The sequence below is a fragment of the Tamandua tetradactyla genome, chromosome 11 (genome assembly GCF_023851605.1).
Source record: "Tamandua tetradactyla isolate mTamTet1 chromosome 11, mTamTet1.pri, whole genome shotgun sequence".
Classification (NCBI taxonomy): Eukaryota; Metazoa; Chordata; class Mammalia; order Pilosa; family Myrmecophagidae; genus Tamandua; species Tamandua tetradactyla.
In genome coordinates this window covers 95421125-95526440 of record NC_135337.1, presented here as the reverse complement: position 1 = coordinate 95526440, position 105316 = coordinate 95421125, and the positions used below count along the sequence as shown (strand labels likewise).

The window sequence follows — 105316 nt, the reverse complement described above, 5'->3', positions numbered from 1 at the left end:
GACAGGGATTCAAATCTAGATCTGCTGACGCTCATAGGGCCAACCTTTGTCAGAATGTTCCCTCTTCTCCATCCCCTGAACTCTTATGCATCCTGCAGCACCCAGCTCTGGGAAACCCCTCATCTGGAGCTCCTCTCTGCTTCTCCCAAGCTGAGGCCTAAAGCCCTGACAGAGCCTTCACCTGCTGTCCTGGACCCCCACTCCACTCCCCACCCTCAGCCCTGTCTGGCAGGTGAGGAAGCTGAGGCCCAGGGAAGTGGCTGCACTAGCTCAGGGCTTCACAGCCGGTCAGTGGCGGAAATGGCAGTGGAGGCCCCCACTTCCAGAAGGTTCCCTATCACCCAGGAAGCAAACCCTTCCCACCCAGTCTTGGTGCTCCCCCTGCCCCCCCCATTTCCCCTCCTCTACTCCCCAGCCCCAGCCCGGACACCGGAAGGTCCCAGAGCAGCGTTGCCCCTTCCCCTTCAGCCCGGGCTGGGTTTGCCAGGGAGGAGGTAGCTTGGCCTGATAGGAATTCTGCTTGTTTTGCCCCCCAGACATCCACCCCCCCACCCCAGCACGGGTATAAACTCCCTCCACCCTCCCCCCTCCCATGTTGTCCCCTTCTCGCGGGGCATGGCCTGGCCAGGCGGTTCTGAGCAAGGGGGGGCGGTCCTGGGGCCGAGTGGGTGCAGCTGGGTGCTGGGAACCGGCAGGAGCAGCCAGAGGCTGCGGGGGGGCAGGAGGGGGGCAGGGGGCCCGTGTCGCAGCCTCTCTGGGCCCTTCTGGCCTCATCTGGAATCTGGGAGGGGAGGTGGGGGACGGGGTGTCACTGGGCTTTTCATCTCTCGGCTCCTATTCCGTCACCTACCTACGGGGTGCTGGCCCACATGGGCATGGTGGGATTGAGGCCGAGGCAGGCTTGCTTTTAGGGCTCACCCAGGCTGAAGGGGGAGGCAGCGGGCACCAAGCACACACAGCAGCGGAAAGTGGGGGAGCAGGTCAGAGGGGCCTGAGCGAGCGGGGGCGGGGTGCCCTCTGGAGGTGGGCTGGGAGGTGAGGGGCAGTTAGCCAGGTGGGGGGGGGGAGCGCTCAGGCCAAGGGAACGGCAGGTGCAAAGGCCCAGGGGTGGAGATGTGCTTGCCTGATGGGCCGCCAGGGCATGGGTGAAGAGGGTGAGGTCTGGGAGGTGCTAGGAACCTTGTGTGGGGAGGGAGAGGAGGGGAGGGCGAGGGAGGAGGAGAAGGAGGAAGAGGGGAGAGAAAGGAGAATGAGGGAAACGAGGGAGAGCCAAGAATGGAAAAGGCAGGAGATGAAGGAGATGGAGGGAAGAGAAGGAGGAGAGAAGGAAGAGGGGAGATAGAAGGGAAGATGGAGGGTTGCTGAAGGAGCTGGAGGGGAGGGGAGGAGTGGAGAGAGGGGACTGGACTGAGGGAGGGAAGCCAGGGCGCTGGTCCTAAACCTGCCTGGACCCAAGTCCCGCTGTAAGACACCCCCTGGCGGCCGCATGGGGAAGGACAGGAGCCAAGGCCGGTCCCCCCTTGTGTCTACCCACCAGTCCTCACAGCAGGAGCAGGGAAAGGGGCAGCCTGCGCCAGGCAGACCTCGGTCAGCCGAGTGGCCTCCCACCGCCAGCCTCGGCATCTGCATCGGACAACAGAACGGGGCTGCAGAGGTGGTACTCGAACCCGGGACCCCCCAGTCCCGTCTCGGGTGTGGGTGGGTGAGGCTGGCTCCCGGTGGGGGTGCAGCCCCTCCCGACAGACTCGGGAAGCCACGGCTGGGCGGGGCGGACCCGTGGGTGTTCCCGGCGCCTCAAGGTGCCAATTAAATGCCTGTGGCTGTCTGGGGCCGGTGCTGTGGAGGGTGGCATGGCCGAGCCCGGCCCGGAGCCGGGGCGCGTGTGGCGGGGGCTGGCCCTGTGCGGGGTCGCCGTCTTCCTGGCGGCCGTGGCGGCCGGAGCGGCCCTGCTGGCCTGGAATGTGGCGGCCGCAGCCGCGGGGGGCCGCCGCTGCCCGGAGCCCGGGGTCAATGCCACGGCGGCGCCCGAGGTTGAGGAACTGCGGCGGCAGCTGGCTGCAGCTGCGCAGCGAGAGCTGGACCTGGCCAGGCAGCTGGAGCGGGCAGAGGGCGCCCGTCGGGGGCTGGAGGAGGTGCTCAGGGGCTGCGAGGCCCGCCAGGTAGGTGGGGTGGGGTGAGAGGGCTGGGTACCCCGGGCCGTGGGGAGAGGGCCTGCACACTGCCCCCCACTCCCACCCAGGGTTTCCTCCGCTGCCCCCTCCTGAATTCTTCAGGTGAGGGAGGGGAGTGGAGTAGCCCCAGAAACTTCCAGCCCCTACAATGCCAGTGCACCCTCATATCTGACTTGTCGCCGAGAGGCCCACTGCTGCCCTCTGCTATCTGAGGGATGAAAGGTGCTTGGGGTGGCCTGTGACCCGGAGCCCTCCTGGGGAGGGGGGCCCTGTGCCGCCTTCTTGCCGCCCCACCCCCACCCCAGTTGCCCGCAGCCCTAGTTCCAGGAAGAGACTGCAATTACGAGGCTAAAGGTGGCTGTTGGGGGAGGTACCCGCAGGCCCTCCCTTTTCCTCTGGCCACCCACCCCCTCAGACTCTTTCTTAACCCTTCCCAGCCCTCACTGAAGACTCTTTTTCAGAATCCCAGCCATTTACATTTATCAAGCAACTACTGTGTACAACTGAGTAGGCACCCCATCCAGCTAAGAGGGTTTGCGTTTTAAACTTCCAAACAGACCCCTCTGCTGCCTGCCCAAATTGGGGTGCTGGGTCAAGTGCAGCCGCCCTGGGGTGGCTCCCAGCCCTGTCCCTCCTGGGAAGAGGCCAGCTCGGGTGTTTCCAAGAATGTCCCGTGAAGGCAGCCCACAGGCCCCACAAACCCTGCCATTGTCAGGCCACCTAAATAGCTTGGGTTGGGTTGAAACCCCAAGAGCAGCCAGTCTCAGTGGGGCTGGGATTTGACACGGGATCTGTCTGTCCCGCAGACCTCAGTGTAAGGCCCTCCCAAGGCAAGCGGGCTTCCTTGCTGTGCACCCCCGGGGATCAGCGGCCACTGCAGTGTTTTCCAACTGCAGGCACCCAAGGGACAATCCCACACTCCAGCCATGCCCTCAGGCTCCCCCAGGAAGGGCCGGCCCACTCGGCTGGCTCTCTGCCCGGTCCTCTGCCCGTCCAGCGCGTTCTCCTTCACTCCACAGAACCGGCTTGAGACCCAACTGACCACACTGAAGATTGAGAGAGAGGAGGCCAGGGAGCAGGAGACCCAGATGGGGGCCGAGAACGGGGCGCTGGCAGGTGCACTGGGGTGCAAGAGGGTGGGCAGAGTTAGAGGCGAGGTGGGAGGGGGGACGGCGAGAAGATTCCTGGGCATGCAAACGACACGCACGTGCAAAGCTCACGCAAGCAACATGCAAACACCACAACATCACGCACATGCACCAAAATTCGCGAATACCAATAAGGACCCACCGAAAGCGAACCAAACCTATAGTAAGCCACGCAAAGGCCACCCAAAGTCCATACGCACTTAATGCAGCCAGGCAGGTCAGCTGTGTGCAGCTAGCCAGGTCAGGGCCGGTGGCGCGCGAGGGGCGGAGCCCGGGTCCCCGGCCTGACCCCGGCCTGACCCCGGCCCCCGCCCCGCAGAGGCCCTGGCCCGCTGGGAGGCTGCGGCCACTGAGTCTGAGCGGCGGCTGGACGAGGCGCAGCGGCGCGCACGCGCGTCTGAGGTCGAGGGCGGAGCCTGCGCGGCCCGCGAGGCGGAGCTGCTGGAGCGCGTGTGAGTGAGGGGCGGGCCTGGGGCGGATGGGCGGGGCGTGCGGCCAATGGCTACGCAGGGCTTGTCTCTCTCAGCCAATCATCGTTTCGGGGGCGTGGCGTGACCTTGGCGAGAAAAGTGAGGGTCTCGGAGCTGGAACCCTAGGGTCCAAGGAAAAGCGAACATGGAGGGAGGGGCCAGGAGCTCGGGGGGGCGGAGCTTCGGGCAGGGGCGGGGCCGCATTGTGGATGGGGTCCCTTAGGAGGTTGACCTCGCTGGGGGAGGTCTTGAGGGCAAAGAGCTGGAGGCCCCTGGCGGGGGACCCGGGGATGGGGCGCTGGGCGGAGGGAGGCCGGGGTCCCGGTGCTGACGGCACCCTCCCCCCTTCCCGGCAGCCGCGCTCTGGAGGCGGAGATGAGCCACCGGTGCCGGGCGCCGCATCCCCGGCCCCGCAAGAGGTCCCGACCCCGGCCCAGCCCCCGCTCGCGCCTCCGCCCGGGGTCCTCCGGGGGCTGCCGACGGCCGGCGCGGCGCGCAGAAGGGTGACGCCCCCGGCGGGACGGGAGGGCGGACGCTGCGGGGGTCCTGCGGGGGCACCCGGGACGAGATGCCCTGCCGACCCCATTAACGTCCAGGCTTAGACGCCGGAGCCGCCCGGAAACTGTACGGAAAGGGGACTCGTACCCTCTCTGGGGCCGTCTAGAACTCATTTTACAAAAGGGGAAACTGAGGCCCGTGACATCACACATTGAGATAATGCTGAGATGGGACTTTAAGTTCCCTTTAACTTCAGTGCCTCCTTCACCCCACAGGCATCAGAACTTGGAGTCCCGTGCTGGCTCCGAAGTGACCTGAAAAGGTCACTTTCCTTCTCTGGGCCACAGTTTACCCTGTCTGTGAAATGGGCGATTGGACTCATGTTTAGGGAGTTGGGATATCCTTGACACTAAAGCTGACAAAGATGGCACAACAGGAAAGCTACAGATCCATCTCCCTGGCAGAAGAGAAAAAAACTCCCCTATGAAATTTCATCCAAGATAATTCAGTAGCAATTTTTGTTTTGTTTTGGTTTTTTTTGGGGGGGGGGGGCGCTGGGGACGGGTGCATGGTCCGGCAATCAGATCCGGGTCTTTGGCATGGCAAGTGAGCACTCTGCCACTGAAGTAGCAGATTTTAAAACTACACCACAGCATGCCTGAGAGGCAGGGAAGTTTCAATATTGAGAAGCTGATAATATAACTCACCCTATTAATACATCAAGGGAGAAAAGAATAAGTTCTGAAAAGGCCATCAAAATCAGGGACAAGGTCATGGTATTGGCAGAACTAGCCAATGCAACTAAACAAGAAAAAAAAAAGAGATGAATATTAGAAAGGAAGAAGAGAATTTAAGGTTGAGTCATATGAAAGTGTGGTTTTGTACGTCCAAAAAATTGTTGAAATATGAACAATTTCTCATGGCTCTATTTCATATTGTCTTGGTCTCTTAACTTTATATTTGAAATAACGTCAGACTTACAGGAAATGTGCAAGAGTAGCACAAAAATTAGAAACCTTTTACTGAGACTCCTCGAATGTTAACGTTTAACCACCACTTTTGCTTTATACTTCTTGTTTAATTTATCCATTTTGCACTCTCTCTCTATATATATATATTTTCCCCAAACCCTTAAAAGTTGCAGAAGTGATCTTTCTTTACCCATAAACATTTGAGTATATATTCCCTAATAAAAAAGGACACTGTCTTTCATAATTGTGGTATATTATGAAAGTGAGGAAATGAAAACTGATAAAACACTATTGTCTAATTTACGGACCATAATCATGCTTTGCCAACTGTCCCAATACTGTGCTTTATGACAAAGAATATCCTGACGCACACATTATCTTCATCAGGTCTCTTTAATCTCCTTTACTCTGACTCTACTTTTCTTTCCCAACACTGGGATTTTTTGAAAGTCCGAGCCAGTTATTTTGTAGGATCCCTTAGTTTGGGTTTGTCTAGTGTGTTCTCAGGATTACACACAGGTTGGCATTTTTGGCAGGAATGCCCCAGAAGTGATTCAACCTAAATAATATTATTTGCTGATGGTAGGACTTTATATATGGAAAACTCAAGATAATTCCCTGCAACTTTCCTTAATGTAAACAACTAGCTAGAAAATTCTTTGGAAAGAAAGAAAGATTCCCCTATTTAGGATAATTTTGGGTTCTTAAAAATACATGGGAATAAACTAACTTCATTTTCATGGAAGGAACTCTTATAAATTAATTAAAGGTAAAAAGCCCAGCTCAGTAGAAAAATGGACAGAGAACTGAAATTTCATTCAGTTCCCAGAAACATACAAAATTGAGCGCTCAACCTCATTCATAGAAAAGAAACACAAGTTGGAGCTACAAACCATTAGTTTGTCCAAGATAAAAGCAAAAACAAACCAAAACAATGTTTGCTAATATGCTATGCTGCCATTGCTGTAGAGAGATGGAAACTCGTCGGCACAGCCACTCAAAAGCGTACTTTTCTGGTATCTATGAAAATTTAAAATGCACTTTCTCTTGAGTCATCCATTCCCTTCTTGGGATTTTTTGCAACCATATTTACATGTGTGAAAAATGATTAACTAAATGCATTACAGAACCTTAGATTGGATCATGGAACAGAAAAAGCGCTTAGTGGTAAAACTGGGGAACTGAAAGATGTCTGCAGTTTAAGGTTTATTTGTTAATTTCGATGCTGTAGCATGGTTGTATCAGATGTTAACGGTGGGCTTGCAGGAACTCTCTGTGCTCTCTTTGCAACTTTTCCAGAACTCTAACATTATGCTTAAATACAAAGTTTATTTTTAAGAAGGAGAAAAGTAAGAACAAATGAGTGGGGACATTCGTTGTCACATTTTTTGGTGATTGCAAACAATTGGAAATAATCTAGATATCCATTGATTGGGGATTATTTAAATAAGTAAACAGCTGGAATATTGTACAGCTGTGAAAAAGAGTAGAACAAATTGTCTCCAAGATAAGTTCATGTGTAAAAGCAGGGAGGGCAATGATTTGTGTACATTAAAAAAAAAAAAAGGGTGTGTGTGAGCATCTTGAATCCAATATCTCTGGAAGAAGACACCCATCACAGAGGTGGCCTCTGGGGAGGGAACCAGCGAGCTGGGGCTGGGCAGGGGCCGCAGTCTGCCTTTTCTCTGTATACTCTTTGTACCATTTGCATTTTTAAAATCATGCACGTGCATTACCTTTAAACCACTGAAATTTGTTATTAAAATTCCCTTGGAACTCTGATCTCACCCCTCAGCCAGTCCTGCTCGTTATCCCGCCTGGAGGTCCAGATTAGGGCCATCACCTGAGAGGGGCTCTGGAGGGGGACCTGGAGACTACCACCCAGGGGGGAGGAGAGGCTGAGCGTCCGGCCGCTGTGTCCTGTATCCTGCCAGCAGGGGGCGACCCAGCCTGCGGACCCAGCCGCCCCTGGCTTGGAAGGCTGGAAGGCTGGGGGGTGGGGGATGGAGACTGCTCCCCCTCCCCGCCCAGAACTGTCCTAAACCTGGAAACAAGCAGGAAACAGCCGCTCCTTCTGGAGTCAGCCGGCGCCTACTAAGTGTGGCTGGATCCCTACAGGGCCCACTGCGCTCAGGGCAGGGGATGGGGTCGCCTCGGGACCCCGACTCTTCATTTATTCGCTGATTCTCCCGACTCCACCTGGACTGCGGCCCTGCAGATCCGGGCGGTGGAAAGTGGTGGGGAGCTGTGGTGGGTGTGTGAGCAGGGAGGGCGCTCTGACACCCAGTGCCAGAGACTGCGGGACCCACCCCGCGAGGGCACAGGTGCGGGGCTGGCTGGGGAAGAACCAGCGGAGCCCCCTGACTCGCCCTGGGGAGCAGACCGCCTTCTGGGGGGGGGGCCCTGCACCCTGGTCGGCCCCACTGGTGGCACCCCGCCAGCAGGGACAGTGGGGAGGGCCGAAGCCAGGAAGCCCCAAAGCAGCTGTGAGGGGGGCTGCCTGTCCCCGGCAGCCCCTCGGTCCCAGGTGAAAAAGCGGGTCCCTGGTTTTCATCAGGAACACAGAGGTCCAAGGTGAGCTGCCCCCCACACCCCGAAGTGGCTCTCTCTGCCTCCTCTGTCCCCTCCATAACCACGGAAGTAAATTTCGCTTCAATTTAACCACACCTGAAATATGTTGAAATAAAAGTGGAGGGTTGTAGGAATTTTACTGGAATTTTTCTTCTTCGGGGACTTTCCTAAAGTTGGGTGAGCGTTTATTTATTTATTTATTTTTTAGATATTTCTTTTTTTTAATTTTAACATTTTTATTGTAAAACGTTAATATAGAAACATATATTTTTTAAGGCTTTTTAAAAATTTATTTATTAATTAAAAAATTAAGAAAACATATAAAACATCAACGTATATAATCAGTAATTCACAATATCATCACTTAGTTGCATATCATCATTTCTTAGAACATTTGCATTAATTCAGAAAAAGAAATAAAAAGACAATAGAAAAAGAAATAAAACGAACACAGGAAAGAAAAAAAAAGATTATACCTACCATACCCCTTACCCCTCGCTTTCATTGATCACTAGCATTTCAAACTAAATTTATTTTAGCATTTTTCCCCCTATTATTTATTTTTATTCCATATGTTCTACTCATCTGTTGACAAGGTAGATAAAAGGAGCATCAGACACAAGGTTTTCACAATCACACAGTCACATTGTGAAAGCTATATCATTATACAATCATCATCAAGAAACATGGCTACTGGAACACAGCTCTACATTTTCAGGCAGTTCCCTCCAGCCTCTCCACTACATCTTGGATAACAAGGTGATATCTACTTAATGCATAAGAATAACCTCCAGGATAACTTCTGACTCTGTTTGGAATCTCTCAGCCATTGACACTTAGTCTCATTTCACTCTTCCCCCTTTGGTCGAGAAGGATCTCTCAATCACTTGATGTTAATTCTCAGCTCATTCTAGGGTTTTTCTCAGTCCTTTGATGTCGAGTCTCAGCTCATTCTAGGATCTTTGTCTCATGTTGCCAGGAAGATCCACACCCCTGGGAGTCATGTCCCGCGCAGAGAGGGGGAGGGTGGTGAGACTGCTCATCATGTTGGCTGGAGAGAGAGGCCACATCTGAGCAACAAAAGAGGCTCTCTTGGGGGTGACTCTTAGGCCTAAATTTTAAGTAGACTTGACCTATCCTTTTGGGGGTTAAGTTTCATATGAACAAACCCCAAGACTGGGGGCTCAGCCTATAGCTTTGGTTGTCCACACGTGTGAGTGTTTTTGAAAACTTCATATTACCATAGATTTCCGGTTCAAATTTCATGGTGTCACTGCCCAGCAAACAGATAAAACTAAATCGTGTGTATGGTTTTCTATGTTTTGTCTTGTTTCGTTTTTAAAGCTTTAATACCAAAATCTGGACAGAAAGTAGATTGTGAGGTTCTGGGGACATGGTGTGGGGGGAGGGAATGGGGAGAAACTGCGTAAAAGGTACAGAGTTTCTGTTTGGGATGCTGGATGAAAAAGTTTTGGTAAGGGATGGTGGCACATAGCCATCCATCGTGAAGACTGAAAGTGGTTAAAATGGTGCATTTTACCTTGTATCCATGTCACAATACAATCTAAGTTAAAAAAAAAAAAGAACTAAACAAAAAACAAAGCCTGACTTTATGATGCTCACCCCCCACCCCCACCTCCAAGGGAATCCAAAGGGATTCGTGAGTAAAATTTCCTGTAAACATAACAAATTGCTTTCAGGAAAAATACCCAACCCTTGCATGGCAGAGGGCAGGGAGGTGTCTGGCGGCCGGTGAATCCGGCGTCTCCGCGGGCAGCACATTTGCAGAAAGCGGTGCCAGCAGGATCAGGGCCTTTCGGTGGCTGTTGGGGGGGTCGCCGCGCCGCTCCGCATCGTCTGCTGGGATCGGATTCAAATCTTGATTTGTTCACTGAAACAAAGCCACCCTGGAAGCACAAAAATGCCCACTGATGATTATTATGGCAACGTATGGGGTGGAAACCTAAACAGTAGGTGAAAAGGAATCAACAAATGTCAAGGACAAAATGTTGAGCCCAACGGAGCAAGTTTCATCGTTACCTTTTCCGTTAAAAAATAATAATAATAAAAGTAGCTAATGAAATTATTCGAAAATGAAACATCAGGCATCAAAGAGGTGACAGCAAATGGCCAAAAAGAAATAAAGTAACCTTTTTGAGCTTCAAATAAATACATTAGGATATATATTTAAAACTCTTTGCCCCTCTGACCGCTACACAAAATTGTAGTACTTTGTTCCAAGTGAAAAAGTTAGACCGGGCAGTGCCCAAATACCCCTAAAGAGTGGGAAAAAGATCAGAGGTGATGGTGGAGTTATACAGAGAAGGTCGGGTTTAACAAATGAGTATGAGTGCTGAATCCTTATACTTCTTTTAGTCTCCCAGTATCTTAGAATAACAGGAAATAAAAACCTAAAATTGTGGAATTGTAACCCATACCAAACTCTGAAATGACACCTGTTCTACAAGTAATTGTGGCAATGTGCTTTGAGATTTATTGCTTTTTTGTATGTATGTTACTTTTCCCAAAAAAAGAAGGAAAAAGTCGACTGTGATGATAAATGCACAGCTGTATGACGATATTGTACTCACTGATTCTACACTGTGGATGGTTACAGCATATGTGAATATGGAATATATATCAATAAAAAAAAATCGTAGCACTTTGTCAGGGCAAGTCTAGGGTGGCGTTTTGGTTTTCTGGAAGTTTAGGGTCCCCTTTCTTTACCCCTGGCAGCAGACGGCACATGGGTACACGAACATATAAAACACTTTCTGTATATTACGAAGGAGAACCAGGGACTTAGGGCCACACCAAGACCCTGACGTCTCCCGCGCTGCCTGGGGCTGCTCCCAGCCTAGGCACCTCCGCGGGACCCTTGTCACCCGCGCGCTCCCGTCGCCCAGCTCCTCGGGATGGCATCAGTCACCGGCAGGACCCACAGTAAAAAAAATGAAGTGCCACCGACTATTCCTGCGCGTGCCAGGCTCTGGGTGAAGGACTCCGCGACTGGCCATGCCCCATGCCAGTCGCCAGGGGGAAACTGAGGCTCAGCGAGCGGACGTCCTTGCGCGCATTCACTCTGCTGTAGGTGGCGGCGCAGCCACAACTGAACCCCAAAGCTCGACGTCGCCGAAACCCTTCATTCACTCTGTGGAGGCTGCACCCCCAGATCTAGATGCCCTCCCCCCTGCTCCAGGGGCTGGGGGCCGGCCTGGCCAACCTGGGGAAACAGCAGGTCGGGCACCAGCGGCCGCCCCCACCCCATGCCTCCCAGCCACACCCCCTTGGTTGTCGCCAAGGGCTGGGACCACGGGGGGGGGGGGGGGGGGGGAGTGGTAAAGGTCAAAGGTCACCCAGGGGTTTCCTGCCTCCCCCTGAGAACTTCCTCCTTCTCAGGCCTGCCCCCCCCCAGCCCGGCCCAGAACCACCCTGGAGTGACCTCCCCATGGCCTCCCTCCCCCTGCCCACTACGGCACCCCAGCTGATGGGAGCAGGGGTGCCCCCAGGAAAGGGGACCCTGCTGGAGGGGCAGCACCTTCCCCCAGCTCAGCCCTGATCCCCTGGGGCCTGGGGTGTCTGTGTCCACAGCTCCTCTCCCCAGTGCTTGGGGTTGATGCCCTCTGGGTGGGGAGGGGGGGAGGTGCTGGCCTCACCCAGCATGGAGGAAGCAGAGAGGGGCCACTGGGACGGACAGGGCAGGGGGCACACCCAGAAATGCCCTCTGTGCTGGCCTGGGGGGAGCCGCAGTGTCCCCAGAAAGCTCTCTTGAGGGGTTGGGGGTCAGGAGGCTGGAGCCTCGGCGCCCCCAGTGCAGCAGTTACCATTCAGCAGCTCGGTGAACCCCCAATTATGCTGTGAGCAGAAAATTACAGTCATAATATATTCCCTGAATCTCAGCACAGCCCTGGGATAAGGCCTGTCCGCCTTCCAGGGGGGGAAACTGAGGCGCAGAATGCCAGAGCCCCTGGTCCCCAGTCACAGTTGGCCTTGCTTCTGTTCTCCTGAAACACTTATTGAGCTCCGGTCGGGGCCGGGTACTGGGGGTGGGGGACGGCAGAGCCCCTCCCTCCACAATCAGCCCCTTTGCTAATTATTGGGTGCCTACTGTATGCCCGCGTGTTTTATCCCATTCCACGAGCACCATGGGGGGGGGTCCGAGTCCTGCACACCGACAGCCAGCGGGGCCTGGCAGGGGGGGCCCCTCTTTTCACCGTGCCTCAGTTTCCCTCTCGACGCCATGGGAAGGCCAAGGGTGGAGGGGACGGCCGGGAGGCGATAGGGGTTGACGATCAAAAGGCCTCCTGCGTTGGCCAGCCGCCCCGGCGGGCAGCAGGACCGGGTGGGGGGAAGCAGAGGCCCCGGGAGGCCCAGGCGGTCCCGCCCCGACGGGTGGGGGTGGGGTGGGGGTGTCGTGATAACCCGCGGCCCCCGCTTCCTCCCGGCCAGGAAGGAGCGGCGGGAGGAAGCATTCAGACGGGTAATATAAGCACTCCTCCGGCGGCGGGGCGCAGAGGCGGGCGCAGATGGGGCTGGAGGGCGGCGGGCCGGGCGCGCGGGGGCTGCGGGAGGCGGGCGCGCGGGGCTGCTGGCACTACTTGCGCTACTTCTTCCTGTTCGCGTCGCTCACGCAGTCGCTCATCATCCTGGGGCTGGTGCTGTTCATGGTGTACGGCAACGCGCACGTGGGCACCGAGGCGCACCTGCAGGCCACCGAGCGCCGCGCCGACGGCCTCTACGGCCAGGTGCTGGGACTGTCGGCGACGCAGGCCAACCTCAGCCGCGAGCTCAACCTCACGGCGCGCGCCAAGGACGCGCTCATGCAGCTGCTGCTCAGCGCCCGCCGCGACCTGGAGCGCCTCAACGCCAGCTTCCGCCAGTGCCAGGGCGACCGCGTGAGTGCCCGCGGCGCGCCCCGGGGGGGGGACACTTTGGCGGGGGGCACCAAGCGCGCGGCGCTGGGCGAGGCGCGTGCAGCTGCGGGACGGCGGAACCCGCGCGCTGGGGACCCGGACGTGGCGGGGCCTGGGGAGGCGGGGTGGGGTGGGGCGGCGTGGGTGGGCTGTCGCTAGAGCCCGCAGCTCGCGCCGGGCACCCTCAGGCTTCCCCAGAGGCTCCCCAAGGGCCGCGGGCGGCGGGGGGCCGGGAGGGGCCGAGAGGACAGGGCTGAGAGGGCTGGAGCCCGGCAGTCTCCACGCACCGCAAGTCCTGGCAGGCCGGGGGCCTGGGGACCGCTGGAGCCCAGGAGCACCCAGCTCTCTCCACGGGAGGCTCTGACCCCCAGGATGCGGAGGTGTCCTCTTCTCAGACCGCAAGGCAGGGCTCTGTCCCCCTCCTCGGTCCCCCAGGGCAGGGCCATGTCCCCCATCAGCCCCTCCAAAGCAGGGCTGTGTCCCCCCCGCACCCCCCCCACGTCAGCCCCCTCCAGGGCAGGGCTGTGCCCCTCACTCAGCCCCCTCCAGGGCAGGGTCATGTACCCCACTCAGTCCCCCAGGGCAGGGCCGTGCCCCCACTCAGTCCCCCAGGGCAGGGCCCCTTGCTGGGATCCTCACCTTGTAAGCCCCTCCCTCGCACCAACATCCTGCCCCCCCCCCCATTTTGGTGTATTAAAAACCTACAAATCTGGGAGCTTTAAAGTACTGCATTTGGGACCACAGCTTTTTTCCCTTTGAGTTAGAACTGTCTTGTCTTGAAGCCCTCAGCATTTTCCTCAATAGCCCCGGGGCCCCCGGGGTCCACGCTGCCCCCCAGGAAGTGGCGCTGACCATGGAGAGGCTCCCCCTGGAACCCCCACCCATCTGGCCGTAGTGGGTATGGTTCTTCTCTTCCAGATCCGGGTTGGGCTAGAAATAGGAGTTTTCTTAACTTTTCTACAAATGCTCCTGAATTTCTGGCATGAGCCCGTGGAGGACAAAGGCGAGTTTCACTCGGAGGCGTCCCAGGTCTGCCCCCGCCCCAGCAGCGTCCAGGGAGGTGGGGCCCCAAACCCACAGGTGGCCTGCCTGTTCCCCCTGGGTGCTGCTGGGGAGCGGGAAGGGCACCCCTCCTTAATCATCGCTCCGTCACCCCCACGGAAAGCTGTCCTTCACCTCCTCTTGGAGAGTCTGTTCGCATCTGCAGACCTTCCCCGTCTGGGGCTAAGGCTCTTTAAAAACAAAAGCCACCCCCCCCCCCCAAGCTATTTCTGTCCTCACTGTGTCCAGAGGACACGATCCCAGGAAAGGATGATGAACTGCAGAAAATCAAAGCACCCCCGTACCCTTCCTTGTTGTATCTCGGCTGAGGGACCTGTTTACATGGCCTGGGTTTCTTGTAAAAACTTTCTTAAAAAACCACTTTGTTGAGATAAAATTCACCCACCATACAGTTTGCCCATTTAAAATACAGTCAATGGTTTGTGAGCATTTTCAGTGGCCCAAAGGGAGACCTTGCATTAGGCGTCACCCCCCATTTCTCCTCCCCCAGCCCCTGGCAGCCCCCCAGTCTCCTTTCTGTCTCTACATGTTTGCCTGCCGTGGACGTTTGGTGTTGAGTGGAGTCATGCAATATTTGCCCTTTCATGTCTGGTTTCTTACACTCCACGTGCTGGCTTTGGGTTCATCTTTGTTATAACGTGCATTTTTATGGCTGAATAATATTCCGCTGTGTGTATGGAGCACGTTTCATCCATTCATCGGCTGTTGGATACTTGGGTGTCTTCCAGCTTTTGGCAATAATGAGTTATGCTGCTGCGAACATTTGTACAACTTGCAGGGGGTGGGTTTTCATTTTCTCTTGGGCAATTCCCAGGAGCAGAATTGCAGCCACAGGTGTCTATGTTTAACTTTTTGAGGAACCGCCACATTGTTTTCCAAAGTGATGGAGCCCTTTTACCCTCCCACGTGTGGAAGTTTTGATTTCTCCACGTCCTCATCACACTCATTAGTTGTTGGCTTTTTGATCATAGCCGTCTCGTGGCTGGGAGGTGGTTTGGGTTTGTGGTTTCAATTTGCATTTCCCAATGAGGTTGAATATTTTTTGCGGGTGCTTACTGGCCATTTGTAGATCTCCTTTGAAGAAATGTCTGTTCAGATTCTTTGCCCATTTAAAAGATGCAATCGTCTTTTTATTGTTGAGCTGTAAGAGTTTCAAAAATATATTCTGGATACAAATCCCTTATCTAATAGATGATTTGCCAAACTTTTCTCCCATTCTGTTTGTTGTTTTTCACTTTCTTGATATTGTCTTTTTTTAATTTTAATTTTTTTTTTAATTAGAGCCATTGTGGGCTCTTGATACTGTGCGTGGAAGCACAATCGTTTTTAATTTTAGTGGAGTTCAGTGTATTTTTTTCTTTTGCTTGTGCTTTTGATGTCATATTGAGGAAATTGATCCTGAAGATCGAAGCCTATGCTTTCTTCTAAGAGTTTTAGGGTTTTCTCTCTTATATTTAGGTCCTTGGTTGGATTCATTTTTTTTTAAGTGTTCTGTTTTCTTTTTTTGTAATTTTTTATTAATTAAAAAAAATTACAAGAAACACAAACATTCCCAACATACACTCAGCAATTCACAATATCATCACATAGTTGCATAGTCATCATCATGATCATTTCCCAGAACATTAGCATCAATTCAGAAAAAGAAATAAAAAGACAACAGGAAAATAAAACAAACAGAAAAAAAAAAGTTTACATACCATACCCCTTACCCCTCCCTTTCGGTTGGGTTCACTTTTGCTGGTGGGTGTGAGATGGGGTCCAGTTTCGTCCTGCTGCCCCTGGAGATCCATTTGTTGAGGAGTGTCTTCCCTCCACTGGATTACCTCGGCACCCTTGCTGAAAATCAATCGACAGTTGGGAATGCGGTGTTATCAAGGTTCACCCAGGTTGTAGTGTGCAGCGGGACTGCATTCCTTTTGATTGCTGAATCATATTCACAATAAAAACTTTTAAAGAGCAAACCAACACCCCTTGTCATGTGGGCCAACTGGTCAACCCAGATCCGAGCAAGGGCCCTGGCAGCGCAGGGGAGAGGAGCCCACAGGGTCCGGGCCCTGAGCTCTGCCCTGTGACCCCTCCCCCTGACAGGTAATCTGCCAGAATAATGAACGATATATGGCTGCCATCATCCTGAGCGAGAAGCGATGCCAACTGCAGCTCAAAGAAACCAACAAGAGCTGTGACGGTAAGTAAGGTGGTCCTGATGGGGCTTGGCTGGTGGGCTCCCTGCCCAGTGCTCTTTTTTTTTAACTGAGAAATCTTCACACACGTACAGTCCACACACGGTGTACAGTCAGTGGCTCACAATATCATCACCTAGTTGTGCATTCATCACCGTGATCATTTTTAGAACATTTCATCACTCCAGAAAAAGAAATAAAAGGAAAAAAGAAAAAACTCATACATCCCATACTCCTTATCCTTCCCTCTCACTGACCACTAGCATTTCAATCCACCCAATTTATTTTACCCCTCATTCCCCCTATTTATTTTTATCCTTATTATTATTTTTATTTTACTCCTCTGTCCATACTCTGGATAAAAGGAGCATCAGACACAAGGTTTTCACCCTCACACAGTCACACTGTGAAAGCTGTATCGTTATGCAATCTTCTTCAAGAATCAAGGCTACTGGAACACAGCTCAGCAGTTGCAGGTGCCTCCCTCCAGCCTCTCCCATACACCATAAACTAGAAAGGGATAGCTATATAATGCGTAAGAATCACCTCCAGGATAATCTCTCAACTCCATTTGCAATCTCTCAGCCACTGACACTTAATTTTGTCTCCTTTTCCTCTTCGCCCTTTTGGTCGAGAAGGTTTTCTCAGTCCCATGATGCCAGGTCCGCGCTCATCCCGGGACTCCTGCCCCACATTGCAGGGAGATTTAGAGCCCTGCTGCCCGGTCCTCCTAGCAGCTGCACACTGACCCTTGTCTTACCCTCCCGTGTCCTCAGCCATGCTTCTCATGCTTGGCCAGAAGGCCCAGACGCTGGAGGGGGAGCTGGCGAAGGAGAAGGCCACCTGCACTAAAGACAAGGAAGCCCTGGCGCTGGGCAGGCAGGCGGTGGGGGAGCAGCTGGCGGAGTGCGGGAAGACGCGGGAGCAGCAGCGCCAGGAGCGCCAGCTGGCCGAGGCTCAGCTGCAGAAGGTACAAGCTCTCTGCCTGCCCCTGGACAAGGAGAAGTTCGAGGCGGACCTGCGGAACCTCTGGAGGGATTCCATCATCCCTCGCACCCTCGAAGCCCTGAGTTACAGCCACTACCACCCTCTGAGCACCGAGCTGGCCTCTATCCGGAGGAGCTGCGACCACATGCCCAGTCTCATGAGCTCCAAGGTGGAGGAGCTGGCACGGGGCCTCCGGGCAGGCATCGAGCGGGTGGCCCGCGAGAACTCGGACCTCCAGCGCCAGAAGCTGGAGGCCGAGCAGGGCCTGAGGGCCCTCCAGGAGGCCAAGGAGAAGGCGGAGAAGGAGGCCCAGAGCCGAGAGGCCAAGCTCCAGGGTGAATGTGCCCGGCAGACACAGCTAGCTCTGGAGGAGAAGGCTGCGCTGCGGAAGGAGCGAGACAACTTGGCCAAGGAGCTGGAGGAGAAGAAACGGGAGGCAGACCAGCTCAAGATGCAGCTGGAAGTCAGCAACTCAGCCCTGGACACCTGCATCAGGGCCAAGGTGGGCTGGGCTGGCCCCAGAACTGGGCTGTGTCGGGTTGGGTTGGAGGTCAAGGTGGTGGTGATGTTGAACTTGGGTTTAGCGTTGAGGTTGAGGTTGGCTGCAGGGGCTAAGCTGGGTTCCTTAGGACACACTCGGGAGTTTCACTCGCGTTAGGGTTAGGTCAGAGTTTGGGATGGGGCTTGGCTTTGACAAAGGGTGGAGGGTTAAGACTTCGATTGAGGGTAGGGTGGCTGTTGGGGTTAGGGTTGGCTTGAGTTTAGACATTGAGGAGGGATTTAGGGTTGAGTCTGGAGTTACACGTGAGTGGCTGTTGAGTCTAGGGTTCATTTCAGTAATACTGAAATACAGTCACTGGTTATTTTATTGGCTTTGGGATCGGAGTGGGTTTTGGAATTGGCAGCAGCACTGAGCAAGGATTAAGAGTTGCTGGGGTGGCTAGTGGGTGCCATGTTGGTTCAGGATTAGGGTGAGGGATTCATGGAGGGTTGGTTTCTGATTGGGTTTGGGCCCACATTTGGGATGTATCTGGGTTGACGCATTAGAGGGTGTTGGGTTGGGGTTAGCAGTGCTAGGGGTTAGGGTGAGAGCTGGAGCAAGTCTAGAGTGAGAATGGGTATGGATGTTGGATCCATGTTCTGAGTTGGGCTGAGCTGAGTGACTGGTGATGGCTGTACCTAGAACTGGTTTGGGTTACTATTGGGTTCTATGTAGGATTTCAGCATTCCTAGAATTGGGGTTGAGTTTGGAGTTTGGGCTGAGAGAAAAGAGTAGAAGTTGAGCCAGGTGATACATGTGAGGCGGCTTTGAGGTCCCAGGTTGGGTGCTGAGTGAACCCAGGGTGCCAAGCTCTTTGGGGTTCGGTTGAATTTCAGTGCTGAGGACCCAGCTGGTGGGTTCAGAGATGGTAGGAGTATGGCTCAGGGTGAATTGGGGTTTCATTGGCACTAGGATAGGGATAGCATTGAAAATGGGTTTGAGGTTCAATCTGGGTTGGGTTTAGGGTGGCTGTTGGGTCTAGGGTTGGGATTGGGATGCAGTTGGGATATATTTGAATCAATGGATTGGGGGATGATTTGACTCAGTCAGAGTTGAGGGAGCTCTTGTGTTCGGGGTGAAGGTCTGGGCTCCATGGCTTTGGGATTACAATGTAATTTGGAGTTAGAAGTGTGACCGTCAGTGGGTCTAGGGCTGGAGCTGCGTTGGGTAGGTTTCAGTTAGAGATTGTTGTCTACGGTTGGAGTTGGTGTTGAGTTTGGGGTTGGGAAGGCACAGGTGAGATGGACAGTGGAGCCCAGGGCTGGGCTGGGGAACTGGGGCCGGGGGTTGGGTTTTCCCAGTGGTCACCTCTAGGGAACTGGCGGTGACATAGTTAACTCTAAGCTGTGGTAGGGTCAGGTTGCTCCCTGAGGTTGCGTTTAGGTAGGGGCTTGTTTCTAAGGAAGGTTTTGTTGTCAAAAACGGATCAGATTTTAGGGCTGCGATTGGGTTCTGAATAGGCTTGGATTTCAGGCTTTGGGGGGCGTTGGCTCAAGGTTGTTTGGGAGATGGCATTTAGGAACAGGTAGAGTTGGTTTAGAGTGGGTTGGCTTCAGTCGGGGAGGGGTACTGGGTGGGCTGACTCTGTTTGGGTCACCGGCTGGGATGTCTGGGGGCCGCCGAAGGAAGCCAGCCACCGAAGCCCCCAGTTATTTGAGGGCTCTTGGCAGGGGCAAGTCATTGTTCGCCTGTTACTGGGTGTGTCCTGGGAAGTGGTTGTGTGTCCTTCCCCAAAGCTGTCGGCCTGCTTCCCTGTTCTGTGGTGACTTCCGACCCGAGTCTTTAAGGGCATGGAGGAGGGACTCGAACTCTGGAACCCCAGGTCCAACCAACCTCCTTTCACCTTTCTTCCCACAGTCGCAGCCGATGCCCTTGCCAAGACCTGCGGTCCCTGCCCCCAACCCCCCACCCATCGGTGAGTGACAGAGTGCAAGGCCGGGTGAGGGGAGGGTTCTTTCCATCCCATGCCGCAACCCAACCCAGGGGTGTCCAGGGACTGCTGGGGCAGTCAGGCCGGCCTGACTAGTCCTTCTCTCTGCAGATCCAGCCAGTCTGGAGGAATTCAAGAAGAGGATCCTGGAGTCTCAGCGGCCCCCTGCAAGCAGTGCAGCAGTGGCCTCACCCAGGTGAGGCACTGGGCAAGCTGCGCTGAGGTTGGGACTGGGGCTGGGGGTGGAGGGAGGCTCATCTCACACTTGCTCCTTCCCTGATTGAGTGCCGACTATATACCAGCTCCTTTGCTGAGCCTGAGAGACGTGGCAGTGACCCAGAGACACCTGATTCTATCCTTGTGAAATTCCCAGACTATGGGGCAAAAATTCACCATAGGCTCATTGGGATAACAAGAGTAGCCAACAGCCCACAATTATTAGGCACCACTGTGAATGTAACCCTCCTCGGTGGGTGGGACAGGTTATCCCCACTTTCCAGTTGCCCAGGGAGTGTCAAACTCCAGACAGTCGAATGGCTTAATTTCCGGGGGTGTCCATAACAAAGCACCCCAAACCAGGAGCTGAAACCAGGCATGGGCCCTCTCTCCGTGCTGGACTCCAGAAGTCCAAATCAAAGTTCGGCAGGGTCACCCTCCCTCCAAAACCCATAGAGGAGGCCTCTTTCCTGCCTCTTCCACACTCTGAGGGCTGCCGGCGAAGGGCTTGGGGTTCTCTGCCTTGGTCACTGCCTGGGGCTCACCCCTCACTGTCTGTGTGTGTCAGAATTTCCCCTTGTGTGGCCAGCAGGCATTTGGGGTCGAGGGGCCACCCCACTCCAGTTCCACCTCGTTTTAGCTTTACTACTCACATTGAAAATTACCCCATTTCCAAATAAAGTCACCCTGCAATAGCAAGGGAAGCCTCGGCGAGGAAGGGTCTTGGAGCTGGGGGACAACAGGCCGGGGGTGTTCCAGACACCGAGAACAGAACGTGCAAAGGCCCAGAGTCTGGACGTCGGGAGGAGGGATTGAGGAGCAGCTGGGGCTGGATCTGAGGAGTGAGAGGGCGCAGCCAAGGGGACCCTGGCCTCTCATCCCACCCCGCTGAGTCTCGGTTTCCGCAAAAACTGTAGAGTGCTGTGCACAGAGGGCCAGAGTGAAGGGCCTGGTGTTCAAGGGAAAGGTGACTCCGGCCTCCCCTCCAGAGTCCATTCAGGACAGCTCAGGATCGGCGTTCCCACTTCAGGTTGGGGTCTGCGGCTCAGGGAGGCACCCAAATTTAAAGTTGGAGCCCTCTGACCCCACAGACTGTGCTTTGGTCACTTCACCACCAGGCAGCCCTGGGAGGTTTTGGGCCAAATAGAACTCCAAAATCTTTGCTGCCAAATTCCCAGGGGGCTCCATGTCCAGCTCCACCGTGCCTGTTCTTACATACCCCCCACGACGGGGAGCTCACCACTGTACAGAGCAGTACCACCTCACTCTGGAGGGCTGTGCCTGGGAGAAAACCCTCAGCCCTGGGCAGCCTGCAGGGAGGAAGGCGAGAGGATCAGCAACGACCCCATTCCCAGCAAACAATGATTTCCCTCTCTCAACTGGGCCCAAAGCCCTCATGGCAAGGAAGGACATTCTATTACTACCCCCATTTCTCAGAGGAGGGGACTGAGGCTGCAGGGAAGTCGCCAGTCGGGGTGGGGGCAGGGAGTCATGTGGCACCGAATCAGGGCCAGGCCGGGCTCCCAGCCGAGAAGCTGGGACGCTCTTGACATTGTTTCCCCCGAAATGACGTCCTCCTGCCGAGAAAACAATGCACACTTAGGCCGGGGCCCGGCCCGCTCATCTCGGCAGGGAGGGCCTCTTGGCTCCAGCCAGGGCCACCGTCCCCCAGAGAGGGGCCGGGGATGAGTGGCCTGGGGCCTCAGCTCTGGGTTCGAGTCGTGGCTCGCCCGGCCAGCTTCTCACTGACCTCACACCCACAAGATCTGAGTTTTAGATGTGGTGGATGAGGGGCACGTCTGAGGCCCGACATGGGGTCCCTCCAGCCCATGGGGAGCAGAATTGATCCCTTTCCCCGACTCATCGCTCCCGAGCCTCGAGACAGCCTGTTCTGGTGCTGGCACCCCTCACACGCCTGCCCAGCGTGTACCGATCTCCAGGCCTTTAACTGAACATGGCAAAGTCGTTTAGCTCCCGGTGGCAAGCCCACCGCCTGCCCTTGCTCAGTGCCACTGGGGGTCCTTTGGAGATCAGTTTATTGGCGCGCTGACGGAACCAGCTGCTGCAGAGACAGATGTGACTGCGGGCCGGATACCCAAAACTCTCCCTGTGAAAACCTCGAGGTGTGGGTGCTCCTGGTCGCTGCCCAGAGCCAAGTGCGCGGTGGGGGCTAGCTGGAGTTCAGTTCCGGGGCCCTTAGGACTCGTGAGCTCCACCGGCCCGTGATTGTGGAGCTGTACCTGTGAGCCAGGCTGGTTGCGGGGGCCCAGGGGAATGGTGTCTAGCACCCCCAACCCTCGCAGGCTGGACCCTCACCAGTGGGAGGAGGCTGGAGTGGTCCCTGGGGGGGGGGGGGGGGAATCACGGTTGACTTCCCAGAAGAGGTGACATTTGAGTAAAGACTTGAAGGAGGGGAGAGGAGCCCTGGGGGTGCCTGGGCACAGCCATGCAAAGGTCCTATGGGAGGAGCGTGGTTGTTGAGTTTGGGGGAGAAGGCCGGTGTGGCTGGAGCAGGGGACGAGTGGGAAGAGGTGAGGGCAGGGGGGTGGCAGTTGGGCAGGGGGAGCTTTGGGAGCCCAGAAGGGATGAGGCCTGACTCAGGTGTCCCAGGGGTGCCAAGCAGGTAATGAAGGGGGCTTCAGAGCCTCTGCCCCATTGTCTGAGAAATGGGGCCACCCTCCTACAGTCTGGACAGCAGAGCTGGGGGACGAAGTGCGTCAGGGCTCAGCTCGGGGCTGGGAGAACCGTGGCCTGGGTGGGGCGCGGGCCCGAGCCGAGGTGGAGCACGGGCTCCCCAGGACCAGCCGAGGAGCATGGGGCCGCCGGGGCCCCAGGGAAGAGGCCGGGAAGGAAGGGAGGGGGTCCAGCGGAAGCCGGGCTTGGCTGGGTCCCCTGCCTCCCCCACCAGGAAACAGCCTCTGCCCGACCCCTGACCCCTCCTGAGAACCTTCGCCAGGCTTGGCAAGGGGGAGGTAGCTCCAGAGCTCGGGAATGGTTCCTGCAAGGCCTGGGGCGGGGTGGGGGTGGTGGTGGTGGAAGTGGTTGAGGGGCCGGCGGGGTGGGGGGGCTTTTGGAATTTGGTGGCATTTGGGACTTTCATAGGGGAGTGAGACCCTGACGGGAAGGCCAAGCAGAGCAGGGCGGGTGGAGCCCTACGGGTGCATTGAGGAGAAGCACCCAGGCTGCAGCAGCGGCTTGAGGCACTGAGGTGGCCTCTCTGAACTTCAGTCTCTTCATCTGTACAACGTGATGGAAAAGAACTGTCCCCCGGTCCTGGAAAGATTCAGCAAAGGGGGAGTGGAATGAGGGGAGTGAACCCTGAAAGAGGTCATGGGGGGTCGTAGGGAGCAAGGAGGGAGGAGCCCAGGGGGGCGGGCAGTATGAGGCAGGGCTGGTAGAGCTTGTCCGTCTGTCTGTCTGACCGGTGTTGTGTCTTTATTTCTGTCTTTCTGCCCCAGTGGCTGAGGAGGCTCTGGCCCCCCAGGACCGAGGGGACTTCTGGTTCGCTCGCCTGCAGACATGAACCCCGGGGTGCTTGGGACACCCCCACACCGGGTCCTAGAGGCAGGGCCCCCCTTAGATGACCTCGCCTACGCCACATGCTCATTGTCCCCACGTACACCCCCCGACACCCCCCTCCACATCCCTTCCCCCCACCCGCGGTCCCCTCCGGGACCCTTCTCACTTCCTTATCTCCCGACGCTTCCTCACACCAGGCTCGCCAGGCCTAGGGAAGTGAGAACAGGAAAGCATCCACCTCCGTCCCGCTTGGAGAGTTTCCAGGCCCCCCTGGCCAGGGAGCACCCAGCCCAGGGATGCAGGGAGAGCACTAGCCTCCTGATGTCCTGGGAGGGAAGCTGTCCCACCTTCCCCCATGCCCCGCCCACCTGCGCCCCAGTACATAGCAGCAGCACTTAATAAATATTATAAATCCCTGCAAAGACTCCAGAGTCATGATTTCTGCTTTCAAATGGTACCACGTGGCCACAAGCGAGAAAAGACTAGAAAGAAGAGGAAAACTGCAGGGTCCTGACTTCCACCACAACTTCCCCAGGCCAAGAGACCCTTCAACCTGGGAGGGGGCACCAGGGTCCCCCAAGGCCCAGGCACCTCCCAGTGTGAAGACGAGATGGCATAACCACAGCAGAGAAGGGGTTAATGAAATGGCTGTCAAACTAGTGCATTCAGGATTTCTTCTAAAAACTAGATTCCCGTTTGAAAGCTTTGGTTTTTCTAGCTTGGCAAAGAATTCCCAGTGATTGTGGAAACCCCGCCTTGCTGAAATGGCTCCACGGGCAATACCGTGCAAGTCCCCAGCTGTTTTTGTTTTGTTTTGTTCTGGAATAGGAGGGGAAGCCCAAAAAGAGCTCCAGTGGGCAGCCTTTGGGATGCTTTGACCCACCAATGTCACTAAATTAGCCAGAAGCTGGGAAAAAGCAAATGGAAGGAACGTAGAGTAATCCCGACAGAAAAATAAATAAATAAAAAGCCATAAACACCGCTGCTGGTGAAGATGCAAAGAAAAGGGCATTTTTCTCATATTTCTGCTAGAAACGCACATTTTCTCCTTTCCAGAAATTAGTTTGGCAACATTTAACAAGATTAAAGATGCATGAACCCATTGGCTCAGCCACCCCAATCCCGTCCATGGCTTTATCCCTGCAGGGCATCAGAATATTTATGTTTGTAATGGAAAAGCGAAACCCCAGCACCCAAAGCAGATGGAAAATGGCCTAAACACTGTGATCGAGAATCTCGGCTTATCCCTCTGCCCCCTGGGTCCCCCCTGTCCCCAACCCTGGGCCGGGTCCCGTGGGACCTCAGAGGGAAGGTGGTGAGTCACAAGAAGCCGGGGCTGGCAGCACCACGCTTCGGGCGGGCTGGGCGGTGGGACAAAGGAGCGATATTTCCTGGATGCGGAAACGCGGGTGAGAGGACGTCCCTGCAGGAAGCACTCGGCCAGGCCAGGCCGGGCTGGCGGCCCCAAGGAAGCAGGCGTCCCTCACACTTGTCCTCCTGACCTGGCGGACAGCCCGGAGTCTGGGGACGCTCCTGCCAGCCAGGCCCCTGCAAAAACCCACAGGCCTGATTTGGGGGCCAGAGCCGAGCGTCCCTGGGTTCCAGCGTTGGCTCCTTTTTCTCATATGACAAAAGGGTGCGCTCATTCTCAATTCCCCGCACCCATGGGCACGCATCAATGCGTGTTTCTGCCGTTTCTGCCGTTGGAGCTCCAAGCAATACTGCATGTCCTCCCAGTCCCCAGCTCCTGGGCTCTGTCCCTGGTTCAGCTGTCCCAGACCCGGCTCTCAGCCTCCACCTTCAGGACGACCCCTGGGATGGCCCCAGAGGGATCTTTCCATTATAGGATCTGACATGATCCCTCTCCGGTTCACACCTTCCATGGCTCCCTATTGCCTTTGGGAAAAAGCCCACACCCTCCCAGTCCCTCCCAACCCCACCCTGTCCAACCTTTGCTTCCAACTGTCCTGGATGTTTGATTGTCTAAATAAAGACTCACAAAACCTCTATTTATGCTGTGCTTTCTGGAAGAAAAATCCCTTTTCCTTGCCTGTCAAACTCCTCTTCTTCCTTCAGGGCCCAATTCCAGAGACACCTCCTCCAGGCAGTCCTCCCCGGTGGGGCTTGCACCCTCTGTGGGTCGCCCAGTGCCAGCCCTGACACTGGGTGTCTGGGTCGGGTTCTGAATCCCTAAGTTTGGGGGGCTCCTCTGGGGCCAGGTGGGAGCTGAGCCCGGAGCTGGGAGCCCTTGGCCAGGAGGGCCCCCTCCCTGACCCTGCAGTCTAGCCGCCAGGCGAGGCTCTGACTCTTTGGGGATTTCCTGTGACCTCTAAAAATAACCCCATGAGTCCTTTCCACAAACTGCCTCACCCTTCTTGGAAAATAGGAACCTTAGCCAAGGACCTCGGGCCAGCTGTGTGCCCAGCCCTAGGGGAGCCAGACGGGGCCTGGGTGTCATGCTCACGGGGAGACCCCTCCCCACCCAGGCTTCAGCCCCACCCACCCCCTCCTGGGATCCCCCCAAAACCATCCCCTCCCTGGACACCCCTCCCCCAATGGACCTAAAACATTGCCTTTCTACTTTGGGCCTCAGTTCCCTTTTCTGCAAAATAGAAATATCTATGTACTCAGCTCACGGGAGGAGGGTTGCTTTTTGTCCAGGAGCCCCCCCATTTGAGAGGGGTGACCCCAGCTGCCAGACAGAATAGTGACATATCACAATGAAGCTTGGGAAAGAAAAGGGCTGGGGTCCCGTGGGTTGGGTGGCTGAGAACTTCAGGAGCCTCTCTTTGCATCGTCATCTCCACCCTGGACACCCCCCAGCTACCCTGAAACCAGAGAGCTGGAGTTGGGAGGGATCGTTTCCTACCAGGTTCTGGAAAAGCTCCTGAGCCGGTTTGAGACTCATCTCCCGCCTCTGCCGAGGGGTGTGGTCCACGCGTGCCTGGCCGGGGTGTGGTGGGGTGGGGGGGTGGGTGAGCTGGGCTCTAAAGGGGCCGGCCAGGACCTCCTCCTCGGACAGGGCCAGGCGCCCTCTGCTGTTCATCACTTCCAGAATTATCAAGAAAGAACCGAAGCCTGGCCACCAGGGTGCTCCCTTCCCCTCCACCACGTCTCCATGCCGCCGTCCCCCTCGCCCTGCTCTGCTCCTGCCGCTGGCTCTTCAGCCCCAGGGCCTTTGCACATGCTGCGTCCCCTGCCTGGGCTTCTCCCCAGGGCCCCACCGCGTCGGCTGTCATCCTAAACTCACCCCGCAGCCACCAGACTCGCTCACGAAGTTGCCATTCATGAAAAATCTGACCTGAGGGGGCTAGTGCGTCTCCTGCAGATCAGGAGGCGGCTGAGATGATTCCAGGATTTTGGGGTCCTGGGAAATGCAGCCCACGAGCTTGGCGTGGACCTCGGCACCCCATAAGTGGTCCCGGGTCTCGGAGACCGGGCTCTGGATTCCGGGGAGACGTCGGCCCAGAGGTTGCAATGGTGCTGGCACAAACAGTCGCCAGCTGCTTTGCGCAGCAGCCCTGGGACACCTGCCGAGCGAAGCGCCATCACAGACTGGCCACACGACGCGACTGTTTACCACCACCTCGCGAAGATTTGTGCAATCCAAAATATCAGACTGAACAAATGGGCCGCCAGGAATACGGGGTCGGGGTGGGGGTGGGGGCTTCTTATATCAGATAACGTCACGCCGTACTTTCCAAATCTTTTCCTCAAAAGGTCAGCAAGCCCCACTGCAAGCTGACCAAGACCCCCTGAAATTCAGTGTGGGGACGGTCTAATCTAGAGCAGACAGAGTGGAAGCTGGAGACACCCCGACACCAGGCCCGGCCACAGCCGCTCACGTTGGGCTATGTTGCATGAGGCCAACGGCTCGACTCAGCACCCCAGGAACAGGAATTTTCTGTTTCAATCCTTTTCCCTTGCAGCCGCCTGGGAGCTGGAAGGGCGCTTGGTGCACCTGGCACCACCAGAACTGGTGAATCGCAGCTGCTCCCAGGGGACGACAGGGCGGGGCTCCTGAGGGCATCTGGTCCCCTCGTTTTTACCCACGGGCCCATCCAACCCCTTGTGCTTCGCGTGGCTGGGTTGGGGTGTGCTTCATGCGCACCCCGGACTTGTGAGCGCGTGCCATGATCGCCGCTGGATTTTCACTGTCTAGCACCAGGCGGTTTGCGCGGGGGTCAGCAGGGCGCTCAGAGACGGCGGTTTTGTTTTTTTTAATTTATGAAACACAACCACATACAAACACCAACACTCTTACCATATGATCATTCCATTCCCATTCTTGATATATAATCAATAACCCACAATATCATTACATAGTTGTGCATTCATCATCACGATCATTTCTTAGAACATTTGCATCAATTCAGAAAAAGAAATAAAAAGAAAACAGAAAAAAAAATCATCCATACCATACTCCTTACCCCTCCCTTTCATTGGTCACTAGCATTTCAATCTACTGAATTTATTTTAACATGTGTTCCCCCTATTATTTATTTTTATTCCATATGTTTTACTCGTCTGTTGATAAGGAGCATCAGACACAAGGTTTTCACAATCACACAGTCACACTGTGAAAGCTTTGTCATTATACAATCATCTTGAAGAAACTTGGCTACTGGAACACAGCTCTACATTTTCAGGCAGTTCCCTCCAGCCTCTCCACTACATCTTAAATAACAAGGTGATATCTACTTAATGCATAAGAATAGCCTCCAGGATAACCTCTCAACTCTGTTTGGAATCTCTCAGCCATTGACACTTTATTTTGTCTCATTTCTCTCTTCCCCTTTTTGGTCGAGAAATTTTTCTCAATCCCTTGATCAGGGCCCGTTTTAAAAGGCAGAAACAATGTGAAAAACGCGACATTAAATAGGACGTTGAAAAGGCCTCTTGTTTCCAGAGTGGACTGGAAGGCAAGTGTTGTGTTGTTGCCTCTCCCAGCTCGGGACACGCACAGCGCGTGATCCGGGGTTCTCCCTGCTGTGCTCATACCCGCAAATGAGTGTGGAAGCACCATGAGGGTGGATTTTGGGGTGACAAATACGCTTTAGTGGAGCAGTGAATTCGCTAATACGGTGTTTTAGTTTGCAAGCTGCTGAAATGCAACATACCAGAAATGGAATGGCTTTTAAAAGGGAGAATTTATTAAGATGCAAGTTCACAGTTCTAAGGCTGTGAAAACGCCCAAGTAAGGCACCAACAAGAGGTTACCTTCACTCAAGAAAGGCTGATGAAGTCCAGGGTTTCTCTCTAAGCTGGGAGGGCACATGGCGACATCTGCTAGCTTCCTCTCCAGGCTTCTTCAACAGCTTCCCCAGGAATCTGGGGGTTCTGGTGGCTCTAAAGCGTTTTCCATAATGGTTCCCACTTAAAGGGCTCCAGTGCACAACCCCAGCTTGAATGGTGGAGACACATTTCCATGGAAACCACCCACAATTGGGTGGGTCATATCTCCATGGAAACAATAGAAGGGATCCCATCCAACAATGTTGAATGAGGACTAAAGGACATGGCTTTGCTCGGGTATAAACAGGCATATGTGGAATCCATGATTAATGAGGCTCTGAACCTCTTTCCTTATCCCTAAAGTTAGAACAAAATGCCTACCTCACTGTGCTGCTACGAAGATGCCACAAAATAACAAGCACCCTCTGGCACATGGTAGGTGTTTGATAAATGTTTGCTGAGTGAGTGAATGAATGAAGAGTAAACTTAAGGCCCCTAGATTTTGCAGGTAGCTCTGAAGATGCTAAAAGAAGTTTCAAAAATAGCACACACCCAAAACACGAATAATAACTTGCAAAGCAATAAACATAATTTATATGCAAAACAGAAGACAAAAGTAGCATTTTATAGATACATCCAGAAGTCTGCAAACCTGCAAAGAAAGTTCTGGAGAGGCAAATGTTAAGCCATGACCTCTAGAGAGGGGATGAGGGAGAGTTCCACATTTAAACCTTTCTGAATCACTAGAGCTATTAACATTCCTTTGGTATTTGTAAAACAAATTAGAAACTATGAAACAAACCAACACTGAGCTCTCCCTATCCCTGGCCAAAGCCTCCAACCAGTGGCTCCAGGGCCTGAACCCCCAGCAAGTCCGGTGAGGAATTCTGGAAAGCTGCAGCTTGGTTGCCACCATTAACAGGGAGCTCACTACTCCTGAAAGCACTCTTCGCCACTTTGGGATCCATGTCTTCCTTGGGTGGGTGAGTTTTCTGCTTGGCTTAAGCTATGTCTGGACCCCTCCAGGCTTCTGGACATCCACCCGGCTTGGGCCTGAGCTTTGGGCATTCCTAGATGGTGTCCCCAGAGTTCACCACCCTTCACTTGCCCACACAAAAGTCCCGGAAAATGACGTCCAAGAGCTCCTCAGTGCCCCCTCGCCCCGTGAGGCGCGCCAGGTGCCCCCGGGCAACCCGCAGAGCTTCGGCCGCCAGGGCCAGGTCCTTCGCCCTCTTGTAGCAGCCCAGGGCGTCCAGGCAGGCCTGGAGGTGGTGCTGGTGCCTGGCACGCGTCAGGAGCGGCGGGCCTGTGGACGGATCCCCACACCTGGAGGAGACAGAAGATGGTCTCTCTACCTATCCTTCAAGACGGGGATGACTGTACCTATTTCACAGATACAGAAACTGAGCCTAAGGGGCAGATACATGCCCAAAGCCAGTGGCTCAGCCCCTACCCACGCTCAAGACTGGTGGGCAAAGAGGACTCACACGGCAGCCAGCTCCTTCCTCAGTGCCCCCAGCAGGCCGTCCAGCCCCTCCCCAGTCAGGCAGGACAGGAGGAGATGGGGGGGCAGGTCAGGGTCGGGGTCTGGACCCTCCGGGGGCAGCAGGTCTGACTTGTTCAGCACGAGCAGGAAGCGCTGGCTGCTCCCGCAAGCGTTCTGGGGGCCTGTGGGGGTCACAACGGTGTCCAGGAAGTGGCGGCTGGTGACGGAGGCCAGGTCAGAAGCATCCAAAATGGCCAGGATCAGGTCAGCCTGTGCCAGCCTCGGGGAGAAGGGAGACCTCAGCAGGGAGCCCATAGATGAGCTGAGCATTTAAGGGCCCTGGACGGGTAGTGTGCGAGGGTGAGGCAGGGCGCGACAGGGGAGAGCACGAGGGGTGGGGGAGAGCATGAGGGGTGGGGGGGAGCACGAGGGGTGGGGGGGGAGCATGAGGGGCTGGGATTTAAGGGGCTGCCTTCGATCCGGAGGGCCGCACTTGAGGTTAATTAGCAGCTTTTCTGATTCAGGAAAAAGGGAAAATAAAGGTAGCAGGGAGAAAAGGCAGAGGAAGATGCCCCACTGGCACTGAGCTGCCACCTCTCACGGGCGCGCCGCACGCCCTCTTGCTCCACCGGCCCCACGCCTTCCCGCAGCCCGGCCGTGTCACTCAGCAGTGCAGGAAACCCAGCCAGGTCTATGGGGGTCTCCAGCACATCACGGGTAGTCCCGGGCTCTGGAGACACAATGGATACAGGCTTCCGGCCTGTGTGTTGGGGGGGAGGTCAGAGAAACAGGGCAGGGGAAGGTGAGCGAGCCTCTCCCCAAGCATCCGCCCTTGCTGGGTACAGCTTCCTCCCACCCAGAGGCCCCTCCCCCCCCCCATCCCCACACACTTAGCAGGTTCACCAAGCTGCTCTTGCCCGCGTTGGGGGGCCCCGCAACCACCACGTGCGCCCCTGAGCGCAGCCGCTGCCCACGTCTTGCATCTCGCAGATGTGTCCCCAGTGCCACCTGCAGCGCCTGCACTGTGCTGTCCACTGGAGGAGGGGAGCAGAAGGAGAGGGAGAGAGGGACGGGACTTAGGGGGTTGCGATGCTCCGGGGGGGGGGGGCATTCCCCTACCTGGGCGAGCCCCACCTTGCTCCAGGACGCCCTCCTCCAGGTTGTCTTCTTCTCCAAAATCGATGTAGGCCTCCACGTGCGCCAGAGCCTGAGGTTGGCCGGGCCGGGAGGTGGTGTGAGCCCCCAGGGCTACCTCTCCCGGCAGGTCCAGCCTCAGGCAGGAGGGTCCCCCCCCACCCCTGCCAGCTCACCGTGGTGAGGGCCTCCGCCCAGCCCTGGCAGAGCTGGTCCAGCTCCCCGTCCAACTGCCTGAGCGCCTGGCGCCGCTGAGCCTCGGTCTCGGCATGGATCAGGTCGGCCAGCCCCTCCACCTCTGGCAGGCTCAGCTTCCCGTGGGCAAACGCGCGCCGCGTAAACTCGCCCGCCTCTGCGGGCCGCAGCCCTGGCACCCCGCCTGCGGAAAGGGCCGGGGGTCCTGTGATTCCTGGGCTGGGGTGGGGGAGGGGGGACAGTGTGGGGAGCAGATGCACCCCCCTTCCAGACCCACCCCAGCGGGAGCCAGACCTGGAACCCAGGGCGCCTACTCACCCAGGGCCTCTGACTCACCCAGGGCCTGCAGGACGCCGCTCACGACGGCTGGGCCTCCGTGCACGTGGAACTCTGCACAATCCTCACCGGTGAAGCTCCGAGGTCCTAGGTGGGGAGACGGGAGTCAGGGGACCCAGGGCCCAGAGGGGGTGCAAACGGGTGATGGGGGCTCAGGAGTAGGGGCCCCTTACCTGGGAACCAGAGCACCAGAGCGCGGTCCAGTGGCTCCCCGGATCGGGGATCGCTGAGCAGGCGCAAGCGGGCACTGCGGGCCGGGGGCAGATCCCCGGACGCCGTGAGGCCCCGGAGGGCGGCTCCGCTGGCGGGACCGCTGGTCCGGATCACGGCGACGCCGCAGCGGCCTTGGCCCGAGCTCAGCGCGAAGATGGTGGCCCCGGAAGCGGGCGTCGGGGTGCCGCTGCTAGGGCGCATGGACGGTCTGGGGTGGGAGAGGGGCCGGGTCAGCGCGTCGGGGATGCTCTGCCACCAGGGGGGCAGCCAGATCGAGAGCTCGGCTGCCGGGAGGTAGCCGGGTTGCGGGCTCTGCGGCAAGGGAATGGACACATTGGAGGGGCAGCCCCAGCGGGGACTCTGACGTTGTGGGATGGGTAGATTGGGGACCCTGAGACCAGAGTGTGACCCTGATGGGGGCTCTGCAGCAGGGGAGTGGATAGACTGGAGACTCTGAGATCTTAAGGTAACCCTTGTCGGGGGCTCTGCGGCAGGGGGATGGGCAGATTCAGGCTTGGAGGCTGGGAAAGCGGGCCCACTGGGGATCTGCAGAAACTGGCTCCCCAGGCCCTGAGAGCGGGTTTGGGGCCCACACAGCATTCCTGTCTCCCAGTGCCACTCGCCCAGACCCCCGACCCGTCCCACCTGCGTGGCCCACGTGCCGCCCGAGCGGGCAGGTTCCGCAGACCCCGCCACATGGGCTCAGCCAGCAACCTGCCCGCGCGCGCCGGCGACTTCAAGTCCGGGCAGGAGGTCCCGCCCCCTCCGCGACGTGACTGGCAAAATGCTCAGTCATTCTCGACTCCCATTGGGCACCTCTGGAATTCTCCCGCCCACCGACTGCAGATCTTCGTTTCTATTAGCTAGTGTCAAGCAAAGAGGAAGGGGACTGCCCCAGGGGCGTGTAGTGAAATGGCGACCCCCCCGGCACCCGGAGACCAGATTTTTAGGGTCCTGGAGCCGCCGGAATCAGAGACCCCAGAAATGAGGGCCGGGAGGTAAGCCAAGGACGTGGCAATTCCCACGGCCCGGGCGGGGGGACACCCTGCTCAAATGCCTAGGGAGATACCTACTGGCTGTTTTTTCTGTTTTGTTTCCTTTTTAACTTTTTATTTTGAAATAATTTCAATCCTACGGGACAGTTGCAAAGATAATACAAAACCCATTAGGAGAACTCCAGCCTATCCCCACCCAGATCGACCAATTTAGCCTCTACCCGTCTGTCCATCGGTCAGTCCGTCGGCCTGGCTGTTTTCTGAAACCCCCTTGCTTTTTCCCTGGCTCTCCAGCTTCCTCGCCCCATCCCAGCTTTTCCTCTCGCCGTTCCCTCGGCCTCGGATGCCCTTGCTCATTTGACAAACTAATTCTCAAGGCCTGAGGCCAATGCCGCCTCCTCCATGAAGCCTTCCTGGCTTCCCCAGCCGAGTCCTCTTGCCCCTCTGGGCTTCCCTGGCCCTCTCGCTGGCCCGGTCCCGAGCTTTGCCAAGCTGTGCGTGTCCCGTCTGTCGCTGGCTCTCCGAAGCCTGAAAGGGGAGCCTGGAGACGGCACTCGGGTTAACCAGGGACAGCGCCGCGACCGCGGAGTACAGCGCCGAGGAGGATCCCGGGCCCGGGGTGGGGTCTCCGGCTCCGAGCACGGTCGGTTCTCTGGTTCTTGAGCGGGGCGGGCGGGCGGGCAGCGGAACGGTGCCCTGCGAGGGGTCCGCTCAGCCCGGCTGGGGTCCGAATCCCGCCCGTTCCCAGCTTCAGTTTTTCCAGTTGTAAAATAGGGACAAGCCATGATATTCGCGGTCTCCTGTTCTGTCTGTCGCAGGTACACATTAAGCGCCTACTCTGTGCTGGATACTGAGAACCTGACCAGGTCGCTGCTCTCACTTGGTTTCCAGTCCAACGGCGGATAGACAACGAATAACTTTTTAAAAAGTGTAACTGGGTCCCCTGCAATATTTTGGGCATGGAAAAAAAAATTAAAATTTACTTGGGAGGCCTGTATTTTTATTTGCTAAATCTGGCAATTCTATTGGGGGGTTCTCTCTGAGCAGGTTTCATCCTAAGAGAGTGGGGGTCAGCTGGGCGAGGCTAGGCGAGTTAAGGGGGTCCCAGGCAGCGGGAACGGGCTGTGCAAAGGCTCTGAGGCCGGGCCTCCCATAGCTATTTGTTCCCTCTCCGCTGGTTCTCAGTATCGTTCCCACCTGGAATCTCCCCTTCTCATGCCCACCAGCAGCCAAACCTCCGCCCATACCAGATTCCAAACCGCGCCTCTGGGCTCTAGGGTTTGTAGAGGGGGAAACTGAGGTTCTGAGGGGGAGGATCCGGTCCGGGGCGGGCGGAGCCCAGAACCAGAAATCCAGGTGGGCGGGCGATAAGGGAAACCGGAAAGCAGCACGGGCGGGGACGAGAACCAGAGAGCGGCGCGCGCGGGCCCGAGCCGGAGACAAGAGGATCGGCGCGGGCGGGCACGAGAAGCAGCGGCCGGGCGCGCGGGGACGGCGGCCGGCGGCCGGCGCGGGCGGGCGCGGCCTTTGTCTCCTCCTCCGGCGCGCTTGGCGCCCGCGGCCCCTGCCCGGCCTCGGGTCCTCGCCATGGCCGAGGCCACCCCCGGCGCCGGGGGCACGTCCCCGGAGGGCGAGCGCGGCAAGAGGCCCCCGCCGGAGGGCGAGCCCGCAACCCCGGCGGCCGGAGTTCTGGGTATGTGTGCGGGGCCGGACCCGGGCGCGGTGGCAGGTGCGCGGGCCGTGCGTGGCGGCCGGGCCCGGGCGGGGGGCCGGGGTAGGCAGTCCCGGAGCTGGAGTCCGCCGCGGGGCCGCCCCTCCTGGCGCATCTGCTGCCGGGCCCGGCGGGCGGGAAGGGACCCTGCGGCGGGCGGGGAGGGACCCTGCGGCGGGCGGGGGTCCTGGCCCCGAGATGCGGACACGCCCCTCCGCCCAGGGGCGGGAGCTGGGGGGCCGAGCCCCGCTGTCCCCGCTGGAGCGGGGTAGGGATGCGTTGGATAGGTCCTCTCCGCAGAGGATACTGGGTCATGCGGTCCGGGGTTCGAATCCCAGCCCGGCTGTGTGACCTTGGGCAAGTGACAACAGCTCTGGGCCTCGATTTCCTCACCTGTGCATTGGGGGTAAGGGCTGCGCCCAGCTCACCTGGCTGCACTGACATAAGGTGGGGAGTCAGGCGCGGGGCTGCCAGCGAGCGCCCCGTCATGTGGCTTTAGAGGCGGCGCTGGGCCTCAAGTACGAGCAGAGTTTGCAAGGAAAGGCCTCAGGGAAGAGCCTTCCGGGAGGCCGGCCTGGCTGGTGCAAAGGCCCGGAGGCCAACGAGCCAGGGCCAAGGCTGGCGGGGCCTTTGAACGCCAGGCCAAGAGGTCTGGGGACCCCTGGCTGGTGTGCGCGGTGGGAGGCGCGGGGTGGGGTGGGGGAGAGGGAATCGAAAGGACCCGGGCTGCTGGCAGGAGTCTCGGGTCCCGGAGTGGTCTGACCCGGCCCGCCTGCCCTCCCAGATAAGCTGTTCGGGAAGCGGCTCCTGCAGGCGGGTCGCTACCTGGTGTCTCACAAGGCGTGGATGAAGACGGTGCCCACGGAGAACTGCGACGTGCTGATGACCTTCCCAGGTACCTCCGCCGTGCCACCCGGGGCCCCGAGGGCACAAGCTCGATCCCCCGCCGCATGAGCCACTGGTCCCTGTGCCCCTTGCCAGACACCACCGACGACCACACGCTGCTATGGCTGCTGAACCACATTCGCGTGGGCATCCCCGAGCTCATCGTGCAGGTCCGCCACCACCGCCACACGCGTGCCTACGCCTTCTTCGTCACCGCCACCTATGAGAGGCGAGTGCCTGCGCCCTGGCCGCTCGCGGGTCCCGCCACCCGACTCCCTGGCCTCCCAGGCAGCCCAGCACCCTGCCCCGGGCCCAGGCAGCCGCCCGGGTGCTGACCCCTCCCCGCCGCTCCCGTCCCGCAGCCTGCTCCGAGGGGCCGACGAGCTGGGTCTGCGCAAGGCAGTGAAGGCCGAGTTCGGCGGAGGCACGCGCGGCTTCTCGTGCGAGGAGGACTTTATCTACGAGAACGTGGAGAGCGAGCTGCGCTTCTTCACCTCGCAGGTGGCCGCTCCGCAGGCCCCGCCCCGCCCCAGACCCCCCCCAGGCCCCGCCCCACTCACCCCTCTGCCCCCGCAGGAGCGCCAGAGCATCATCCGGTTCTGGCTGCAGAACCTGCGGGCCAAGCAGGGCGAGGCGCTGCACAACGTGCGCTTCCTGGAGGACCAGCCAATCAGTGAGCAGTGCGGCCGCGCGCCTATCCCGGGTGGGTGGGTGGGCGGATCTCTCTGGGGAGCCGCCTATCGGTATGAGCCTGAGGCCATTTAGTCAATGAGCCTGGGGGGCGGGGCATCTGCCAGGGGGCGGTGCCTAGAGTCAGGAGCTAGGGCTAATGAGTTGGGCGGGGACTATCACCAACCCCAATGGAGTCCAGGAGCCAAGTCTGTCAATGAGTAGGAAGGGTGTGGCCCGGCCAAGGGGCGGGGCCGAGTGCCAACCACTCAGAAGCTAGCAGGGAGTTGGGCGGGGCCTAGTACCAGCCACTCAGAGACAAGCAAGGAGTTGGGCGGGGCCTAGTGCCAACCACTTAGAGGCTAGTAAGGAGTTGGGCGGGGCCTTTGCCAAGGGGCGTGTGTGTCTCCCCCAGAGTCGGGTCCCTGCGCAGCCCACGTGGGTTGGGAGGAGTGCCCGGGTTCCCCTCCAGAACACCAGCCCCCCTCGGCGCACCTTCCCACGCCAGTCACTCCTCATCCACTCAGAACCACAAATCGGGGCCCCTGGAAATTGCCAGATGGCTTCACCTGAAAGAAAGAAAAGGCTCCCTGCTTGGCCCGTGACCCCGCCAGGTTCTGTCCCCTTCCCCTGGCCCGGGCCTGGCCTGGACGGGGCTCAGCCGCGCCACTCCCTCGCAGTCCCCGAGCTGGCGGCCCGCGGCATCATCCAGCAGGTGTTTCCGGTGCACGAGCAGCGCATCCTGAACCGCCTCATGAAGTCGTGGGTGCAGGCCGTGTGTGAGAACCAGCCTCTCGGTGCGCCCAGGCCTGGGCAGGGGGCCTGTGGGGAGGGGCGCGCGCGGGGGCAGGGCCGGCCAGGGCTGACGGGGAACCCCTCCCTGGCGGCAGACGAGATCTGCGACTACTTCGGGGTGAAAATCGCCATGTACTTCGCCTGGCTGGGTTTCTACACCTCGGCGATGGTGTATCCGGCCGTGTTCGGCTCCGTCCTGTACACCTTCACAGAGGCCGATCAGGTGCGGGCCGGGCCTGGAGGGGGGCTGGGGGCGCGCCCAGCAGCCCTCCTCCCTGGGCTGCCCGGGCCACAGCTGGGCCCTCCCTCCCCACGTGCAGACAAGCCGGGACGTGTCCTGCGTGGTGTTTGCGCTCTTCAATGTGGTCTGGTCCACGCTGTTCCTGGAGGAGTGGAAGCGCAGGGGGGCGGAGCTGGCCTACAAGTGGGGGACGCTGGACTCGCCAGGGGAAGCCGTGGAAGAGCCGCGGCCCCAGTTCAGGGTCAGTCAGGGGTCTGCGGCCAGGGACGCTGGGAATACGGTGACGGGGAGAGAGCCGCACTGGGGGGATGGGGGTCTGTGAGCTCAAGGGCCCGAAGGAAGGAGCATCTGGGGGGGCAGGGGGCAGGCCCCTGATGTGCTCCCACCCCCCGCCAGGGTGTGCGGCGCATCAGTCCCGTGACGCAGGCCGAGGAGTTCTACTACCCGCCGTGGAAGCGGCTGCTCTTCCAGCTGCTCGTGAGCCTGCCCCTGTGCCTGGCCTCCCTGGCCTGCGTCTTCCTGCTCATGCTTGGCTGCTTCCAGCTACAGGTGCGCCCAGCCCTGCCCTCTGCCCTGCATGGAGCCCTGGCCCTGGGGTCACCCCAAACCCCCATTCCCCGCAGGAGCTGGTGCTGAACGTGAAGGGGCTGCCCCGGCTCGCCCGCTTCCTGCCCAAGGTAGTGCTGGCCCTGCTGGTGAGCGCGAGCGCTGAGGGCTACAAGAAACTGGCAGTGTGGCTGAACGACATGGGTACGCCCCGGGGGATGGGGGACAGGGAAGGGGGCCCAGGGATGGTTCCCATGGCTCGTGGGCGCCCAGGGTTCCCCCTCACCGTCCCCTTGGCCCCTAGAGAATTACCGACTGGAGAGTGCCTACGAGAAGCATCTCATCATCAAGGTTGTGCTGGTGAGTGGGGGCCGCTGGGTGGGGTGGGGGGCAGCAGGCCCCCTCCCCTGGGTTGGGGCCATTGGAGTGACTGTCCCTTCTCGCAGTTCCAGTTTGTCAACTCCTACCTGAGCCTCTTCTACATCGGCTTCTACCTCAAGGACATGGAGCGCCTGAAGGAGGTGAGGGTCCCGCCTGGCCCACAGCAGCAGCGGCCCACCCCTGGCCAGGGGCTCCCTGGGCTCGCCAGCCCCTCCCTCCCCTCCTCCATCCTTCTCTCCTCTCTGTCCGTCTGTCCGTCGTCCTCTCTCTGCCTGTCGTCCCCCATCTGTCCGTCTGCCTTGTGCATCGGTCCCTCCACAGCTCCTGCTCGTCCTGTCCCTGTCCCAGAGCCTCGAGCGGCAGCTGCGGGCGGCACTGGTCCCGCTCGCTGCCCTGCGGTTCCGTCTGCTCCTCCTCTCCCTCCGGGGCCTCCTGTGCGCGGCCTGGGCCAAAGTACGGGCGGGGGGGCGGGGGGCCAGTCTGGGGTGTGAGGACGGCTGGCGGGGGCCCCGCCGCGGCCCCCAGCACCGGCCCAGCTTGGGGGGATGGGGAGGGGACAGTGCTGGAGGCGGGGAGGCCCGGGCTGGGGTCGGCTGGGGGCTTGGCCCAGGGCGCAGGCCCCCCCGGGCTGTGGCCAGTGGCAGCTGAGGAGGCAGAGATGGCGCCGGCCACGTGGCAAGGGCTTGGAGGCAGTCGCCCTACGCGCCTCTCTCCACCCCCCTTCGCCCCTAGATGCTGGCCACCCTCCTGATCACCCGCCAGTTCCTCCAGAACGTGCGTGAGGCGCTGCAGCCGCACCTGTACCGGCGGCTGGGCCGTGGCGAGCTAGGCCTGGGCACCGTCTGGGAGCTGGCCCATGCCCTGCTCGGCCTGCTGAGCCTGCGGCCCCCCGCCCCCCGCCGCCTTGAGCCCCAGGCTGACGAGGGGGGCGGCGGCAGCGGTGGGGGCCGCAGGTGCCTCAGCGGGGGCTGCGGGGTGCCCGAGGAGGAGGAGGAGGTGCCGATGGAGCGGCGGCCCGCGGGGGAAGGCGGGGAGGCCGGGGACGGGCTGCAGGGGGCCGAGGAGGAGGAGGAGGACGAGGAGGACGAAGAGGAGGAGGAGGAGGAGGAGGACGAGGAGGGCGGCCTCCTGGACTGCAGCTTCCGGCTGAAGAAGGTCAGCTTCGCTGAGCGGGGCGCCGGGCAGGCACAGGCCGGCCTGAGCCCAGAGGCCCTCCTGGAGGAGGGGAGCCCCACGATGGTGGAGAAGGGCCTGGAGCCCGGCGTGTTCACTCTGGCCGAGGACGACGACGAGGTGGAGGGGGCTCCGGGCAGCCCTGAGCGGGAGCCCGCAGCCGTCCTGCTGCGTCGGGCAGGGTGCGAGGGCCGTGACCAGGGGCCCGATGGGGGCCTGGACTCGGAGCCGGGCGACACCCGGAGGCAGCGTCGGCAGAACCAGAACCGGTCGTCTTGGATCGACCCACCCGAGGAAGAGCACTCGCCCCAGCTCACCCAGGCCGAGCTGGAGAGCTGCATGAAGAAGTACGAGGTGCGCAAGTGGCCGGGTCTGGGCCCAGACAGGGTGCTAGGCAGTCTGAGGGGGAGGCGGCACAGCCCGAGGGCGCAGGGTGGAGGTGGCACAGCCCGAGGGCGCAGGCAAAGGTGGAAGCAGGACAGTCAGGGCACTACTGGGGATGGAGTCAGATGGAGTCAGCCCCTGCCCTGCGGGGGCTGAGACAGGCTGGGGCGAGGCCCAAACCAGTCTGGAATAATCTGAGGGAGGCAGGCACATGCTCGGGGTCTAAGGGGGTCAGTATCTGGGTCCCACGGTGGCTCGAAGCCACGGTGCCCACCTGCCCGCAGGACACGTTCCAGGACTACCAGGAGATGTTCGTGCAGTTCGGCTACGTCGTGCTCTTCTCGTCCGCCTTCCCTCTGGCTGCACTCTGCGCCCTGGTCAACAACCTCATAGAGATCCGCAGCGACGCTTTCAAGCTGTGCACGGGGCTGCAGCGGCCCTTTGGGCAGCGCGTGGAGAGCATCGGGCAGTGGCAGGTGGGGAGGGGTGGCCCGGGTGCAGGGCGCGGGGGGCCAGCGAGGGCAGCCAGCCAGCCAAACCCCACCTGAGTTCCACCCCCGCTGCCCCTACAGAAGGCGATGGAAGTTATGGGCGTCCTGGCCATCGTGGTCAACTGCTACCTGATTGGCCAGTGCGGGCAGCTGCAGCGTCTCTTCCCCTGGCTCGGCCCTGAGGCAGCCATTGTGTCCGTGGTGGTGCTCGAGGTGGGGCTGGCGGCTGGGGAGTTGGGGGCGGGGGGAGCGCGAGGGCCCCCCTGAATGTGTGTCCTTGCCTCTCGCCCAGCACTTCGCCCTGCTGCTCAAGTACCTCCTCCACGGGGCCATCCCCGACATCCCGGGCTGGGTGGCCGAGGAGATGGCCAAGCTTGAGTACCAGCGCCGGGAGGCCTTCAAGGTAGGTGGGCGAGGCGGGCCTCAGCTTCCCCATCTGCTCAGGGGCTCTTTGATGGAGCCCGGGCCCGGTGGCCAGGCCTTCCCGGGCAGACACGCAGAGAGCATAGCGCTCGGTGTAGTCAGGACTGCCCTCAACGTGTCCAGAACCTTCCAGAATTCCAGGCTATTCAAAGCATCTGCTCATCCATGGGTCCCCCTGATGGCGGAACTTGGCCCTTCCTGGTTTCTCAGAAGGCTGCGGCATGGGCTATGGAGATCGCCGGCCCCCTCCCATGGAACTCTGCGGGCATAATTTGTGTCTGCACAGTCCTGCCGGCAGCCCCCAGCCACATGTGGCAAAGGGACCGTTGAAACGTGGCTAGTGCAAGCGAGAACCAGCATTTTTTATCATCTTAGCTTAACGGGTTTAAATGTAAGTGGACAGAGCCCCAAGTGGCCCCTGGCGGCCATCTGGACGGCATGGACTGACCCGTGCTGGCAGCAACTCGGTCTATTGCCGATTATCCAGAAAGCCAAGGGCTGGGGTCTGCTCTCTCCTGGCACATGCAGAGGCTAGTGAATGCTTGTCCACTTCTCAGTCCCCTGAAGGCAGCCAGGGAGAGCAGGTGCCCAATAAATGCCTAAAGTGCCCCGCTTCCACAGAAAGCACCTGCTATGCTTCTAGGGATTCAGATGATGCCCCCAAAATGCTTTAAACTCTTCCTCACTTCTGCAGAAAACACATGGTGCAGGTCCAGGGGTTCAGTTGGTGCCCACTAAGTGCTTAAAACTCCCCCAGTATGGGTCCAGGAATTCAGATGGTGTCCAATAAGTGCTTAACCTCTCTCTCCCCACTTCCCTGAAAGTTCCCACTGTGGATTGGGGGTTCAGTAACTTCTTAGATTCCCCACATCCCCCCTTCACTAAAAGCGCTCCGTGGGTGTCCAGTTGGTGCCTAATAAGTGCCTGGGCCCCTCCTCCCCTGCAGAAGCACGAGCGCCAGGCGCAGCACCACTTCCAGCAGCAGCAGCGACGGCGGCGGGAGGAGGAGGAGCGGCAGCGCCACGCCGACCACCATGCCCGGCGGGAGCGTGAGGCCGGCGGCCGAGACGAGGCACGGGCCGAGGGCCCCGGGCTGGACCCCGTGGCCCCTGAGAAGGCCGCGGCCAAGGCCAAGGGCAGCGGGCAGGGCGGCCCTGGCGCAGAGCGGCCCAAGCGGCCGGGCTCGCTGCTGGCACCCAACAATGTCCTGAAGCTGAAGCAGATCATCCCGCTGCAGAGCAAGTTCCTGTCCGCGGGCACTGCGTCCTCGCTGGCCGCCGCTGGCCCTGCGGCCCGGCCGCCCCCGGCCCAGTCACCCCCGGGCGGCGACACCCGCCTGCCGGCCTTCCTCAGCTTCAAGTTCCTCAAGTCGCCCGAGACGCGCAGGGACCCCGAGCGCAGCCACTCACCGCCCAAGGCCTTCCACGCCGGCAAGCTCTTCCCCTTTGGCGGGGCCCGGGCCGAGGCCGGGGCCAACGGGGCGGGCGGGCAGGCCCGGCAGGACGGGCCCCCTGGCGCTGGTGGTGGCCGGGCCCTGCAGAGTGGGCCGTCCGACGAGGCCGCGGCTGAGGAGCCGGACGCGCCCCGGCCCGAAGGGGAAGGCGCAGGTCATAAGCTTTAACTCTGGGCTGGGGGGGGACAGGGCACGGTCGTGGTCTCTTCAGCTTCCTCAGCCCCCGCAGGGCCCGAGGCCGCGTGCCTGACCCTCCTCTCCCACAGGGAAGGGTGCCAAAGCCCCCCACCTAGTGCCCCTCCCAGGAGTCCCCACCATGCTCTGGTGCCTGGGGGGCAAGGGAGGCCCCTCAGCGCCTGGCCCACCTTATGTCCCCACAAGACCCCACATCCCACTCACTCTGGGGGGGCTGACCCCCCCAGGCCTCTATGCAAATCCCTGCCCTGCAGTCAGGGTTCTGGCCAGGGTGGGGCTTGGCTGCACCCACACGTGTGCTGCGTGGAGGTGGGGGCCTCCCCCCTCCTCCTAGGCCAGCTCAGGTCCCCACTGCGCCATGAGGTGGCAGCTGTAGCAGCAAGGACTTAAGTTAGAAGTCAGGAGGGACTTTCTTAGGAGAGCCAGGGGAGACGGCCCCGGCCTCTGATCAGAAGCAATAAGGCCTTCCCTGTGCCTGGCGGCTCGGGAGGGAGAGTGGGCAGCGCGGGGCCAGTGCGGTGGCGGCCACCCCCGGAACAGCCCCTCTCACCCCGCAGGGACAGCGCTGGCCCCCGTGGGCAACCCCAGCCTCCGCACCCGCCGCAGCCGGAGTCCCGCGCCCCCGACGCCGCCGCCCACACCGCGGCCCCCGCCCCCAACACCGCCCGCTGGCTGCTGGCAGTGGGATGGGCCGTGGGGCTGTGGGGGCGAGGTTGGTGGCCCCCGCCAGGCCCCTGCCGCCACCGAGTGCCCACCCTGCACCCACACCGGGCCCCCGGCCGCCCCCCTGCCCCTTCCTGGGGACGCCAGCTTCTACAGCCTTCCACCCCCGCCACCGCCCTCCTGCGAGCCTCCCGAGGCCCCCGCGCCCAGTCCCAGCCCCAGCCCGCAGGCCGTGTGCTGGCCCAGCGGCTGGCACTAGTCCTGCCTGCCCCCTGCCTTCCGGCTAGTGTCCGAGTGTCACCTACGGGGCGCCCACGGCCTGTGCCCAGGGCTGGCCGCCTGATCTGCCGTTCTCCTCTCGACCGGGAGGGGGAGTCAAAAAGAAAGCCCAAAAGAAAACCAACAGAAAACCCACACACTCACGGAACAGGCGATTATTTATTTGTTTTTAATTTATTTTGTCATATTTTTGTAAAACGGCAGAAATGCAATAAAAGTCTATTTCAGCAGTGCCTGAGGTCGGAGCTGTGGAGCAGATCTGGGGTCCAGCCTTCCCCCCAGGGCCTCCTCCCAGAACTTGGTCTCGGGGCGCCCGACAGAAAACCCCAGGCCTGCTGCTTCCGGGGCCAGGTGTGGACCTGCAGGGGCTGCCGCCTTGCAGAAAAGGGGCCTCAAACTGTTGAAGCGAGGCGACAGTCTCACCCCCGGGGCCGGGGGCCAAGGCTGCCTCCCCCATCGGGTATGGCTGGCCCTCTTTGGGCTACAGGGGGCTGATGGAGGGGAAGCTCCTCCCGGTGCCCCTGCCTCCATGGCTGCCATCTGAGGAAGAACTTGGGGCAGGAAAAGGTGAAAACACCTGGCAGCCACAGGGCCCATGCCCTGGAATGTGGGCATGGAGAGGATGGGCCTCAGGCGTCTCCCGGACGAGCCCCCGGAGATCCCTGTCCAGCCAGTCGGGGTCAGGGCACTGGATGGGCCCTCGGAGGGCAGGGGAGACCTAGGGAACCCAGGGGAGGGGCCCAGGAGATGACACCCCATCCTGTCACCTTCCAATGAGGAGTCCGCCCAGCCCAGAAGGGGCTCTGAGACCCTTCCGCTGACAATGGCTGACGATGGCTGACGATGACCCAAGGTTTCTCAGGCAGGCGCCACACACCTGTGCCGGCCAAATGACCACAGGAACCCAGGACCCTGTGCATGACAGACTGACGCGCAAGGCCAGCCCCAGCCTGTCTAAGCCTCCGGAGACACCCCCCACCCCGACACCCCACAGTGGGGCCTTCCTCAGTGACACTCAGGCAGGTGCCCTCTTCCCAGCCTGGTATCCCCTCTGGAGCCCTAACACTCAGCGGCCCCTGCCGCGTCCCCGCCACTGCTCCAAGCCCAGTCCAGCTGGCTGAGGGGCCGCCAGTGAGCGCGGTGAGGGCTGGGCCCGCCATGGCCCTGGTGCGCCCCTGCGCTCCGACCACCTGCCCAGATGCCGCCTCTGCATTGCCTCGCGTGGGGGCTGGAAACGGGGTCTGCTGCAGTTCCACCCGCGGGGGTCCTGGTCCCGGGTGGCCCCCTACCAAGGGAGGAGGGACAGCGGGTCCAGCAGCACAGGAGGCCTGGCGAGGGCGCAAAGACGCAAGGTCGGGTAGGAAAGATCCTTTTATTGGGTTGGACATGGAGCCCGCACTAGTCCATGATCAAACGACGTGGGAAGGAACCCGAAGGGCTGAGCCGGTCCCCTCGCGCACGCCGGAGGGGGTCTGGGCGTGGAAGTTTCCTCACAAAGTGAGGCCAGGCCAAGGTCAGGGCTCCCAGCTCAGTGCAAGGAGGAGGGTGTCCGCGCAGGCCAGGCCCGTGGCCCCTGCCCGCCCCACCACCCAGGGCCCCTGTCCCGACCCGCAGCCACAGCCTGGTCTGCAAGGAGGAGAGAGACGGGCGGAGAGGGACACAGCAGTGTGGGTTCCTTTAAAAAGCATCTACCGACATGTCAGCACTGGGCCAGACGTCCACGTTAGCCCTTCCTCGGTACACTTTACAGCATAAATAAAAACTCAAGGAAAATAAATACGTGGCTCCTGGGGAAGGGACAGCGCAGGAGGGGCGGGCGGGCTTACACGCAGCGAGGGTGGACACACGACAGGAGGCACCTCGAGGGGTCTATGTGTCCTCATGCATATCCTGGCTGTCGGCCCGGGCCACCTTGCGGGGCGGGGCCGAGCTCTCGCCCTCCAGGTCCACGTGCTCCTGGTCTCTCTTCTTGGCGGCGTTCTGGGGGAGAGGGAGGGCCCGTGAGCCACAGCGCACCCCGCAGGGCCTCAGCCAGCAGAGGTCAGGCCCCACGGGGCTACAGGCCCCCACAGAGCTGAGTCCTGAGCCCCGAGCTCCGCCGAGAGCCGATGGCCGACGGCAGGGCCAGCAGCACCTGAGTGCACTGAGGAGGCACCCAGGGTGCACGGCGGCCACACATCACCCATTTCTCAGACAAGAAAACTGATGCAGCAGCAGGGATCCCGCCCGGCTGGAGAGTGGAGGTCCCCAGGGCCACAGGAGAGGAAGGGCCCAGCTCTGGGAGCCTCCCCCTCCCCACAGGTGTGGTGTGTGGCTGTGGGGGCCTGGGCGGGAAAGGCCAGGAGGGGCCCCAGCCCCCTAAGTAACCATATGTATATATAAATATGTGTGCATCCCATGTCTTAGAAAGGCTGCCTCCGGGAACAGCAGGGCCCCAGGGGTCCTGGATGGCAGGGAGGAGGGACTTTAAATGCAACTGCACCCTTTTGTATTACATGGGTTTTTTATCATGGGTATATTTCACCATCAAAAAAAAGCCTAGATGAGAAAATAAATCTAATGCAGGGCCTTGATGCCCAGCAAAAAATCCCATCCTTCCCCAAAGCAACAGAGCCCTAGAGGCCTCTGCACTGATGCTCCCACTACTGGAACCTTCATCCAATGCCTGAGTGCCTGGCAAACTCCTAGTCAGCCCTCAAGACTCCACCCAAAATGCCCAGTTCTCCAAGCCACCCATGTCCACCCCTGCCAGGTGCTGTACCCTTCCCCCAGTTCTAGCATCTACACCCCACAAGCCTTACCTTTTTGTCCCATTGCTGATGTAAGTAGCGCAGAAGAATATTTGTTTTTTCTGTCACAATGACTGAAAAAGAGAGACAAAGAAGGTTGCAGCAAGAGGCAGCAAGAGGCAGCAAGGCAGTCAGCTACAGGACCCCAACCATCATCCCTGCCTGCAATTCCCCCTCTCTGGCCTCCTGGCATGTCTGAGTGCTCAGCCCAGGGACAGACCCTTCTCTAGGCTGGCAGAGACCCAGCTCAGCCCCCTCTGTGGCTTCACATCCCCAACCAAGTAGCCTGCTTGGGATTTCAGTCAGCACCCCAAATCTGACAGGATTTCTGGAAGCCCAGTACCGTCTCTTCCAAGCACAAAGTCACTGAGGGGCCTGAGCTGGCCGCGGGGTCAGGGACCCTCTGGTGTGGCGGTCCCAGCCTCAGGCGCGGAGAAGCCCTTCTGTGTAGGCTGCCCAGGAGAATGAGAACACGAATCCACACACACCATGCCCCCAGTGACCACAAACTCCAAGCCAGCGGGGTCCAGATCCTTGCTCAGTTACAATAAAATGAGAGCGGCATGAAAAGGGAGCCTGGGCACCCTCCCACAGTGTGGGCTCTGGGCCTTTCCCTGTGACCCTGCGCTGCCCACCCAGGCTGGGCTGGTTTACCAGAGTTCCTGCCACCCTCTGCTCCCCAACTGGTGGGACGCTTGGGGTCTGTGCCACAGCATCAGCACAAGGGACATCCACCCTCACAGGGGCTCAGGCCACACGGGCACTGCCGGACTGCCGATCCCACATGGGGTTGGACTGGGATGCCAGCAGGTGGAGGCCACGAAGGCTGCAGAGAAAGCTGGGATTCCCACTGCCCCAAGGAGCTGTCTGGCGTCTCTCTGGGCCTGGCCAGCCTGGTGCCCCCCACAGCCATTCTCCAGCCTAGCTGGCCCCAGGTGAGACTCGGCAGCACAGGCATGGGAGCCACTTACTCTGTTCGGATGGGTACTCCCGGGTGGGCAGGTAGACTGAGGGGCGCCGGTTCTGTGGGAGAACAGGGCAAGGGCTGGTAAAGAGAACAGTGGGCCTGGGGCTCCACCTCCACTTCCCCCAAGACCCCCCGCCCCAGCTCCCACCTGCCTCCTCTGAGCTCACCCCCAGTTTCTGGAACACAAACTCACCGAGGCCTTGCACACGGAGTCAGCGTGAAATCGACTAAAATTGCTTTTGTTGTAGACGGGCAATCCTTTCAAAAAATCTGCCTGGAAGACACCAAATACGGTAAATGAAAACTCAGACGAGACATCAACTAAGCATCGGCTTGTTTTCCCTCTTCCCACTTTTCCTCGTTGTTCCGAGTTCCAGAGCACACCCAGAACTGTCTCCCAGGTGTGGAGACCACTCCGTGCAGAGGAAACATCAGTGAAGCATAGCATCTGTTCCCGGGCCCCGATGAGGAAACAGGCTCAGAGAGGGCAGACCACTTGTCTGAAGTCACAGAGCACGCTGACTGTAGGGCAGAGACCCAGGAGCACCCTACTCCAGCCACCCCCACTGCAGCCCAAGTGCCGCAGGGCTATTGGGCAGTTACTGTGGCAGCCCCTTTGGCCCATGTTGCAGAGGCTTCCACACTCGCAAGTTGCCAAAGATCTGGAGCGACAGCCAGGCCTGCCCCGAGATGGGAGACTCTTGCTGAGGAGGGCATGGAGCCTGCCAGTCCCACCGTGAAGCCCAGGAGGGGGGCACTCTCTCTTCCCTGGCTGCCTGGGGCAGGGGCGCGGCCACTCCAGGCCCACCCAGCTATTTGGGAGCCAGCAGCATGTTGGCGACCCTATCTCTTGGAATGTCCTTTTCTGTGACACTCTGGCACCGGCCCAAGAGAAGGACCAGGGATGAGGAAAGGCGAGGACCCTGCAGGAGCTAGTGCTTCTTTGAGCCTCAAGCACAAAAAAAGGGAGGCACGAGGGCCAACAGGAGCCCTGTCTACCCCCAGGAAACTGCGACATGGATGCTTGGGGGGCTGGGCCTCAGGGAGGGAGGAATCCCAGGAGCTTGTGCATTCCAGAAGGCAGGAGACAGCACTGTTGGTATTCAGGCCAGCGGGTCAGCCGGGTGGCCTGGGGAGGGGTGCATCTTGTGTGGGGGAAACTGAGGCACAGAGAGGTCAAGAGTCACTCATCCAAGGCTATGCCATCCCAGCCAAAAAAACCTCTGGAACTGATGTGAACCAACTGTATCCACCTCAGAGGCCAGGCTCCTTCCACAGCAGGACCTGCCAGCACCTGCCACCTGGAAACAAGGGGCTCCAAACCTCTGCAGCCAACGTGTGACCCCTGCAGACCAGCTGTAGGAAGGGCCTGGTGCCTCAGGCAGCCCATCTCCTGACCTGAAGCAGGACAGACAAGACTCAGGGTGGATTTCTCAGCACCCTCTGGGGCAGGTAGGGAAGTCCAGTCCCTGCCCATCACCTGTTTGGGGACTAGGTGAGTTGGGCTTCCTACTCCTGTGTAGCAGGGAGTAGCCCTCAGGCTCAGGGGAACCCTGGCCCTGGAGGCACAGCCAAGCCCTCCAACCTGCCCCACTCCGGCACACCAACCTAGTGCAGCAACAGACCATGCGGCCAGCTACACTCACTCAGCAGGTTGTTCTTAGGCCCCAAGCCTGGCACCAGGGAACTCGGGTGCCAGCACAGCCCTGCTCCTGGCCTTGGCGAGCACCCACTGTGTGGGGAGAGATGTAGATCCGAGACCCCACATGGGGTCACAAGGACATGGCGCTGTGAGGGTGGCACATAGAGCCTTGTCAGAGCAAGGAGAAAAGCAGGCAGGCGGAGAGGAGAGCTGCAGAGGCCTTCCTGAGAAGAAGCCACAGGAGGAAGAACCTGCCCGGCAGAAGGAGCAGCAGGTGCAAAGGCCCCAAGGTAGCCAAGATTTCAGCACCTGACTGGAGCTCCCAGAAGTGGGGAAGGAGAGCTTGGGTAGTGAGGTCACAGAGATGGGCAGGGCTTTAGGGGAGGGAGGCCCCTGGAGTATTTTCTGCAAGAGAGTGACGTATGACACCAGGTTGAAGAGCTGTGACTTAGGATAGGCGCTGGGGTTTGCCCATGGTGCTCTCGATAAAGAAAGCCCAGACATTCTGCCAATTCTTTCTGAGGAGAGATACCAGGCAGCTGACAGCCAGGTAGATATTATACACAAGCCCGTTGTCTGTCACCTTCACATGGCCAACAGCCACAGCTAGCACAGCACCCTCTTCTTCTGGAACTTGACTGTGGACCTCACATCACCCACTCTGGCCACCATATTCTCATCGTGGGTCAGCAGAGAAGGGAATCTACCCGCCTTACTCAGGCCTGGGCTCAGGGTTAGTGGAATCTGCTTGACCAGGGACTAAGAAGCCAAAAAGGCATCATACTTCTTGGCCAATTTCTCCACCACCAGCTTCTTATTCTTGTTGCCTTTTTTCAGGGCTTCGATGTCCATATGGGGGACAGTCAAGCCTTGGCCTCATCACAGTACTGTGGTCCCCCAGGACACACAGAGACTTGGAAGGGGGAGCAGACTAAGCCTGATGGTGCCCAAGAGCCGTTTGTCCTTCTTAGGGTCAGCGTTCTTCAGGCTGATCTGCAGCTCCACTGTTTCAGATGGACTGTTGCGCTGGTCCCTGTGCATGACTTCTGCAAGGTCTCGTAGAGGGTGTGGTGAAACACTTTGCTGTTCATGGTCCTTAGGGCCGCAGCAACCAGAAAAGAGCTGCCTTACATCTTTAGAAGCTCCCTCTGGTTCCTGGTGGCTTAGGGACAGCCAGGGGCAGGAGTGGAGGAAGGGAGGCCAAGGAGGAAGCCAGGGCAGGCATCCAAGCAGAAGGCAGCAGTGCTGGGACTGGGGTAGTGAGGTGCGGACACAGGCAGGATGTGCTCGGGGGTGGGCGGTAGAGCCCAGGGAACTGTCCTATAGCCCGGGCTTGGGTGATGAGGTGGCAGAGGACCTCCCAGGCTTGGAACCCATCTTCCCATCTCCTCCTCCAGACAGCAAGTCTCCCTTTGCCCGCCCCAGCACACCCCATAGGCTGTGACTGCTGGGCTGTGAGCCTGAGACCCTGGAGTGGGGACAACGTGCCCATGTCTTGCCCTCACAAAACCTATGGCCTCCTCTGCCAGCCCTAGGGATGCCCAAGGTGAAGGGACTTCATCACTGCTAAGGCCGCGAGGGGAAACCAAAACCCTCCCAGTCCCAAACCACAGGGCCCAAGTCCATGAGAAGGGACTGAAACCTCAGAGCCACCGTCAGTACTCTTACCATCCCTGCTGGGAGATGAGGAAGCAGCTGAGGGAGGGGATCAGGGCCCCAAGGCACCCGGCTCATCTCGTGAGCCTTCACGGCCCTGAACCATTTACTACGTCAGTTCCCTAACTGTCACAAACCTCCTCGTGACAGTCTAAGCGGTTCCTATCCCTGTTAACCAGGAGGGGGTCTGGGACGAGGAAAGATGAAGTTGCCTTCTCCTAAGGGGATGGGGATGGCGGGGGTGTGGTTGGGGCCTCAGGACTGCCCACAATGTCGCACTTCCTTTGGGGACAAAGCCCCCGCAGGTCGCGATGTCCGGCCCCCTCCCCCACCCCGACGCCCGGACCGAACCTCTCGAACTGGAGAGGCCCAGGCCCGGCGCGCCAGGACGAGCCCAGAGCCGGGGGTCTCAGGGGACCCCATCCCCGTTGGAAGCGACTTCCGGGGGGGAGGGGGCAGCGACCCGGAAACGAATGAGTTGTCAGGGCCTGGAAGCCTAGATGAGGTCAGGGGTCGGAGTTGGAGTCTAGGCATGGCCACATGGAAGTGTGCGGCAGGGCCCGGGGGTCGAAGGTCAGAGGGTAGCGTGGGGGGGCGGGGCCGTCCGGAGGGCAGGATGGAGAGAAACCTCGGGGGCCACAGGAGAGAAGGGTGGGCCCGCGGCGCCATTTTGTTGGGTGGAGGAAGAGGACCGACCCGGCGGGCGCACTTACCATCTTCTGTTCCCTCCCTCGCCGCCGCCGCCGCCTCCTCAGCTGCCGCCACCGCCGCCACTACAGCCGCTTTTTCAGCCGCCGCCGCACAGTAACTTCCAACCACCGCACAGCCCACACTGATGGCGCCGCCGCCCCCGGTCATTGGCCCACTCCGGGGCCCCGCCCCTAGGCGCCAGGCCTCCGCGCGCTCCTATTGGCTAGACCGGCTGTGGCACGCGCCCATTGGTCGCCACGCCTCCACCCCTCGCGGTCTAGTTCGGTTGAGGCAACAAAGCCCCGCCCGGGATTGAAAGCGAAGGGAAGGGAGACCCGGAAGTGGGCGGAGGCCACGCCGCGGGGCCTCCTGGGAGCTGTGGTCCACGCCCTTGGGGAACCCGACACCTTCGTGCTCGCGTCCGGTTCCGCCGCAGCCCCAAAAGACACAGGCCGTTGACCCTCGGGGTCCTAATCTCCTCCCCGGCTGCTTAAAGATCTTTCAAAAATGGACAACGCTGGGACAGAGATCCTGGAATGAGCTGAGACTCAGCATCAAGGGACTGAGAAAAACCCTAGAATGACCTGAGAATTAACATCAAGGGATTGAGAGAAACTTCTCTACTAAAAGGGGGAAGGGTGAAATGAGACAAAGTGTCAATGGCTGAGAGATTCCAAACAGAGTTGAGAGGTTATCCTGGAGGTTATTCTTATGCATTAAAGTAGATATCACCTTGTTGTTCAAGATGTAGTGGAGAGGCTGGAGGAAATTGCCTGAAAATGTAGTGCTGTGTTCCAGTAGCCATGTTTCTTGATGATGATTGAACAATGATAGAGCTTTTACAATGAGACTCTGTGAATGTGAAAACCTTATGTCTGATGCTCCTTTTAGCTACTATATCAACAGAAGAGTAGAACATATGGAATAAAAATAAATAATAGGGGGAACAAATGTTAAAATAAATTCAGTTTGAAATAGTGGTAAATGAAAGCGAGGGGTAAGGGGTATGATATCTATAGTCTTTTTTTCTTTCTATTATCATTTTATTTCTTTTTCTGTTGTCTTTTTATTTCTTTTTCTAAATTGATGCAAATGTACTAAGAAATGATGAATATGCAACTATGTGATGATATTAAGAATTACTGATTGTATATGTAGAATGGAATGATATCTAAATGTTTTGTCTGTTAATTTTTTTTAATTAATAAAAAAAAAAAGGACAACGCAGACCCTCTGGCGCAAACACCTCCCGCGGCTCTCCAGTGCCGGGGGGATCCAGTCCGAGCAACTTGGTCCCGAATTCCAGGCCCCTCCATCCTCCCCCGACGACATGCGTCCTGACCTCTGCACAGTCCCTCCCACGTCTGAGCCTTCCCAGCCACTACTACCTCCTCCGGAAAGCCTTCCTTAACCAAATTCCTCCCAAGTCCAAGTCTGGCACCTCCCGAGCTTCCCACAGTCCTGTCCCGCTGCGTCTAAGCTGCTTGGGTGCAAAACCTCTCCCCCACGATCCCGACAGCCCTTCGAGGACAAGGACTGGGCACCCAGCACCCAGCAGGCACCCTTGATGTTAAGTACTTAAGCGGGACCTGCTGTTGGCAGTGTTATTACCCCAGGAATGATACAGCAAAGGAGAGAAACAAAACCTCATTTAGAGCAAAGTGAGCTTCAGAAAGGCAAAGCCTTCCCCTGTGCCACACAACCCATCCGCGGTGGGCAGGTGGAGGATTCGGGACACCGCGCTTCCCCCACCACCACCACTGGTCTTGGCACCCTGTGGAAGTTATGACATAATAAGTGGGAATTTGAACATTTATTAGGCACTTAATGATATTAAGGAATTATTGCTATTTTTTTTTAGGTGTGAGAAGCTTTGAGGTCACGTTTTAAAGCGTCATCTTAGATGCATTGTGACATATTTACAAAAGAAACGATGCCTGATTCGCTTCAAAATAACACTGGGGGCGGCGGGATGGGTCATGGGTGGCGATAGTTGGGGGCCACGGGGGTACTGGGTACGTTGAAATTCACTGTTCCAGTCTGTGGTCATTGTAAATGTTTGAAATTCTGCCTAGTTCAAAAGCGGAAAGACTTCTCGCCCTTCCAGTCCCACCCCAAATCTCCACCCCGTACTCTGGGGAGCACTCATGTTCGGATTGTCCCCGCTCCCCAGACGAGGAAAAACCCTTTACTGGAGGTCCCGCCGGCAGCATCGCACCCTCAGTGGCTCAGCGACTTGCGGCCCTTGTGCATGCGGCGAAGAATGACCTGGACGCCGGCCGGGGTGCTCAGACGCCGGACCCAGCCGTGCTTGTGCTTGCGTTTGATGTTGCTCGGCTGGTACTCGTTCCCACGCGCCTTGCCCCGGGCCTGCTGCAGAGACGGGAAGCCCCAGGCGTCCGGGAGCCCCAGCCAGGCCCGAGGCTGGAACCACGTGCTGGGGCAGATTGACAGAGAAAAACGTCAGCAGGGCTGCTGTGTGACTTCGGGCGCGGCACACAACCTCTCTGAGCCCCCAATTTCCTGCCCCGGCGGCGTCACGGTGGGGGACAGCCCACGCCAGCCCGACACCGCCTCACTCCTAAATCTGGGGAACGGTTCCCCTGGGTACTCACCTGCCCCCCAGCAGCGCCGCCGACCTACCGCCGCGGCCCCACAGGCGACCCAGAGTACCCGCCAAGGAAGCCATGTCTCGCCGGGACAACGCCGTCGCTGCCGACGGCGGTGCCGCAGCCGCAGAACGAAGTCTTCTGGGAAATGTAGTTCCTCCTCCGGCGGAGGCCTTGCCGCGGAGGCCTCCGGGACTTGTAGTTCCACGCCTGCGCATCAAAGGAGCCGGCGTCCGTGCCTGCAGGGAAACGTAGTTCTTCGGGTAAACGAAAGGTGGCGCGAGAGCGGCGCCTTCTGAGCATGCGCATTATGCCCGAGGTGGGGTATGCTGGGAGTTGTAGTTCCTTCTGTCGCCCTCCAGAGGGTGCCCCGTGGTGGCCGTGGCGCAGCTGGTGGTAGCCGCAGGAAACGGCTGGTCTGATCACCGCCCACCCCCAGCGGGAGCCGGGCAGATGGCACTCAGCTGGCTGGCAGCTTCTCTCTGTCCCCTGCCAAGTCTCCGCCCCTTGGCGGGGAGCCCAGGAGGCCCGAGATCTAGCTGGCTGGGTGTCCTTGGCGTGGTCCCTGCCTCTCCCCAGGGCATCAGCATCTCGGTGGTAAGGTGCACGGGCCGCACGTTTATCTTTGCCGGTCTTGCCCTCCTTCTGGCTCTGATACTCAGATCTGAGCCCCTCCCCTGTCACTCACCCTCCGTGGCTCCCTCTTGCCCCAGGGGAAAATGTCCAGCAACTGGGGCAGGCACGTGAGGCACTCTACACACACACCTCTGGGTTGCAGCCACACCCTCCTCTCTGCCTGATGTCCCCTTGCTCATCCTCTTAAACCCTCCCCATGTGCCCTCCTCTGCCTTTTCCCCTCACCCTCGTCTCTCCTTCTGGCCAAACCGAGATCCTACATGGCTGGGAGTGTTTGCCCCAGGTGGGGCCGGGAAGGGCGGTGAGAGCCTGACCTGCGGCCGAGTCCCTCCCGGTGGACGCCCCAGCCTCTCCCAGCCGGGGGTGGGCCCAGAGAGCTGTGGGGAGCGTTTGCTGAATGAATAACCGTGCAGTCTCCCAGGAGCGCCCTGAGTGGGAAGGCAAGACCTGACCCAGCTCAGGCAGCAAATTCCAGGGGCAGGGAGTGGGCTCCTGGCGAGGAAGCCATTAACTCTCGGGCCTCTGGAGCCCCTACCGCGGCGCCGTCATTTAGCAGACAGCCATTGCAATGATTTTTTTTGATGAATGTAAGGTCCAGTGCTGACTGCTTGACCTTCACAGAGAACTCTTGAGGGATTAACTTCACCAAGAAATAAATGGGGGCTCGGGGCAGTGAAGTGGATGGCCCCAAACCACATTTCCAGCAAGGGGCAGGGGCTGGATTTGAACCCGTGGCTATCTAAGGGCCTCAGCCTGGAACACGGAGCTGCCCCCTCCGGTGCCCCCTCCACTGCATCAGCAGCCATCGGTTGAGCAGGCTGGTGTGGGAAACTCCCAATTCCCTACTTACTTACGGTTCAAAGTTTGAGCAAATACAAATTACTGGGACGTGGCCTCATCCAGCCTCGGGGTCAAGGCCCACCTCTGCCCCCACCCCCACCCCGCCCCTTTGCCTTGTGACCTTGTGCAAGGACCTGTCTTTTATGAGCCTCAGTTTCCCTACCCGAAAACGGAGGAAATAGGGCAGTTCCGAGAAAGGGGCTGGCTGAGGAGACCCCAGAAAGCGATGGGAGGGACCTGGCTGCCCTTCAGGGGAGCCTGCAGACCCCAGACTACGACCCCTTCTCTGCCTGGGTGCAGGCCCAATCCCTCCCGCCAACTCGGTGAGCCCCCGAAAGGGGCGGGGCCGCAGTTCCTAGAGCCCGCGCCCAGGTCGGCGCCGCCGCCTCTGATTGGTCAGCTAAGTAGGACAGCTCAGGGCGCAACCGCGATTGGCGTAGGCGCCCGCCGGTCCGTACGCGGTCCCGCCCCACGAGGGAGGGAGTTAAAGGGCCGGCTGGCATCGCGGCGGCGGGATGCCCCAGCGCTGAGCGCCCCGGCCCGCGCCCGCCCGACCCCGCGTCACCATGTAAACGGCGCCCACAGGCGACGGTGGCTTCTCCGTCCGGGACCTCTCCGCCCCGCCCCGGGCCCCGGGGCACTCGATGAGGTGAGCTGGGAGCGGGCCCGGGGCGGAGGGCGCCGGGGTCCCCGGGGCCTCCGTGTCGGAGGTGGGGGGCCCGCGAAGCCCTTGCCCAGGCTCCTAGGAAGCTGCGGAGCCCCGGCGGCTAAGAACCCACCGCGGGGCTCACGGGCACCCGAGAGGCGGGGGCCTGGCGCCTCGCATCTGCGTCCCGCTCCGCAACCCGGAGTAGGGGCCCCGCCCGGGGTGGGGGGCGCGGCTGCTCCCCCTCTTTCAGCTCGTGGAGGGCCCATCGCGGGCTGCACCTTCAGCGTGCGTTCACCCCTCTGTGCCCAGGTTGGGGGTCCAGGAGGGGAGGGATCTCCATCAGCGCCCCCAGGCCCTAGACAATGGGGGTGCACTGCATGGGGCTCCCCCTCGCGTTATGTAACCTCCTGCGGTTGCCATGGACACGGCGGGGGGTGGGTGGGCCCAAGCGGCCGGGATGCAGCATGGAGGCCCCCAGAGGCCTGTCCATCCCAGTTCCCATGGCCACCATTATGCCTTCTTATGACAACCCCCCAGATCCGGGCTACCAACCTGGGGTACAGGGAGCAGCCCCTCACCCCACGGATCTGGGCCTCAGCTTGCCCCTCTGTGAAATAGGCTTGGCTCACCCCAGAGGCGGGAGCTCTGGGAGACCCCTTGAAATGAGTAGCTTGAGTGAGAATGGGGTCCCCCCTCGTTTGTCACTTTCCGGGGACCAGGGGCAGAGCCACTGGGGGTCAGCACCCTTCAGGATGCCTTAGGAGGCCCTTAGAAAATGCTGGCTTAGGGAAAGTGAGTTCATGAAAGATTGCATACATGAATGAATGAATGAATGAGTAGATGAATGAATGGGTTTAGGAGGCCTCAACTGCCTAAAACCCAAGGTGGGGTGGGAGGGTGGTCTTCAGGGCTTGGACCAAACTTGCCACTATGCCCCCTCCTCTAGGAAGTCCCCCTGACTCTCAGCAACTACCTTAGCCCTTCTCATTGGCCCCTTCCCAACTCAAGTTCAAAGAAGGACCTTTCTGGTGCCTCTGCACCCCAAAGCCGGAGCTGGAGAAGGGGTCTCCCAGTTGGGCCCCCCTGCCCCACGTGGCCTCGGGTGGGCGCTGGGGTGGCTGAGGCCTTCCCCTCCCCTGGTCCCTGAGTTGGCTGCTGCTCCCTCCCAGGACGCACCATGTTGACAGGGGTGGCGGATGGCATTTTCTGCTGCCTGCTGGGCGCGCAGCCCAACGCCGTGGGCCCCCTGGAGAGTGTGGAGTCCAGCGACGGCTACACCTTCGTGGAGGTCAAGCCGGGCCGCGTGCTGCGGGTGAAGCACGCCGGCCCCGCCGCGGCCCCCTCCCCACCGCCGCCGCCGCCGCCGCCGGACCCGGAGCAGGGGGACCGCTCGGGCCTGGTGCGCTGCCAGCGGCGGATCACCGTGTACCGCAACGGGCGGCTACTGGTGGAGAACCTGGGCCGGGCGCCGCGGGCCGACCTCCTGCACGGGCAGAACGGGGCCGGGGAGCCCCCCGCCGCCCTGGAAGTGGAGCTGGCCGACCCCGCGGGCAGCGACGGCCGCTCGGGCCCCGGCAGCGCGGGCAGCGGCAGTGGTGGGCGGCGGCGCCGCGCCAGGCGCCCCAAGCGGACCATCCACATTGACTGCGAGAAGCGCATCACCAGCTGCAAGGGCGCCCAGGCGGATGTGGTGCTGTTTTTTATCCACGGTGTGGGCGGCTCTCTGGCCATCTGGAAGGAGCAGCTGGACTTCTTTGTGCGCCTGGGCTACGAGGTGGTGGCCCCTGACCTGGCCGGCCATGGGGCCAGCTCTGTGCCCCAGGTGGCGGCCGCCTACACCTTTTACGCGCTGGCTGAGGACATGCGCGCCATCTTCAAGCGCTATGCCAAGAAGCGGAATGTGCTCATCGGGCATTCCTACGGGTGAGAGAGCCCCGGGCTGGGGCTGCGGCTGGGGGCTGGGGGTCCCCACGGGGACACCAAATGCCATTTCCCTCCTGGAAAAAATGCCATGAATACCTGCCACATTTTGCAATGTTTTCCATGCACCCCTGGCCTCTTCCCACTGGAGCCAGGAGCGATGAGAATGAGAATAAAAGATGTCTCCAGGCATTGCCAAAAGGTCACATAGCCAGCAAAATGGCCCCTGGTGTGGATGTGTGATCTTAGATGAAGTTCAGACATTGGGAGCGCTGATAGTTCCCTCTGTGTGGTCAAGGAAATGCTAGTAGGAATCTCATAAAGTCTGTTTAGGAAGGCATAGATGGCTGTTATCTGTTCTCCCTAATAAGGTGATAATTCCATCTAGCGTTTACTGAGAGCCGGCACCATGGAAGGAAAGCTTTGGGCTGTGGGACCCAACTACTACAAAGCAGCATTACACTCAACTGGCAAGGAAAACCAGCCAGACTGAGAACCACTGTTTTAGCGAGTTTGGCCAATGCAATAAGACAAGAAAAAAAAAAAGTTACTTAAATATCCCAGAAAAGGGAATCAGGGTCCAGAGGTAACATGGGTGGGTTTTATTTGGTTAGTTAGCCTCCCCAAAAAGTCAATGCTTATGCCAACTGACTCCTCCAATTAAATGAGCACCCAAACTGGTAGTTCCTGTTGACTCCTTTACATGTGTTAAATAACAACAATGCTATGAGGTCAGTGCAGTGACCATTTCACAGATGTGGAGACAAGCTCAGAGAGGTCAAGCAACCTGCCCAAGGGCACACAGCAAGTCTGGCATGATCAGGTCTGCCTGAGTCCTGCCTCTGTTTACACAGTGGCTCGATGATGGAAGCTCATTGAACCTTTGCTTTATTTACTGCAGAGATCCACAGACTTTTTCTTAAAGGGGTAGATAGTAAATATTTTAGGCTTCTGACCACAAGGTCTTCCCTACAGTTTCTCAACTGCAGCCACAGTAGAACAAAAGCAGCCAGAAAGGAATGAATGTGGTTGTGCCGATGGAAAACTTTATTTACAAAATACCATTTTACCAAATTGTAAACTTTATTTACAAAAGCTTGCCGACCCCTGCTTTAGAGGGAATGATGAGCTGGACTTTGGGCACCCTGAGACTGCACCCCTCCACCTGGCGTAAGGCAGGCTGGTGGGCCACGCCCAGAGGCGTGTGGGGTGGCTGGCTTATCCTTCCAGGGAAGAGTTATGCAGGAAACTGGGCGATCTTCTCTGGGGAGCTGAAGGGTTCTTTCAATCATTTAATCGATTGCTTTCCCAATGCTTGGAAATAAATCATTACTCTTTCCCTTTTGGGGGGATCATGGAGCCTTTGAGAATCCAATCAGAATTCTGGAGCCAGCTCCTCTGTCCAAAAAAATTCCTTCCTTGAAACATGTGATGTTGATGATGTTGCAATTTGGGGGCATCCGAGATGCACCAACCCCCCCCCAACAGATGCCCATGGACCCCAAGGGACCTGCCTTGTGGGGTGAGGGGAGGGCATCACCCAGCTCTTGCTCCTGGCCTTCCTCTGCCCTGCTGACCACCAGCCTTCGCCCGCCCTCCCTTCCTCCCTGGCAGCGTCTCCTTCTGCACCTTCCTGGCACACGAGTACCCGGACCTGGTTCACAAGGTGATCATGATAAACGGTGGGGGCCCCACGGCCCTGGAGCCCAGCTTCTGCTCCATCTTCAACATGCCCACCTGCGTCCTGCACTGCCTGTCACCCTGCCTGGCCTGGAGCTTCCTCAAGTGAGTGTCCCCATGCCACCCTCCGGGGAGGGTTCCCAGCCTCTCCCGGGGCTGCAGTGGGCAGGGAAGGGCGGTCTGCTACCACGGGGTGGGGGCTAGCACCAGGGGCTTCCCGGCCATGCCTCTCCCTCTGCCAGGGCTGGCTTTGCCCGCCAAGGGGCCAAGGAGAAGCAGCTGCTGAAGGAGGGCAACGCCTTCAACGTGTCGTCCTTCGTGCTGCGGGCCATGATGAGCGGCCAGTACTGGCCCGAGGGGGACGAGGTGTACCACGCCGAGCTGACCGTGCCAGTCCTGCTGGTCCATGGCATGCATGACAAGTTCGTGCCGGTGGAGGAGGACCAGCGCATGGCTGAGGTAGCCCTGGGCCCAGGTGCCAGGGAGGCGGGGGTGGGAGCCAGGGGACACCGCCAGGTGTCTTCCTGGGGTGCAGGCTATGGAGCTGTAAGGGACCCCCAAAGGGCTCTGACAACCTGGGAGATTATTTTGGTTGGAATGGGCTTTTTTATTGTGGGGCCATGGAAGACCGTTTTTGGCTGCCTCAGCTTGGGGACAGGGGTGCCCCTGGCATCTGGTGAGTGGGACCCAGGGATGCTGCTGTATACCCTCGGATGCCCAGGACAGACCCCCCACACCCCACGACAAAGAACAGCCCCTACCCGAGCAGGGAAATCCTGTTGCAGACAGGTCATAGGCGCCTAATAAATGCCAGTTGGATGGATGCGGGCGCCCTGCGCCTGGCTCCCCGGCGGGTGGGAGGGGACGGATGAAAGGTAGACAGCAGGAGGAACTTCCCGCAGATCTTGCTCCTGGCCTTCCTGAAGCTCATCGATGAGGGCAGCCACATGGTGATGCTGGAGTGCCCCGAGACCGTGAACACGCTGCTCCACGAGTTCCTGCTGTGGGAACCGGAGCCCGCGCCGCTGCCCGCGCCCGAGAAGTAGTAGGTGCGGGGAGGCGGCACCCCTTGGACAGTCGCTGCGCGGGCCAGGCGGCAGCCGGGAGCGGCGGTGCGGCCCCGCGTGGGGGCCGCTCGCCCCGGTGAGCGTGGTCAGGCCGGGAGACGCCCCCAGGCCGGCGGGGCGGGGCGTCGGGGAGCCGGGGGCGTGGCACGCTGCGCTCCGCGCCCGCCCAGCGTGTGGTTTCCGGCCCGTGACCAGAACCTCCGCAGAGGATGACCTTGTACAGAAGCCCCCCCCCCCACTCACCCCTCCCCCCCCAAAAAAAAACGCCACGGCGGAGACAGGCCCCCCCACCCCCCACCCCCCACCCCGCTTTCTGTCTTCCGTGTCAGTCGCGCTTGATCCTGGGGCCCACGTGGACCCCGTGCTGTCCTTCCCCCCCACCCCTCATTGCGGGGCTGGGGGCTACTGTCGCCCAAACGTGGTGGAAAGGGGCAGGCGCCAGCGAACCTGCACATCTCATCCTGTAACTTAATAAAAAGTGACAATCGTAGCCTCTGAACCGGTGCTGCGCGCAGGGAAGGGCCTGGTGGGTCGGAGCCTGTTTCCCTACCAGCTCCCTGCGCCCCCTACTCACCTCCCCAGAATGCAGGGGGTGCTTGGGTGGTAAGCCCAGAGCAGGGGAGCAGGTGGTCAGGTAGTGAGCTTCCGGTCCCCCGTAGGTCTAGGTGAGGATCCTGGCATTTAGAACTGCTGTAATTGGGCAGCAGTGGTATACCAGGGCTGGTAACTGTGCTTCACACCCATAGGCTGATGGGCTCCTGCTGGCAGCACCCCACCGTGCTGGGCGAGGCTGCACCTCTGTCTAACCCCGTTTTTCCTTCCAGCTTGGTTTAGGAGGGCTTTCGTCTTGAGGATGTTGCCCATTTCGCATCACTCCGCCTCATTTCCTTCCACGTCTGGCTGGAGGCCTGTCCTGCCCAAGCCAGCATCTTGCCTCCCCTGTCCTGGTTGCTAATATGTGTCCATCTGTGGTTTCCGTGGGGGGAGAGGAAGGGGCTGTCCCCCTGATTACTGACTCTTCCGCCCCTTCCCTGCTGGTTTGTGAGCCCCTGTTCAGAGCATGGCCTGCACCCGGCCAGGGACTCGTCTCCACTCCCTAGTGTTGGCGGGAAAGGCTTGTTAGATTCAATTCCTTCTCTTCATGGGACTTTGGGGGGCCATGGGGTCCTCTCTGATGGTATGCTCTGGGCTGGGCCGCGCTTCTTTAATAGCTCCTGCTTTATAGGGAGAATGGATGTATGGGGGAAACAGAAGCTGACCGAGAAGGCGCTTAGACTCAGATACAAGTGAGAGATGGCAGCCACCCCAGAGGCTGTGTCCTGCCTACAATACTGGGGTCCCCGTAGAGCAGCCTGGGGAGCTCAGCAGTGGGGGAGGTCTGGGCAGATGGCACCTATGCCCAGCCTACAGCCAACCTCTGTGGGACCTGGTTTGCTGGGCTGGCTGCTGTGAAGAAGACTCTTCTAGAAAATTGAAATGATTCTTCCCAAACTGGGCATCAGTACCTCCTGAGGCTGAGCGGCTTGGGTCACTGAAGCTCTGTGTACAGGGGAATAGTCTCACGTCTCAACATGGCTGGGAATTTGGGGTGATGAACCCTGCTTTATGGTGGAAGAAATGGGCTCAGGTTCACAACAGTTCTGAAGCAGGACTGGCCCCTCAAACCCTAAGCCCTGGGCCCCCACCCCAGACCCCAGACCACCCACCCTGGCATACAGCCTGCCCCTTGGAAGTCCCCTCCACCCCTGTCCTGAGAGATTTTTGGGCTGGGCCACAGGGACCCCTTTGGCCAGGTGCCAGCTCTGAGCCCGGGTGTCACACATATGACCTCGTTTAATCCTCACAACCCCTGAGGTAGGATATCCTGCTATCCCAGTGTACAACTGAGGAAACTGAGGCACAGATACTGCTCTGGGGGTCTCAGAGCTGAGGGTGGCGGGACCAGCTCTTGGGCCAGGCAGATTCCTTGTGAGGGTATCCAAGGAGAATCCAGACCATCCTACAAGGTGGGCCCAGATGCACCCCCCCCCCCCCGCCATGTCTAGGATAAAAAGGTAGACTCTTTCCACCCAGAAAGGACCAAACAGCCTCAGCACCAGAATGTCTCAAAGTGCCTTCTGGTGCTCGCCCACCTCCCACAACAGCTCTGCCTTTTGGAGCGGTGGTGAGAGACGCTCTGATTTCCACCCAGCCTTACCGGCTGACTCCCAACCCTCAGCCACGGGCCTGGATGTCCTGGGGCCGCAGCTCTCGCTCGCCCTCCGCCAGGAAAACCAGGAGGGCGCGGTGCAGCAGATGTACCCCCAGTCGCCGGCGCCGGGCGGGCGGCCAGCACCCCACCACTCCGTAGCAGTGTCCTTGCCTCTGGTTGGTCAGCATTCGGATCCCTGGGGAGAGTAAGGGTTGAGTGACAGGCACAGCTCTGGGGACAGGGAAACACATTGTGTGATACCCTCGAGTGGGGATAAACCAGTGGTGCAAAAGATTTGCATGTGCAGGTATACATCTGGTGCTCAATAATTGCTCACTGGATGAATGAACAGTCCCGAGGAAGGGGTGAGGGAATTAGCAGATCAAGTGTCCTCCTGATATGAGCCCCCCCGCATCCAGGCACCCACCTAGAGCATCCACGAGACACGCCTCCCGCGTGTAGGCCTCCACGGCGACCACGTGCTGGAAGCAGTGCAGGGAGACCACGCCACGGCCACTGGCCCAGATGTCCAGGATCCGGCGCAACTTGGGGCAGGCCTGGGGGGCCTGGCAGGGTCAGTGTCAGGGGTCAGCTCCCAATCCCCTCCTTCCTCTACCCACCCCTGCCTGCCATGGCTTCGCCCCTCGCCCTCAGACCTGTTTCCCTGGCTGCCCCCGGTGGCCAAGTGCCTCCCAGAGGTGGGCATCTGGCCGGGCCCGTGTCCCCTTGCCCACGTAGAAGATGGAGCGGACAAACGTCTGGAGGCGCTCGGCTGGGCTCAGGGTGAGCGCTCGGGCGGGCAGGTCCCGGGTCTCCCTGGATGAAGGGGGCGGCTCAGAGAGGGAAAAGTGACAAGAAGAGTAATGCCGCAAACAGTCCCCCAAATCACAAAGACACTGGAACCCCTAGCCCATGACCCCATGATATAGGGCCAGAGAAGGGTGGCTGCTCCCTGTAGTCACTCAGCAGCTCAAATTGGATCCAACTGCCTTTTATGGCTTTATGACCAGAGAGAGCCAATCCTTTTTTGAAGGCCACACAGCAAATAAGAGCCCCTCTAGCTGTGTCCAGCTTCCACCTCTGGGTCCTTTCTACTCTGAGTACCTGGGATCCAGCAGCAGATAGGTGAAGCTGGACTTCACTATCCCCTCCCGCCACCTCCTGGTGGGATCAGGCCATTCAAACTGTCGGGCAAGAGTGTCCTCATCGGCCTGGGCATCTGGGATACGGCCTGTCTGTAGCGCCTCGGCTAGCTCTGGGCTGTGCCCTGAAAAATCTGGACCTAGATGGGGAAATTGAGACAGGGGAGAAGGAGGAAGGGAGTCTTCCCAGAGGGGAAACAAAGAGCTAGGGGTGTGAGGGGACCCCTGACCTGTCCAGGTCCAGAAGAGACTAACCAGGGGCAGCTTTCGCTTCTTCCAGTCGCTGGAGGTTATAACATCGGGTGGAGGGTGTGACTGGGTCAGGCCTCTCCCTGAGCGCCTGGAGACACCACGGCAGCTCTAGGTTGGACATGGTGGGGAGTGGTGACTGCCAGCAAGGAGGGACAGGGTCCCTGCCCTCGTCCTCGGTCAGCCAGAGGGCGGCCACATCGCTGTCGATGGACCTCTCGTCGTCTGTTATGAAGTGGAGGTCAGGTAGTCCAGGTGGGGATTCCCATGGGGGGTTCTGGGCAGGTCTGTCCAGGAGGACCGCGGGCTCACAGCCGTGGGCATCTGGGGAGGCCAATGTTAGGGCCTGCAGGCAGGTGTTCAGTTCGGCCTCTTCGCCTGGAGTTCCGGCTCCATATGCCGGCTGTGGGGTGCCTGGACACTCTGGCCCCCTCTGGGTGGGACAGATATGGGGAGGGGACTCATGTGTGGTCTTGGCCCAGGGGGCCGTGTTGGGGGCTGGACCCTCAGATCCAGAGACCTCGAGGGCTGTGAGAAAGGTGGCATCAGAGCTGGTGTCCGAGAGCTCTGGGGGGCACTCTAAGCCCCCAGCCCTGTCGGCAAGCTCTTGGGGAGCAGGGAGGCTGGGGGATCCCAGTACTGCCTCCAGGCCTTTGGCCCTGGTGTCCCCTTCACCCCGCTGGGCCTGCAGCACTCTGGAGTCCAGGGTCACATAGGAAGGTCCATAGGGGTGGGGATCCAGCAGCTTCTTCCGGGGGCCTGGGCCTGGAGTGGCGCAGGGAGGGCATCAGAGAGCAGGGGCCGCGGGAGGGACAGGCCGAGGCAGAAAAAGCGGGAAGCCTGGGTTCCAGGGGCAGAGACACTGAAGCCGCCGCACAGGCCCACTCACCGCCAGGCTCCGGCTTGGGCCTGCGCACCTGGGTCTCCGCCCCGGTCGGGGTCCGCGTCTCCAGCGCCCGCAGGAAACGCGCGCAGTCCTGGTGCCCCTGCTCCACGGCCAGGTCCAGCGCGCGGAGCCCGTCCTGCGGCGGCGCGGTCAGCAGGGGGCGCGCTCGGCCCGTCCTCCCGCCTGCCGAGCCCGCGCAGCCCCCCCACCTGGGCATCGCACAGCCCACCTGGCCTCCCAGGGTCCCCACCTCGCGCCGCAACCCCCCACCTGGCCGCCAGCCCCCCAACCTGGTCGCGCAGGGCGGGGTCCGCTCCGTGGCTGAGCAGCAGCTCCAGACCGCGACGACAGCCCCAGGCGGCGGCCACATGCAGCGGTGTCAGCGCTTCGGTCGACCTGGGGTTGGGGGGGGCCGGGGCGCACCGGTCAGCACGGCCTCCGCCCTCACGCAGGGACCCCGATCGCTGCCCTGGAGGCCGGGGCTGGGCCCTGAGTCCCCCAGGTCTGCTCTCCAGCGGGGAACACCTAGACCCCGGCTCTCGGGCCGGGCCCACCCCTCTGCCTTCTGACCCTGCAGCCTCCCCGCCCGCGGATCTGGGACTTAGGGTCCCCACTCTTCGGTCCCAGCGCAGCCCGCCGCCCTGCCCTCGGTCCGGGACTGAACCGCCTCCCTCGCCCTGGCCCCCTCTAGCACCCCCAGGCTCTCTCCACAAGACCCCATCCCCGGGCACCGGCCCCGCCCTTGGCCTTGGGACCCCCCTCCCCGGGACTCCTCGGACCCCGGAGAAGCCGACCCTCCTCACCGCGCGTTGGGGTCCCCGCCGGCCCGCAGCAGGGCTCCGAGGCAGCGCAGGGCGCGGGGGCGCCGGGACCCGGCCGCTAGGTGCATGGCCGCCGCGCCGTCGGGGAGCAGCAGGTTGGGGTCGGCACCGCGGCGCAACAGCTCCTCCACCGCCCTGCAGACACCGGGGTCAGATGGGGACTCCCGCCCCCTACCCCCCGCCGCCCGGCCCGGGCGCCGCCCTCACCGCGGCTCCTCCTCCCGCAGCGCCGCCCGCAGCCGCCGCGCCAGGCCGGCCCCCGCGCCCATGTCTCCGCCGAGCCCCCGCCCAGCCGCCCGCCCGGCCGATTTCGAACTTCCCGCGGCGCCCTAGTGCGCCTGCGCCGCCCCGCCCCAAGGCTCGGGACTCGGGGTGCGGCGCTGCGCGGGGACCCCCAGCCTGCAGAGCCGCGCCCCCACCGGCGTCCACCTGGGATACGCGAGCCGGCGCCCGCGCGGTACCGGGTGGCACCCAAGCGGGGCCGATAAGGGCCTGGGCGGGGGAGGTTGCCGGGTGGACCCTTATCTCAAAATGGGGGACGCGCCCTGCCCGAGGTCCCCGGCGGCGCCCCACAGGCCCCCCACATCACTCTGCCCCGTCTGCCTCTGCCAGCGCCCACCTCCTGTTACTACAGGGTGTGTGGGTGTGTGTATGGGTGTGTGTGTCCAACTCCAGCTCGCGCCTCCAGCAGCTCCGGGCAGGTTTCCACTCCCACCAAGCCGGATGTCCAGCCAGTCCTGGGCCTCAGTTTCCCCAGATATAAACTGGTAGAATAACCCCAAGGCGGCTGGTGGGACGTTGGCACAGCTGCTACACCTGGGGCTCCGCACGCATTACGTGCCCAGTGATGCCTGTGGGGAGGGAAAACTGTTGCTTCAATAAAGCTCATTTTTGTTTTTTGGGGAACTGAGAAAACCTGGCTGGTCACCTTTTTCTGAATTGCCCATCAGTGAGACACATGGTCGGACATGGGCCTGTCTCCCCAGTCCCCTTTCTCTGGGGAGCAGCCACACTCTGCCCTGTGGGGCCGGCAATCCATCCAGGAAGACTGCCCAGCTGAATGTGGAAAGTGGTCCACTCAAGGTCCCCAAATTAGTTTGGGGCTGGGAGAGAGGGAGGGGAGTCTCAGGCAAGGGCACAGGGAGGGCAAAGGAAGAGTGAGAAGCAGGGGATTCAAGGGATGAGGTAGCTCCTGCTCCAGGCCTGGCCACCACGGCCCCCCATGGGCCTAAATGGTGGCCACATACCCAGGCAGGGCTAATCCAACCACATGGGGGTGCTGGGGGGCCTCACTCCACCAGGGTCGGGGCTGGGTTGTGCCACCTTGCCTCTCTCCTGGGACTGCAGGTGAGGCAGGCCGCAGTGTTGCCCAAACACCTGAATACAGCCAGGCCTGAAGCTGCCCACTGTGGCATCTCCATCTCAAGCACCAACCCCCATTCCCCGTTCTGCTCAGTGGATAGGTTTTCTGTCACTTGCAACCCAGAAGAGCCAATTCACACCAAGTTGTTATGAACCCAGGTTAGGGAATCTCAATTTTTTATTTTGATGACAAAACCACAGGGGAAGATCAAGAACTACAACTGACAAACTGGGCATGGGATGTGGGTTGGGGAATGCAGGAGAAGGGTTCCCTGGGATGCCTTCTGGAATTGTGGGATTCCTGGGTACCTTCCAGAACCTCCCCGGTTCCACAGGGCCTAATCTGAGAACCAGCGGCTAGGCCAAGCCTAGGGGAGTCTGAGATACACACATGGGAGCAGAGGGCAACTCAGACGGTGGCCTCAACTTCAGCAGCCTCGTCATCCTCCTCCAGCAGGCTGTAGGAGGCGTGGCTCTGGCAGGGCCGCTGCAGTGGGTGGGCCAGCAGCTTGGCCATGCAGTTGTGCAGCTCAAGGGCTGGCCCGGCCAGCGCTACCTCGTACTTGTAGCTTGTGCCCTTGGCATCCAGGCTGCCCATGAAGGCAAACATATCCTAGGGGTCAGGGGGCGGCTGGTCAGCCAAGGGTTGCCCTCCTCCCAGAGGTTCTCTGTATCCCTGGAGGGCTTCCAGAGGAGGAGGGCCTGTGGGATGGGCTCTGAAGGGTGAAGAGGAGTTTTCCCAGTCAGCACGTTCTCTGCCCTCTGCACAGTGTCGGGAACTTCCAGGAGGACCGGACCACACAGTCAGATGGAGAACCCCCCAGCTCCCACGCTATTCTTCCTTGAGGAACAGGAAAGGCTTCCCAGGGAAGGGACTTTTAGGTTGGGTGTTGAGGGGTGAGCAGGAGTTGATCTCAGCTCCTCTGCTCATAGCTGGGGATGCTGAAGCTCAGAAAGTGGCCCAGAGGTCCCCAAATTAGTTTGGGGCTAGGGAGGGAGAATTCCAGGTGAGGGCACAGTGAGGGCAAAGCAGGAAGAGTGAGAAGCAGGGGATTTGGAGGATGAGGTGGCAGGAGCCAGGCATATTCCCCCAGCCTCCAGGCCTGCAGCCTGCCTCACTCAGTAGCACACACACCAGCGATGGTTGTTGAATGACTGAATGACTGCAGTTCATCTGGGCTGGGATTCAGGGCACCCCATAGGAGATCATCTGAGCCCGACACAGGTGAGTTCGGAGATATCCTATCAACACCCACCCGGCACCCAAACCTGCCTGTGGGGCTCTCACCTTCCAGCTCATCTCCTCCTCCTTCTCGTCAGCTCCATTATGGATGTAAACCACGTCGAAAAAGAAATATGGGCACTGGAACATCTTCTACAGGGAAGAATACCAGCCTCAGGGAAGCTAGTCACCCCCTGCCTCCATGGGGATGATTTCCTGGCTGTAACTCGGACCCCGGGAACGTGCCCCCAAGTGCCCCCTGGGGAGTCCAGCCTGGTGTCTAGCCTCCATCCCACTAGCTGCAGGGATCCCTCCCTTTCCTGGGCCTCACACACCTTCATGGGCTCTGTCAGGGAGAACTGGGGCTGGCAGGGTGGGCGGCTGTACAGGAGGATGGTGCGGACCACATACGGGGGTGGAATCGTCTGCACGTTCTCCGTGACTGGCAGCTCGGTCTTCTGTTGGCTGCACACCAGGGGGTGGGAGTGGGGAGGTGGGTCAGGTCACACTCTGGGGGTCCACCCAGCTCCTCCCTGGTGTGCATGCTCCTGCCCAATCCCAGCCCACCCTAGAGTTCATGGCTGCCCCTGAGCCTTCCCACATACTGTTCCCTCGGTACCAAGTGCCTTCTCTGCCTGCCCCCTCTGCAGAAACCTGGTCTGGTCACCCCCACTGCTCTCGGCATCCCCCATCACTGGCCTGAGTTACACCTGCTTATCCAAACAGGCTGGGAGCCCTGGAGGCAGGGACTGAATCTTATATTGCTAAGTCAGAGCCCACTTCTCCACCCCAGCCTCTAGGACAGGGTAAACACTGGCCAGAGAACACTGAAGAGACAGACAGCCAGTGTCCTTAATATGTAAAAAGCAAATTTGATCAACAAGAGTAAAAAGCTAATATCCTTGCAGAAAAATAGGCAAGGCCACTAATAGGCAAATCACTGAAGTGATACAATGAAAAGAGCTCAAAAAAAAAAAAAATCAATGAAAAGTGACCTGCTGCCTTTTTCCACCAATCAGACAGAAGGAACTTTTAGCAACATGATCAACCACTGGGGAGGCAGTAGGGAGACAGACAACCTCAGCACCAAGATTGGAGAGCATATGGAGATTAGTTTCTTGGGAAGGTGCTTTGGCAAACTCGAACAAAGAAAAATATATATGCATGCCTGTGACTCAGCATGTCCCCTGCTGGGAACTGACCCCATGGATTCGCGTGCAGAACTGGCTGAGGTGGCTATACCAAGAGTGATGGAAACACAACCAATGTGCCCACCGTTAGGGGAGCTGGTTAAAACGGGCTGGCAAACAGAATATTACTTTTACAATCTGAAACAGTTAGAACAAAATGGAAAGAAGGGGTAGGCCACAGTGGCTCAGCAGGCAGAGTTCTCGCCTGCCATGCCGGAGACCCAGGTTCAATTCCCAGTGCCTGTCCACGCAGAAAAAAAAAAAAAAAGGAAAGAAGAATATTTCGTGACAGGTGAACACAGTAGGAAATTCAAGTTTGGGTGTTTATAAATAAAGTTTCATTGGCACACAGCCACACCCACCCGTCTGGTAGTCCCTGGAGTTATGACAAAGACCCCACGGCCTGTTGAAAACACTGACTACATGGCCCTTCCCAGAGAAAGTTTGCTGAGCCCTGGGTCAAAATGATGGGTCAGAGGGCCAGGGGGCAGCCACAGGACCAAGCAGGAAGGTCTGCTTTTAGAGAAAACCCTTGCAGGTAGATAAGCAGGTGATTATTCCTGGGGTAGGGAAAGTTTTAGGGCCCCTTGATTATTTCTGGACTTGTGGAGTTTTGACCCAAAAGCGGATTTTCAAGGGTGCACAGTGACCTCCCCATGGGGCACTTACATGAGACTGAAGAGGCCTTCGAGATCTGGCGGGCTGCTAAGGAGAAGGTCCACAGCAGGTTTGAGGTCCCTGACCTGGATGCTGGGAGAGCCCGGGCACATTGGAGGCAGCTTCCAGGCCCAGCTCAGCCACAGAATGCTGGGTGACACCGGCCAAGTGGCTTGTCCTCTCTGAGCCTCGGTTTCCCCTCAGCATGATTACCAGCCCGGGAATGAAGCCTTGCCCTCTCTCCTTTTAACAAGAGAGCCATGTTTCCTCTCCCCACCACTGTTTGCTTTCTTAATGTGCCGGCATCATGTTCTAATTAGTTTGCGGATGAACATGAGATTTTAATGTTCAAACTGGCATAAAGTGTGCCATCCCCAAGTTGAAGGGGCCATAGGCATGACTGGAATTTCTTAGCGGTGCAGTGCCTTTACTGAGCACTGTCTACCTGGGCCTACATCAAGTAGTTCCTAAGTGGATGCATTTTGGTTGTCCTGAGTTAGGATTCGCAAAGTGCTTCTGGCACTATCGAGACGATCTGTTTCTGCTATTCTCCTAAATGCTTTAGCTTCAAAGTGACTTGATGGGGTAGGGGTTGGTGTGCCTCCCATTTGACAGACGGGGTAACTGAGGCTCAGAGAGGTGACTTGCCCCAGCCTGTCACAATGGAGCTGGCACCTGAACCCAAGTGAGTCCGAGCCAATTCTTTCCAATGCTCAGCCCTCTCCACAGCGCAGGCTTCCTGGGTTCTGAGCACGCTGGGCCGGGCCACCCCATCTGCTAGGAAGGATACTGAAGGTGGAACAAGAGGCCGTCTCCAGGTCGTAGAGGCAGCTGCACAGTTCACGGGGGTCGGAGGTCAGCCCTGACAGCTGTGGGGAAGCACAGCCTCAGCAGAGTGACCCCTGACCCGTCCCAGTTCCCGGCCTCATTCCCTGGCCTGTGGCCCCATCCCTAGCCCCCAGCCCTGACCCCTGGTCCCAGCCTTGATCCCTGCTCCCTGGCGCAGACCTCTGGCTCCCAGCCCCCAGCCCCGACCCCCAGCCTCGCCTCACCCAGGCTGTGTCATCGTTTACAACCACCAGCGCAAATTCATGGCTCTTGTCGATTTTGTGTTTTGTCCGCACAAACATCTCGATCATCTTCTGGGAGACATTGAGGGCGTTGGTTTTGGAGCTGGGAGGCACAGGGAGCAGGCAGGGGGTATAAGGCAGGGCCACAGGCCTGGGGAAGCCACGAGGATGAGGTCCAGGGGCCCCAGTCATGCAGACCGGGCAAACCCATCCTAACTAAGCTCTGGGCCTTCGCCCTTCCTTCCCAAACAGGTCCCTCTGGCCAGCCCAGGACTCTCGTCAGTCCCTCCTGAGCCCCCCACCCAACCTTTGCTCAGCCTGAAGAGGTCTCGGACACCAGCGTAGAGAGACAGGTTCATCCTCAGGATGTCCCAGGAGCCACTCGGGGCCATCCAGCCTTCCAGCCCCACAGAAGCCCAGCTGCTGGTGGCAGGTGGCTCGGGGTCAGGGCTTCAGGGTCATCTGGGCGTGGGTCTGCAGCCCTGCTCCGCCCATTTGCCGTGAGACCCAAGGCAAGTCACTTGGGCTCTGGGAACCTTAGTTGTCGCTGTGGCCCAGGTGGCATGTGACTGCTCCCACCCTGAGAACACAGGCTCAACTGGCCCACGGCAGTGCCGCAGCCAGCTGGCGCTGCCACCTTGATACAGGCCAAGCTGGCATAAGTCCCAGGCAGAGCCACTGTGCTTCAGGGGCCGGTCCCTCCAAGCAGTGGCTGCCTTCTTCTGCCCTGAACGGCCATCTCACCCATTGAACGACTCCAGCTTTGGCAGTGACATTTCCTCTGACAGGTCCAGACAGATGATCTGCAAAGGAAGGAGGCACGCGGTGAGGAGCCTTCTGGCTGGCAGGGCCCGGGACTGGACATGCACGCGACTCTCAGGGCCAGGACTTATGCCAGACCACCACTCTGAAAAGGATGACCCCCGATTCCCAGCCAAGCCACCTACCTTGGGAGGTGATGGGTCAGGGGGGAAGAGCACTATACTGAGAGTCCAGGTTGACAAATGTATAAATGGTAAACAAGGAAACAAGGGTATATAGGGTAACTGTGGCCCCCAAAAGATATCTCCCCTCAGAACCTCAGAATGTGGCCTTCTTGGGAAGAAGGGTCTTTGCAGATATAATTAAGGTAAGGACAGTGACATGGGATGATCCAGATTAGGGCACGCCCTTTGCCCAAGGACAGGTGGCCTTATAAGAGAAAAAAAAGGGGAAAACACAGAACACAGAGGGAAGACTTCCATGTGATGACAGAGGCAGAGATTGGAGTGATGTTGCCACAAACTGAGGAATCCGTAGTACCAACAGGAGCTGGAAGAGGCAAGGAAGCTTCTCTATAAGATTGGAGGGGGTGCGGCCCTATTGACACCTTGATTTCAGACTTCCGGCCACCAGAATCATGAGGCAGTAAATATGCATCCTCGGTTTGTGGTCATTTGTTCCCACAGCCACAGGAAGGCAAAACAAAGGGAATGTTTGCCAAGTGAATCTCCAAAAATCAACAACGTTTAACCCGAGGCTGGCCAGTGCCTAGGAACGGCAGGCCAAGCCCCCCACTTACCACCTTCTCTGGACAGTTGACCCTCGGCGTCCGCACCTGAACCTCAGGGGTGGGTGTGGGCACCTGCCAGGACTTGGGGCCAGCACCTGGGGGGGTGGGGGTGGCGTCGTCAGCACTGGCTGCCTCTCCCTCTCCCTCGCTGCGGCTGCCCACGCTGGCCTGGGCCCCTAGCGCCCGGTCCTCGGCCCCCTCGGGGTTGGAGCGTGTGCGGGGCCGAGGCTCGGCAGACTGCTCCTCTTCCTCCTCTTCCTCCTCTTCCTCCTCCTCGGTGGGGCTGCTGGACTCGGCCACTTCCATGGCTCCTGGGCGCCTGGTTACAGCAGGGACTGGGGAAGCCAGGGTTCTCCACTGTGGGGTTTTAAGAATATTTGGTCACTGGGAGAGAGGACAGGCACCTGCCACTGACTGACAACAAATCACTTCTGTCAGGGCCTCAGTTTTCTCAGCTGTAAAATGGGTGGCTCTTATTCCTAACAACCACTCTGACTTAAGGTAACAGTCCCCCACTTTTTCCTGCGGGGTCAACCCCATTCCCCCACTTTGACAGTGAACACAGTTCATCTTTCTGGCCACTGTGACTGGTTGAGATGGACACACGACCCAATACTGGCCAGTGAGAAGCAACTCTGGGCCTTTACAAGGTGCTATTAAACAAGTGGGGCTCCTGTTGGAGGTACAGAGACGAGAGGATGGAAGCCAGAACCTGCCAGGACCCTCTTCTGCCTCCAGGAGGGGGAAGAGAGCCTGCAAGAAGCAATGCCCACCAAAAAAACAAACAACAGAAACAGATGGCTGAGACCCGGCTCCGCTATGCCTGAAGCTCACCAGCCCTATCAGCCAATAACTTCCCTTCCTGCTTAAGCCAGGCTGCTAGGTGTTCTGTCACCTGGGAGGAAAAATGTCTCGGCGAATAAAAGAGTAACAACCTCTGAGATTTTTCCCGGCAGGCTCTGGGAGGCCTGGAGAGGGTCTGGAGAGGGTCTGCGCAGGGGAGAGGGGCGGGTCTGGGGGTCACGCGACACTTTGGGGGTTCGGGGAGCGGGGAGACAGGCCGCCCGCGGAATGGCTCGTCGATCTGGGCAAGGGGCATGGCTGTGCGGGATGGTCTCTGAGAGCCGGCAGTCCCCACACCTCTTGGAAAAACAAAGCGTCGGCTGCAGCAAGGATGGAGCTGGGCTGCAGGAGAGATTAGAACTGACGGCGTCAGCCCAGGGGAGCGGGGGCTGGGTCTCTGGGACCAAGAGAGCTGCGTCTCAAGGGACGGGGCCCGCACACTCCCATCACCCACCACCTCCTGCTCACCGTAGGCCGAGCTTCCCTCCAATTCAGCGGCCGACTGGCCAGGAAGCCGCCATCTTCCCCGCCGGAAGTTTAGCGGGAGGCTGCGAGGCCACCTGGGAAATGTAGTTCACTGGGCCGCAGGGGGCCTTGGACGAAGCGCGAAAGGGCTTGGAAGCTGATAGGCTAGAAGTGTGTGGGGGATTGTAATATGATAGGTTGGAATGTGCACGAGGGGGCGGGATCTGGAATGGGATAGGCTGCACTGAGAGCGAGCTCTAAAATATGATTGGCTAAAGCAAGACTCCGGATGAATCAGGCGAAAATCGTGACTGCTTCTAAGGGGACAGGTTAAACCAGACAGAGTGGGTGGGCTGGCGATGTCATAAGCTCGGAGGGATGCAGGAGGTCTAGCTCGCAACGTGATGGGCTGCGTGGGGCTGAGCTGGGCGGGATTTAAGGCGGAGAGGCGGGGCGAGGGTGGTGATTGGTGGAGCTGACCCCGCGCCTCAATGAGGGCCAGTTTATCGGGATGGCAGTGGGCGTGGCGTGGCCTCAGACCACACCCAGTAGTTTATGCGCCTCCTTATTTACATATATTTGCATCCATAAAATACTAAAGTAGAACTATTTCGAGCTGCTTTTTCTTCTACCCCTAACCCTTTGAGCCAGAATCCTTTAAAACCACCGTGAGCTTGAGTTCCTCTATTTGTAAAAGGGTCAGTTAAGCCTGCCCTCCTCTCCTAGGCTGGGGCTGGGGCCCTGTAAGCTGAGCCAGAAAAGATAAACGCTTTGCCAGATATCAGAAGGAGAAAAGCATCCAGGTGGAAGGAATGGCCTGAGCAAAGGCATGGAGACTTGGAAGAAAAGCGTTTTTGGAATGGAATGTGGCCTCAGATTCCCCCACGCACCCCAAATCATAATGGCCACCTCTCTCCCTGCCATCTTTGGTTTTGGGTCCAGACCCCCTGCCTACCCCACACCCCACTGCACCCCCGGGACTGTCTCGAGCCAGGCCTCCAGCAGGCGGAAGAAAAGAATGCTTCAGATCGAGGTTGCAGCGTGGCCGAGGTCCGGGGGCAGGAGAGAGATGAGAACTTTTGGCTGTTCTCCGAGGAAGCCAATGTGGCTATAGCATGTGGTATATGTGCAAGCAGGCCACAGGCATCATTTTGAAGGGCCTGAATGCCCAGCTGGAGAGCTAGGAATTTCTCCCAAGGGTAACAGGGAGCCATGGAAGGTATATGAGCAGGGGAGGGGAAGACAGTGGGATTTCTGTTTCTGGGGCTTGGATGGGGAGAGAAATTGGGGGTGGGAGGTTGGGGGATGGGGGTGCAGAAGCCCGGTGGAAAGGAAAATCGGGTAGGACTTAGTGGCCAGTGTGGCCCTGGGGAATCCAGTATTTACAAAGGAGAAAGGGCAGCTGCCAAAGGAAGCAGAGACGAGAGGTGGCCAGAGTGGTAGGAGGGAACAAGAAGGCCTTGTAGATTTGGTTCCCTGATGATGCCCACCAGGCAAAAAGAACTTAATAACTACCCCCATTTTACAGATAAGAAAACTGAGGCCCAGAGAGTGGCATTGCTTGCTCGAGGTTCTTGAACCTGGGCCTTGACTGAAGTGGCAGAACTGTGACCCCCAGCATTCAAGGTAGGGGTGGAGACGGGGAGCTTGCAGCACAGTCAGACAAAGACAAAAAACCCCAGCCCAGGGGACCTTCCAGCTCCCAGGAAATAAAACCCAAGGGTCTGAGCTGTGGGATCGAAGGCTGAGATGAGGAAGGACTTGCATCTCCAGAGCTGGACACGCGTCCCCCCTGGGGCTGGAAGAAGCCACTGTCCTCAAGGAGGAAACGGCACAATAACAGGTCACATGACCGGGGGAGGGGGTTTCCTGTTCCCTGGCCCCTCCCAGGCCAGCCTTGGCCAGCCCGGGTGTGAACGCGCAGTGGCCAGAATGACCCCAAGAGTGTCCAAAGACTTGGACCTCTGATCGGGGTGCCCCGAGAGGAGCAGAGAGGTGGATGTGGGTGAGGGGCTGCCTTCTAGAACTGGGACCTGGTGTTCGGGAGGGTCTGGTGTAGGAGAGCCCACACAGGGGAAGGAAAAGAGGTAAGAGGGTGGCACAGCTGGTGAAAATGTACTAAGCAGAGGAGAAAGAGAAGATCAAGGTAAACCTGACAGATAGTGAGCTGCCCGTCAGGGGAGGCATTCAAATGTGTCAAATCAAAATGGATAACTCGAGATCGTTTCTAGGAGGTAACTGATGCCTAATTTCACATGAAAGAATATTGAGGCCCCCTTTTGTCCAGACACAAAAGGCAGGAACCAAGGTCAAGCTGTGTTTTTAGGGGACAAGGAAGGAAGAGGATTATACAGAAGATATTGATTTCTGCACAGCGATGAGTGCCCGAGCCACCCGGCCCCGAAGTCGGCGAGGGAGGCACGCCCCGCCTGTGAGTGTCCCCCTCCCTGCCATGTCCAGCTCCATGGAACCCCGGGGCCCAGCACCACCTGGCTCAAAGAGGGGGGTCATTTGCAGGGTGAGTTGGATCCTGTGGCTGAGAGTTCAGAGGAGGCAGAGGCAGCCATGGGGAGCTTTGAGCCAGGCCCTGCACCACCTCAGGGGAGCCGTGGCGTGTCAGAGGAGCTGCTGGGTCTCGTGGCAGAGGCCAGTGGGCAGGACCTGCGGGACAGGTAAGGGCCGTTTAACCTCTGCCCACCCCACCTCCCAATCCAGCTCTGGCACATCCTCCCTCTTTCCTACCCTCAGCCCTGCCTGTTCTCCTCCCCCGCTCATACACCTGCCATGGCTCCCCATTACCCTACTCAGTTTGACTCAGAAAGGGCTTCTCGGGCACCAGCCCACTGGACAGTCCATTTTCAGAGCTCCCTCCCACCTCTGCTTCCCCAGCCCCAGGTCCCCTCCTGGACTGCTGCGGTCTAGCCTCCTCTCTGGACCTCCAGCATTCCAGCCTTGCCCTGAACAGCCCCGGAGCATACAATACTTGCCAGCCCCCTGCCTTGCTCATGCCTCCTTGGGACCCTGAGGTTTAGGGCCTCAGAATTCCTGCTGAGCAACAGGTGGCTGTGGTTTCCTGACTCGGTCTCCCCAGGACAGACAAGGAAGCCGATGGGATATCCGGTGGGAGCCCGGCCCCAGTCCCTGAGGGCCCTCCCGAGCCTACAGCGAAAGCCCACCAGGCCACAGAGGTGGCCTCTGACGGGGAGACCATCCCCTCCGAGCCCAAGGCTCCCGACATGTTCCAAAGACTCCAGCAGGCCCTGTGCTCCTTGGAGGCGGCTGCAGCAGCGTGGCACCAAAGGCCCCCGAGCTGTCCCGAGGCCCCAGATGTGGAGGGCAGCAGCAAGGGGGCTCCAGGGCCCTGCGGGGAGCAGGAGGGGGCAGCGGGCTGCCGGTGGGAGGCCGCACGCCTGGCCGAGAAGAATGCCTGGCTGCAGCTGGCTCTGGGCAGCCGTGAGGACGAGCTGGTCCGCCTGCAGGCTTCCCTCCGGGCCGTCCGGGCTGAAAAGGAGATGCTGCAGAGGGAGGTTAGTGGACAGTCCTGCCCAACTCAGGCAGGCAGCCCCTGGCCTCAGCAACATTTATACGTGTCCCTTCCACCAATCTTTCTGGAGGGCCGATGTGTGCCAGGTACTGCACCCAAACCAGATGAGGGTCCTAAGCCTGTTAGGGAAGGCCTTGCCGAGAGGGTGACCAGATGTAAAAAAAAAACAAGCAGAAGCTCAGGGAGGAGCTGTGCAAGGATCCAGGGCAAGCTTTGCCAGGCACACAGAACAGTAATTTGCTATATTCAGGGAGCAGCAAGGAGGCCTGTGTGGCTGGAGTGGAGCGAGCGAGGGGGAGAGCAGGAGGAGGTGAGGGCAGGAGGGGACAGGGCAGGTCGTGCCGGGCCTGGTTGGCCTCAGGGAGAACTTTGGCTTTTGCTCTGAGTGAGGTGGGAGCCATGGAGTGTTCTAGGCAGGGGGGAAGGACCTGCCTACATTCAGATGTTCATGGGCGCCCTCTGGCAGCTATAGTAGGAACAGTCAGTGGGGGGAATGGGCAGAATCTGGCAACCCAGGAAACAGCAATTTCCCCAACCCGGGGGAGGAGTGGTGGAGGTTGTGAGGAGCATGCAGATTCCAGATAATGGTGCCGTGGAGCTGATGGTTCTGGCCATGAAAGCTGGAGGGGAGTCAAGGACAATTCCAGGGTTGGGGCCTGAGGGACCAGTGAGAGATGGAGAGGCTGTGGGAGGAGCAGGTTTTGGCAGGAGAAGACCAAAAGCTTACTTCAAGGTGTCCATGCGCATGTTTACCCACGTTTGAGCCCAGAGCTCAGGAGAGTTGTCAAGGCTTAAGGGAAATGTTTGGGAATCTCAGTGAGATCCGAGGGATGGGAGCCCCAAGTCTCTGGTCTGGACCAGCTGGAGGAAGCCAGGAGCCCAGGCCAAGGAGTGGAGTCCGTCTTCCTCCTGGGAAAGATTACTTTGGGTGGCCAAGTGAGTGACTTGCCCAAGGCTTCATAGTTAAGGAATTGCTGGGGAGTGAGTTATCTGTGGCTCCTGCCTTCCAGCTGGGGTTCTAGCCACTGCCCCAGAAATAGGCCTTGAGGAGGGCTGGTCTGATAGTCCCTGTCCTTCCCCCAGGTCCAGGAGCTGCAGGATTTCCTGCCGAGATTTGAACCCTTCCCACCTCCTTCCCACAGCCAGGCAGGCGGTTCAGGCAGTGGGTCCAGCAGTTCTGGGGCAGATGGGGATCCTTGGGGGACTCAGGTGAGTGTGGAAAACAAGAATCCATGGTCCTGAGACCCTTAGACTTCAAGAGATGAGACCCAAATGCTGATCTTGAGATCCAGGGCTTGGAAAAGACCTAAAGCCATGATCCTGGGCTCTCAGTGCCTGGGTGGGTAAATTAAGTGCCCTCTTCTTGGCAGGACCCCTTTCCCCTGGCTCACCCCCTACTCCAGCGCCTCCGGAGCAATCCCAGCACCAAGATTATTGGGCCTCTCCCCACTCTCACCCCTGAGACACACATCCTGGAAGCCCAGATGGAGCAGCTCCAGGGGTAAGAGCTGCAAATGCTGAGCTCGTAAGGGCACTGGCACCTCCTCAACCAGGGTTATGAGTCAAGAAGTCTTGAGCTGGAGTATGGGGAAGAGACAGGGTGGAAGCTGGGTCCTGACTACCTTTGGAGGCCTCTCACTTTCCCTCTTCCCCACCTCGGAGGTAGGAATATCGAGAAGCTTAAATGCTTCAACCGTCTGCTGTCAGCTGTGCTCCAGGGGTACAAGGGCCAGTGTGAAGGTCTCAGCATGCAGCTGGGCCAGCGGGAGGCCGAGGCCACGGCACTGCATCTGGCCTTGCAGTACAGGTCTGTGCACCCCACCAGCGATATCACTGGCTGGAGACGGGATGGACATCCAAGGATGGCCCCCGTCCACAGAGGGAGGCAAGATGCCTGTAGGGAAGCATTTCTCCACCACAGAAATTAATTTAAGACAGTCCTTAGTTTCAGGGGTCCTGAGGGAGTCTGAGTGCTCCCAGGGGCGGGTTCTGGGAGGAGATGTGAGAAGCCCAGGAGCACATGGAGGCTGGCACCCACCTGGCAAGATGGGACTGGGCATCCTGGCATTCCACAGTGAGGACTGTGAGAAGGTGTACGGGGCCCTGCTCACCCTGCGGGAGGCTGACTCAGGAGCAGGGGAAGAAGTCCCTCTGGGCAACTTGTGGGAGGCCGAGAAGGAAGCATTGAGGCTGCTGGCACAAGAGAAGGCTGCCATGGATGGTGAAGCCCAGCGGGATACCCAGCTGAGGTATCCCTGGGAGTCCTGGGATTGGGGCTGACCCCTGAGTGAGTCATTGGAGGGTGAAATATTGGAGGGTGGGGCTCCCAGAGCTGGTCCCAGGTTGGGATTTGGCAGGGTTGGCAGGAGATGAATGATGATGTCCACTGACTGACCCTGGTATGGTGGTGCTTAGTGGCCTGGTGGTGGATGATTCCCACTGGGGTTGACATGATCCTGTGGTTGGCCATGCTGTGTGATGATACCTGTTGGGTTGGCACAATACACACCAGACAGTCTTGATGGGTGATGGGGCCATGTTGACATGACTGACGCCGCCCACTGTGTTGGCATGAGTAACAATGCCCACTGGGTTGACAGTACCTTCCCTCCATGTTGACATAAGTGGTAGTCCCCATTTTGTTGGCATTATGGTGCCCACCATGTTGGCACAAGCCACGGTGCCTGTTTGGTGGCATCACACACCCACCATGTTGACATGAGCTGTGGTGCCCATTGAGTTGGCATGATGGCACTTGCCATGTTGGTTTGAGCAAGGGTGCCTGTGGAGCTGGTGTGATGGAGCCCACTGTGTTGGCATGAATGACAGTGCCTGTTGGGTTGGTGTGATGGCACCCACTGTGTAGGACTGACGGGTGGCAGTGCTCATTGGGGCTTACATTATAGTGCCCACCATGTTGGTATGACTGGTCCGTCAGGGATAGCATGGGATAGGTAAGACGGGGGAAGAGAGAGCCCACCAGGGTTGGTATGAAGTCAGCACAACCACACTCCTCAGGGTGGACACAGGCCCTCTTCTATTTCCTACAGCCCTGAGGGCAGCAGTGTGGACAGGCCCATGCCTCAGGAGGTGGCTGCCCAGCTCCAAGCCTACCTCAGGCGTCTCCAGCAGCGCCGTGCTCTGGTGAAGATCCCCCCAGAGCCGGGCCCCACCTTGGCGCCCTCACCCAACATGCCTCGGGCAGAGGCCATGCTGCAGGCTATGCTGGGGGGCCAGCCATGCTCAGCCCTGCCCCGGCTGGAGAAGATGCAGATCCAGCAGGAACTGGCGGGCGCGCGGGTACATATGGGCTGTGGTCACTGGGCCAGCAGTCCTGGCAGGGCAAAGCCCTTTGCTGAGGTTTAGAGAGGAGCATTGGTCACGGGACCCAGGAGCAAGGGAGGGTTCTGCTGGACTGGATTAGGTTTCCTGGAGGGAGGAGAATTGGAACCGGAGTTTTGAGGAATGAATAGGAGTTTGTCCTCTGGGTCTCAGTTTCTCATTAGACTTCCAGTCTGGCTTTCCAAAATGCCCTTCCTAGGGGACAGAGATGGGGGCAGGAGACATAACAGGGAGGTCATAGCTTGATATCGCAGTGCCAGGGCTCTGTAGTTGGAGAAATTCTAGACACTCCCTCTGAGCTGTCACTCAGTTTTGTCAAAGCTCCTTTCCCTATCTGAGCTGCCATTTCTGCAGCTGGGGCTTTCAGTGGGGGGAGGAGGGGATATTTCCCACCTCCCAGGAGCTCGATGAGGGACCTCAGTTTCCCCTGTGGTTGACCCTGGAGGACAAAATCTCTGTCCTCTCCTGGGTCTTTAGGAGACTCTGGCCGACCTGACGCTGCAGCTGCAGATGGCACGAAGGGAGAAGCGGGGCCTGGAGCTGCAGGAGGCCGCCCTCCGAGCCCAGGGCCCGGCCCACGCACTCCTGCTGGAGCAGCTCCGGTGGGAGCAGGCCCAGCTCCGGGCAGGCGAGGCCAGTGGCAGCGGTGCAGAGAGCAGTGGAGGTGGGAGCAGCGGAGACGACGAGGAGGGCTGGGTGCCGGTGAGCAGGTCCTACTGGCTGGCATTCCCGGCAAATCACGGCCCCATTCGCGCCTTGGTTCCCACTTCTGCACCAGGTGGCGAGGGTACTCGTAATAAGGGGCAGGTCACGGTTCACACCGCTTTCCTCTTTCCTGGCTCATCTTGCCTGACCTCTGCTTAGAGCCTTCGATGGCTTCTGGAACCCTTAGAGTTGAGACCTGTGAACGCAGCTCTTTGAATCACCTCTCCCGCCTCCAAGCCTCTCTGTGCACTTCCTGTGGGCTTCAGCTCAGACCTCACCTCCTCAAGGAGGCCCTCCTGGGTTGCCTGCTGTTGAGGTTCACCCTTTCCTTATTTCCCTCTCACCAGACTGAGCCCTGTAAGGCCAGGGGTCTCACGTGCAGCTCAGCTGAGCACATGCCAGGCCTCCCTCAGCCAGTGTCACTTTCCTCCCTTCTGCCCCCTCCCAGGGCCCTCTTGCTGTCCCTGGGGGCACCAGTGGCATGGATGGAGGCCAGGTGGGCAAAGGGAGGGCCCCCGAGGAGCTGGCGCGGGAGCTGGTGGCATCTCTGACCCGGTGCGTATCGAAGGCCTGAGTTGAGGAGAGGATGGCAGCTGGGGCTGGTGGAGTGTGCAGTGGAAGGCAGGGTGTACACCTGTGTGCAGGTGTGTTCAGGTGACACACCGTGGGCAGGTGGGTGGGAGGAGGGGGATCAGGCGGGTCCGGGTGTGGCTGGGAGACCCTCTCTCCCCACCCCCGCGCCAGGGCCACCGGTCTGCGGGAGCAGCTGGGAACTCTGAGGGAAGAGCTGGAACAGGTGGCTCAGAAGGAGCGAGCCAGGCGGGCTTAGAGTACCGAGCTGAACAGCGACTTGTGCAGGGTTCACAGGTGAGCTCTCTGCCCTGTCCGCACCTGCCTGGTAACCTCAGGGGTGCCCCGGGCTCTCTCTGGGTGGGCCCCAGCTTCCCTGCGGTGAGGGGGCAGCAAGTTCATTTCGTCTCCTGCCATGTCCCCCCATGCTCAGCTTTGCCCCATGATGCTGGGACCCCGGAGCTGCAGGCTGGGGGTGGGGTGCTCGGTCTCTGCCTTGGGGGCGGTGGGGGGGCCGTTTCTCGACCCAGCCACCTCCTGCCCGTCCCGTCCCCTCCAGCGCCCTGGTCCTGGCCTTCCGTGGAATCCATCGGAAGCAGGAGGAACAGCAGCGGGCGCTGGCGCAGCAGGTGGCCCAGCTGGAGGCACGGCATGCAGGGGAGCTGGCCTTGCTGGGAGCTGCCGCCAGAGCCCTGGGGAGGCCCAGGCCGCCCCGCCCGCCGCCCCGGCTTGGGGAGACCCTTCTCTAGACCCCGAGCCATTTCATAAACTGTCCTGGAATGACTTTATGTGACGTGGTATGACTTGGCGTGTTTGACATGGCGGGGACGGGTGTGCCCCGGGGTCCGGTCTCAGGGCCTGGCCTGGCACAGTGTGGGGTGTGGGCAGGGGCAGGGCAGGCGGGAGGCCGCGGGGTTCCCGAACTGGGGGTTCCTAAGGAGCAGGGATGATTCTGGGACACCCGCAGAGATGCGGGAGGAAACTGAAGCCCAGTGAGGTTATGCAGTGACCGCTGGGGTTCCAACTCCCTTCTGTCTCTAGAGCCCCAGAGAGGGTTTGCCCCTCCCCCGCCAGGAAGGTTCTAGGTGGTCCTCAGAGCTGGGAGCCCTGGCAGGTGTTTGCACCTGCTTAAGAGCAGGCATGCTGTCTTATTAGCATGTCATTTGCATAGACCACCCCTCCTGCCCCTCCATAAGGGGCCAACTGGCTGGGGGGGGGGGACAGGAGCGGCCACCTGTCCTCTGGGATGGGACTGAAACTCAAAACCTAGACTAGAAAGGGATTTGTCCACAGCCTGGGGGAGGGGCACTCAGGCTGTACCTGGGCAGGTGTGCGGGGGATGGGTGCCTGAGGCCAGTGCCAGGCAGAGGCCGAGGCTAGATTTGAATCTGGTCCCGGGGCCTCTCCCTTCTGGGGCCAGAGCTGGGACTGGTGACCTCTGGAGCCCAGGGGCAGTCCCTGTGGACTGGAGAGACAGACGGGGTAGGGAGGGAGCAAGGTCGCCCCTGGGGGACGGAGGAGTTGACTTGGTCTACCCTCTCCTGTCCCCAAGAGTCCAAGAGTGACCTCAGCCCCTCCAGTTGGTGGATGGGGATGGGAAATGGGCAGTGGGAGGGAGGTCAACTTAGGGGGTCATGCGGGGGTGGGGCTGGTTCCCAGGCCCCCCAAGAGAAGGGTCTCACCGTTCCCACGGGCATCCCCGAGGCAGATGCACCCAGGCCCCTTTGTCCCGGGTCGGCGGGCACTGCAAGGTCAAATGTCACCGCGGGGCCGCGGGCAGGGGTCAGGGGGGCGGGGCCGGGCCTCTCCCCATCTCCAGGAGGACCCCTGGGGTCACAGGACGGTGGAACTAGTTGGGGGGGGTGCAGGGCGGGTGCTGGGCTTGAACAAGGGGTGTCTGCCTGAGCTCCTGTCCCCCCAAAGCCGCAAGCCTTACCCCAAGAGTCCCAGCTTGTCCCAAAAAGTGTTGTAGGGTTTCCTTTGGCGCAGGGAGGATGCCCCTTCTGAGAGGGGAGGCATGGGGCAGTGGGGGAGGGAGGGAGGGGAGTGGCTGCCGGCCTCTCATTCCGGAGAGGCCCTGTCCACGTGCCGGGGCCACCCTCTGGGCTCTGGGCTGGGCAGGAGGTGGGGTGGGGACTGTGGGCTGCCAAGGTGAAAGGTCATTGCAGGAAGGCCTCCCCCAACGGGTTAAACATTAACAGACCCCTAGGAGAGGCTCCCAAACTTCCCTTGCCCAGGGCGACCGGTTCGCACAAACACACGGTGCCCAATAAATGCTGCTGGGCCCCAGCCTGGGGCTTGGGGGCGGGGCAGCCCTGGAGGCCCCGAGTGGCCTGCGGGGAGACAGCTGCGGTCCAGCCGGCCACCAGGCCAAACCCTTTCTCTGAAGCAGAGAAAGCAAAGGAAATTCAAGGGGGGAAAGGGCAGGCCCCGGAAGGGCTGCGGGCCGCTTCCAGTTGGAGACGGGAGACGGGAGGTGGGGGTTGGGGGTTGGGGGGGGCGCCCTGGGAGAGGCCTGACAGGCGGGCGGGGGGCCCCTCCGACCTCGCAGCTGCCGGAGGGCAAACACCAGATCCCTGCCCTCCTGGAGACCCCTGCCCCCGGGAGCTCCCACCCCAGGCCCCCCGGGTTAGTCCAGGCAGAGAAAGCGGCGGGGGGGGCCGACGCTGCCACTTTCTGGCAGACGAAGCAACATTCTACCCCGTGCACAGGAATGCCCAGGGGTGGTGCCTGCGCGCCTGGGTGCGCCCGTGTGCGTGTGCGCGGGCAGGGATCGAGAGCGGAGGGGCGTGCCCCCAGGGTGCAGCTGGCTCCCCGTTATGGCTTCTGCTGGGAATGCGCTGGGGCTGGGGCTGGGGGTGGGGTGGGGTGGGGTGGGGAGCGGAGAAACCCCGGGCGCCTCCAGGGCGGGTGAGCGACATAACGTCCAAGGCCGGAGGCGGAGGGCAGGGCCTGGGCGAGACCTCTCGGCTGGGCGGCGGGAGGGCAGAGGGCAGCGGCGGGCCCGTAGGGGTTAAGGCCGGAGCCGGGAGCGGGCGGGGGCGGGGGCGAAGGGAGGGAGGGAGGGAGCGGGCCGGAGAGAGGGAGGCCGGGGGAGGGTCAGGCCCGCGCGGCCCCCGCTCCTCCCGCTGGCCCGAGCGCCGCGCGCGGCCACCCATGCCCTTATAAGGGCGGCCGTCGCCGGGGCAACGAGCGCCCGCCCCCAGCCCGCGGCGCGCGCCCCGACGCCCGCCCCCCGCCCCCCGCCCGGCGAATGGAACGTTGTATGTCAAACCGGCCGCAGCGCGAGGCCGGGCGCGCGGGGTCGGCGGCGGCGGCGGCGGCGGCGAGAGCGAGGCTCGGGCCCAGGCGCAGGCCCAGGCCGGGCGGGCGCGGCCGCAGCGGGGGCGGCGGCGGCGGCGCGGGAGGCGGCGGCCCGGGGCCCTGCAGGCCGCGAGCGGCGGGTGCGGGGGGGCCCGGGGGGTGCGGGGGGGCCCGGGGGGCGCCCGTCGCCCCTCCCTCCCGCCGCAGGCGGCCGCGCAACTTGCGGCCCAACTTTCCCCCCCGGCCTCCCGCGCGCGCCCCGCGGCCCGCTAAGTTGGCGGCGGCCCCCGAGGCGAGGCCGAGGGCGCCCCCCGCGCAGCCCGGGCCGGGCCATGGCCCGCGCGCCCCCGCCGGGGCCCCAGGGCGGCCCCGCGCGAGCCCCCGGGGCCCCCGGCCGGCGCCTCTAGCGCGTCCCCTCCCCCCCCAGCCCCGGGCCCGGCCCCGCGCACGCGTGGGAAAGTTGGCCTGGAACCGGCCCGACCAGTTCCTCCCGGGCCCGCGGACCGGCCGCAGGAAGTTGCTGCAAAACTTTTCTGGGGGGTGCAGCGGCAGCCCCCCGCGCGCCGGGGCCGGATGCGCGTGGGGTAGCGCCTCTCCGGGCCGAGCGGGGTGCCCGGAGGGAGGAGCGCACTGGGGGCGCCCCGGCCCCGCTGCCCTGGGGCTATGGCCATGGTGACCGGCGGCTGGGGCGGCCCCGGCGGCGGCGGCGGCGGCGGCGGCGGCGACACCAACGGCGTGGACAAGGGGGGCGGCTTCCCGCGCGCGGCTGAGGACGACTCGGCCTCGCCCCCCGGCGCCGCCAGCGACGCCGAGCCCGGCGACGAGGAGCGGCCGGGGCTGCCGGTGGACTGCGTGGTGTGCGGGGACAAGTCGAGCGGCAAGCACTACGGCGTCTTCACCTGCGAGGGCTGCAAGAGCTTCTTCAAGCGCAGCATCCGCCGCAACCTCAGCTACACCTGCCGGTGAGCGCCCCCCCATCCCGCCGATGGCGCGGCCACCGCCCTGCGGCCCGGCCTGCCACCGGGTCACCTTGCGCCTGCCGCTGACCTTCCCTGGGCCTCCGCTCTCAACCCCCCCCCCCCAGAGAGAGCGAGCGCCCCGGTCCCCCTCCGCACACCGTGCCTGGCCTTGTGTATACAGTCGGCGCTGCCTCGATGCAGGTTCCGTTCGCACCCACCCCCCATCAGGCGGGCCCTCGAGGCTTCCGCCCCAGTTCCTAGGCCCTCTTCCCTCCCTTTTTTCCAGGGACGGGTGGGACCCTGGCCCTAGGGCACCCCTTCTCTTGGGGATCCCGGTGCGCGGGGCACCCGGCGGAATCGAACGTGGGACTTGGTCGGCGGCGCCGGCGGCGTCCAGGGGCCATTGTCTGCGGCCGCGCGGATCGATATGGCGCGCCCTTGGGGTCAAATATCACTTCCAAAGTCGCCCTGGCAGCCGAGCCCGTGGCGCAAGGGAGGCTGGGGTGGCCCAGGGCCGCCCCCGTTCCGTATGTGTGTTGGGGGGGCATTTGGAGGGGGCCACGGGGCTGGCCTGATGGGGATGAAGCCCCCTCCCGCCCCCGCCTTACCCCAGTCCTTGGGTCACCGGAAACGCTGCTGCCTCTGCTTTGAGCCCTCCACCCAGCCAGGGGCGCTGACCAGAGGCTTCCGGAAAATTCCTGAAACTCGGGGACAGCTGTGAGACCGGGTGGGCATAGGACCCTTCCGTGCAACTTGGAAGCCACCATGCTTCTTCTCTCCACTGGTAGAATGACCATGGTCACTGGAGAGCCATTTCTCAGGGGCACAAACTGTGGCCCAGAGAGGCCCAGCAGCTGGCCCTGGGTCACACAGCAAGGGTCTCTGCCCCCAATATCCCCCCATGGGGGGTTTAGCAAGGGGAACTGTGGCATTCTTGGGAGGGATGGGGCAACCACGCTGGGGTCATGGTGTCCCCTGAGAGAAGTTGCAGCTGCAGGGCTTGTTGGCAGAGCTGGACATGGGGCTGGTCCCAAGACTCACAGGATGCTGGGGTGGGGCCCCAGTTGGGGGGCCAGGGCCCAGCCAGGGCTGCCTTGCCCAGGGGTAGCTGGCCTGATCTCTCCTCCACCACTAACTGGGCCACCTGCCTCTGGCCTCGTTCTTGTGGCTGGAATAGCTGCTTGCTCTCTAGTTGGGTCTTTGGGGAGGGTGGGGGAGATGGTTTGGGGTCCCCTGGGGCTCTCTGAGGCCAGAGCAGGGAGCCCCAAGAAAAGGAGGGGGTTTGTTTGGGGCAGGCCTATTTTTCAGAAGCTGTGCGCTGTGTGACCTGATGAGGCCCCTGTCCTTCTCTGGGTCCCAGCAAAATCCTGGGTTGGGAGATGCCAGGGCTCCAGTGAGAGACCCCAGCCCCACGCCTGGCCCTCCAGGAGCCCCAAGTTGGGGGGGACAGAGCTGGACATGCATGCCTCAGCCTGCGGGGTCAGGGCTGGGACAGAGGGCAGCAGGAGACTGCCTGGTGGTCAGGGAGTGCTGCCTGGAGGAGGGGATGGGAGGTGGGCCTTGAAGAATGAGGTGGGCCCAGGCAGAGGCTCAGCATGGGTCACAAGAACAGCATTGTGAGATGAGGTCTCTTGGGCAGGACAGAAGGTAGGTCCCTGTGGAACTGAAATGCCAGGCTGAGGGTGTCAGGGAGCCATGGAGGGTGGGTGCACAGGGGAGGGCCACGAGCATGGCTGGAGGTCAGGGAGGTTTGGGCCACGTGGTTGAACAAGCACGTACTCTTTAGGTGGGATAAGAGGCAGAACTTACTGATTTTCCATGTGCGGGTGACAACAGATCTGTCCTGACATCTCAGCTGGAGATGTGAGGTGGGAGGTGGTGGTGCCTGCCCGAGGTCGGGGTCCTCGAGTCAGGCCCCTCCCTGCCCCAGGCCTGGCCATTTCCACCCGGCTGCCCCGGACCCTCCCACCGCTTGCTGGGTTTTGTTCTGGTTCTGCCTGAGCAGCATCTGCCTATTGGGGCCTCTTACTGGGGGCTGGGCTGGGCAGGGGGCAGAGGTCCGGGCTGCTCAGCTGCTGGTGCTGGGGGACCTGAAGAGTGGGAGTCCCCCCTGCCCCCATGCGTTCCTTCCTCTGCTATGGGACCTGCAGCTGGGCCCAAACCCAGAGAGTTCTGTGTGGGGTCAGCATCTGCCCTCCCTCTTCTGGGTGGAGAAACTGAGGCAGGCAGGGATGCTGCTGCCCCGGGGCAGGGTTGGGCTGGGTGTCTGAGCCACGCCTAATTTACTCTTCCATCTAGTTTACTCCCTGACTGTCTCCAGGCACCCACATGGTGGCCGCCTGTGCTGGGGATTCCGGGACCCCAAGAGTGTCCTCAGAGAGACCCCCTGTCCATGGTGGAGAGAGAGGGAGGGTAGACCAGGGCCTGGGGAACTTTGAAGACAATGGGTCAGTTCAGAGCTGACACTAGACTGGGAGCCTCTTACTTGTGTCGTGTGGAGCTACCTGTCCCCTCCCTGGAAGAGGCCACAGCCGTCCCCAAGAGTTACCCAGAGGAAGATTTGCAGGCATTGTCAGGGATTTAGGAGGTCTTCCCGGAGGAGGAGGTGTGGGGCCTTCAAGGGGGGATTGGGGTTCACTTATCATTCATTGATTCATTCATTGGTGCCGGCTTTGTGCAGGGCAATGCTGGTGTCCTATGGAGGACTGGCCCCTGGCCCGGCTCCTCGTCCCTTAGTTAGCTCACAGAGCCCAGCTCCTAGACAGTGTCCCTGGGACAAAAGCCTTGCCCCCTAGCTTGACAGCAACCAAATAAAACAAAACTGGTTAGGCTTCCATGTTTTAAGTTTCCAAGCTTTTGCTCTTGCTGTGTCTTTGGCCTGGAATCACCTCTCCATTCACTGATAAAACTTCTTCTATTCATCGCTCAAAACCCACTCCCAATGTGCCCTCCCTGGAATTGTAGTCTCCTCCAGTGGACTCCTATTCGTCCATCACTACCCACACCAATTGTCCTTTTCCTCTGCAGGCTGAGCCCCCAAACCCCTCTGGGGCTGCCCCATAATCACAGGTGTTTCTTAGGTGCAGCCTCCAAAAGTGGCTCACTGGTGGTTTGGGGAGCCAAGTGGGTGTGCTGTGGTGACCCCTGAACTCTTCGTGCCCCCAGGTCTAACCGTGACTGCCAGATTGACCAGCATCACCGGAACCAGTGTCAGTACTGCCGCCTCAAGAAGTGCTTCCGTGTGGGCATGCGGAAGGAGGGTGAGTGCCGGCCCTGCCTTCCCTCTCCTGGGGGCTGGGGGCCGTGGGGGTCAGGGCCTGGCACTGTCATCCTTGGACCCTGGGCTGGGGAATCCAGCGACCATCTGGGGCCACCTTGCCACTGCAGTGCAGCTGGGGCTAGGGGCCCTAGACTCGGGGGGGCCCCCCTTTAGACTACTTTCCAGCAGTACCTCCCAAATCATGGTCTGAGAGGCAGGTTCCCTGGCCCCTCCTGGTGCCCTGGCTTGGCCTGCTGCTTTCTTAACAAGGATGTGTTTTGTTATTTGATTTCATTTGCTTTCCTTCCACCCTCCGCCCCTCTTCGTGTTTGCCCAAGGCAGGAGCTCGCCTGATTAAGGCAAAGGGCAGCTTACCCTCTGTCTGACCTGGGAGGCTGGGAGCTGGAGGGAGGCACGGCCTCTTCCCTCTGACCTGGGAGCCCCAGTGGGCGTGTATGGGGGCGGGGAGGGGGGGCTGAGCCTGGAACTCTTACCGAGGACTGTTGGGATTCACAGTGGAGTGGGGCAGGGTCGGGAGCCCCTGTGCTTGGCTCTCAGGATCCTGGATTTTGTCACGGGCCAGTCTGGCAGTTCTTCTCTGTGTCTAACTTTAGTCTTTCCTGCTTGGAAGCTGGTTTCTTGTCTACTTGGACTCTGTGGGAGAAGCTGGGGGTGACTGCTCTGAGTCTGTCTCCTAAGACTGTCTGCTCATTGCCTTTGGTCCTTTGACTTTGGGGGTGACCCCCTTGTCTCCCCACTCCCAACCTGGATTTTGCCTCCACTTGCCTGCTTGACCTAAAATCCTGAGTGTGCCTCAAGTGAGGGCGTGAGATGCCACCAGTTCAGGGGTGACAGTAATCAACCATGCCTCACGCCGCCGAAGGCTAGCCTTACCCTAGGGCACAGGCTGTTCCCTCTGCCTGGAATACTCACCTCCCCATCCACCCCCCTTACCTCCTTCAAGTTTGTCCTTGGAGAAGCCCTCCTGTCACCCCCACCTTCACATTATCTGTCCTGTGCTGTTAGTATTTACCTCTGCATTGGACTGTCGCCTGAGGGCAGGGATTGTTGTTTGTTTGCTGCTCTATCCCCAGTTCCTGGACCAGGTTGGGGCATTCAGTAGGTGCTCGATTAATGCTTCCTTGCTTGAATTACCATTGATTTAGCACTTACCTATAGGCCAGGAACTGCTTGAAGGGATTTTTGTAGATTCAAGGTTTGCTTCAGTGTTTGGGGTCTTACTATTACTGTTGTCATCTCCATTTTACTGGTAGGGAAACTGAGGCACAGAGCAACGAGAAGAGATTTCTGGCCCAGGGTCAGAAAGCAAAAGAATCGTGGCTGGGATTTGAACATACAAAACCTGGACTGACACGGAATGGGGTAGCTGGGGAAAGGGGTTCCAGGAAGGCAGTAGCAGGTGCAAAGCAGGGTGGGAGCTGGTCTGGATGAGGGAGGGACTGGTGAGGCTGGGGGAGGGGTGCCTAGTCTTGAGAGCAGAGGCAGGATGTGGGGGTCCCCCAGCTGGACCCCTAGTGGTTCTAGGGACTCATCTGGGTTTCACTCTCAGGCCTCATCTACCTCTGACCCTCCCCCAGGGCCCTGCTTCACCCTCCCTCCCCCAGGGCTGGGCCAGCCCCTGTTCCCTGTGTGGTGGCTTGACCAGGAGTTCATGGAGGTGACCAGACAGGGTGTTCTCACTCAGTATGACCTGTTCATTTCTCCCTGGCATCCGGCCCAGTCTGCTCCCCACTTTGTCACTCCAGTACTTGCTGTGGCCTGGACACCCTCTGTTTATGACTCAATTTCCCGTTTTCACCCCAATGCTAGCAACAGGGCAGACTGGCCCTGGGCTCTCCATATCTGCCCCCTGAGTATGCAGAGCTGCTGGTGGCAGTTATGGGTACTGAGTAGGCGTTGGGGGGCTGGGACCCCACCACAGGGACCTGGACAGATGAGACCTGCTCCTGGGGGCCCATGGTCTTGGGGTAGGGGAGAGAGGTAAAGATATAAAGATATGACCACATCTCTATGGGAAGAGTAGCCAGTGCTAGCCAGGTGTGCCCATCCCTGGTGGGGAGGACCCCCACGTCCTGGCAGGGTGACCCCTCTGGCCTCACTGTGGACTGGACTGGCAGGTGGGGAGAGGCGGGTGAGCCTCCGGAGTGGACACAGTGGGGGCGGGGGGAAGGGACCAGGTGGGGATCAAATGTACCCCAACCAACGGGTCCTTTCCAATCTGGGAGGGGGCTTGGGGGGAGGGGGCTTTGGGACTCTTCCCCTGGCCCCCCACATGCCACATTCCCTGCAGTGCGGGTGGGGAGGGACGGAGCAACTCTCTGGTGACTTGTGTTCCTTTTGTCGGTCCCCCTCCCTTATTTTTCCTAATTTGACTGCTGCCTCACTCCCCTCCTCCCTTTCCGGCTATCTGGAACCCATGTACTCCTCTTCCTCCCACCCCACTCTCCCCTGTCTTACCTCCCTCTCTCTTCCCCGGGCTTCCCTGCTCCCCATTTCCCTTTCTGTTCCCAATCCCGTGGCCTGTCCTCCTCCCTCTCCGGTCCTTCCTCTCCCCCCTCCCCCCTCCGCCCCTCTCCCGGCCTCCCCATCCCCCACCCGCCCGTCCTGCACCCCGCCCCCCGCAGCCGTGCAGCGCGGCCGCATCCCGCACTCGCTTCCGGGCGCCGGCGCCGCCTCCTCGGGCAGCCCCCCGGGCTCGGCACTGGCGGCGGCCGCGGCGGGGGACCTGTTCCCGGGCCAACCGGTGTCGGAGCTGATCGCGCAGCTGCTGCGCGCGGAGCCCTACCCCGCGGCGGCGGGTCGCTTCGGCGCGGCGGGGGGCGCGTTCGGCGCGGGGGGCGGCGCGGCAGGCGCTGTGCTGGGCATCGACAACGTGTGTGAGCTGGCGGCGCGGCTGCTCTTCAGCACCGTAGAGTGGGCGCGCCACGCGCCCTTCTTCCCCGAGCTGCCCGTGGCAGACCAGGTGGCGCTGCTGCGCCTCAGCTGGAGCGAGCTCTTCGTGCTCAACGCGGCCCAGGCGGCGCTGCCCCTGCACACGGCGCCGCTGCTGGCCGCCGCCGGCCTCCACGCCGCGCCCATGGCCGCCGAGCGCGCCGTGGCCTTCATGGACCAGGTGCGCGCCTTCCAGGAGCAGGTGGACAAGCTGGGCCGCCTGCAGGTGGACTCGGCCGAGTACGGCTGCCTCAAGGCCATCGCGCTCTTCACGCCCGGTGAGCCGCGGTGGGGCGGGCTGTGCTGGGGGGGTGCCTTCGTTAAGCGGGGGAGCCGGCGGGTGGAGGGGGTGACAGGAGAGGGTGCACCGTCACGCAGGTGAGCTGCTGGGGCGAGGATGGGGTGCACACAGCCTGGGTTTCTGCCTCCAGCCAGAGCGCTGGTAGGAGTTATGGGGCACCCCAGTGCCCCCCCAAGAACTCCGAACCGGGGCCCCCTGACCCAAAGGTCTGGCCTCCTGGCCCGGGCCCCCACGGCCTACCTGATGGATACCGAGGCATACCAAGAAGACTCCACCCCCGCCCCTCCCCCATGCACTAACGGCCGGGTGAGAGGCAGGAGACTGGAATAGGACCCTGGCCTGACTTTGGCCCTCTCAGCCCCCCACCCCACTTCCTGATCTCTGGCCTCCATGAGCCCTTTGACCCTGGGCCCCCACATTTAACATTTAAGGAGGGCTGCTGGATGGGGATGTGTGTGGCACCTGGTTCTGGTCCCCCCCTCCCCCGACCCTCCACTCCCTAATTCCTTAGACCCCTAATCTCTGATTCAGTCACCCCTGTCTGCCCCCAGTGGACCCCCGGCAGAGCGCAAGGCTGCAGGATGGATGGGGCGGGGCCTGAGTGCCCCTCCCACGGGGGGCGGGGGCATCGGCTCTAGAACCAGTTACTCGCTAACCCACCGGCAGCTGCAGCCTTTCCGTATTCCTTGACTAGGGGGACACCACCTGGCCGCAGATCTCCCCAGTCGGCCCCCTGGGGTGTCACTTTGCCCTCTGGAAGGCTCCACACCCCACTGGGTGCCTCCTTGGTTCCTGGAAGGGCCCAGGGTGGGGGGGGGGTAGGAGCCAGACCCAAGCCCCTCTGAGTGGGAGCTTTCATTTGCTAAGCATGGCTTTGCTCCCTTCTCTCCCCAGCAGCCCGTGCCTCCTGCCACCTTCATGGATCCCCCTCTGGGTGCTGTGACAGTCACTGGTGCCCCAGGTCCCTTTCTGGACAGTCTGGACACCCCACTCGGGCTTGTTCTTCCTCCCCAAAGCCCCTCCCCAGTCCTCCATTCTGTTCACACTTCCTCAGAACTTGTCTCCCTGTCCAGGGCCTCACCCCGTGCACCCTCTAGATGTCACTGCTCACCCCCAGTCCTGTCCTTGGCGTGAGACCACCTCAGCACCCCTCCAGGGCTGTCACTGCCTTTGATGTCCCCATTTGTGCCCCAGGGGCCCAGTTTCCCCATCAGTGCCCGAGTCCTGTCTCTGCCCCCAGCTCTGTCTAACCTTGGCCTCCTGTGTCCCCCCGCCCAGACGCCTGCGGCCTCTCGGACCCGGCCCATGTGGAGAGCCTGCAGGAGAAGGCGCAAGTGGCGCTCACCGAGTATGTGCGGGCGCAGTACCCCTCGCAGCCACAGCGCTTTGGGCGCCTGCTGCTGCGGCTGCCCGCCCTGCGCGCCGTGCCTGCCTCCCTCATCTCCCAGCTCTTCTTCATGCGCCTGGTGGGCAAGACGCCCATCGAGACGCTCATCCGCGACATGCTGCTGTCGGGAAGCACCTTCAACTGGCCCTACGGCTCGGGCCAGTGACGGGCTGGTGGCCGCTGCCCCCAGGGGGGACGCAGTGCTCTGCCAAGGCCGGCCCCCGGCCCCCCTCCTTCTCGGACTCCTCTTTTGTAAAGACTATTTAGTGTTTGTCTTTTCTGTTTTCTAAATGATCATGAAACCAAAAACAGACTGGGGGCTGGGGCTGCGGCCCCTACCCGGGGTAGGGGTGGGGGACCGAGGCCCCAGCTGCCATGCAGCCCCCAGCATGCCCTGTGGGACGCAGCGGAGCTTCCCTGGAGGCCGCTCTTCTGGTCACACCCCACCCCAGAAACTAGGAGGCGAATGCGTGGAGGTGAATAATAAAAGACAAGATGTTTCTGCCTGCGTGGCCTGTGGGCCTCCTTTGGGGGAGGGTCCCCCACCTGGGGCTGCTCCCAGCCACCTAACAACAGCCTGCCTGACTGTGATGGGGGTTGCCGTTTCTGTTGGACAGATGGGGAAACTGGGGCTGGAGGGGGGAGCGCTGAATCCAGGTTCTGGTCTGCAAGGGTAAGCCCTGTAGTTACTAGACCCACACACGCCCAGATTTTTAGGGTCAGCCCTTACAGGGCTTCTGAGCTCTACTGTTTCCCAGCCTCCAATTCTCAGTCCTTGCGGACTAGGGGGCATGGCCTGGCCACAGCATGGGGGGCATGCAAGCCCAGAGCTGGCCAGTGCGATTGGACAGCAGGGTTTATGTACTGGGAGGACAAAACTACAGCAAGGCAGAGCCCAGAGGGCAAGTCTAATCTCCAAAGATGCCGCTGGAGCTCCTGGATCAAGCCAGTCCTGAAGCTCTTGGCCACGGAAGTTCCCCAAACCTCAATTTCCCCTTGAGCAGTTGGGAGTTTGGTTTCTTCTTGAATGAAACAGCCCCCTTTTACCGTTTCTGGGAGGGGCAGGGGAGGGTGCGGGTGCTGTCCACTGAGATGGGACACGGGCTGGCATATGACACCAGGAGCCTGCCATCCCACCTCAGAAGTTTACAACTTTGCTTTGTTAGGGGAGGCCTCAGTGGGGTTGTCTTGCCAGGGCTGTGACACTTGTAGGGGTTTCACTGAGGCCCTGCCAGAAGAGACAAGTGCTCGAAAAAAAAGCAAAGGAAGGATTTGTGTGTCACTCTACAGGCTGGGCTAGTCCTCCCAAATGTTCCCATTTGGGCCCTGATATCCATCTCAGAGGAGGCCTGGAAGATGGGGGGGGGGGGATGGTTCTCATGTGCATGCTTTGCCCCCAAGAGAGGAAATAGGGGTGGGATGGGGAGGACATGGCCCGAAACAGTCTTTGGAGACAATCTGTGGTTACGTGGGGGTGCTGTCCATTGGGCTAGACAGCAACACCCCATTTCTATTTTCACAAATCAAGGGTGTCTGAGGACTGAGTGAAACCTTTGGGTCTGTCCTGCCATCCTATCCCCAATCACTTTGAGATCTGACTGCTTAACTCCTAAATCTCCCACAAAACCCCACCCAAAGGGCCCCTCCTGCAGAAAGCCATTTGCAGCCTCTTGGTTGTTCCTCACAGGCGGTCCCTAGCATCTTACCCCCAGAACTTCAGGATACTTTTTAAGCAAGACTGGTGTCTTCTGCCACTCTGGCCTCCATTATTAGGACTGTGGAAACTCCCCACCCAGAAACCACATCTGGGCCCTGGACAGATGAGGGTTCAAACTCAGCCCTGGAGATATCAGACAAGTCCCTTCCTTGGAACTTCATTATCTTTCCCCTGAAAAGTAGGGAGAACCTTTTCTTGGGTGACAAGCAAAATCCACACAGTAGGTGTTCAAGAGATGCTTATTCCAGCAGAACAAGAACAGAACCTGCTTGAGGAAGGTGTGCTGAGTTCTGGGGTCCTTGTAGTCAAGATGGGATCCCAGAGGAGGTGTTGGAAGGCTGAGACTCCAGGGAGGTGGCATGTGCCATCTGGGAAAGCCAATCCGGGCAGGGGGAATGGGGGTGGGGTAGGGGCAGAGGCTGGAGCTAGGGAAGTGGAGGGGCTGGGGAGCAGCAGGCCAAAGCTCGCCCCCCACCATGGCACGTGCCTCCGCACTCAGAAGTAGACCGAGCCCTCGCTGTCACCCTGGGCATCGAATTTCTGGATCTGCATCTTGAGGTGCCTCAGTTTACCCTTCAGGTAGTGGCAGCGAGCCTGCTTGTCCAAAAAGCTGGGGTCCTGGGTGGGGCAGGAGCCAGGGAAGTCCTTGTTGCAGGCTAGCCTGCAGCTCTCATGCTGCTCTGGTCTTTGCCTTTTCCTCTCTGAGCCTCAGAAAAGGGGCAGCAGATCTCATGGGCATGTGGGGAAGCAAAGGCAAGCTTGGGGGACGCAGGAGTCACAACTCACCATCTGCTTCTTCTCAAACTCCCTCCAGACGTGAGCAGCAACGTGGGCTTCCTTCTGTGCTGGAAGGAGGAGGGGGCTCAGGGGGTGTTGGTCCAGGGACAGGGGTGGGGTGGGGCAGGTGGCAAACTCAGGCTGAGAGAGGGGAGGTGACATGTCAAAGTTAGACCCTGAGGGCTGAGCCCATATGACATGGTACCCTCCCAGGCTGGAGGAGGAGCTGGGTGGGAAGGGCTGCAGGGCAGGGGTTCTGGGCTGACCTGACTTTGGGGTGGGGGCAGTGAGCACAGCAGGGCCTCCAGCTGCTGGAGCTTTGCCCAGGCCAAGCCCACCTGCTCCTGCAGCTCCAGGAAGTCTGTGTATTGATCCTGGAACACCGCCACATAGCGACTCCGCTCCCTCTCACTGCTCACTGGCGGGTACTTACTGCCGGGGTGAGGCAGGTCAGAGTGTGAGTGTAAAGACACCCCCACTTTCCCTCCATCTCTGTAACATGATTTTCTTCCATCCAGTTTTCCAGGCTGGGCTCCCAGCCCAAAATGCCTTTTCCCCCCTTTTACTACTACTTGATGAACTCCTAGTCACCCTTCAAAGCCCTAGCTACCGTATCTCTTCCCTGTTCCTGGGCATCAGGAGCCTTATAGGGGACACTCACAGCTCATAGTCAGGCACCGGTTGGGGCCTGGGTACATTCCCCCCAGGGACGGCTCCAGTAGGCCTCTTGGTGCCAGGGAGGACCTGGGGGGGCAGCTCATCCTCAAACACAATCTTCTTGGGTCTCGACCTCTGGGCTCTCAGCTGGGGCTGGAGCAGAGGGCGGGAGGAGCTGGTTTCCAGGCCTCGAGACACCTGGTGCTATAGAGCCCGCAGGAATCAGGATTTGGCGTTAACAGGGGTGTGGGAAGACAGGACTCCCAACCTCGGGGGACTAAAATTGTAGCGTAGTCCTGGGCCAGGTGTCACCCAGCCCGTACCGACTCACCGGGGGCCTAGGGCCGGACGGGCGGGGCAGGGGGACCCCCCGGGAGCCGCGGGATTTAGGGGGCCCCCGGGGGGGCATCGGTCTCCGGGCGGCGCCGCTTCGGGGTTCCCGGCTCGGCGGACAGGTCCTGCGGGAAGTGTCGTGGCCCGCGCGTGGCGGGGGCTGTCGGCGAGAGGCCTGCGGGCCCGGGAGGAGGTCGCGCGGGGCAGGAGCACATTGGGGGTAAGAGCGGGACGGGGGGAAGGGGACGCGCGTGGGGCAGCTGGGGGGTGCGCGCAGGACAGGAACACCGGGGGACTGTAGCGCCTCGCCGGGCCCGACCGCTATTTGCATAGACGCACGCGATTGGCCCCCCGGGCGCTCCCCGCCCCGCCGCCGCAGCCTACGTGCCCCGGAAAAGCGCTATGCAAATATGCCCCTGACGTCACCGCACCGCCTGAGCGAGGCTTGAGTTAACCCCCACGCTGCCGGAGGCTCGCCGTGGCGGCGCGTGGAATACCCAGTCGCCACCCCCGAGAAGCCCCCCGGGATCCCCGCCCCGACTGCGGGTCGCACGGGCAGCTCCCGCTCGGGGTCACCTGTCCCAGCGTCAGGAGTCCCGAGCCCGGTCCGCTCCCGGAGAAGCGCCTCGGGTCGCGGTTGTGCATTAACTGGAGGCTCCACCCGGAGGTCGGGATCGCGCGGCAGGGCGGGGCCTGGGCGGGCCCTCCACCCCACACACCTGAGACAGGTTCCAGTCCGACGCCGACCCTACCCTGTGTCCGGGGACAAAGACGCATCTTCTCCGGCCCTCGGTTTGCCTAAAGAACGGAGCATTTTGGGCGCACCTGCACTTCTTTGTTTATTCAACAAGTATACATGTATATTTACATTTTTCCTTTTTTTCATTGAGGTGAAATTTACATAACATGCAATTCACCATTTTAAAGGGTGCAATGCGGTGGCATTTAGTGTGTTTACGAGATTGGGCAACCATCAGCCTTATCCAGTGCCAAAGCTTTTTCATCACCCAGGAAAACGCCCTGCGTGTACTAAGCAATCCCGCCCCATTCTCCCCTACCCGCCTCCTTCCGACTTGCTGTCAGGGCGGAATGGCCTGTTCCGGACCTTTCATATAAATGGAACCTCACACTGCGTCCCCTTTGGGGTCTGGCTTCTTGCACTGGGCCAATTTACAAGGTTCAGTCACGTAGTAACATGGGTCAGAACTTCATCGCTTTTAAGGCTGAACACAATTCCACTCTAAGAACGGGCCGCTGTGTTTCTCCACTCCACTGCTGATGGCCATCTGGGCTCTTCCCACCTTTCAGCTGCGGTGAACGAGGCTGCTGTGGGCATTCGCGCACGAGTAACTGAGCTCCTGTTTCCAGTTCTTTTGGTTCTAAACCGAGGATCAGTTGCCGGGTCACAGGGCAATTCTGCATTTAACTTTTTGAGGAACCATCAGACTGTCCTCCATAGCAGAGCATGAGGATGCCGATTCCTCCACATCCCCATCACACTTAATTTCCTCTTAAAAAAAAAAAATTATTAAAGTCATCCTAGAGGGCCTGAAGTGATATCTTAGAGTTTTCATCTGCACTTTCCCCAATGGCTAACAATATGGAGCATCTTTTCACGTGCTTTTGGCCATTTGTACATCTTCTTTGGAGGAATTCCTATTCAAGAGACTATGCATTTTACATTAGGAAAGATATTATTGAATCGTTCTTTGCTGCACCCATATATGCCCCCACTGGCAGGGAGAGAAACCCTGTTTTCTCCTACAACCTTGCCAGCACTGGGTGTTATCACAGATTACCTGAAGTGCATTTTCAATGTTTTTAATCTTGGCTAATCTTATGAGTGAACAAGTTAAAAACAAAACAAAACATTTATATTTCCTTTCCTGTCCACATTCTTTGTAAATCTTCTATTTTTTTCATATTGATTTTTACAAGTTCTTCATATAGCAAGGAAATTAATTTAACAAAATAACACCTTTTCTGTTGCTATTAAACATAGGAACTTCCAATTTATTTTGCAACTTATTTTTGTTAGAGGGAATCAATTTTTAAAATTCCAGTATGTCCCTTTCTAGTTTACTGAATTGTCTTGTTGACACAGCTTCTTAGTCAATTTGCTTGTCTTTCATATATACAGTGCAAATAACTTTGCTTTTTTCTCCCCCTTTTCTCATTTGTGAATCTCATTTCTTCTTCGCATCTAATAGAATTTTCTATTCCCTCCAGAAGTTATAAATCACAGGGGAAGGAGGAGGAACTGTGAGAACTTACTAGTATTTGCCTGTAAAACTTGCTGCTGCCTTTTGGTTTGAGGTTTTTTGATTAAGTTAGGAAAATATCCATCCACCCCTTTCTCACTAAGAAACCGAGTGACGGAAGCTGAGTGGTAGAAAGTGCCGCTTTGGTGCCTGCAGTTGTTTTCTGACTCATTAAGGTGGCCAATTCTATTATCAGCTTTTGAACCCAATGTTGAACCCTCCCTTTGGCTGGGGTGTAAACCCCCTCCCTTATAATGTTTTTGCTATAACGGCTGTACCTGGTGGTTCTGCACCTAAGCTGATGGGGCCCACTTCCACTGTTCAGGACACACGCCCGTGCACCCATCCATCTCCTCGTCCCAGGCTACGCCCTGTGAAGTCTGCAGTGGGGCTGAGGACAGCCAGGCCCACCCTTCCCCTAGGATCTCCATTCCATGATCCGCTTATAGGGTCCCAACTCTAGCTTCCCTGCCTTATTCTCTGAAATTATCAGATTGTGACCTGGGGAGGGGAGGGTTTCTGCTCAATTCCCCCCACCCCGCCCAGAAAGGGCCACAACCCACGTGCGTTTATTGAATGACTGCATAAGATCTGTGGTGTCCTGAAAGCGTGGGCTGTGACTGGTACAGAACTGTCACCTTCAATCCCAGGGAAGGCCCAGCACCGATGCCCCTTCTTCCAGGGAGACCTCCAGGCATGGCCCTGCCTCTTGCCCCTCCCTAGGTACCCCAGACAGGATCCCCTCCTCTAGCCCTGCCCTGACCCCTCAGGGCTGAAGGATCCCCAACCGGGGGCTCCCTGGGGCCTTGTGGGGTGCCAGCCTCAGCCTCAGGGAGATACCAAGAGGCATGGGGTGTGTTCGCCGGGTCGCTGCCCTGCAGACTGACCTCCCTCCCCTGCTCATCTCCTCCCTGTGGCGCTCGGGGACCTCTTCCAGAGCCCGTCCTATCTCACTGCCTACCACGCAGGGGCGCCCGGGACCGGTGCAGACCTTTATTTGAGTTTGGGCATGATGCGGATGAAGAGAATCATGCTGATGAAGATGAAGCAGACGAAGATGAGCATGGCCCAGAGGAGCCAGTTGACCGACTTCTGCGTGTGCTGCTCCAGCCGCTCCGACTCTGTCTTCAGCTTCTCCAGATTCTGGTCAGCCAACTTGAGAGAGTGTGACAGGGTCTGTGGGTGAGGCAGACAGGGTATCATCAGGCTCGGGGCCATGCCTGGCCTCTCCTGGCAGTCCTGGGCCGTCCAGGTCTGCACTCCTTGGCCCTTGCCAGTGCTGTGCCTTCTGCTAAGAACACTATTTTTACCTTTTGTCAAACTCATACTCATCTAACAAAACCCCAGCCATAATATCCCTCAACCGAGAAGCCTTCTCTGATGCCCTAGGGCAGGAGCTGGAGGGTCCCTGCACCTGGTTGTCCTTCTTGATGACACTCTGGGCGGCCAGTGTGTTGGTCTTGAGGTCCCGGGCTAGGCCAAGCATCTCCTCCACCAACTTTTCCTGAAGATCCTGCTGCCGCTGGAGAACAAGGTCTAGCTCGGCTGCCGATTGCTTCTCATCTGTTGGCCTGGACCCTGCCACCCCACTGACCTCACACATGAGAGGAGGAGTTAGGGAAGAGAAAAGACCAACATGTTTCACTATCTGCTTGGAGCCGCAGTTTCCCTATCTTTGCTTCGGCTTCTGAGAGGAACATTCCCAGAAATGGATTCTGTGGTTGAAGTCCTCCTGGCACCTCCATGATCCATGGTTTGTCAGTATCCCCACATCCCCCTACTGCCCAAAGGCTACAGACACTTACGTTCGCTTCCGCACGTCCAGCTTGGGTTCTGGAAGCAGGACCGTCAAGAAAGAAGAGGATTGACTCGTGCTTTTGAGCCTCTGCATGCTGCTGTGCTGCCCGGCCTCCTTGGAATGCTGTTCCCCATCATGCCTGCTGTCTCGTGGGCTTCTGATCATGCCTCAAAGACCCAGCTCAAACGCCCCCTCTCCTAGGAAGTTGTCCCTATCCCCTATCCCCTTCCTTCTGGCTCTGCCCTGGCCTCTGGGGAGACCCCAGCTATGTCTCCTCCAGAGGCGACCTCCACAGCCCCAGCCCCTGTCCCAGGCATAACTTGGTGATACCCTTGGGGACACCCTCCTTGGGCTTATCTCACGGGAACCAGGCTGGGCATGGACAGCAGGGACATGCGACTTATCCCAGGCAGCTAGGTCTCTTGTACTGTTCTATTCAGGGTAACTCACCCGCAGCAGAGTCCTATGGGAGAAAGTGGAAGGGGGAGCATTAAATCACTCACCCTGATGCCCTGAAACTGTCTTTTCTGCTCTATGAACCTCAGTTGGGGCCGAACAAGCCCCATGATCTCCGAGCCTCAGTTTCCTCATTTATAAACTGGTACTGACAATAGCTCCTATTTTGTAGAGTTGAGCTGAGCCACATAAAATGCTCAAAGGGACACCTGACCCATTTGATGGATGAAGGATCATGCCCATCTCATGGGAAGTGGTAAGCCAGGAACGAAAGTCCGCACCAGCCAATTATGGGGCTTAATTGGGCATGCACTGTTTTTGCCTTCTATCCAACTCTTATTCATCTAACAAAGCCCTAGCCATAATGCCCCTTTGGTGGGAAACTTCTGATGCCCTAGGGCAGAGACTGTCATGTCGAGGGCTACCAGCCATGAGGGAGGAAGTCCTACCGTGTCTAGTAGCTCACTCCGCATCTCGCTGGTGTACCGGGCCCGGGACTGCAAATGTACTGTCTTTGTGGCAGGCACCCGCTCCCTGGTTGTAGTTGGCACCCGGCCCGGGGCTAGAAACTGGTTGGCTAGTGCCTTCTCTGAGGATGAGGTCTGCACAAATGTGGGATGGAGGGTCACTGGAAGTGTGGGTCCTAGAGACCCAGATGAATGTGTGTGGGGGGCAAGGAGGCTGGGACATCCCTCTCACCAGCTTCTCTGCCTGCAGCATCCCCTTTAGGAAGTCCACCTTGCGGGAATATTCATTGATCACCTCAGAGACTGGTTTGCTGGAAGGCGTGAAGAGGAAATAGGAAACGTGCGACTGTCCCCAGCTCAGGTGAGTCCCGGCCAGCCCCCCTGCACCCCAACCTGGGGGGCAGGGGGTGGAAACCGCTAAGGGAGGCAGCCCAGCACTCACCACTCCTGGGCCTTCAAAGCCTGCAACATGTCCTCCAGGGCCCCCACGTACTGGGGAGGGAAAGTGGGGTGTCACCCAGGTTTCCCCAACCCTCTCCTGCTTAGGAAGGCTAAGGGCGGGGCCAGGACGTAGGCGGGGTGGGCGAGGGGAGGGGCCAAGTGCTCAGGAGGCGGGGAACAGCGGGAAGGGGCGGAGCCTGAGCAGCAGGGGGATGTGGCGTGACCGACCGGAAGGGGCGTGCCCAGTTGGCCGTGGGGTTGGCGGAGGTCCAGGTGGCCGTCAGCCCTGGGAGGCAGCCTCCGAGAGTTAGGGTCTACCTGGTAACGCGGGTTCTCCCTCACCTTTTCCAGACGCCACTCGTCTGGGTCCCGTTTCTCCGCCGCCATCGCCTCGCAGCGGCACAGAAGCCTCACCAGATTCAGTTCCAGCCTCGACGCCGCCATAACTATCAGGCTTTACCCCGCCTCTTCCGGCGGCGCCATCTAAAGGCGGGCGGAAGTGCCTCCCCCTTAGTCTCGTTCCGGGCGGAAGTGCTTTTCCCCTTCTACTCTGACCCAGCTTTGTGTGGGGCGGAAGTGACCTTTGTCGCCAGTCCGTCCATATATACTAAGGGAAAAGTTGATTGCTTCGGAACGCCGGCGTCTTCCGGGAGGGGTATGAGAGACGCGTGCTGTAGTGTCATCCCGCGCTTGCTGCGTGTGCCTTACTCTTTCCGTCCCCGCTGCTCAAAATGTCCCCTCCCACGGCCACACCTGCTTGGCTTCTTCCCGCGCCTCCGCCTCCAGGCAGCTTTCTTTGCTTTCTCGTGGTGGAGAGGCCCTGGCCTGGGACTTTGGAGACCAAGGCTGTGCCCGCCCAGGTTTTGTTATCTGTAAGAAGGCCCCATCCGTAATTGCACTGCCTTGAGCTCCGGACTCCACCTCTGACAAGTGTATTGATAAAAATGCAGTTAAAACGGACCCTTTTTTTTTTTCTAACAAATTTATGTTGCCTGATAGCATGATAGAGTTGGTTCACTCATATTTGTAACGTTAAGTAGGCAATTTAAGAAGTTTAACTATGAACATGCATTATGGTTGGCAAATTCTGGCGGGTATTGTGCAGCGGTCGCTTCCTGAAGATTGAAACACGGAGGAGAGCGAGCCCCTCCGGAAGGCACTGGGCGAGGGCGCTGGCCGAGCTGCCTGGGGCTGTTAATGCTTCTTGGGTTTGTTTCTTCCCCTGGAAAGCGAGCCTTGTAACAGTGTTGGCTGTGGGGGGCGGCCAGCCAGCCTTGGGGGCCTGGGTCAACCCTAAGTCTAACATGTCCATGGGGGGCTTCCATTGCCACCCGGCACGGTCTCTGGGGAGTTGAGGCATGTCTGAGGCCGCCAGAGCCACCCTCCTGGGGCGGACAGAGCGAGGGTGGGGGCTCCACAGGGGGCTGCATGGCAGCCTGGGGTCCTTCCAAAATGCCACGGAGATCAAGCCTGGAGCAAGTAAAGGGGTCTTCTAGGGCCAGCAGGGCAGGGTCTGCACCCCACCGGGCACCTTGCCTCCTCGTGGCTGGTCTCTGGAATGCGTGTGATCAGGAACTTCCACCCTGTAGGGTGGCTGTGGGCTGCCGAGGGCCTGGGGCCAGGCACCTGGGGGGCCTGAGCAGATACAGGGGTCCCTCTCCCTTCTGGCACCTCCTCTCTGATCAAGACTCTGGGCCCACACCACCCCCAATCCCACTGCCCACGCTTTGCGTGCAGCCCCTGCAGTTGACAAACACGGCTGGGCCTCAGTTTCCCCACTTGTAAGACAGAGCAGTAGAGCTAGCTGTCCTTGCTGAACGAGTCCCATCTCTCGCCTTTTGGACCTATCCACAAAGCAGCATCCCCGGCGAGCCCGGCCCCTGGTGTCCCTGTGAGGCTTGAGCAGCAGCAGTGTCCGGTTCCCGGAAAGCCTGCGCAAGGACTCCAGGCAACAGGCGGCCCCACTTCTGGCCCCAGCCAGCCCGGAGCTGGTCTGCGCGAGAACCGCGTGCGAACACCTTTCAGGCACTTTGTCTTTATTTCACAAGGCGTGCGTGACGCCCCTCAACCCAGGCCCACGTGTCCAAGCGTATGGGGAGTGGGGCGAGCCTGAGAGTGGGGAGACCCTTCCCGGGGTCCCTTGGGCTGTCACTGCTGACTGCGAGGGACGTAAAGCCTCAGGCCTTGCCCTCCTCACCCGGAGGGGGCCCCCGAGGTCCAGGTGGCTGG

At 59.7% G+C, this 105316-nt stretch overlaps 13 protein-coding genes, 1 long non-coding RNA gene and 1 pseudogene across 37 annotated transcripts in view; 7 read left to right on the top strand and 8 right to left on the bottom strand.

The window, feature by feature from the left end:
- CCDC194 (coiled-coil domain containing 194) overlaps positions 1–5111 on the top strand; it is a 6158-nt gene extending 1047 nt beyond the window's left edge. For 4 of the 8 annotated variants that reach the window (XM_077122043.1, XM_077122042.1, XM_077122041.1 and 1 more), the window contains 5 exons: positions 99–232; positions 1538–2159; positions 3191–3287; positions 3639–3771; positions 4146–5111. In XM_077122043.1, the coding sequence (XP_076978158.1) occupies positions 1851–2159; positions 3191–3287; positions 3639–3771; positions 4146–4296 (690 nt within the window). In that variant the 5' untranslated portion in view covers positions 99–232; positions 1538–1850 and the 3' untranslated portion in view covers positions 4297–5111. Of the gene's footprint in view, positions 1–98; positions 233–911; positions 981–1537; positions 2160–3190; positions 3288–3638; positions 3772–4145 lie in introns of all 8 variants that reach the window. The other 4 variants (XM_077122049.1, XM_077122048.1, XM_077122044.1 and 1 more) reach the window with 3 other exon arrangements.
- Positions 5112–12355: 7244 nt separating this feature from the next.
- Positions 12356–23602, top strand: PLVAP (plasmalemma vesicle associated protein). Its single transcript, XM_077122040.1, has 6 exons — positions 12356–12724; positions 15896–15992; positions 16764–17476; positions 19373–19430; positions 19557–19641; positions 23120–23602. The coding sequence occupies exons 1-6, from the start codon at positions 12356–12358 to the stop codon at positions 23124–23126; spliced, it is 1329 nt and encodes a 442-aa protein (XP_076978155.1). The 3' UTR covers positions 23127–23602.
- A 4716-nt stretch (positions 23603–28318) lies between these two features.
- On the bottom strand, positions 28319–32540 carry GTPBP3 (GTP binding protein 3, mitochondrial). The gene is made up of 9 exons (XM_077122039.1): positions 32425–32540; positions 31740–31987; positions 31567–31653; positions 31212–31414; positions 31036–31108; positions 30792–30935; positions 30496–30661; positions 29903–30181; positions 28319–29741 (listed from the first exon to the last, which is right to left on the bottom strand). Exons 1-9 carry the CDS (start codon positions 32475–32477, stop codon positions 29516–29518), a joined length of 1479 nt encoding a protein of 492 aa, XP_076978154.1. The 5' UTR covers positions 32478–32540; the 3' UTR covers positions 28319–29515.
- Positions 32541–32584: 44 nt separating this feature from the next.
- On the top strand, positions 32585–33771 carry LOC143650796 (uncharacterized). The gene is made up of 2 exons (XR_013159674.1): positions 32585–32777; positions 33593–33771. It is a non-coding gene; the product is annotated as an uncharacterized LOC143650796 (long non-coding RNA).
- Positions 33772–34327: 556 nt separating this feature from the next.
- ANO8 (anoctamin 8) lies at positions 34328–43296 on the top strand. Its single transcript, XM_077122038.1, has 18 exons — positions 34328–34467; positions 35270–35380; positions 35467–35599; positions 35733–35871; positions 35947–36043; positions 36720–36836; positions 36930–37057; positions 37155–37316; positions 37472–37624; positions 37699–37825; positions 37926–37981; positions 38068–38142; positions 38735–39529; positions 39844–40035; positions 40132–40263; positions 40343–40453; positions 41420–42080; positions 42679–43296. The coding sequence occupies exons 1-18, from the start codon at positions 34362–34364 to the stop codon at positions 43041–43043; spliced, it is 3660 nt and encodes a 1219-aa protein (XP_076978153.1). The 5' UTR covers positions 34328–34361; the 3' UTR covers positions 43044–43296.
- A 1120-nt stretch (positions 43297–44416) lies between these two features.
- On the bottom strand, positions 44417–51025 carry DDA1 (DET1 and DDB1 associated 1). Of its 3 annotated transcripts, none has more exons than XM_077122035.1 (5): positions 50831–51025; positions 47013–47093; positions 46824–46875; positions 45865–45926; positions 44417–45043 (listed from the first exon to the last, which is right to left on the bottom strand). In XM_077122035.1, the coding sequence occupies exons 1-5, from the start codon at positions 50831–50833 to the stop codon at positions 44933–44935; spliced, it is 309 nt and encodes a 102-aa protein (XP_076978150.1). In that variant the 5' UTR covers positions 50834–51025; the 3' UTR covers positions 44417–44932. The 3 variants fall into 3 exon arrangements, with proteins under 3 accessions (XP_076978150.1, XP_076978148.1, XP_076978149.1); XM_077122033.1 differs by lacking the exon at positions 50831–51025 and adding an exon at positions 50469–50805; XM_077122034.1 differs by lacking the exon at positions 50831–51025 and adding an exon at positions 50130–50457.
- LOC143650983 (large ribosomal subunit protein uL1 pseudogene) lies at positions 48910–50114 on the bottom strand (annotated as a pseudogene).
- A 1576-nt stretch (positions 51026–52601) lies between the features above and the next one.
- MRPL34 (mitochondrial ribosomal protein L34) lies at positions 52602–55951 on the bottom strand. Its single transcript, XM_077122036.1, has 3 exons — positions 55820–55951; positions 53423–53655; positions 52602–53244 (listed from the first exon to the last, which is right to left on the bottom strand). The coding sequence occupies exons 2-3, from the start codon at positions 53632–53634 to the stop codon at positions 53028–53030; spliced, it is 429 nt and encodes a 142-aa protein (XP_076978151.1). The 5' UTR covers positions 53635–53655; positions 55820–55951; the 3' UTR covers positions 52602–53027.
- Positions 55370–60242, top strand: ABHD8 (abhydrolase domain containing 8). Of its 3 annotated transcripts, none has more exons than XM_077122031.1 (5): positions 55370–55541; positions 56711–57464; positions 59076–59246; positions 59384–59600; positions 60044–60242. In XM_077122031.1, exons 2-5 carry the CDS (start codon positions 56719–56721, stop codon positions 60185–60187), a joined length of 1278 nt encoding a protein of 425 aa, XP_076978146.1. In that variant the 5' UTR covers positions 55370–55541; positions 56711–56718; the 3' UTR covers positions 60188–60242. The 3 variants fall into 3 exon arrangements, with proteins under 3 accessions (XP_076978146.1, XP_076978145.1, XP_076978147.1); XM_077122030.1 differs by lacking the exon at positions 55370–55541 and adding an exon at positions 55952–56216; XM_077122032.1 differs by lacking the exon at positions 55370–55541 and adding an exon at positions 55952–56333.
- Positions 60243–60527: 285 nt separating this feature from the next.
- ANKLE1 (ankyrin repeat and LEM domain containing 1) lies at positions 60528–65766 on the bottom strand. Its single transcript, XM_077119644.1, has 10 exons — positions 65705–65766; positions 65480–65632; positions 64967–65072; positions 64680–64812; positions 63797–64555; positions 63504–63681; positions 63056–63215; positions 62827–62965; positions 62406–62595; positions 60528–61809 (listed from the first exon to the last, which is right to left on the bottom strand). The coding sequence occupies exons 1-9, from the start codon at positions 65764–65766 to the stop codon at positions 62423–62425; spliced, it is 1863 nt and encodes a 620-aa protein (XP_076975759.1). The 3' UTR covers positions 60528–61809; positions 62406–62422.
- A 1237-nt stretch (positions 65767–67003) lies between these two features.
- On the bottom strand, positions 67004–73993 carry BABAM1 (BRISC and BRCA1 A complex member 1). Of its 5 annotated transcripts, XM_077122029.1 has the most exons (10): positions 73862–73946; positions 73263–73303; positions 72560–72907; positions 71743–71801; positions 70981–71101; positions 70719–70797; positions 69941–69989; positions 68417–68546; positions 68148–68234; positions 67004–67472 (listed from the first exon to the last, which is right to left on the bottom strand). In XM_077122029.1, the coding sequence occupies exons 3-10, from the start codon at positions 72854–72856 to the stop codon at positions 67269–67271; spliced, it is 1026 nt and encodes a 341-aa protein (XP_076978144.1). In that variant the 5' UTR covers positions 72857–72907; positions 73263–73303; positions 73862–73946; the 3' UTR covers positions 67004–67268. The 5 variants fall into 5 exon arrangements, with proteins under 5 accessions (XP_076978144.1, XP_076978139.1, XP_076978141.1 ...); XM_077122024.1 differs by lacking the exon at positions 73263–73303 and having other exon boundaries at positions 73862–73993; XM_077122026.1 differs by lacking the exon at positions 73263–73303 and having other exon boundaries at positions 69941–69965; positions 73862–73993.
- A 1731-nt stretch (positions 73994–75724) lies between these two features.
- Positions 75725–82683, top strand: USHBP1 (USH1 protein network component harmonin binding protein 1). 5 transcript variants are annotated; one of them, XM_077122014.1, is made up of 13 exons: positions 75725–75863; positions 76185–76289; positions 76376–76530; positions 76950–77385; positions 78545–78611; positions 78773–78903; positions 79069–79209; positions 79478–79651; positions 80453–80702; positions 81222–81446; positions 81898–82004; positions 82194–82316; positions 82579–82683. In XM_077122014.1, the coding sequence occupies exons 4-12, from the start codon at positions 76967–76969 to the stop codon at positions 82276–82278; spliced, it is 1599 nt and encodes a 532-aa protein (XP_076978129.1). In that variant the 5' UTR covers positions 75725–75863; positions 76185–76289; positions 76376–76530; positions 76950–76966; the 3' UTR covers positions 82279–82316; positions 82579–82683. The 5 variants fall into 5 exon arrangements, with proteins under 5 accessions (XP_076978129.1, XP_076978128.1, XP_076978127.1 ...); XM_077122013.1 differs by having other exon boundaries at positions 78486–78611; positions 79065–79209; XM_077122011.1 differs by having other exon boundaries at positions 75727–75863; positions 78486–78611.
- A 3044-nt stretch (positions 82684–85727) lies between these two features.
- NR2F6 (nuclear receptor subfamily 2 group F member 6) lies at positions 85728–94682 on the top strand. The gene is made up of 4 exons (XM_077122016.1): positions 85728–86284; positions 89447–89541; positions 92186–92770; positions 94072–94682. The coding sequence occupies exons 1-4, from the start codon at positions 85986–85988 to the stop codon at positions 94344–94346; spliced, it is 1254 nt and encodes a 417-aa protein (XP_076978131.1). The 5' UTR covers positions 85728–85985; the 3' UTR covers positions 94347–94682.
- A 396-nt stretch (positions 94683–95078) lies between these two features.
- On the bottom strand, positions 95079–98456 carry OCEL1 (occludin/ELL domain containing 1). Of its 5 annotated transcripts, none has more exons than XM_077122022.1 (6): positions 98241–98456; positions 97663–97839; positions 97336–97535; positions 96941–97106; positions 96684–96742; positions 95079–96515 (listed from the first exon to the last, which is right to left on the bottom strand). In XM_077122022.1, the coding sequence occupies exons 1-6, from the start codon at positions 98439–98441 to the stop codon at positions 96473–96475; spliced, it is 846 nt and encodes a 281-aa protein (XP_076978137.1). In that variant the 5' UTR covers positions 98442–98456; the 3' UTR covers positions 95079–96472. The 5 variants fall into 5 exon arrangements, with proteins under 5 accessions (XP_076978137.1, XP_076978133.1, XP_076978136.1 ...); XM_077122018.1 differs by having other exon boundaries at positions 96684–96737; XM_077122021.1 differs by having other exon boundaries at positions 96684–96737; positions 97013–97106.
- Positions 98457–98477: 21 nt separating this feature from the next.
- Positions 98478–103633, bottom strand: USE1 (unconventional SNARE in the ER 1). The gene is made up of 9 exons (XM_077122023.1): positions 103430–103633; positions 103089–103138; positions 102879–102957; positions 102629–102781; positions 102174–102186; positions 101731–101758; positions 101340–101514; positions 100917–101101; positions 98478–99174 (listed from the first exon to the last, which is right to left on the bottom strand). The coding sequence occupies exons 1-8, from the start codon at positions 103529–103531 to the stop codon at positions 100919–100921; spliced, it is 783 nt and encodes a 260-aa protein (XP_076978138.1). The 5' UTR covers positions 103532–103633; the 3' UTR covers positions 98478–99174; positions 100917–100918.
- Positions 103634–105316: the final 1683 nt, after the last annotated feature.

Excerpts from the sequence above, each read along its gene's own strand:
- PLVAP (XM_077122040.1), top strand. The coding sequence starts at position 12,356 with ATGGGGCTGGAGGGCGGCGGGCCGGGCGCGCGGGGGCTGCGGGAGGCG. Across the intron at positions 12,725-15,895 it reads GCCAGTGCCAGGGCGACCGC|GTAATCTGCCAGAATAATGA; the intron begins GTGAGTGCCCGC and ends TCCCCCTGACAG. Across the intron at positions 17,477-19,372 it reads ACACCTGCATCAGGGCCAAG|TCGCAGCCGATGCCCTTGCC; the intron begins GTGGGCTGGGCT and ends TTCTTCCCACAG.
- GTPBP3 (XM_077122039.1), bottom strand. The coding sequence starts at position 32,477 with ATGTGGCGGGGTCTGCGGAACCTGCCCGCTCGGGCGGCACGTGGGCCA. Across the intron at positions 30,182-30,495 it reads GTGCGGCGCGCCCGTGAGAG|GCTGGCACAGGCTGACCTGA; the intron begins GTGGCAGCTCAG and ends CTTCTCCCCGAG. Across the intron at positions 29,742-29,902 it reads AGGAAGGAGCTGGCTGCCGT|GTGTGGGGATCCGTCCACAG; the intron begins GTGAGTCCTCTT and ends TGTCTCCTCCAG.
- ANO8 (XM_077122038.1), top strand. The coding sequence starts at position 34,362 with ATGGCCGAGGCCACCCCCGGCGCCGGGGGCACGTCCCCGGAGGGCGAG. Across the intron at positions 34,468-35,269 it reads CCCGGCGGCCGGAGTTCTGG|ATAAGCTGTTCGGGAAGCGG; the intron begins GTATGTGTGCGG and ends CTGCCCTCCCAG. Across the intron at positions 40,454-41,419 it reads AGCGCCGGGAGGCCTTCAAG|AAGCACGAGCGCCAGGCGCA; the intron begins GTAGGTGGGCGA and ends CCTCCCCTGCAG.
- DDA1 (XM_077122033.1), bottom strand. The coding sequence starts at position 50,786 with ATGGCGCCGCGGGCCCACCCTTCTCTCCTGTGGCCCCCGAGGTTTCTC. Across the intron at positions 47,094-50,468 it reads GGGCCTCTCCAGTTCGAGAG|GCAGATTTTTTGAAAGGATT; the intron begins GTTCGGTCCGGG and ends GGTGTCTTCCAG. Across the intron at positions 45,927-46,823 it reads GGAGTACCCATCCGAACAGA|TCATTGTGACAGAAAAAACA; the intron begins GTAAGTGGCTCC and ends TCTCTTTTTCAG.
- MRPL34 (XM_077122036.1), bottom strand. The coding sequence starts at position 53,634 with ATGCGCAGGCGTGGAACTACAAGTCCCGGAGGCCTCCGCGGCAAGGCC. Across the intron at positions 53,245-53,422 it reads GCGGCGCTGCTGGGGGGCAG|CACGTGGTTCCAGCCTCGGG; the intron begins GTGAGTACCCAG and ends AATCTGCCCCAG.
- ABHD8 (XM_077122030.1), top strand. The coding sequence starts at position 56,006 with ATGGAGGCCCCCAGAGGCCTGTCCATCCCAGTTCCCATGGCCACCATT. Across the intron at positions 56,217-56,710 it reads CCTTGAAATGAGTAGCTTGA|GACGCACCATGTTGACAGGG; the intron begins GTGAGAATGGGG and ends GCTCCCTCCCAG. Across the intron at positions 59,601-60,043 it reads AGGACCAGCGCATGGCTGAG|ATCTTGCTCCTGGCCTTCCT; the intron begins GTAGCCCTGGGC and ends AACTTCCCGCAG.
- ANKLE1 (XM_077119644.1), bottom strand. The coding sequence starts at position 65,766 with ATGGGCGCGGGGGCCGGCCTGGCGCGGCGGCTGCGGGCGGCGCTGCGG. Across the intron at positions 65,633-65,704 it reads CTGCGGGAGGAGGAGCCGCG|GGCGGTGGAGGAGCTGTTGC; the intron begins GTGAGGGCGGCG and ends CGGTGTCTGCAG. Across the intron at positions 62,596-62,826 it reads GTGTCTCGTGGATGCTCTAG|GGATCCGAATGCTGACCAAC; the intron begins GTGGGTGCCTGG and ends TACTCTCCCCAG.
- BABAM1 (XM_077122024.1), bottom strand. The coding sequence starts at position 72,856 with ATGGAAGTGGCCGAGTCCAGCAGCCCCACCGAGGAGGAGGAAGAGGAG. Across the intron at positions 70,798-70,980 it reads TAAACGATGACACAGCCTGG|CTGTCAGGGCTGACCTCCGA; the intron begins GTGAGGCGAGGC and ends GCTTCCCCACAG. Across the intron at positions 68,235-68,416 it reads CCCTGACAGAGCCCATGAAG|AAGATGTTCCAGTGCCCATA; the intron begins GTGTGTGAGGCC and ends TCTTCCCTGTAG.
- USHBP1 (XM_077122011.1), top strand. Across the intron at positions 76,290-76,375 it reads GAGGGAGGCACGCCCCGCCT|GGTGAGTTGGATCCTGTGGC; the intron begins GTGAGTGTCCCC and ends GGTCATTTGCAG. Across the intron at positions 76,531-76,949 it reads GGGCAGGACCTGCGGGACAG|GACAGACAAGGAAGCCGATG; the intron begins GTAAGGGCCGTT and ends CGGTCTCCCCAG.
- NR2F6 (XM_077122016.1), top strand. The coding sequence starts at position 85,986 with ATGGCCATGGTGACCGGCGGCTGGGGCGGCCCCGGCGGCGGCGGCGGC. Across the intron at positions 89,542-92,185 it reads TGTGGGCATGCGGAAGGAGG|CCGTGCAGCGCGGCCGCATC; the intron begins GTGAGTGCCGGC and ends CGCCCCCCGCAG. Across the intron at positions 92,771-94,071 it reads CATCGCGCTCTTCACGCCCG|ACGCCTGCGGCCTCTCGGAC; the intron begins GTGAGCCGCGGT and ends CCCCCCGCCCAG.
- OCEL1 (XM_077122018.1), bottom strand. The coding sequence starts at position 98,441 with ATGCGTCTTTGTCCCCGGACACAGGGTAGGGTCGGCGTCGGACTGGAA. Across the intron at positions 97,840-98,240 it reads GACTCCTGACGCTGGGACAG|GCCTCTCGCCGACAGCCCCC; the intron begins GTGACCCCGAGC and ends CCGGGCCCGCAG. Across the intron at positions 97,536-97,662 it reads CGTCCGGCCCTAGGCCCCCG|CACCAGGTGTCTCGAGGCCT; the intron begins GTGAGTCGGTAC and ends CGGGCTCTATAG.
- USE1 (XM_077122023.1), bottom strand. The coding sequence starts at position 103,531 with ATGGCGGCGTCGAGGCTGGAACTGAATCTGGTGAGGCTTCTGTGCCGC. Across the intron at positions 102,782-102,878 it reads TGCTGCAGGCAGAGAAGCTG|ACCTCATCCTCAGAGAAGGC; the intron begins GTGAGAGGGATG and ends ACATTTGTGCAG. Across the intron at positions 101,102-101,339 it reads TCATCAAGAAGGACAACCAG|ACCCTGTCACACTCTCTCAA; the intron begins GTGCAGGGACCC and ends CCTCACCCACAG.